Source organism: Natator depressus, chromosome 5, assembly GCF_965152275.1.
Source record: "Natator depressus isolate rNatDep1 chromosome 5, rNatDep2.hap1, whole genome shotgun sequence".
Classification (NCBI taxonomy): domain Eukaryota; kingdom Metazoa; phylum Chordata; order Testudines; family Cheloniidae; genus Natator; species Natator depressus.
This window is the reverse complement of record NC_134238.1, coordinates 39,506,283-39,650,461: the sequence shown is the minus strand read 5'-3', so window position 1 is coordinate 39,650,461 and position 144,179 is coordinate 39,506,283. Positions and strand designations below refer to the sequence as shown.

Sequence of the window (144,179 nt, the reverse complement as noted above, 5' to 3'; positions counted from 1 at the left end):
CAAACCCCTCCAAGTGTTCGCTCGGGCTAGCTGAAGCCAAATACCTCAGGTATATAGTGGGGAGGGACGTGGTGAGGCCCCAAATCAACAAGTTAGAAGCTATACAGAAGTGGCCCCGACCACTCCGAAAAAAACAGGTCAGGGCATTCCTGGGACTAGCAGGGTACTACAGATGGTTCATTCACCACTTTGCCACCAGGGCATGCCCATTAACGGACCTAATGAAAGCTCAGGGCCCTGACATAGTACGATGGATGACCGCGGCTGAAGATGCTTTTTCAGATCTAAAGACGGCCCTCTGCACTGACCCCATACTTGTGGCCCCAGACTGGGGGAAGCAGTTTATCCTACAAACCGACGCCTCTGATGTAGGGTTGGGGGCGGTACTTTCACAAATGGTCAGGGTTGACAAACATCCCGTCCTCTTCCTCAGTAGGAAGCTCCTGCCTAGGGAATGGAAATACACCGTTGTCGAAAAAGAATGCCTGGCGGTAAAATGGGCCATAGAAAGCTTCCGCTACTATCTACTGGGACGGAGGTTTACCCTTGTCACGGACCATGCCCCGCTGCAGTGGATGCACCAAAATAAAGACAAAAATGCCAGAGTGACGAGATGGTTCCTGTCGCTTCAACCCTTCCACTTCAGAGTACAACATAGGTCTGGAATCCAACATGGCAATGCAGATGGCCTGTCGAGAGTGCACTGTTTGCCAACCCAAGTAGCCCAACCCCATAGTGTTGAGCGGGGGGGGGGGTAATATGTGGTAAACCCAGGACAAACAGCTACAAAAGGGGGGTAGTAATTAGTCCCAGGGGATTAAAAGCCCCCTCCCTATCCACAGAGGAGAGAGAACCACTCGGGGCAATAAGGTTCAGCTGGAAAAGGGGTTGCTAGGGAACCAATTTAGTTCAGCTGACTCCAACTACTTGGGACCTTTTTAAACCCTCCCCTGGGTAGTAGGAGGGGAAGGGTGAGGGAGTGAGAGGAGCAGGGAAGTTGCCAGTAGGCTGTTTGCAGCAAGACACCAGACCTTCCCAGTAGGGAGGCTGCACTCGCTCCCCAGAAGGGAAGGAAAACAAGCACAAGGGACTGACTGAGGAGAGGAGTAACAGGACCCTGTGCCACCTATAAGGATTCGCCTTGCCCCAAACCTGAGTCTCCAAGGCTAAAAAGGACTGAGCCTACTGAGGCGAACAAGGTATTTTGCCACATAACATACAAGTAGAATAAAGTCCAGACTAGTAACTTGCTGTTTTAATAGGACCAGTTTCACAAAGCTGAAAACAATTATGAGCTAAATCAGCTGGGATGAAGAATTTAATCAGAAAAATTTGAATGATAATTGGGAATCATGGAAGAACAACTTACTAGATGCCCAAAAAGCCACAATCAAGGAAGAGGCCATACTGGTTAAAATACTGACCTGATTTAGAGGGGAAGTAAAGGTGGTTATAAAATTTTAAAAAATAGTATATAAGAAATGGAAGAAAGGGGAAATTGATAGTAATGAATATAAATGAGAAGTTAGGAACTGTAGAAAATTGATAATGGAAGCAAAGGACACAAGGAGAAATCTATGACCCACAGAATTAAGGACAATAAGAGCTTTTAAAATATATTAGGAACAAAAAGAACCGTACTGGCCCATTACTATATGGAAATCGTAGACTTATCAATAATAATGGGGAAAAGACAGAAGTGTTCAATAAATACTTCTGTTCGATAGTTGGGGAAAAAACAGATGATGAAGTCATGTTGATGATAACACTCTTTCCATTCCACTGGTAACTCTGGGGGATGTTAAACAGAAGCTGTAAAAGTTACTTTTTAAATCAGCAGGTCCACATAATTTGCATCTAAGAGTTTTATAGGGGCTGGCTGGTTAGCTAGTTGGACCATTAATGTTAATTTTCAATAAATCTTGGAGAAAAGTGGAATTTCCGGAAGGCTAACTGCTTGCCAATTTTTCAAAGGATAAACAGATCAACCAGGACGATCATTGGCCTGTCAGCCTGACATCGATCCTGGTCAGGAAAATGGAGTGGCTGATACAGGACTTGATTGATAAAGGATTAAAGGAAGGTAATATAATTAATGCCAATCAATGTGGGTTTGTGAAAAATAGATCCTGCCAAATTAATGACATCCTTTTTGATGAGATTACAAATTTGGCTGATAAAGTTAATAGCGCTGATCTAATATATTGAGGCTTTTCTATGGTACCAAGGGTCATGGTCAATTCTCCATCACTGACAATTTTTAAATCAAGATTGGATTTTTCCCAAAGCTCTACTCTAGGAATGATTGTGGGGAAGTTCTATGGCCTGTGTTATACAGGAGGTCAGACTAGATGATCACAGTGGTTCTATCTGCCCTTGGAATCTATACATCCACAGGATTTTGTTTTTAAAAGCTATGCAGTCAAGATAGAGAGGGTGGATGATTCTGTGGTAAAGAAACAACCAGGACTCCAAAAATCATTATCAATAGGACCATGAATTCCCCTTCCTCCAACCTACACAAGAGGTGGCCCATCTTCCCTTGTTACTGAGTTTGGGGGGAAGTAGAGAAAGACACCTGCCAGAGAGAGAAGACTGCAAGAAGAGCAAGGTGGGCTAAACCTTAATTAACTTATCTAAAGCTTCTCCCCAAAGCCTATAGCAGATCAGATAAAATGAAACCTGGATCCAAAGACACTGCAGAGATGTATCTCCAATTCCAGCACAGCAGTTAAGCCCTGGCAGGAGTGCAAGGGAACTGCTTGTTTTCTGGAGGAAAGACTGACAGTTCTTGGCAGGCAGCAGCTGCAGGAGTCTAAATTAATCAGGTTACCAATAAATAATCCTAGGAGTAAATATTACAAGACACAGCAACTCAACTGGTGAGAGACTATGCACTCTAACAAAGATTCAGAGGAAGCTCCTGAGAAGGAATCATTTCTAAAGAACTTGGAGGTAACTGCATACTTGACTGAATTTCAAAAATGGAGAAAGTGGAGTTAAGCCTGTACCCTCTTTAGAGTTGGTCAATATATTTGTTACAAATGAAGGACCTGATCCAAAGCCTACTAAAGTGAATGGGTGTCTTTCCTTTGGTTTCACTGAGCTTTGGATCAGGCACAATACTCCACAGAAGTAGAGCTACTCAATATAAGACACATTTGAGAATTTAGCCATCGTTTTAGCTGGCAAATAGTTTGCAAGCTGAGTCAAAGAAAATCTGAATATATTCATCATAAGTATTTGCTAAATAATCCAGACAAACAATTTTCGGACTCTTGAGTTGTTTGAGAACCTTATTTCAACAAATCACTTTTCATTATTTGTGTTTGGTCACTTGAGTCATGTGGTATTGTTGCTGCTCCCTGAATAGATACAGATACCCAGAAGTTATTCAAATTCTTGGAAGCAACAAAGATGACCCCTTGAAAAACAATAAACAAAACTGCTTTTGTGCAAAAAAAAAAAAAAAAAAAAGTTAGTTTTTATTTTACCTATTCACCCTGTTTTAATCCTCAAAATTACTGTAATTTTGTTTTTTCTACTATTATTGGTAGTAGGTATATGCAAATGTGGGTGAAGAAGAGTGAATACTAGAAGTGTAGATAATAGATAACAATGACCACTTTAGATGCAAAATACATCAGTGGAGTTAAACTATGGATTAATTTGGCCCTGGGTGTTTTATTTGAGTGAGAATGTAATTATGTTAATTAAAGATGAGATGTGGTGTCTGGAACCCTGTGGTCCATACGTATATATGCGCCACAAATTCGTCAGAATCAAGAATCTAATTGGCAGTGCTACTACAACTTTTCTACACGTTTCTCTCTTGAAACCAACACCTCTTATTCTTCAAACACAGGATTATCCAGGGTCATGTCCAAATATTATGCTAGTGGCAAATGATAGCCATTTTGTGATATTTGCCAACCATGTGTATGTTACTACTACACCATGACTTACTTTGTATACATCTTTGAACAAATAACCTTGTCTGTAATGAGCAGACAGTTTCTCCTTGAAGCTTATTGGAACAGCTCCACTGAAACATAGGCTATGTCTACACAGACCTGAAGTTTGGACTACAAGGGTGTGAACTTCAGAGCGCAATAGTGCACTATGCTGTAACTCCCCCATGTGGAAACTCAGAGCACAAACTGTACATAAAGTCTACCTAGTTCGCCTTTGCGTAGTCCTCTTTAAACAGGACAGCATTAATGCTAACTAGATACCTTTTAGTTCATGTCTGCAATGTCCACAAAGGGAAGTTATAGCACAGCATGCTAGCACATGCTGCAATTTACACCCCTATAGTCTGAACTGCTGGCCTGCGCTTGCAAGCGCTAAGTCTTAATTGCAACAAAAACAGCTGTTTCACTTGATATGCTCCAGCCACACTGATGTCCTCATTTGCCTGGGACCTGCAGTACAGATCTATTTTTTATGCCCAATTTTATGTTACAATATGTCCTGGCAGCTTGAAAGTTTTCATTAAGACACTCTTTTGCCATGGTTTGTTTCCTGTCACAGTGTTCAAACAGTGCAGGAAATTGTTAAAATGTACTTCCTGAAATCTTAGACTGCATCATCTCCAACTTACTGATTTGTTAGCATTCATATAGTATCAAAATAGTATCTACTCTATTTCCTGCAGGACTCCTTGTATATTTGCATGCTGTGGCCACTGTAAACTGGCCTAAGTAGATGGTTAAAATGAGTTTATGGCTGCTTTGCATCACTGGAGCGGCACAAAGCAGCCAGATTGAAACTGTCTTTGTCAATTGCCCTATATATAGTATAGGAAGGCCTGGTAGCACTGCTTAATGAAGGGTTCATGTTTAGTCCATCCACCTGGAAACAGTCAGGGCACACCCTGACCGTTGTGTAGGAGCAACACATTGCTCCATCCAAGGACGAGGACCAGATATGAACCCTGGGAAGTTAATTAAAGGACAGTAATCGTGGGAAGCTTCCTTGGCCTGGCCTCAAGGCCTGAGAATTAGGATTGTAGTAGATAGAGGCTGGAAAATAAGAATATTAATCAAAGTCATGTATTCCTTTGTTGTGTCTTTTTGCGGTGGAAGTAGGTAATGCGCAGGGGGGAGAAATATAATAAAAGGGAAGGTGGAAAGCTGACAGGCAGCAGCCCTTTTCAGCTAACCAGCTTGCTTGCTTGGATAAACCTGTGTTCTGTCTCATCATTGAACCGCCACAGCTTATTATTAAGGTTGCCCAATTAAAGATTCTTTTTCAGCTAACGGGGGGCATGGATCAGCGTTCTCATTGCACTTCCAAGCCTGGGAAGCTAATGATCCAACCAGCAGACCAAATTTGATGATGAATCGTGGTCACGTGCCACCTGAGGCACATTGTGCATACGCTAAGAAAGTTGTCTCTCTCAGGCTGACTGTTTCTGGAAAGTTTCAGCCAAAAAAAACGAGCTATTTCCAAGGAGGCTAGGGGGGAAAAAAATCATTTAAAAGGTGTTGAAAAGCATTAGCATTCCCCAAGCATTGGAGCAAGGACTTGAAATTTGACAGGCGGACAGCTGTGATGAATAGTAGTTTTCCCCTTGGCAACGAGTCTCCCTGATCTTTGCAAATGGCTCTCATCTCAGACCTGACAAACTCACTACATCAAATAGATTGCTTACAGGGCATTTGTCTATAATGGGTAACATGCAAGGTCTCTGTTGAAAGCTTGCAGTTTACTGATGTTTATAATTATAGCATGATGTGTGCACAGGTAATATTGAAGGAATAATGTAACTATTCTTGAGTTTGTGCCCATATGGTCTTAAAGTTCAAAGGAGTCACCATGTGTAACGATGCTGCCTTTGGTGGAACACTTCTGAGAGTATCAGTTCAGGGCAAATTGCTTAGAGCAAGGCAGTCACAGCCCAAGCCTCGGGTTTCTCCACTTCTCAGGCACGCCAAATCAGCCAGACAGAGAGGACTTCGGTTTTACCCCACTGGCTAACCACAAGTCATACAAGCAATTCCCTTAGACACTCCAGTTTCCCAGTATCACCACCAGTGCCACTTGTTATGGGGATGAATGGTTATGAAAACCAATACCCCGTAAAAGGGAAAAAAAAGTTTCTCCTGATCCCAAAGCACCAAGCCCCAGACCTAGGTGAATATACAAATCAGATCTTACTCACAGATCACACTGTTGCCAATCCTTGAGAATCTAAAATCTAAAGGTTTATTCACAAAAGAAAGAAATACAGATGAGAGCTAGAATTGGTTAAATTAAATCAATTACATACAGTAATGGCAAAGTTCTTGGTTCAGGCTTGTAGCAGTGATGGAATAAACTGCAGGTTCAAATCAAGTCTCTAGAGTACATCCATAGCTGGGATGGGTCATTCAGTCCTTTGTTCAGAGCTTCAGTTTATAGCAAGATTCCTCCAGAAGTATGAAACAGGACTGATGACAAAATGGAGGGTTTCCAGGACCTTTTATATCCTCTGCCCTGTGGAAGGACACCCCTTTGTTCTTACTGTGGAAAAATCACAGCAGCAAGATGGAGCTTGGAGTCACATGGGCAAGTCGCATGCCATGCATGACTCAGTTTGCAGGCCGACACCATTGTTTACATGTTAGTTTGAACGTTTCCAGGAAAGCTCAGATGTGGATTGGCATCTCCCAAAATTCATTGACAGTTAAGTGTTTCTTGATTGGGCACTTACGGAAAATAGTCCTTGCTCAAGAAGCTGACCAAATGCTTTACTGAGGCTACTTAGAATTAAAACACATTGAGATACAAGTACATAGCCAATATTCATAACTTCAATTACAAAAATGATACACACATACAGACAGCATAATCATAACCAGCAAATCATAACCTTGTCATAGACACCTCACTCGAAAACCTTTGTACAATATTTGCTGCAAATACATAACAGTGATTGCAACAATGATCTATTCAGTCACAGTTTATGTCAATAACGTCAAACCAGGGAATAATATTACTCAGTGACAACCTATTCATGCAGGAGAGAGTTGACATCTTTCCCCGGCTAGCTGGTGATGTAATGCAATTCAATTGTCTTCCACTGCCCCACCACAGAACAGTCATTGGAAAACTCTGAAAGACAATTGCAAACAATCAAAACCACTTGGAGGTAAAAAAAGGACCATTATACCAGATAGTGGATCGCTCTGTGAATAAAGATAAGAGATTGTTTCAGTGTAACAGAGTGGGGAGAGTCACTCTCGATCCATTCACAGGAGAAATCTTGTTGAACAGAGCTATTTCATGAAAAATTGGATCTTGGTTCCTATGAAGCCACAGACTGAACTTTATTAGATGGGAAAAGTAACTATTAATAAATGTAGGTCCACATTTGTATTTTATGATTTTGTTTTTTATTGTAACTGTTTGTTTCCAGCACACTCTCTTGTTTCTAGTGGAATCTCTATTTTTTCTTAAATAAACCTTCTTTTGTTTCATTACAAGTGCTGTGCTTTATACAGGAGAGGTGGATCAAGATAAAACAGGTAAACTGGGGTACGCTGCTCCTTTGGGGGCAGAGGATCTGGAATTTGTGTGAGTAGCCAGTGTCAGGGGCTAGGGTCAGGTGCACCTCTTGTCAACCTGCAAGGCAAAGACAGGGCTGGCATAGCTCAGAGGTCTCCAGTGTAACACAGACAGCCCTGGGGGCCCGTCTAAAGACATGTCTGCGCAACAGACTTAAGTTGACCCACAGCCACCACACTGCCCTTCTTCTGTTGGTGGTGCACGTCCTAACGTGGTGGTGCACGTCCTAAGGAGCGCTTCCACCGACTTAAGAGGGACAGTGTGGGGGGTGGAGAGCCAGGGCTCACAGCTCCACACGTAGCTCCCTGCCGGGAGCTCAGCTCCCCACTCCCCGCCAACTGGACTCCAGCGGAGCCGTGAAATTGATAAGAATGACAGACAGTAGATGTAAATAACAGTGTCCACAGGGACACTGCATCACCCTAACTACACCAATTTAAGCCTTATGCCTCTTGTGGAGGTGGAGTTATGATGTCGGTGTAGTGGGGCACTTACGTCGGCTGGAGCAAGGCTCTAGCGTGTACACTGACGTAAGCTGCTTTATGTCGACCTAATGCTGTAGTGTAGATCAGGCCTAAATTACAGTACTGTATCCCCAGGCGCTCTATGGGCCTCAATGCTGCCTGGAATCTGAAGTGCTGCATGCTGTGGCCCAACCCTTGATGGGCTCCTCCCACCCTGTACACCAGAGCTTTCAGGGGTCCTTGGAGGACAGATTTACCTGTCTTCTACAGAGCCCACATCACAGGAATCTCTCACACCTGAATCATTTTTAGGGTACCTTTACACTGTTCCAGCCCTTTTCCTCACAGTAAATGGGCTAGAGCAAGAATGAGGAGCTCACCATGCGTTGTAACAAATATCTCGATACAAGGAGTGTCCCTGGGGAGCTGAGAACAACATGCATCAATATAGCATCCTTCCCAGTAAAGCTAGAGATAGAGCTGGCTGGTATTTCTCCCCTCCTCCATGAAAAATTGATGACAATGAAAATTCTCTTTTGTCAAATTTTCTGCCAAAAAATGCAGATTTATTTTTAGAAACCCTCTATTTTGTATTTTTTCCTATGAAAACCTGAATACTTTTGTCAAACAATTTTTGTGAAAAATTTCATTTGCAGAAACTCCATTTTTTTAATTAAAAACTTAACATGCTTTAATTTATGCACAGTGATGTTGCACGTTAGTTGATTTGCCTTAATTTTCCCACACGTGCCCATATAGACCTGCCCTGAGAAGTAAATTCCAGAACCAAACAACATAGCTATAGAACACTCCATCATCCTTTTTCAATATTACACCAATAATAAAGTAAATATTTTTCAGACAAAGAACAGTACATCATAATGGAAGGCAAAAAGAAATTATACATTATAGTAACATTCCTATGCATACAGCACATATTTTAAACAATTTTATAATATAATAATTTCATTGAAACGTTTAAAACTAGTGAATTAAGTTCAGGGCTAGGAGTCAAGAACTCCTCAGCATTAATCTTCGGTCTGCCACCAAAGACCAGATCCTTATTTAAGCACTTAAAAAGTCCCCTGATTTTCAAAAGAGCTAAGCACTTTGCAGCTCCCATTAAGTTTTTGAAAATCTTTGTCTTAGACCTTGATGTCTTTGTCTGTTTTCCTCATATATTAAAATCACAGAGCTGTTATAAGATTAATTGATGAATATTTGCATAGTACTTTGAAAATGTAAAGTGTTAAGTAAGCAATTCCATTAAGAGAGAGAGAGATTGTTCCAGCTTTTAGAGCCACAATGTACAAAAAGAGCTTTCAGAAATAACTCTATTTTAAGTATTGGAATTAAAAAAACCCTGATTCCCTCAAAGAGAATAAAGTAATGAGGATTTCTAAAGAAATTTCAAATCAGGTATTTTAGTAAAATATTCATAGATTCCAAAGCCAGAAGGAGCCATTATGATCATCTAGTTCAATATCTGTATTACACAGGTCACAGAACTTCCCCAAAAGAATTCCTAGAGCAAATCTTTTAGAAAAACACCTGATCTTGATTTAAATATTGTAAGTGATGAAGCATCCAATAGTTAATTACTCTCATTGTTAAAAATTTACACCTTGTATCCAGTATGAATTTGTTTAGCTTTAACTTCCAGCCATAGAATCATGTTATACCTTTCTCTGCTAGATTGAGAAGCCCATTGCTAAATGTTTGTTCCCCATGTAGATACTTGTAGAATCTAATCAAGTCATCTTTAGTCTTCTGTTTGTTAAACTAAATAGATTGAGTGCCTTAAGTCTATCATTATAAGGCATGTTTTCATATCCTCAAATGAACTCTCACAGTTAAATGATAAAAGACTAAAACACCATCACACCATTGGGTAAACACTTTTCACAAAGTGATCACTCCATATTTGATCTTTCAATATTCATCTTCAAAGGAAAACTGCACAACACCTTCAAAAGTTGAGCCTGGGAACATAAATTCATAATGGTGCTAGTCACTAAAGATCATGGATTTAATAGAGACACTGGTATCATGGCTCATTATGACAATCTGTAACACACACCAGCCTGCAGCCCCGTTGGGACAGATCATGTCAGCAGCGGCTCACAGGGAGGCTGGGGCAGCTCGGACATGGAAGATCCTGTCTTTTGTGGTTGCTCTTCCTGGTGTTGGTGTATGCATGCTGAACTGCTACTTAAAGATGCAGCATGAACATGAAAGAGATTAATTTGTTCCTTATGCTCACCTCCGCATCAGGACCAAGCCCTTCCCATGGGGAGATGGGAACAAAACTCTGTTTCACAACCCTCATACTAATCCTCTCCCAACTGGCTATGAAGAGGATCACTGAACACTTGGACCACAGCAGCAATTTGGACCATTGCTCTCTTTGGACCAGAACATTGTATGGGACCCTCAATCTAAAAAATATTCTGCATTCCTTGTACTGTCAAGTTCTAAATGGCGTTCTGACCTTTGGCCCTGTACTTGAAGAGGAGGTCACTTAACATAAATAAGTCCTAACATACCAAAAAAAAAAATCCTTAATGGCCCTCTTCAAATCCCTTGTGCATAGCTATCTAACTCTTACTGCTCACTCCATTTCAAACGACCTCCTATACAACATGTTACCTCCTATGCTTACTGTCTGTCCAAACTTCTGTTTGCCTCAGATGCTCTGATTTCTTTCCCCAGACCTGAAGAAAACTTAGTGTAGTTCAAATGTTTGTAACTTCCACCAACAGAGCTTGGTTCCATAAAAGATATTACTTTACCTACCTCATCTTTCTAATCCTTTAATTATTCTTTTGGGCCTTCTCTGAACTCTCTCCAGTTTATCAACATCCTTTTTGAATTGTGGGCTCCAGAACAGGACATAGCATTCCAGCAGCAGTCATACCAGCACCTGAGCTCAAGGCCCTATAGGATTACCTGGAGAAGAATTTGGCCAAGGTCTTCATTCGTCCCTCCAAATCCCTTGGGATGGGGGGCATCCTGTTTGTTAAACAGAAAGATGGGACACTGTGCCTCTGTGTCGATGATCATGCCCTGAACAGTATTACCACCAGTGCCAAATAATATAACCCCTGTACTCCTGCTCAAGATTCCCCTGTTTATGCATTCCAGGATTGTATTTGGTCTTTTGGCCATGGCCTTACACTGGGAGCTAATGTTCAGCTGATTATCTACCATGACTCCCAATTTTTATTTCAGACTCACTGCTTTCCAGAGTAAAGTCCCCCATCCTGCAAATATGGCCTATGTTCTTTATTCATATATTTGAATTTAGCCATATGAAAATGCATATTGTTTGCTTGTGCTCAGTTTACCAAGAGATCCAGATCACTCTGAATCAGTAATCTGTCCTCTTCATTATTTACCACACCCCCAATCTTTGTGTCATCTGCAAACTTTATCAACGATGATTTCTTCCAAATCATTGTTAAATATGAATGGAGTTGTTGCAAATTCTGTATCCCAAGCCAGTGTACATAGTGTACAATTCATGATAGACTAAATAAATTGCAAATGAAAAAAACTGCATACTTTGTTATATTGAGAGAGTCTGTGGCTACAGTCCATTGCCATATTCAATCTGAGACAAAAGTGGATATTTATGATTTTGTCCAAACATCTATTTTCTATTAATCTATCTGATCCCCATCACTGCAATATGTGGGAGTATCAGTCAAAGATAGAAATGGGCTTTTTTTTGCCACCATAACTATTTGGACATCCAATAGCACTAAGGAGTCCAAAAGAACCTCAAGACCGTTGATTAACTAAACAATCAGAGAGACAAGGTGGGTGAAGCAATATCTTTTATTGGACCAATTTCTACTGATGAAAGAGGCAAGCTTTTGAGCTACACGGTTCTCTTCCTCAAAGGGGAGGTGACCTTAGTAGTCGGAGAGACTATTTGGGTGTGCTAGTTCTTTGAAGTAAACTCAAATTTGTTAATGATTCCACCTATCAATGATTATCAGAGACTCTTTCAAGGTATAAAGGACAATGTGAATAAGATATTTCAAAGTTATTATCATTATAATGCCTATGTGTTATATATACATGCAATATTTACATAATTACTTTTGTTATGTTTATAAGAAGATGATTTTTAAAAGCTAGTTTATCACGTTATCAAAATCTGATTTCCATTTCTCAAATGTACTTTGTACATGTTGTGACAAAGCTCTGTCCTTGTCTCTGTGGGTCCCACGTTTCCTGGCGGATTTCACTAGCCTCAGAGGCTCACTGTGACCCTCCATGTAGCCCTTCTCTCTCTAGAGGCAAAGGTCACAGCCTACAGAGCCATTTTCATCATAAGCCAGAAAGGGAGGTGAGGAGAAGCTACCCTCCCTTGCACAGTCTCTGTTGTCTCCCAGTCTCAGTGATTAATTGGGGGGCAAAGTGGGGAGCCTGGGCCCACCCTCTACTCCGGGCTCCAGCCCAGGGACCCTAATAGTATCAGCTATGGTAGCTGGCTTTTTAGAAACAGGATGCATACAATTCCCTGGGCCACTTCCCCACAGCAGTCCCCACTTCCTCAAGATCCACTTCACCCTTACCTCAGGGCCTCCTTCCTTGTGCCTGACATGATTTGCACTGCTCAGTCTCTTCAACAGCACGACTTCCTCCTACAGCTCCTGACACGCATGCCCACCTGACTAACTGGGAAGCTTTTAACTAGTTTCAGCCAGCCCCTGATCAGCTTCAGATGTCCCAATCAACCTAGCTGTCCTCCCTGCCTTCTGGAAAGATCTTAATTGGCCCCAGATGTCTTAATTGACCTGGAGCAGCTGCCATTTGCTTATCCTGGTAACAGGGATTTGTTTAGCCTCTGGCTACTGTATCGGTCTCCCATTACTTTACTATAGCCATCTGGCCTTGCTCCGTCACATAGTGTATACAATTATCCACATAAAAGTGAACTCTTGTACTACCATGTGTATTAATATGATGGTAAATAAATCCAATGATAAAATACTCTTATGGATGCATTTTACTCTTTCAGTAATAAGCAATAGAGATACCCCCCACTTTATCCATACTATATAACATACACAGATTATAAATGAAACCAGTCATCCACACTTTTATTTAACAAGTTTAAATTAAGTTTAATTGGAGAACCACTTAGGAACAATGCAGGTCACTGAATATAACTCTTGAGACAACTTTGATCTACAGTAGAGTAAATGTCTCCAGCTTTTATTACAGCAACAGCAATGATCTGAAAACAATGTGTCATTTGTTAGGTTTAAAGCTTAGGTGCCTAAACAGTACATTGTGAAACAGTTTTGGTATTGACTTTAAGATTAGAAATTATTAGATGGCTCTATTATTAGCAAGTTAAGTGTACTCTCTTTCCTTTTGATGTACTTCACTTAGGTGAAGAGCAACTAACATCAACATGAGTGAATACAGTTTAAACTCCTCCTATTATAGGAGCAGCCTCTTTGGGGCTATTTTATAGTCTCTTAAGTAGAATTCAGTCAGACTGATGGAGACCAAGATTAACCAAAGACACAGACCTGAATTTGAACACCTTCAGATTTCAGAGATATGAGAAGAGAGACGAATTAGAATGCCCAAGTTTAACCCCATCACTTTGGTTTTGGTTATTGTCACATCCAAATGGGGAATGGGCTTATTTTCTCATTCTGATTTGATTGGCATCTCAAGAGCATTTTAAAGAATTTAGGTAATATTTTTGGAAATCTCATGAGAACAGACTTTGACAAAGCTCTGTCCTTGCCTCTGTGGGTCCCGCATTTCCTGGCAGATTTTGCTAGCCTCAGAGGCTCACTGTGACCCTCCACATAACCCTTCTCTCTCTAGAGACAAGGGTCACAGTCTACTGAGCCATTTGCATCATAAGCCAGCGAGGGGGGTGAGGAGAAGTTTATCCTTCCTTGCACAGTCTCTGTTGTCTCCCAGTCTCGGTGATTAATCAGGGGGCAAAGGTGGGGTGGGGGAAAGCCTGAGCCCACCCTCTATTCCGGGCTCCAGCCCAGGGACCCTAATAGTATCAGCTATGGTAGCTGACCTTTTAGAAACATGGCATGTACAATTCCCTGGGCTGCTTCCCCCACAGCAGCCCTCACTTCCTCAAGCTCCACTTCACCCTTACCTCAGGGCCTCCTTCCTTGTGCCTGATATGGTGTGTACTACTCAGTCTCTCCAACAGCACAACTTCCTCCCACAGTTCCTGACATGCACACCCATCTGACTGACTGGGAGGCTTTTAACTAGTTTCAGCCAGCCCCTGATTGGCTTCAGGTGTCCCAATCAACCTAGCGTTCTCCCTGCCTTCTGGAAAGTTCTTAATTGGCCCCAGGTGTCTTAATTGACCTGGAGCAGTTGCCATTTCACTTATCCTGGTACCAGGGATTTGTTTAGCCTGGAGCTAATATATCTATCTCTCACTACTTTTCTATAGCCATCTGGCCTTGCCCCGTCACAAGACCTAATAAGTTCTCTCTCATTTAACCCCCCACCACCAAAAAAAAATCACATTAGATTTTGCCACTCAGATCCAAGCTTACACATTATCCCTTATTCACCCTCAAACCCACACTCTAAAATCTAACTTCAGTGTAATCCAGATCCAGAGCAAAGCCTGTTTGCCTTGATTTGTTTCTACTTGGAACCCATGGAACTTAAACAATCAGTTTTGGTTGGAAAGGGATGACTACATACGGTCAGGAATTCATAATTTTCCTAAAACTGCTGACTTTCATCATAAAAGTATGCCAAGAAGCATTAGCAAGATAAGAGAGGAAAAATCAATATGAAAATATTTTAATGACCTGATATTGATAGCTGGAGGACAGTTAGCTGTTTTGCACTTCCTTACATAGTCCAGCTAATACATTATATATACCCTCAATTGACCAAATGGCAACAAAACTGTCATATCAAGGCATTAAAGTAAGCAATATTTTAATTTACATATTAATTTTATGATTCAGAGGCACTGGGCAAATAATCCATCTATATAAATTTATGATCATTTGCTACTACTTTTAATTCTTTAATATTATTTCCCAACCAAAGATTCTACCTAAAACACATTCTACCTAAAAAGTAACTGAAGGACAATATTTACATACATGAATACCTCATAAAATACCAGAGGCACCTTGCTCGTGTCACTAGATGAATAGTAAAAGTAGCTTCTAGAGACAAGGCATATAACATTCTATTTTTCAACAGCCATAGCAAAATAGAGCAGAATGTGGTGCCTGATTCTAAATGCCTCCCTTTGACCTGAAATACTTCCACTCCATGGTCTAATGTACTGGTTCAAGTGTATGTATACCATTTCCCTCTAATAAATGAATTCACTCTTATGTATGTGTTTAATTATGTTGTTCTCTAGTGGCAGCCCAAAAAGAACCTATAATCATTATTGCTAAGTAGACCTGATTGAAACTCTAAGCAAAACTTAAGGATCCAACCCCGTGTGTCTGAAATGCAGAAAAAGCTTTACTAAGCTCCCAAAATCAGAATTAGAGGAACTGAAAACCTCACAACAAAAGTTTAGAATCAACTACTGAGTTTTACCTGATTTTAGGGTAAAATCCAGCCATGACCAGATAACTATAGTATTGTGACCAACACACCGTACCCCACGTAAAGAACAACAGAGCGCTGCCTACCATTGGTCCATTACTCACCCATTGGCAATGAGGACTACATCCTGGCTTTCACTTCCACTGAAGAGAGTGTTAAACCACCTGACCTCCTAAAGACCCTTTCTAAAATGAGAGGAGGTAGTCACATTACCGGGCATAGCTCCCTGAAAAATCTGTAGGTGAGAAGTACCTATTGACATCCCAATGAAGACCCCATGGAAATTAGATAAAAATACAGATTGTCTGAAGGCAGAGTGATGGTTCCATAAGGGCCCTCAGAAAGAAATTTGCCTTGAAGCAGGCAACTACAAAACTGCCTACTGCAGGATTTCTTGAACCTTCCTATGAGGTAGTAGGAACTGGTCATTGCCGGGGACAGGATAGTGGATGAGATAGAACACTGGTCTGAGCCAGTGTGGCAATTTCTACCTTAGTGGTGATGTGTACATGGTGGGAAATCCTGAGTTATGAGGGAGGAAGGAGAGTTATGTAATTATGTAATCAAGGAGATGTTATTCTGTTCTCTATATACCACATATTTAAATGCAGAGGTGTCTACGTGCCTGGTACAGGGGCAGCTGTGAGGCAGCTGACATTTTGTTTCTCAGTTCAGGTGGAGACTATTACAAAATTAGTCACTGTGATTTTTCTCTCTCATAGAGACTTCACATTTTAAAAGTATACAGATAAAAATACCTTGTATTCCTTAATGTGAAATAAGTCACCTAGACTGAAAAATACATTTGCTCTTTACACATGGAAAATGTAAGTAGGAGCAGCTATAGAAGTAGAGGGAGACAGAGTTTAGTAGAATTCACCATCTTTAGTCTCCAAGTGAAAAATACCACCACGCCACCAGTCATTCATTTATAGAGTAAAATCAACTGAAAAACAGACATGAAAAGATTCTGCTTCTCTGACCATGGATTCTTATATCGTTCTAAGCAGTTGAGACTATGATCTGACACCAGGCTTCTGCACTAAATGTATGGTTACATTTTATTGACATGTACACTGTATTCTACAAGTCCACTATTAATGATCTCCTGTGTGCCTCAAACTTATTTGTACTAAAATACATGATCATTAATGCTACCATTAAAAATTATATGACATAGTCTGTATGGCTCAGGGGATTAGGACAGTGAAGTTTTTACATATAAATCACTAGCTTGACTCCAGCTTGGATATACGAACAATGTTACTATAATCTCAAACCCTCTTGAAATCACAGTGGCTCCTGGTTCCAGTACATCTAATCAGTAGAAGGAACATCAACCAGGTACTCAGAGCTTTTGAGAAACTTGGTAGTAGGATGCACAGCCGAGCTTCATCCCTTTTATAAAGTGGTATGGTTCTTAGACTACTGCCCACTAGCAACTGCAGATTGTTGAAAAAAAGTCACGACCATTGCCTCTCTCCGACTGCCTCATATGTTACTTTAAACAGAAGGTCCAATTTGCTTTTATAACAATAAGGGGTTTAAAACTACATTTTTCAGAGAAAACAGGCAGTGAATCGAAATTTGTTGCCAGGTTCATGTCAGTTAGTTTGATGTGAATGTACTTGGCAACATTCAAGCAGCACAGCTTTTTGAAGGGCTATAATTTTACAAGAGTCAAAAAGGTACTTTCTTCTCCTTTAGGTAGCATGACATATATTGTTGTGGCCAAAGGCAAGGTAAAGCTTTTTTAAACGTGGATGTACATTGAAATGGGTTGACCTTTCTGGCAATAGGTACTTTACCTCTAGCATTCTATAAATAATGGGTCTACATAACTATTAGTAGCACTTAGGACTTGATTTTGAACTTCCTTTGAATCCAATCCTCAAATTATTCACAAAAGTTTTTTTTTTCTGGGTGCTGTTAAACAACTTCCATTTTGATATTTTTCTGTTGTAGACCTGCATGAGAAAGTTTTCAGACCTGTGCTTTTAATAAATATGGTCAATATGTAATCTATGCCAAGATATAAGTGTATATTTATCCTTTTTTTCACAGCCCAGGCTGTGCCTGTTGATGGACTCCTGAAAACAAAGAGCTTTAAGTGGCCTGCAAAGCATGTTGTTATATTGGCCTTCTTTGGCGGGCTGAGCTTTTGCCAGGTGGTTAGCAGCGCTGCAGCTGCTGTGAATCTCTAAGCAGCTATCTGTCTCCAGCACTAGGCATCTCCGCTGAGGTGTTGGTCAGCGCAGCTGCTTTCTCACTGCCTGTCCAGACTACTGCCATGACAGGCAAGCCAAGAAGGCAGGGAGCAGGAAAGCAAGAGGAAAGGAGAGTTTTATTACTGAAGCAGCATCCAACTAGCTCACAGCTTCAAACAAACAGCAAAACTCTAGAATCACAAAATTGTACCAAATGAGCTGGCCAGTAGATTTCACCAAAAGTCATACAGACTGAAACTGAGAGGTTTTGCACTGTCCAAGGGTAACAAACTGGGAAAAAATGCCAAGAGATTCTGATTGCCTCTAAACAGTTAAATCACAGCCAAAAGGTACCACACCCAACAGCATAGTGGCCCTGTATTGCCATGCTGGGGAATTAGTTCATCATTGATTCAGAGGGCACTGAATCAATATTGAGCGACCATTGCCTGCAACACCCTAGTTTTCCCATGGTAGTTACAGCAGACAGACAGCAGAGTGGAGTGCAGGACGTCGTTGTTGAGAGCAGGCACAGTAAAATGCGATGGGCAGGGTATATAGCATGGCTCACTGACAATAGATGGACTGCAGCTGTCACCGAGTGGTACCCACGGGAACTAAAATGACCACTCAGCCGAATTCCAAAGAGATGGGAAGATTTTATCATGAAAACACATGGCCACACATGGAGAAGGAAGGCCAGGATACGAGAAGACTGGAAGATGTGTTGTGATTGGTGCAATCTGTATGAGGGCTGAAGGACCGATTCATCGATCAAGGTGAAGTTATAGGAGATCTCCCCAGCAAGTACAAATCAGCTCAGAAATAAACAATTAATCTGGGGACAGAAACAGCAGAGGGGATGGGGGAAATTAGAAAAGCAAACATATTATGCCATGACCTAACAGCCATGTAAGTTACCAAACCCCATAGCATATGATACAACAGAAGTTGCTAAATAAGTCTATTGTGATACTAATGATATGAGAATGGCATAAGCTCTGGGACAGCTTTCAGATTTATGTGTTAGCTTCAGAACAGGTTCTTTTTTATGCGAGCTAAATAGAAGATTGCGGCTGCATTCCAGCGTGGAGCAGTGCTGGATACTACTCTCAGGATACTTTTTGTGAAAGTCCATTTGTAAGCCTAATTAGGGAAAAAACTGGCTCTCTCTACCATTGGGTCTTCCTAGGCCCACCCTAAGTTAGGGAGAGGCTGTGAAAGCCTCCTTGTGCCCATTCCCAGGATTTACTGTGATTTGCACTCATTCAGAATATGCAGTATTGGTAATTGTAGATAATGTTAGGTGATGTGGTGAGTTACTTATTGTGGGGAGTAAAACCTGTGGTTGGAGGCAAGACAGTGATTTGATATCTGAAGACTTTATGAAGGCCCATTTGGTTGCTAGGAACCACCATGGAATGTTTGTTCAAATGCCAGGTGCTGGGTAAGAACTGATAGAGTTGAAGTTTGCCATCTGGAGGCGGATTTTTCTGGAATGTGGGTGAAGGTGCCAGAAATGTACTCTCAGGACACCAGAAACTAGTCCATCAGGATCTGTTGGAGTCTGGGCTATTGGGAAGGTGGCATTGAGACCAAATTTGGAGGTTATAGGACCCAGCACCTTCTGAGAAAGAAGTCTGACCTGGGACCTGTAATAAGACTTTCCCATGGTTGAGAGGGTAAAGCTGAGGGTCTAGATCAGGGGTGGGCAAACTACAGCCCCAGGGCCACATCCGGCCCTTGAGCTTCCATTGGGAAGCGGCGTCTGGGGCTTGCCCGACTCCAGCTGGGGTGCAGGGTCGGGGGCTTGCCCCGCTCTGTGGGGCTCCCAGAAGCAGTGGTATGTCCCCACTCTGGCTCCCACGTGTAGGGGCAGCCAAGGGGCTCCGAACACTGCCCTGCACCAGGCGCCACCCCGCAGCTCCCATTGGCCAGGAACTGCGGCCAATGGGAGCTGTGGGGGCTGCGCCTGTGAACAGGGCAGCATGCAGAGCTGCCTGGCTGCACCTCCATGTAGGAGCCGGAGGGGGGACATGCCACTGTTTCTGAGAGCTGACTGAGGTAAGCTTATACCCCTGACACCCTCCTGCACCCGAACCCCCTGCCCCTGCCCTGATCCCCCTCCTGCCCTCAAAATCCCCCGGTCCCAGCCCGAAGCACCCTCCTGCACCCCCAACCCCACACCCCCAGTCAGAACCCTCCCCCCCCCAACCGCACCCCAACCCCAACCCCCTGCCCCAGCTCGGAGCCCCCTCCTGCACCCTGAATGCCTCATTTCTGGCCGCACCCTAGAGCCCACACCCCCAGCCGGAGCCCTCACCCCCCCACACACCCTAACCCCCAATTTCATGAGCATTCATGGCCCACCATACAATTTCCATAACTAGATATGGCCCTCGGGCCAAAAAGTTTGCCCACCCCTGGTCTAGATGAACAGTAGCCAAGTTCATTCATGGGTTTTCTTGTCAGTTACAAAGTAAGAGTTTGCTAAGTAATTCTGGAGTGGAGCAGTGGTGGCTGGGTTTTGCTGCAGTGGCCTTTGAAAAGCAACTACCATATTTATCAGCAAGCAGCCTGCTCCAGGGGGTAGGATCATTGGAATAAGGGAACAGAGTGAAGGGTGAGATGACATAAAATTTCCAAGTGAAAAGCCTGGTGGTGGCAGCAGTTACCCGAGCCCAGGGCATAGGAAAATCTGGGGTCGTAACAGTGGTGCTCTTTTGAATTACTGAGTGCCAAGATGTTTTAGAGGCTGGATGAGTGAAATACTGCAAGTGCGTTCAGAGAGCCCTTTTACTACTCCAGCAAATTACTCAGGAGCTCTGTTGCTTTGAGCCACTAATTATAGTTATCCAAGTGGTTAATGGAACCCCTAAGCCAATTTCTCCCCTCAGTTACACATGTGCAATCTCATTTACCTCAACTGGGTTAAATGAGGAGAGAATTCTAGCCCTTAGCCTTTAACGGACATATTTATATTATGAGTATCTCATAATGGATCTTGTCTAGTGTTTGCTGACTCTATGTTTGAGCATCTCTTAAAAATAAAACAATTTTAGTCCCAGATGTGTTTGTGTTCCAGCTCAGTGCATCTGCAATTCATATATATAAATAACAAGAAACAGAGATAATACATGTATACATGTATATCCTATTTGTGATCGTCACAAACACAAGTTACCGCTAGCCCAGCAATATTATATATTCCTCTAGTATGAACTGCTGTATTCTGCAGTTAGAGTTACAATATTTGTTGGCATACCTCTTCATGCTTTTTGGCTCTGATATGTCAGTAGACACTAGCATGACTCAATCAAAAAGACCAGTGTGATACGTCTTTCACTTCACTGGGACGGATGCCACAAAATGCAGCAGGCCTGTCTCACTTTCTACATAAGCAATTTTCCTTCTGCTGTGCTCTGATACACACTGCTCTGAAACACCTAGCAAAAATATGTTAAACTGTTATTAGTAACTTGTATTTGTTTTTATATCACTCCTTTAAAAAAAGTATTTGTCAAGGTGAGAAAACGACAAATGGATGGGTGTAATCCAATTACTGCTTTAAAGACCTTTAGTTTCCAACCCAGAAAGTGTCAAATATATGTGACATTCTTATAAGTGAAGGATTTTGCATTTGAATATCTGGGGGGCAGCGGGAGGGGCATTAAATCACATGTAGGCAGACAACTTTTAACTGCAATTTGAAATAAGCAATTTAAGAGTCTGGTATGTCTTGTTTATTCCAATAAGGATATGGAAAATATTCGGCCACATCCTTAGCTTGTGCAAACTGGCATATCTTCACTAACTTCAGGATCTGGCCCACTGTGTTTTTAAAATATGCATGAAATGAAATCCTATCTTCAGAAATTATTATAAAAAGGATTGATTTTGTAGGGCTAACAAATTTTGTTTGTACCTCACACCATTTTCAGGACCTTCAGAGCATTCCAGACATATCCAACTGAAAGCTTTTGTAGAACTACAGTACATCAGTGGAAAATGCAGTACATGGAATTTGCAACTTATCTTGCCACTGCAAAGATTATGTCAATTTCTGGTGGTTCATATGCTGAACGATGAAATCAGAATTAACCTCTAAAGTGATTGACAGATAAAAATGAGGGATTTTCAACTTTGTTTAAATGTTCATTTAAAGCAATATACCTTGAGAGGATAACTGAATTCACTAGATATGTTTGTCTAGAAAAGATTTGCTTCATCTCTGTCTTTGGCTGTACAGCATTTTAAGAGAGATTTAGTTTTGGCTGAAAAGAAATTAGCATGACCACATAGAATACATCCCTAGAAAACTCAGCAAAATATGTAAAGAATTGGCACTGCGTACTAGGATGATGCTGGAAGAAGGCCTATGCTTTGCCAGTTTCAATAAGGAAAACAGATCTTCTGCAGAAAACTGTAGGCCTTGTAAGTCTAGCATCTGTGCCAGGAAAGGTTTTAGAACCACTTTTTCTAAATGAACCATTTAGCTTCTCAGTTACACAAAGTAGGTGGAGCAGCAGCCAGGAAAAGTTTATGAGAAGCAAATATGACCAGAAAATTCTTCACAGGGATGAAAGTAGAGAACCGAAAAGAGGTAATATGAAGTACTTAGATCTTATTGCTTTTAATAATGTTTTGCATAACAAATCTTTATCCTGAATTAATACATTAAATATCCAATTATTATTAGGGATGGACACACTAGTTTTCTCCAGTTTTGAACCCTTTCAAAATGTGGTTTTGAAAGCATGCAGTAAATACATGCACTATAGAGTTTATGTTGTCTTTTGTTGCTGGTGGTGTCTGCAACAGTCCGAAGCTTGGAGTGCAATGGTGTTCCTAGAAACACATTTTCTCCTGACGGGGGAAAGAAAAGGTTCCTAGCTCTTCTCTTCCCAAGTGCTGGTGCAGTGTGAGAGACAAAGAAGACCCACACTTGACGAAGCAAGGAGGAAAACCCATCTTGGAGAGATCCCACCACCTCAAGAATCTATCTCCTTTGTTCTTATCCACTCCCTTCAGGATTCTTCAGGGGCTCTTTGGGCATGCCTTTCCTTCCCCTCACTAACCCAGGTAATTATCGAGACAACCTGGGTAATTATAGACCTGTCAGCTTGACATCCATCCCAGGCAAGATAATGTAGTGGTTGATCCAGGACTGGATTACTAAAGAATTAAAGGAGGTTAATACAATTAATGCCAATCAATATGGGTTCACGAAAAATAGATATTGTTAAACTAACAATGCCTTTTTTGATGAGATAACCAGTTTGGAAGATAAAGGTAATAGTGTGGACGTTACATTCTTAGACTTCTGTAAGGCTTGTGACTTGGTACTTTACCACATTTTGATTCAAAAACTAGAACGATACAAAATAAACACATTCTGGTGCATATTAAATGGATAAAAAACCCTAGCTAATTGATAGGTCTCAAAATGTAACTGTAAACATGGAAATAATCACTGAGCAGGGGTGTTTCTCGTGGGATTGGTTCTTGGCCCTATGCTATTTAACATTATCATCATTGATGTGGAAGCAAAACATAAAATCATCGCTGATAAAATTTGCAGATGACAAAAATTGGGCAGGTGATAATAATGAGGAGTACAGGTCACTCATACAGAGTAATCTGGATTACATGGTAAACTGAGTGCAAGCAAACAATATGCACTTTAATACAGCCAAATGTAATGCATACATCTAAGAACAAAGAATGGAGGTCATACATACAAGATGGGGGGCCCTATCCTGGGCAAAGGTGATTCTGAAAAAGATATGGGGCTCATGATGGATAATCAGCTAAGCATGAGCTCCCAGTGTGTCACTGTGGCCAAAAGATTTAATGCGATCCTGAGATGTATAAATAGGGGAATCACAAATAGGAGTAGAGAGGTTATTTTACCTCTGTATTTGGTGCAACAGCTGCTAGAATACAGGATCCAGTTCTGGTGTCCACAATTCAACAAGGATGTCGGTAAATTTGAGAGGGTTCTGAGAAGATCCAGGAGAATGATTAAAAGATTAGAAAACATGCTTTATAGTTAATGAGTTCCCTGTGTCAAATTATTTAACTTAATTAAGAGAAGGTTTAAAGGTGACTTGATTATAGTCTATAACTGTCTACATGGGGAACAAAATATTTGATAATGAGCTCTTCATTCTAGCAGACAAGAGCATAACAAGATCCAATGGTTGGGAGTTGAAGATAGACAAATTCACACTGGAACTAAGGTGTAAATTTTTAGCAGTGAAGGTAATTAACCACTGGAAAAATTTACCAAGAACCTTGGTGGAGACCATGGATTCTCCATCACTGACCATTTTAAAATCAAGATTGGATGTTTTTCTAAAGGTTATGCTCTAGGGATTATTTTGGAGAAGTTCTATGGCCTCCATTACCCAGGAGATCAGATCAAATGATCACAATGGTCCCTTCTGGCCTTGCAAACATGAATCTATGTATCGCGCTGTCTGGAGTGGTTCACAACTATGAGTGCCATTCTCAGATTGTCAGAAAATAGGGAAGACATCCCAAACTGATGGTATATTCTATCATTAGATTTCACCAAGCCAGTAACAAATGTGCAGTCCTGGATCATTATACCAGTACTACCATGGAGTCACAGACAATCCCCTGAGGCTCTCAGCCCATCTTGCCACCCAGACAAACTGGACTTTGTGATAAAAGATCATATAAACCAAAAATCACATCACATTAGGTTATTCCCAATCCCAAAATCAATTGGTACTCTGGATCTTACAGCAAAATCAACACTGGTAGACAATTCTCTAGTAAATTAACTAAAGATTTATTAGCTAAACACAAATGAGAGTATTGGGAGGTGAAAGCAGGTAAAATACATTTACAGGTGAGTCAAAGTTTTAAATCCAAATTATAGCAGAGATGTAGTAATCTGCTAGATTTCCAAAAGGCTCTCAGGGTCACCCAGAAAAACTCTGGGGATCTCTACCTTGCATCTGGAATGCTACCCTGTAAGTGTCCAGACAATTCAGAGGTACAGGATCATTCCTTTAAATCCATTTATAGCTTCTCCAGAAAATAATCTGAACAGTGTCTTCACCCACGTGGGTTTTGATTAGTAGGAAATGCAGACTGTGTCTGAGATTTCCCATTTTTAAACACAATGACCCTTTAGCACTCTTCTTCGTTTGCATTTCCCCAAGGCTTCCTCTGCATTTAATAGGCTATTTAGTTACAAGGATATACATAATGTAAATGCCTGCCTTCACATTATAATAGTGTAAGCAGGGTCAGGATGAGCTCCACCCTGACATCTGGTGGTGAGGTGTGGCAAGTTGTGGAAAAGAACTTCAGGGGCCGATCTCATTTGCATAGGCACACCCACCCCGCCTAGAACGAGGCCATAGCTGCCCAAATGGTCACTTTGGCTGCTGTGGGATCCCCAGTGTCTCTGTTATTGGGGCAGGAAGAATAAATTGTTATTACCCTGATTATGGGAATCAAGGACAGTGGAACTGTACTTGGCCTTTTGTTATGATGGAGGGACTCGCCAGGCAAGGGACATGGGTTCCAAAACTCTGTGAATTGAGAGAGTCTGGGGACAGGTATTAATACTTGCTGGCATTGGTCCCCTGGTGAGGGCTTTACATGCTAATTGCACTTCCTCCTCTCTCCACTGTGGAATATCAGAGCGAATTGTGATTCCATTAGGAGTCTAGTTACAGGCTGCTGAGCTGAAGTCACTTTGGGCTAATGGTGCACCAGCACTGAGGCTCCCTTACTACAAGCTGAAATCACAAAAAAGCTAAACTTACTAAGAGCTGAAATCACTGAGTGTTGTGTTAAGTAGTGGGGGAGCCTGAAGCTATATGGTAGAGCAGTTTGCGGAGCAGCTGGCAGAGCACTGCACTTTGCGGGATGGTGAGTGGAGCGGCTGGCGGAGCAGAGCAGTTTGCGGGATGACGAGCGGAGCGACGCCCCATGGAGAGGTGGGGCCATCAGCTTTGGACCACGTAAGGTGCCCCTTAACCCCCCGCTCCCATCTCAACCCAGGTTGGGAGGTAAAACTCTGCAGATAAACTTTTGAACTCTGGGGCTGCCCTGACCAAGGACAGAGACTTTTGGGTCGTTGGACTTTTGGGACTTTGGGTGATTTTGGGTTGCTAGACTCAAGAACCAAAGGGAAAGGACATGCCCAAATTTGCTTGGGGTGGGTTTTGCTCATGGGTTGTGTTATGAATCCTGTTGGTGGTGTTTCCCCAACATAATGCCACATTGTTTCTCTCTGTTATTAAAAGGCTTTTTGCTACACTCAGACTATGTGCTTGTGAGAGGGGAAGTATTGCCTCTTGGAGGCGCCCAGCAGGGGTGGTATATATTTGACCCAGGTCACTGGGTGGGGGCTCGAGCCGGTTTTGCGTTGTGTTATTGGAATGGAACCCCTAGATACTGAACCCGGCCCTTGTTGCTGCCAACTCTGACAGGCAGAAGGGTTACAATAGAAATAGATAAGTGAATACAACACAAGGAACATTCCATTAGTTTTCATGAAGTTTTAACACCTGACTACAATATTACATTAACACACCTTGGATCTAGGGTTATTTAATTACAGGGTATACATAATGTAGAAGTAATGTAATAGCAAACTACAGGATAAAGACAGACGAAAACACAATCAATATCTCCTTTAATCTCTATTAGCATACGTATGAATTAGTTTGAACACATACTAACACTTCTTTGATATTCACATACAAGTGAATTATCCTGAGACTCTGGCATGCACTGGCACCTGGCCTGTCAACCTTACACTATGAACCCCTGGGCAAGAGATAAGAGGAATCTTTCACCTTCCCCTCCTCCTGGAAAATGGGTTCTCTTGTTATGCAGTTTTCCCTCCCTCCTGTAAGGTGGATTCCCTGATGGGGTGTAGGACATTCCCCATCCTCATCCAGGCATTGGACTCTCTGAGCCAGTGTCTCTGCTTGCTTCTCTCGTGGAGAAACAAAACAACCATAACTGAAAACAGAGAAAAGCAGAGGTTTGCAAGCAAAGATCAAAATCAAAACCCCAAAACCCTATGAATAAGCAGGGGTTAGAATAAAACAGGGAAGTGTTATGAAACCAAACCGGAATGTAGGTAAGGGGTACATTAAAAAATAAAAATACTTGTAACTGAATGGGAATCAAGTTGTGCACTAGCTGTTATTACTATTTTTCTTACAGTAGTTCCTAGAACTGCTTGGGGGCATCAGTATGCTAGGTGTTGTCGAGACAAAGTAAAAGGCAATCCTGCCCCAAACATTTACAATCTTAGGCTCCAAGTCTACCAAAGTTAAGCACATGCTTAAGTGTTAAGTACATGAACAGTCCCATTGAGTCATGTGCTAGAGTATATTCAGGATCAGGGCCAGGGTTTAAGGCAATATGTATCAGGCGTGTGAGGAAAAATAAGCAAGGAAGAAACCCAGTTGTACCTCCTGGCCTAACAGCAATACAAGCCTGCCCTCTTTCCTACCTTTTCCAATTGTGGTTGGCAGTGTTCATTGGACATCATGGTGGAATTGAGTCCAAAGGGTAGAGTACTGTCTTCCACATGAGCCTATCACTGTTATCCTTATGTTACACTCCCTCCTCTCCCGCATATAGCCCATTTATTGTATCCTTTCTTAGTTTAGATTGTAAATTCTTTTGCACTGGAACTTACTAGGTGTTTGTACTGCACCCAGTAAATACAATTCTCAAATGGAGTACTGGTTATAAACTGTGGAAGATGGTGATTCCACCATATAAAACTCTGTGATAGACCCAGGCCAGTTGGGTACAGCAGAGTAGCAGAAGGCAGAGCTTCTGGCCACTGGATGAACAGTTTTCTGTTCCCTGAATGACCAGAGTAGGGGCTGCTCCAGGCTAATGAGAACACCTGACTCCAATTAACCTGCAAAGAGTCAGGTGAGGCCATTAAGCTAATGTGACCACCTGACTCTAATTAAGGCCCCTCTGATAATATAAAAGGGCTCACTCCAGTCAGGCAGAAAGCAGCCAGAGGAGAGGAAGTGTGGTTGAAGGGCTGGTTAATGAGGACACCCTCAAGTCATTGGTAAGGGTGAAGAAGGGAGAAGCAGGAGAGCTGTGGGGAAGTGGCCCAAGGAAATGTAGCAATTCTGGCAGTAAAAGGTTGGCTGACAACAGCTGCTACCATTAGGGTCCCTGGGCCGGAACCCGGAGTAGAGGGCGGGCCTGGGTTCCCCGCAACCCACCATTACAGAAACACCTCCTGGGAGGGGAAAACAGGCCCCTGTCAGGACAGGAGGCTAAACTGTTTTGGCATGAGGCTGTAGGAGCAACAGAGACTAAGAATTCTCTCACCAACCTCCATTGCTGGCTTATGATGAAAAGGGCTCAGTAGACTGTATCCCTGGCCTTGGAGAGAGAAGGGCTACGTGGAGGGTTGCAGTGAACCTCTGAAGCTAGCATAAACCGCCTGGAAGCACGGAACCCACGGGGACAAGGTCGGAGCTCTGCCACAACTCCTTGTCTGGTCTCATTTGGAATACCATCAATAGCATTTTCTTTTCAGATGTAGAGTCAATAGAATGAAGTAGGAATGCATATTTCCGAATAGGAAAATTTGTAGCCATTATTGTGTCATCTCTCAGGTCTGACAAATACTTCCTGCACTGGTGTCCGTGTTGAGTCTATTGGTTCTTACTCCAAATGAAAAATTAGAGTATCTAGTAGCTGACTTGTGCATTTAGATCCGGCTGGAAGAGCATATCCAGGACAAAGTGCTTCAGACATTTCATTACATTGTTCATTTTGCGCTACATTAAAAGTGATGGTAGCAGAAAAGAATGTTTCAGCTTTCCTACTAAGTTTCAAGTCTTTGCCTTTCAGTTGTTTTTACGCCACAGTCACTGACTGATCTTTGGCATTTTAGGGTATGGAAGATGAATGGATATTGCTCCTTAATTAAACAGATGTTGAAAGGCCTGAAACAGGGAATTGGGCTATGATGATGGCACTCAAAATATGTGACTCTCAAGATCAAACTCAGCAATAACCTACTCTTACACTTCAATAATGAAAGGTTCATTCAGTGGTGCATTTAAGTTTTAAAAATGATTTTTCTGCAATCTGAAATGAAAACCAATCCTTCCTACCTTGTTAACAAATCTAGACAATATTTACATTTTTTTAGAAAAAGTAGTTTTTGTTATTTTGGTCATCAATCACCTCTTGCCTGCCAATTCGTTCAACTTTTAGACATGTTGAATCATTTAAATTCACAAACTGATATTTGGTAATCACTAATTCAAATCACTCATCCGACTATTGATCAGCACACTTTCTGCACCTCTGACAAGTGGGCACTGCCACCCGTTATATAAAGCTTAAGTCACCAACAGTGAACTTTTAAAAAAGGTTTTATTTTTATAATGGGGATTTAGAGATAATGGTTTCATAAACTCTTCCTTTTTTCTATTCGTTACTTTTCTTCTGTCTTCCTGTCCCCCAATATTTACCAGAAAACTGTGAAATTAAGTTTTTGCACTGATTTTCTCCCATTTTTCATTTTTGTAATTAACACTGAAATTCCCAGGGAATTTTAGACAAAATAAAGACCAGAATCTTATAAATCAGATAAAGCTAGGCAGCTTCATATAGAACCACATTACTGGATGGTCTGCCAACCTTCCAGAAGTTTCTAGATTTTAGCAAACCATGTGTGATGCTACACCCCATTAATTATAGAAATATTGTTATATGAATATCACATAACTAAGATATATTTTATGCAAGATGGGTCATGTAAGGTATCATTGGAAAGGTTATGATTTGCTGAACATGATTATCCAACTTGTATACATTTATCATTTCTGTATCTGAAGTTAGGAATGTTGACTATGTAACAATTACAACTGTGTGTGTACTTGGGGGGAACGCACACCAGACAGTAGGCAATCAGCCTGAATGAGCCATTTAAGTAGGACAATAAAACTTTGAAGATATTAATCTCCCACCTTCCTGAGGAGATTCCTGGGATGTTGCTTTGACACTGCAGGGTCATCTATAATGTCACCTGGTACGGAGTATCACCTTGGACACTGCTGGTATTTTCCCACTGGAAACAAAGGATTCCCACCTTATGTAAATCTATTTAAGGCTGGGAAGTGAGTCAATCAGGGCTCTTCTCCATTGTCTCCCCACACAAGAAGGAAGACTGCTGAAAGAACCTGAAGAAATAAAGGAACTAAGCTGGGGAAAGGCAAGGGCTGAGTCCAGGCTGGGACAGGGGTCTAGCCTATGAAGAGAAATAGCTGGAACTCTAAGCTTCAGAAACTCTGCAACCTGCCTAAAACAACATTTAGGGTGAGAAATTTTTATTTGTAACCGGTTTCTTTAGTGAATTAAGCTTAGGCTGCTTGTTTTGTTTTATTTGCTCAGTAATCTGCTTTGTTCTGTTTGCTATCCCTTATAATCACTTAAAATGTACCTTTTGTAGTTAATAAACTTATTTCTTGTTTATCCCCAAACCCAGTTTGTGTAATTCATAACGGGGGGGGGGGGAGAAATGGGGGCGAAGGGCAAAGAGCTGTGCATATCTCCCTCCACTTGAGGGAGGGGGCGATTTTTATGAGCTTGCGCTGTGCAGATCTCTATATACAGCGCAAGACAATATTATTTTGGGTTTACACCCCAAAGGAAGTGAGCATGTGAGTGCTGGGCAATCCCCTAGCTGAGTCCTCCCACAGAGAGCTGCTGTGACAGGCAGGCTCAGTGGGATCCCAGCACATCTGATGACACCTCAAAAGGGGCGTCCAACCCATCACACTATGACTTTGCCATGGTTGCACACATTGCCCTCTCCAACATCCAGAGTCAGTCAATTCCACTTACTAGCCACTCTCTGCTCTCCAGTCACCAATGATTCCACACCTTCCCTTTCCCTCTAGGCATCTGAACAGTTTTTGTTGTTTCCTAATAAACATAACAGGTATAAAAAGTTTTGATTTCCTAATCCCTTGATGTTATCTTTAATGTTTTGGAATAGTTTGTTTCCATTCACAGATTTAAATTAGAGCCTACTGTTTCTAATATTTTTTTAAATCAAAACTTTACATTTTAGAGTAATGCAGAAGATCAAAAGGAAAAAAAAGTCAGAAAAACCATATAATCACCCACTCACTTCCTGCTTCCTTCCCTCCCAAACAAACAACACACCACTGGGTTGATCTTTGTTCTTCTGAAATAGCTAAGTTTTTCCACAACATTACTGTTTAATACCAGAACTTATAGCATAAAGGTAAAACACTGAGGAATTATGTTGGCACTGTGCGTTACAAATTGCTCTGCAACTATACAAAGCACACCTGGCAGCCGGCGATTAGGTCACTAACCGATTCTTGAGCATCATTGCCTTTCCCTCTTTTATATAACAAAGAGGACACAGTTTCCTTTTGGGAGAATCAGTTACCACAATCTGTTAAATTCCAGCAAAAGCAGTCACTATATTAACAGTTACACTTGGTAGGGAATTTGTAGTTAGGCTGACATAAATCTGTTTTATCTGTGTCTAAGTTTCTAGTTGCTTCTCAATACTCTTTGATCCAGCCATGCGAGAAAGAAGTCCAGTGATCCAAAGTTAATTTCTCTGCTGTACTAGGCCATGAACTACACTTTATTTAGAAATTAAGAGGAAAAAATATCAAACATTTTGGTGGTTAGAGAGAATTTTCTATGGTATTACAAAAGAAAAGGTAATCTGAGGTAAAAAAGAAAGTTGAAAAAATTCCTCAGACTTTACTTAGGGATAGAAAAATTAAGCACACTTATTTTTTTAATGATGTATTTCAATGAAAGTACCTGTAAAAGAGGACAAACCCTCAAATTCATGGATAATATGGATATTCTACTCTCCATATCTCAGCTAGCTGAGTGGGGGAAGAGAGGAAAAAAAGACCTTTTGGTTTTGCTAATATGTTCAAAATATGGGTTTTATACTGTGGTTGAGTGTTACAGAATGTGCCTGCTCTGTCATGCCCCTAATGGCCATATGTTGCACTGCAAGCACTCCCTGACTGTTTCCTCCTCCTTAAGGTTTTTTGTCTCCCCTAGGGGTTTCACATGACTCAGACCTCCAGCCGAGTCACTCTCAAAGTTTCACTCCCCTTTAAGAGTAACAAACCCAAAGGAAAGTCCCAAACAAACAAAAGATTATTTTGCTGGGTTCAGTTCCCAGCCCTTTCTGGATTACCTGTGAGTTTCTCCGCTCCAGGATAGACTGCTGCCTCCCAGAAGTCCTCCAAAACCCTGCTTCAGGACCTTCCAATATGAGCCCAGCTTGCTCCCTGTGCTGCTTCTCTCAAACTGACTTTCCTTGGCTCTTTTAAAGAAATCACCCAACTGATCAGGACTATTGGGGTGGGGGAGCTAATCTGGCACAGGTGTTCTGCCCATGAATCAGAAAAGATGGCCACATTGTCAAGGTAGGCGACTGAATATTCTCCCAATCACGATAGGAGACCATCTACAAGTTTTTGGAAGGTGGCGGGTGCATTTCACAGCCTGAAAGGGAGCACATTAAATTCATACAGCCCTACATGGGTGATGAAGGCTGACCTTTCCTTGGTGGATTCATCCAGCGGCACTTGCCAGTACCCCTTGCTTAAGTCTAAGGTAGAGATGAACTGGGCACGTCCCAGTTTCTCCAATAGCTCATCTGTGCACGGCATTGGATAGTTGTCTGGGCGAGTTACCGCATTTAGTTTATGGTAGTCCACACAAAAAAGTGTATCTCCCCATTTGGTTTGAGAACTAGAACCACTGGACATGCCCATGCACTGTCAGAGGGGTAGATTACACCCATCTGTAGCATATCCTGGATCTCCCGTTCTATAGCAATTTTAGCTGGAGGAGACACCCGGTAAGGTTGGGTTCTAATTGGGTGAGCATTACCTTTGTTAATGGAGTGGTATGCCCATTCGGTCCATTCTGGGGTGGCTGAGAACATCGGCGCAAAGCTAGTGCACAGCTCCTTGATCTGCTGGCGCTGCATACGTCCGAGGGTCATTGAGAGGTTCACCTCTTCCACGCCACCGTCACTTTTTCCTTCATAGTAGACACCTTCAGGCCACTCAGCGTCATCTCCTCCTGGGGCTGTAAACTGACAAACCCTAATTCTCTGGATCGATTAGAAGAGCTGAGAGGTGGTGGGTTGCTCTGTGCCACTGTCCAAGCTCTCTGGAGGCTTTCATCTGCTTCCTGCTAGGCCTGGAACTGGTCCCTTGATGCTGGAGACATCAGTTCCTCATTGAATTTGGACTTGGGCTTGGGCTTGGTCCCTCTGGAAGCAATGTAGGTGATGGGGCTGTTTCAGTTGACTGTGAACCACTCTCCGCTGGTGCACTATGTGGTACCTCAGGCTCTGGCTGAGCCTCTTGTCAGGGTTATCTGCTGCTGCTGCCAGTGCAGGCTCGGTGGTGCCCTCTGGTGTTGGAGCAATAGACAGGGTTGCAAGCGCTGGACTCAGTGCTGGCAATGGTTCTGGTGCTGGTTGCTCTGCTGGTTCCATTTCTGGGACTGGCTCTGGCTGGGTCTCCGTGACTGGATCCACTACTGCTGTCGCAGACATTGGCATGGGGTCCGGTTGCACCCCCTCAGTCTGGGTCTCTGGTAACACAGACTGGGCCCTTGTTGAAGTCTCAGGAACAGAACTAGGTGTGACAGCTTGCTTAGCCTGGCTGCGGGTGACCATTCCCACCCTCTTGGTTAGCTTTACATGGTTGGCCAAGTCTTCCCCCAGCATGGGAATGGGATCATCATCATAGACTGCAAAAATCCACATTCCTGACCAGCGCTTGTAGTGGACAGGAAACTCTGCTGTAGGCAAGTTTAAAGATTTTGACATGAAGGGTTGAATAGTCACTTGGGCCTCTGGGTTGATGAATTTGGGGTCCACTAAGGATTGATGGATAGCTGACACTTGTGCTCCAGTGTCCCTCCACACTGTAACCTTCTTCCCACCCACACTCAGTTTCCCTTTGCTCTGAGAGTACCTGAGAGGCATCTTGGCCTGAGGACCTTTGGTGTGACTCTGGTGTAATGAACTGCAGTCTGTTGGGGTTCTTGGGGCAGTTGGCCTTCACATGCCCCAGCTCATTATATTTAAAACATCGCCCAGCTGACTGGTCACTGGGGCAAGGTTGGTTGCTGGAGACAGGTGTGGTGGGACGATAAGGTGTTTGGGGTTTTCCTTGGAATGTAGTTGGGGCCTTGGGTTGCCCCCGGTGATAGGGTTTTGTTTCGGGTTGCCCCTTCTGATATTCACTCCAACTGCTACCAGTTTTTTTCTTTTCCGCCACCTCCACCCATTTGGCTCCAATCTCCCCTGCCTTGATTACAGTTTTGGGCTTCCCATCTAGGATGTACCTTTCTATTTCCTCAGGAACCCCTCTAGGAACTGCTCCATTTGCATTAGGAAGGGCAACTCCTCCAGAGTTTTAACACTTGCTCCTGATATCCAGGCATCTCAATGTTTCACAATGTGGTAGGCATGTCGGGTTAATGACACGTCTGGTTTCCACCGTAGGGCTCTGAACTGCCGACGGGAATGCTTGAATGTTAGCCCCATTCTAATTCTGGCCTTGTTTTTAAAGAGTTCGTAGCTGTTCTTGCGTACCTTAGCCATTTCAGCCACCACTTCTGCTAAGGGTCCACTGAGCTGTGGCCTCAGCTACTATGTGCTGGTCTGTAGAGATGTTGTACCCAAGGCAGGCCCTTTCGAAATTTTCTAAGACTGCCTCGGTATCATCGCCTGCCTTGTAGGTGGGAAATTTCCTTGAGTGGGGAGCGGCACCCAGAGAAGGATTGGTAGGGTTAGCTGGTAGATTCAGTTTAGCCTTTTCCAGATCTAAGTGCTTCCGCGCTAACTCCATCTCCAAGTGTTCCGCCTCCAAGCGGTGCTTCTCCGCCTCCGCCTCCAAGCATTTCGCCTCTTTCCTCTCCTCTGCTTCCAACTCCAAGCATTTTAAGGCTGTCTGTCATGTTCTTTTTGTTTCTCTTCAGCTTCAAATTTAGCTAATTCTAATTTCTGTTGGATATTGCATTTCGCCATCCTAGCTTCTGCGTACCTAGCTTACCCGAGAGCTAAAAAGGAAAAAAAAAACCTGATTGTGAATTTCCTGGCTGTAGCTAACACCTTTGTTAAAGAAAACCCTAACACCTCTGCCTCCAGGCAAACAGAGAGAAAAGGGGAAAAAACTGCTGTTCTCAACTCCTGCTTTCCCCAAGCAGCTAAAAGAAGAAGAAGAAAAAATTCCTAAGGTTTGTGCTTCTGATTCAAAATGATCTCTGGTTCAAAATGATCCCACCGCGCTGCCACCATGTCAGGGTTCCCTCCCCACTCTGAACTCTAGGGTACAGATGTGGGGATCCACATGAAAGACCCCTTCAGCTTATTTCTACCAGCTTAGGGTAAAACTTCCCCAAGGCACAAACTCTTTGCCCTTGGAGGGTACGCTGCCACCACCAAGTGATTTAAGAAAGAATCAGGGAAAGGACTACTTGGAGTTCCTATTCCCCCAAAATATCCCCCCAAGCCCTTACACCCCCTTTTCTGGGGAGGCTTGAGAATAATATCCTAACCAATTGGTTACAAAGTGATCACAGACCCAAATCCCTGGGTCTTAGGACAATAGAAATCAGTCAGGCTCTTAAAAGAAACAGAACTTTATTAGAAAGAAAAAAGGTAAAAGAAGCACCTCTGTAAAATTAGAAGGGAAGCTAATCTCACAGGGCAATCAGATTTAAAACACAGAGGATTTCCCTCTGGGCAAAAACTTTAAAGTTACAAAAAGAAAACCAGGAATACACATTCTTCTCAGCACAGAGAAAATCAAAAGCCACACATTTCCTTGCTCGTGCGTACTAATTCTAATGGAGTTGGATTGCTTGCTTTCTTGATCTCTCTCTGGCAAGCAAAGAGAACAGACAGACAAAAGCCTTTTCCCCCACCTAGATTTAAAAGTATCTTGTCCCCTTATTGGTCCTTTTGGTCAGGTGCCAGCCAGGTTACCTGAGCTTCTTAACCCTTTACAGGTAAAAGGATATTGTGCCTCTGGCCAGGAGGGATTTTATAGTACTGTATACAGGAATGTTGTTACCCTTCCCTTTATATTTATGACAAGTGGTTTGTAACGGTTCCCAGATGAGGAGAGATTAAAGAGGCTAGGACTTTTCAACTTGGAAAAGAGGAGACTAAGGGGGGATATGATAGAGGTATATAAAATCATGAGTGGTGTGGAGAAAGTGAATAAGGAAAAGTTATTTACTTGTTCCCGTAATATAAGAACTAGGGGCCACCAAATGAAATGAATGGGTAGCAGGTTTAAAACAAATAAAAGGAAGTTCTTCTTCACTCAGCGCACAGTCAACCTGTGGAACTCCTTGCCTGAGGAGGTTGTGAAAGCTAGGGTTTAAAAGAGAACTGGATAAATTCATGGAGGTTAAGTCCATTAATGGCTATTAGCCAGGATGGATAAGGAATGGTGTCCCTGGCCTCTGTTTGTCAGGGGGTGGAGATGGATGGCAGGAGAGAAATCACTTGATCATTGCCTGTTAGGTTCACTGCCTCTAGGGCACCTGGCTTTGGCTGCTGTCAGTGGACAGGATGCTGGGCTGGATGGACCTTTGGTCTGACCCAGTATGGCCATTCGTATGTTCTATCTGGGCAGAATGAGTTTCTTCTATGGCCTATTGTGAAAGTAGAGTGCCCTTGATGGGCCATCAACACATAGATTTATATCACAGGTTTAAGATACAAGCACACAGCCAATATTCATAACTTCAGACACAAAGACGATACATGCATATAAACAGGATAATGATGCTTAGCAAACATAACTTTTCCTTTGACAACTTAAATGACAGTTTGTATAAGATTTATGGATTTATATTTATGATATAAATGGTCACCTTTCTTATACACAGCATCACATTAAGGCCCTTTATTTCTGAATGAGAGCATCCACAGAGGGGTTTAAATGTGTTTTAATTCACACCTTTAGTTAATTCACTTAATTTGCCATGTAGACGAGCCCTTAGAATTTTGGTGATAAAGTGACTTGCTGTCACAACAGCAGTTTATAATCTTACCCTCTCTCCTTACTACACAACTGCAGCATCTGTTTATTTTCCATTAAAAAAATGGCCTGGCTGCTACCCAATTCGCCTAAAATTTAGGTAAAGGAAACTCTCTTTTTTCAAACAAGCTACACGAAATTGTGGTGGTGTTTTTCCTGTTTACTGTAAGTGCCACCAGAACACTGTAGCCATAATGATTACAACTATAGACCACTAACATTTATCCTCCAATTCAATCTTTCTGCTTTGCATTAAAAAAGACTAAATCCCAGTCCAGGGTTTTGCAGAATTATGCACAAGGAATAATTTAATGTTACCACTCTGCTGCTGAGATCCATGGTTACTTGCTGTGTACAAAGTGTCTCCATGGATCTCAAAGGTTTTTTTGATGCTCTCCTGGTTCTTGGAAAATATGCAGCGGGACCAAGCTTCACTCACACCAGTAGACTAACTCTATGGAGCACATTTCTCAGCACTCCAAAACAATAAACAACTGCTAAAGTTTTAAACCTAAATAAAAAGTTTAATGGGGAAGACAATTAATGAACCTCTAGTTCTTTCTCAGAGTTTATGTGGGACATACGTGGTGTCTAGACCCTCCAACTGAGGATGAATTTCCCCCTTACAGAAAAATCTCCTTCCCCCATTGATTCCAGTATCTAATCAGTAGAGCTTCTGGTATGGGGGGATTATTAATTTCATTTTTCAGGGTTTATTTTTTAGCAATTTTTGAGTTTTATATAGATGTCCAAAAATCAGGGTTTGGAGGAGCTCTCTCTTTGTATAATATGTAGAATGTACATTACTTATTACAGTATATGCTATTGTAATGAGTAATCTCCTTGTTTTGTTCCCTAGGGTGCTTTAACATACTACCTTTTAAAACAGCACTACATTAAAGCCCACTAGAGAACCTTTGGTGATCATCAGCAGGGTCTACATGAACCAGTTATTGTGCAACCCATTAGTGAGCTTTAGAAATCACATCTCTCTAGTCTGCCTTACTGCTATGTGTAGACAAGCCCTTAGATACAAGTAACTATTTCTAGTGCTTATTGGATAAACACCAATTTCATTTTTTTAACTGGGGGTGTGACGGGGTGGACTAGGTCCAAAGGCCCCCTGCAGGAGGTCTCAGGATCCAGCCACACTTGTCCCAGGTAAGGAGCAGTGGAGAGGTCCTCCAAACAGGCTAGAGTGGCTGCAGGGGAAGCACCCAACCAGAGCCTAGGAAGGCCCCATTAAAAGGAACTATGGAGCCAAAGACAGGCAGATCCTTGCTGGAGCTAGAAGAGTGCAGAGGGGATCCTGGCTGGCCAAAGGGAACTGCAGCATGATGGACAGCCCAGTTCTAGTAGGGACCAGGAAAGCAAGGAAGAGCTCCTGGCTGGCTACTGGGCCTGAGCTTAGAAGAGCCCTGAGCTAAAGGTAAGGGAGTGGTGAAGGCTGGGGCCATGGGGAAGTGGCCCAGGGAACTGAAGACAGTTTTACTAAAGGGACATAGTGGTGCATGGCTGCTATTCTTAGGGTTCCTGGGCTGGGACCCAGAGTATTGGGAAGGCCTGCATCCCCCCCCCCCACATAGGCCACTGGGGAGGGGCCTACAACTGGACATCAGTAAACCCCCCAGAAGGGGACTGAACTGTCAGGAGGCCCAAGTGAAGACTGGGGCCAAAACTGACTAAGAAGGGAAAACCATTGCCTCCAGGAAGGAAGCCCTGGGGTATGGCCTGGGACTGATTTAAAGACTGTGGACACACCCAATCAGAGAGGGCACCAACCCTGTTAAAGGGTGCGTTTTATCTGTTTGTCAAGTAAAACTGAAACTCAGCAGCCCTACTAATCAGCTATATTTTACAATGCCATTCAAGAGTCAGCCAAGCTGCTGCTGAGTTTGCCTAAGCCTAGCAAGCTCTAGAATGTTCTTTGCTGCCAATACTGCTGATTTGACAAATACTTTCCTGTTCAATATCAGTCTGCATTCTAAAATCAACAACTAGGACTACAGATTTACTATACTGTCCTTTCAACATCTATCTTAGCAAGTACGGTTATTTAAAAAGTAGTAACACAGATCCCCAACATTATACATCATTACCCTTGATACCATTCGATTCTTATGGTTACCAACATGCCTCAAAACTACTAAATCACACATTTATAACCTTGAACAGGAAAGCAGATAGCTATAACTAGATAGCTGACCCATTGCAACCTACATGTGAGAGGAATATAAACAGCCCAGGATGAAAGGAATAGATGACAAAACCCTATGAACTTCTTCCAGATTGTCCAAGATTATGAATTCCTTGTCTGGAAGGTGTGAGTCCACCTTACTTTACATTTCATCTAATACTCAGCTATCTGACTCCACCACCATAAAAGAAAATAATAGGCTGGGATTTCAAAAGAACTTCAGGAAGTTCAGCACACAATTCCTGTTAATGGTGCTTTTGAAAATCCGAGGCCTAGCTTCTAAAGTCATCTACATCTCTTCAGAATGCTCTATTATTGTCAAACACTGAGAGCTTGACATTAAAAAGCAGTTCAATGGAATAGTTTGAATTGTTTCCCCTCATGTTTCAGGATTATTCAGAATGCAATGAAAATTGCCTTTCTGATTTAATAGACTATTTTATAACTTGTGCTACAACAAAACGTGTTTCAACATGTCACATATGGTCTTGAGTTTATTAAAGGACAGAAAACATACACTAAAAGTTGGTTTAGAGATGGTTAAACGAGAATGCATCAGTAAAAATTAATATAGCATAGATAAATTACAGGGGAAGAGAGTACTGTATTCTTCCACAGCTGCTAACAAGTGCATGCATCCCAGCAGGAATCCCAATAAATTAAGTAGCAGTACATAGCAAGGTAAGCCTGGCATTGCTGGAGGCGTGAGTTTCAAGGTGTCGGGTACATGATTCAGCACAGAAGTTAAGGGACCTATTGGTCCTAGCCCCTACATGTTTGTGTAATGAAAGGAGAAGGAACAGGGCACTGAAGTGCACAAATAGGATTTGTGAAGATGTCAGCTTTAGATTTTAGGGCGGGGAAAGGACAAGATGTTGGGCTATTGCCCTTTCCCCTCCTCAGAATAGAACAGAGGAATAGATGTTCCATCTTCAAGGGTACAGCAAGCTGACACATGCCTCTTTGTATTCCCAGTATGGTAGCTCCACGAGGTGCTCTGTTCATGCGATATGCCATGCCTACTGGAGCTCCCACTGGTCAGCATGCTTCCACACTGCTCCCAATGCACGATTGTGGCTACACACCACCATCAAATGCTCAGAGCCATCTAGTAAATAAGTAAAATGTTGGCAAGATGTTAATAAAGGTATCATCCTTTTTCATAACCCCACCATGTTATCAGCATGATTCTGATACTATTGAAGTTGAAAGGAAAATTCCCATTGACTTCAATGTGAGTGGGAACAAAGAGGAGAAGAGTCTTAAGGCGCAGGTCAAGTGAATAATTTATCAACCAATAAAGGCCACAGTTTCATTATAGTACCTGGCGGGGGGGGGGGGGGAATCAGATATAGCACAGGTTCTGATTTTCTCACAGAGCTGAATGAAAGCACAGCACCACTAAAGGTTAGGAATGAATACTGTGCTGTGCAGAATTCTAGAAAGTAGTAAAGCCATACAAGATTATGAAGCTGGGGCACAGTTCAAGTAAAGAGAAGTATTGTAAATATATTCAGAAAAAAAAGAGAGAGTACTGAAATAGAATTCTGCTGTAAGTATTTGAATAATTCAGTCTTGGTCACTTACAATATGGTATTGGAAGGCAATAAATTCTAGTTTATTACTTTGTCACAATAAATAAAATATAAACATTTTAAACACTAATAATACCCGTCTATGGTTCAAAAACTTTGTTAATAAATGGCTCAGTAATGCAAATGCTATGTTTTGCTTGAATAATTGTTCAGAACTTGGTGTCCAACAGTTGTGCCACAAATTTATCCCTAGTATAATTTCACTGTACAGTGTAGCTATAGCCATATCTAAAGATGTTAAATGTCAAATGCACAGAGTGTAAACATGATAAAGACTGAACAAACTTAGTCACTTTGGTGACCATTTTGTCCTTGAACTTGAAATTTACTAACTATCTTTAAGAAGGCAAGAGTGAGGTATCATATTAATTATGTATACAATGCTTCAGATGTACATAAGTAGACACTGCAACAGTGTATGTTGCTATACTGCTATCTAGTAGTGAATACGGATAAGGGGACAGTAAATAAAAGTGGCTGACTAATCAAAATTTAGGTTTGGCATGCAAGGGATTTGGCTCTTTAATTAGTTTTCATATGATTTAATATACCAAGTAAATCCTCTGAATCTGTATCTTCAGTGCAATTTGCCTGAATTATCTAGATATTTGATAGGAAACTGTTACCAGGACACTTGTTCTACTATTAATAAAGTTAAAAGGGTAAAAACTAAATTTTGGTACCACTCCTTTCTAACTTTAATATTAAAGACTTCTCAATTTCTGCCACTCCCAGTGTTAGCTCCATAGCCAATCAAAATACACCAAAGTAGTATCAAATTAGAAACAGCATTAAGCAGAGTTTCTTATAAATGTAGAACAGGAAGGATCAACATTGAATCAACACAGATTGATTCTCCATATTTCTGAGACTGATGACCCATGAAAATTGTGATGATCTACACAAGTTACCAATACATAAGAACTACAGGCAGGTCGTTAGCTATCAACCATATTCATTATTTAACTTTAAAAAAAGCTACTCTTGGATCCTTTGGGTTAACTATGTGAAAACATTTCTAATTTCATGCAGTTAAAATTCACATTAAACCATAAAAACACATTAGAAGCAATATGAACTCATAAAAAATGTCAAACTGTGCAATCTATGAATATTAAATTACCCAACTCAAAATTAAACACAGCAATGGCTAATGTGTCTGCAATAAATTAATGTTAATTGAGGGGTGGTAGTTATTTTCTGTAGCATATGGTTGCTTTGTTGTGTTGTGTTCTACTGTAATAGAATTTTATAAGTACATAGAATTAAGTATTCATATGTGCATTAAAAGTAAACATTTCCCAATTATCAGGTAGTCAAAACTTGTAGACATGGGTTGCTGTTTCATAATTTAACAATAGATATTTGGTAGAGTTGGCTGAATGGATTCTACCTACAAAACACAGAGCCAGATTCTGTGACTTAATCACTCCTTGTAATACTTACTGAGAAAGGTGGTAGAATCTTCCTACCAACAATGGTTGGGAGGGAGATTTCTGACCCATTTGTGTTCCTGTTTGGAGCCTGTACTATTTTGTCAATTACCAGCTAGTAAAAAGCCACCTGAAAATGGGGAGTAGAAACATATAATTTTAAAAATCCCAAAGACCAGATTTTCATACTTAAAAAAAAAATAAAATTTGGTTTAGCTCAAATTCAGCAGAAAGATTAATCTTGGTTCTTACTGCTTATTTTATCTGCACCTGTTCTCCTATCCCTAGCATTCTGATTACCTGACTATTTTGCACAGATAGGAGCTCTCCATCTCTTAAGCCACCAGGACTCAACCAGGTACTTCCAGAAATATCCTCAAGCAATACCACTTGTAACATCATTCATGGACATAGGGCTCAGTCCTGCCATTCTTACTCAGTTGTTGGAAGTTAACAGTTTTACCTGAGTATGGCAGGCACTGCCAGGCCTTTTGGAAGGTCACATTTCCAAGAATGACAAAGATTATGTGAGGCATAATTTAAGTGTTTTCCCATTCTTATTTTCTGAACAGAAATATAACTTTACGTGGGCTGGCTTTGAATTTAATTGCTGGAATCTTTATACTATTTTTAATCACAGCACAATATCTTGTAACTGCTGCAAATGTTGCCTGTTGTTGACTTTTCAGAAGAAAATAATATTGCCTTTATTCAACATCTTCATCGCAGGACCTCAGGTTGATAAATTAAAACTAACAGCAGCCATGTGAGGTCAGTGCTCAAAGTGGGATGAGTGAGCAGGGGAATTGTTGGCATTGTCCCACACCATACAGATAATTTTAAATAAAAGTACTATAGTTTTTTATAGTTACCAAAACATTAGCCACACTACAATATTCTTCTTATGTGTGGAGAAATTGAGCCAGAGTATGAACAGGTTAAAAAAAGAGTTTAAAGGAGAGATTTGTAAACAAAGGCATCTATTTCTGCACTTGACATTGCAGGCACAATCAAAGTGCCAATTGTATAGTAGCTTTAATTGTGACTGCACATATATTGTGGACATGAAACAGAGGCACAGTTAAGGCTGGGTGGAAGATCTATCTCCAAGGGCCTCACAAAAGGTTTCAATGACTCACTGGCAGTTCAGGAACATAACCTGTGATTCCTGATTCACAGTCCCCTGCTTTAACAATTCAGTAATGCCATTTGGTTCACTCAAGCCTGTGTCTAATTTGCAAGTGTTTTAAAAGCTTCATCAGGCAACATATGCCTTTCTGCACATAAACTCTCCAAAACAGAAGAAGGAAAACAGAGCCACAAAAGAAATAGAGCTAGGCTACATTTTTGGGCCAAAACTTTTTCAGCAACAAATGCAGATTTCAGTGATACCAAAAAGTTTTATGAATTCATGTTAGTTTCAACAAACTGTTTTGGCCAAACAATTTTTTTTTAAAAAATCAGCACATTTCATTTCGACATTTTCAAAATAAAACATTTCAATTTTTCCATTGAAAATGACTGTCAAAATTTCCTTTAATTTTATTTGTAAAAAAAAAATAAAATAAATCGCATATTTACAAATGGTCACAATCAAAACAAAGAACATTTGGTCAATTTTGTTGAACTGTTTTGGACAACCTGAACCAATTGTTTTCTGGTTTTTTGGAATTGCCAGTGAACCAAAAAATCCATTATTTGCCCAGTTCTACAAAGATGTTAGGCTTATGTTAGTGAGCGAAGTACAGGTCAATTCAGCACCTCACAAGAGTTTCAGAACTGTAAATGCCCAACAATAATTTAATTTACTTACTTACATCACATATTAGGATTAATTAATGTCTAAAATATTTTTAAAGATTAAAAGCGCTATAGAAATGCCAAGTAGCACCACTGTCTTCTTGGATAGAGGGAGAAAAGAAAGTGACATAATCACAAGTGCAGGGTGTGACACATTGGCCCACTGGTTGTTCACTATGCTGTGTCAGCAATTCTTGTCAGGTCTGACATATTCACTACACCTAACACTGTTGTCATGATATATACCCAAAAGATGGCATGTAATGGATCACTGGAAAACTAAAAACTCACCGATCATTAAATATTCTTGCATGGTGTATGTACAGGTGCTTACAAAGAGTTATGGATATGTACTAGAATTATGTTTTTAAAATGCATAAGCACAGTCTGCTTAGACAAAGGAACCTGTATTTGTTTGTCTGACTGGACTGGTCATCAGGCAGAGACAATGGAGGTTCATTTACATAAAAGGAAAACAAAGCCATCAAGCTAACAAGGGGAGGAGATAACTGACACTTCACCCCATATTCGTCATAATAATATTATGAGACTATTATGGCATAATTATGATGCATTTTGTACGAGGTAAGTTATGTGAGGTGTCATTGAAAAAGTTATGATTTGCTGAATATGATTATCCTATTGGTATGCATTTATAATTTTTTTATCTGACATTATAAATACTGACTATGTATCTGTACTTCAAATGTAGTTACACCTGGGTAATGTCTACTACACAAGATGCTTTCAGTCTAGATAGCTGGTTGGGAAAGGCCTATTCAGGGCAATGAGCCATTAAGGCAAACAACAGGCCTTAGGAGAAGCTTATCTCCCACCTGGTGAGCCTTCCTGAGAACACTCGAGACAGCCTGTAAGTAATGGCTGCTATGACTCTACAAGGACATGTGACCAGGCCACATGGTTCTGGACTCCATGTTGGGATGTCAGTATTTTTCCACAAACTGGTCTGGGAACCAAGCTTTGAAACAAAGGTTTCCCACCATATGCTAAAGCTATATAAGGCAGGTAGTGACATCATCTGTGGTTCTTCACTCCCCACACAAGAAGACTTCTGAAAACACCTGACGAACAAAGACAGAACTGGGGGAAGTGCTGGACCTAGGCTAAAGGGATTTATAGCCTGTGTATGAAACACCTGGGGATTCCAAGCTGTAAAGCAAGTGAAGCTTGTCCCATAAGAATCTGCAGCCTGCCTGTCTCATCAGCCAGAGTGAGCATTTGCTGGTTCATATCCTATCTTTCTAGCATCTTAGACTTAGTTTGCATTTTGTTTACTTACTAAGTAATCTGCTTTAATTGGTTTGCTATAATTTATAATCACTTTAAATCTATCTTTTTTTAGTTAATAAACTTATTTTACATTTTAATCCAAGCCAGTGAGCTTTGACTGGAGTGCTTCAGGAAAATCTCTGCTTGGGTACCAGAAGTATGCATTGTTCTCTTCACATTGAGGGAGAGGCGGACCGGGTATTAAACCCGTATATTGGCCAGATTTGACCAGGGCAAGATGGTACTGCTCTGGGGTCCTACACTGGGAAGCTGGTAGTTAAGAGAGCCTGTGTGTAACTGCAGCTGGGTGTGTCCCTACCCATGTGAGTGCTGGTGAAAGTGCAAATATGGAGGGCTTTTCAGTTTGTCACAGCAGCACAGTGTGAGAGGGGGTTGAGGCTGGTGGGACAGAGGGCTCAGTGATACCCCAGTTCCAGGTGGTACCCTGGGGGGAACCTGTCACAATAATTTTTTAGCTATCTCCAGTGCGGGAAGGACCAGCATGAAGTCGTCACCAGACCTATGGCATCTCTTCTTAAAAGAAGAAAAGGAACTTTAGATGAGAATTTATTTCAATGGTTTATTGGACTATAAATACAAGGGGTCTGACTCTCAAATGATAAGTAAATGAATCAACTGATTGTATACAATATTACTGTATTATAAAAGTGCATCAAGTAGGTCTTTTATGAAAGCTAATGACACACTGGTGATTAATATAATTGTAATACATATGTATTAATACTACATGAGGAATTATGAATACTCACTGACATTATGCTTTAAAGTCTGATCAAACAAAGGGAGAAACAGGTTTTCTTTCAGACAGAAGGGAAGACATCTATCTACCTGTATCCAATGAAATTAAGCAAGGTGTGGTCAATATAAGCCCCATTTATATTTGAATCAGCAGGGGGATGGGAAATCCACAGGAAGGAAAGAACAGTATAAGGTTATCTTGAGTCTGGGGACAAATCAATGAGTTTGAGAAGATATAAGGAGAGATAAGAAGCCATTTTGATATTCTTCAAAGGATAGATACAAGGGGCCAGAGCTCTTGTAAGCTAAGAAAGATGGATCCTGCAACCAAGCGCTGAAGTCTCTAGGAACTGAATATAGGTAAGAAACCTGCGTAGATAAAGATCTTTCGCCTAGGAAGACAAGGGAAGCCAGCATCTTGTACTTTTGTGGAAGGTCTTGATTGAGAGAAAGTCAGAAATAGCTGAACCAAGGCTGTAACTGGTTAAGGCTTATCAACTAGAAAGCATATTTACTTGTATTTGATTATCACCATTTTGTCTTGATCCCTACTATTTGAACTAGTTTAAAACCTCTTTTTGTTAATAAATTTGCATTACTTTTAATCTAAACAAACCCAGTGCTGTGTTTGAATTGAAGAGATTATTAATTCCAGATAAAGTAATAAGCTATGTTTTTTTCTCTCTAACGTAGAAATACACCTTATTAATTCCCTGAGCACTGCAGGAGAGGGCTAAACACTTCAGGGCAGATGGCTTTGGGGAAATTTGGTAGGGTGATCCCAACATGCTGCCAGTACAAGTAGTAACCAAGGCTGGTGGAGACCAGGGTGGAGCTGTTGTACTGTAGGCAGGTTGCAGTCGTCAGTGCTGAACCAGGGTTGCACAGCACACAGATACTCAGAGAATCACATGCTTGTCTGCTGGCTGTGAGCCATAGCAGAAGAGCATTTACAGCACCCAAGATTACCGGGCAAGTAATGTCAACCCCTCACTGCTCTGAATTGCACCCCAAAACAAGACACAGGGCTTCAAGGAGGAAGCCTGATGTTCACAAGGCAGCTGCAACTTCCCCTTGCCAGAAAGGATTGCAGTCATCTTCTGTCACCAAAAAAACCAAGCAGTGCTGCTGGCTGGAGAGACAGTGTAATTAGGGTGGCTGGGGTTTGTGCTGAGTCAAGATGAAACTCAGATATTACAACTTTCTTCTGGAGCAAAGAGTGAACATGACCTAGTATCTCTTTAAGTACAAAGTTGTTTACAAAAAGTCAATATCCATAAGTACTGGAGAGTCCAAAAACAAGTGAATAGTGACATGTGGGAATGACAAGTTCTTTGTCTGGAGGGCATATGTGATTGTACAGAGGAATTGAAAATAATGCTGTTCACTCACTCACTCTATATATGATGCGTAGAAAATTAATTCCAGCTCTCTTTTACAATCCATGCCAAATTCCTAGCAGTGATAGGCAAGACCTGGAGGTTTGGTTTGGTTGGGCATCCAAAAAATCTTGTAATAGTAATATATTACAGAGTCTTGCATATATAGCTCAATGGAGTGAATGTAACCCACGATGGGAGTAACCAGAAGATGTTAAAATGTGCCAGAATGCAATTCCAGCTCCTAACAAGAATTAGACAGCACAGCGCGTACAAAATCACAACAGTGCGTCGCAAGAGCCACAACAACACAAAATATCACAAGGTCCAAACTATTTGTGATCCATCTAATTTTTGGAAGCAGTTTAGCCAGGCACTTTAGCCTTAGATAGTTGAGTGTTCACCACCGATATTTGGTGCTAGACCAAATTCTTGTTGGCAGTTTCTCAGAGAGGCTAAGAATTGAATATGGAGAGAAACAAACCAACCCTCTCACTCTCAGAGATGGTCCCTCCAGGGGTAGTGTTGTGACACATTTGGCTGGGCAATGTGTAGAATAATTGCACTCCCTCTGCTCATTTGGTACCTGTTTTCTGTGGCTAAACAAACATCTTCAGTGTGAGAAGTATGAGGAGAGAGTCAGATTTCATAGGAAGTTACTCACAAGCGAGAAATAAAGTTTTCTAAAATATGATTTTGTAGTTATGCAAGTCAAGTTGAAGTGAGGGATGTGTTCTCATAATACTATTTAAAAAACAAAACTAATAGACTGCTTTCTATCATGAAAAAAATAGTCTCTTAGCTCCTGGGTTTGGACAGTTTTTCCAGGTTAGATCTATCTTCATTCCTCCTTGACAGGTAGGTTGTATCATGGTGAGGTCATAGTTGCTATGCATACATATAAGCCATTTTTAGCCTTATCCAGTCAAAACTCTGATGACATTCAAAGTACTGAAACAAACAATGGCTGATGATGGGCAAAGTAATGAAATCAGCCATTTATTTTAATTATACATTGTAGAACTATGCAGTGAGAAAGACTGTTCTATATCTTAACAGAATATTCAAGTGTGTGTATATAAGATCACCAATGCAAATAACTGATCATCATTAGAATTAATTATTTTTCATTTTCTAACTGCAGAATGGCTACAGTGCTCAACAGAGAACAATTAAATGATCTTGACCTTAACTCAAGTAGGAATTGCAAAGGATGCACATTTCATTATGTAGTAGATGATGATTTCCTTATACATTATGTTTAGAAACCACTAAGACCAGAGGCTGTTTGTACAGCTAGGAAATGTGGTGGGTATTATGATATTTGAGTGTTAATAGCATGCTTACCACTACTAGAAGATGACATGGGGCGAGATTCTTAGCAACTGTAAAGTGGCATAATTCTGTTGAAACTGTGTTAGAGCTGTGCTGATTTACTCCAGTTGAACATCTGGCTCAAGGAGTTCACAGTCTAATGTAAAACTATTACAAAAAATAGTGCATCCCACACTAAAAGCTACCTTAAGCAAACATTAAGGTTGCATAAATCAAGCACTGCAAAATCAAGAATTGCTAAAGTTAAGGTCACACATGAAGACTTTACTTTTGCTCTTTCCTTCATACTAAAATAAAAGAATTTCACACTGACAATATATGGGTGCTGTTTCTGCTGAGCAAAACATACCAGCATTTTCTCTGGTCATGAAATTGGATAATGCACTGGACCATGGTCATGATCTGGGGTTTACAACACTACATTTTGTTGCCAAGAAAGTTACTGGTGTTGTGTTTCTCTTTACACTTCACCAGCATATCAAATAAAAGGGTTAATAACTAGTAAGGGAACTCAGAAAAAAAATCTTTAAAATCTAGTGTACATTAAACTTAGAACCATTTACTTTTCATACGTTTTAATGAGCCTAAAACTGCTAAAACGAAACTTCATTTCTCCCTAAGCCAACATTTCATAATTTCTCAGTCATTTTCTCATAATTTATCCATAGTGTCTCCATACACAAGTTATATTGATACCTATGCAAACTGACACTTAATTGGAAAAACGATTATGAAGAGCCTTTGGAACATCTTTAGAGAATACAAACCTGCAAAAAACCAAACTTCTTCCTGATTTAGACATTGCTTCACAAGAATGCAACTACAAAAGTATTTTTTTAACTAAGCATTTCATTACCACATTGCAGTGCACCTACTGAGCTTCTGTTTTAAATACTAATTAACTATTGCTATTCATTATTTACAAGCTTCATTAAACATAGACAAGAAGCTTAAAACTTTAGATGATACTTTAAAAATAATAAATACCCAATATTTTGATTTTCCCCAGCATGGCATTTTCTAATTCGTTTAGAAAAGGTTATAGTTTATCCTGTACAATCCCTCAAAGCATTAAAGGATTTCCCAGAATGCAAACAATCTATGCAAATTCTCATTTAGAGATGTGCTTCTCTGTACTAATAAAGTAGCTCTATAATTAAGACAGGTGTAGGTTCAGTCCTACAGTTAGGGCTTGCCAGAAAACAAGAATTCTGTTTAGCCAAAAATATCAAGGTTTCAACATTTATTTTGAAATCACGACCTTGCAAAAAAATTTTGTTATAAACCCGCCCCCCAGAGCACACATGCCTCAGAATAGTCAATAGCCCGAGGCTTAGGGGAGCCACCTGAAATGTGGAAAAGTTCGTTTCAAATCTCACTTTGCCCACTTCAGACCAGAGATTTGAACATTGGCTCTCACAAACCAAGTGAGTGCCCCAACACCAAGCTGTAGAATCGCTCTGTCTCTCATTCTCTCCTGTTGAAATTGTTTCATGGTGTATAAATAATTAAATATTCATTGGGGCAGAGCAGGGAAAGAGAGACTGACTACACACTTCAATCAAGCCCCTGGTCTGAATCAGGCAGAACAAGGACTTGAGGCTGAGTCTGCCACATCCCTCATGAATGCCCCAACTACTAGACTATCAGCTCTGCTGGGCTCTCACTCACTCTCTTTCTGACCAGATATTCCAGTCTGGACCTGAGAAACTCTCTCAGCAATACTTTCATGAAAACTGGTAAGTTTTCACAAAAAGTTTCAGTTTCAACAAACCAAAATTTTCCATGAAAAAAAAAAAGTTGTGTTGAAAAGGTCCTGACCAGCTCTGCCTGTATTGTGCTCTGTTAGCAAAGACGGTTGTGACCACATTAAGTCAATGTGTCTTCACAAGGGTGCATGGAACCACAGTAGCAGATGGCATTGCAGGACTGGAGTCTTTCTTTGTTAGTCATAGGGAGGAAAAGCTGTCGAAGGACTGTAGACTATCAGAAGTCAGAAGCTGGATGGTAAGTCTATGTATGAAAATTGATATGTTATGAAAGTTTTGGATGAGTTTTTTGAAGCCCAAGATAATTTTGGAGGAAAATAAAGAGTCAAATCTCCATGACCTCCTGGCAAATGCAGTCATTTCTGCAACATACGTACAAAATGGAGGCCAGGCTGAACAATAAAAACCTCATTCTTATCTTACAATTTTCTGACTCAGTCCTACTAATTTGTTGCCAAGAATATCCAGAGGTCCATGTGGCAGTGGAGTGTATTCTGGCAAAACATACGGAGAGCCAAAGCCTCAGATTAAGGGCTTGTCTACACAAACATTTAGTTCACAGCAAGCTTGGGTGTGAATCAATTGATTAATTGCCATGGATTAATTGCCCAGGTGGACCCTGAAGATGTGCATTAGCAGTTCATCCCACTCAAAGAAGACTAGATCAAAGCAAATTTAAGAACGGTTAATGCACGTCATCAGGGTCCATATGGACAGTTAGTCTGTGGGAGGCTAGTGGAGAGTAGATTCACCCCCCCTAGCTTGCCGTCAACTAATTCATGTAGACAAGTCCTAGCTGTTAAAGGAATTCATGCTACAACTCTGTGATGCAACTCCATTCCTCCCAGTGCCCAGGATTAAACTGACACAAATTACACGAAGGGGACTTACTGGTTAGAGTGCTGGGTTTGGTCAGGAATCCGTCATAACTACAGACAGGTGGGACCAAGTTATTCCTGAGACATGGGACAAATAATAGTGGCTAAAGAACTAAGATGAGTCAGGTGACAATGACAGGGGGAAACATAGCAGAATATCAAGGGCTGGCTGCCTGCCTGTCACATGACTCAGCAGGGGATAGACGGAAGAAGCATGTCTTCTTTTAGGGGCTAAGAGAAGCAAAGGGAATGGCTCCTGGGGACTGCAGCCTGCTGTGGCCAGGGGAATCACTTTGTTTTATGTTACTATGGAGATTTGTGTTTGAATAAATTGTGCTCTGAGGCAAGGGCCTCAATCAGACATGAGCATGGCCCTGATTCTTTCCTGGGCTGGTGAGATAGCTCTTCCCACGCCCCCCCCCCAACCCCTGCACAGCATACAGAGACTTTTCTCTACATCTGGAATGAGCTATCCCAATCACCGCAACTCCAGAAAACCAGAATACAAGCTCCATTCAGTGTGAGAACATCAATCACACTGTGGAAACTGGCTACACCCTGGATAACTATTGGCCAGTGGGGGACACATTTGGTATAGGGGAGTCCACATAGCGGTTGCTTTTGTGGAGAGAGTAAACATGACAATATAGGCTGCATGTGATCCAGCTGACAGATGTGCCCAAGATTACTTGAGGTATTTGAAGAGCTGGGTTTTGTGTACAGTGCTGGGAACTTGGAGTGCTCATTCTGTGTTCACCTCTTCAGATCAGAAAATATGCCAACAGAAAAGGTCGTCATTCCATGATCATACAAGCTTTGGTGGATTATCACAGCTGGATGTTTTCAAAGGATGGAAAGACAAAATGAACAATGCCATAATTTTTTTAAAAATTGGATTTTCAGGAGCAGACTGCAAAGCATACTCTTCTTAGCCCAAAACAAAGACGTTAAAGAGCGCTCCATCTACACCTTGACTTCTGATCTCCTCTACTGCAGAGCTAAATTTCTCTCTAAAAATGCAAATGATTTGAACTTGTGTGATAATAGACAGACTAGAAGGGTACAACATATTATTGTCTATTTATGATATATTACAAAAAATTCAAATAACTCTGCTACAAAATAGCTATGGCTTGTTAATTCACCTCACTGTGCCTGGGTCCTGTAGCACAGATGTGACACTGGATGTTATTCCAAAGTAATTAGAAGATTACTTCAAACCATCAGTGGAGTGAAGTTCTGGAACAGCCTCCCAATAGGAGTAGTGGATCAGACAACTTAACCGGTTATAATATGGAGCTTGATAAATTTATGAACAGGACTATATGATGTGATTGCCTGCGATACCAGGGAACATGACCCAAGAGGTCCCTTCCAGTTCTAAGTCCTCTTTTCCTATGTTTAAAGCCCACGCAATAATGTGCTATAATGAAGTGATTTAAGAAAAGAAGGTCATCCTCATCTTTTTATTTCTGTGCTGCTGTGGATTTAGGTCAGATTTTTGTTCTTATGTCAATTATGTTGCAGACTTTTTTTGTAGATTAGTCTCTCATATATTTTAATGGATTAAAAAACACAGGGCTTTCTTCAGCCTTGCCTCATTCTGGCTTCTGTTACCTCCCCCCACAGGCCAGGACAAGGGAGGGAACACCAAGCTCAAAATGGAGGCAAGAATGTCGAGCTAAAAGGTCCCCTTGTCCATAATCCTCCCCACTTCCCTTGCAACCTACCCCTTTTGTCACCCCTCCCAGCCTCTCACCCAAATTCCCACCCCTCTGCCCTTGGCCCAAAGCCTCTCCAACTCCTCTCCCTTCCCATTAGTCCCCCCACCAGCCATTTGCTTAATACCACAGCCCCAAACTCTTCTCCACTTATTTACCCTAAGTCCTCCACCCCCTAATTGCCACTCCCCTCCCTGTGCCTCTCTAATCCCACATCCCCTACACTGCTTCAACTCCTGCAAACATACTGCAGTGGCCCCTCCCCCCTCCATATTCCTTAGCTCTGCACCAAAAAAATTATACGAAACTGAAAATGTTATGAGAAGCTCATGTTAGGGGGACTGTATATCAGGACCTCTTTACTAAGTGACCTAACTACAGTAGAACCTCAGAGTTGTGAACACCAGAGTTAGGAATTGACCAGACAACCACACAAATCATTTGGACCTGCAACTATGCAATCAGACAGCAGAAGAGACCAAAAAATAAAAAAAGCAAATACAGTACAGTACTGTGTTAAACGTAAACTACAAAAAAATAAAAAATAAAGGGAAAGTTTTAAAAAAGATGTGACGAGGTAAGGAAACTGTTTCTGTGCGTGTTTTTCTTCTGCATAGTAAAGTTTCAAAGCTGTATTAAATCAATGTTCAGTTGTAAAATTTTGAAAGAACGATAACTATTTGTTCAGAGTAATGAACATTTCAGTGTTATGAACAACGTCCTTTCCAGAGATGTTTGTAACTCTGAGTTCTACTGTACTTGCTTTTCTTTGATCACACCCAGCTCCACTGTTCAGAAAACATGATTACATTATCCTGATTATCTTTCATCATCACTCCATTTAATAAATCATTTAATCAACAATATTCCTAAAGTAAAATCAGAAATCCTTCTATATCCTGCTTCTTCAGACCTCCATCACCTTGTCTGAGTGCTTCTTCAGCGGAGAAATCCACAACAATTCTAATGTCTCCTCTTCCACAGGGTAAAGACTGCATTTTTTATTCCGTAGCACTTCTTCCAGCATGCCTTGCAGCAGCCTACAGTCACCTGACCTGGGGCACTATACATCCCAAAAAGCTTGTCCTTAAAGGGAGAGAAATTAGAGCAGAGATCTGCTAGCCCAGACATGTCCTTAAACAGACAGCACATCCTGTGACACAAATACTTGAAATGACAAATGCTGTCAACTGAAACATATTTCCCATATAACAATATCACTTACATGATAATATTAAGATACTAAAATTGAGATAAAAATAAACAAACAAACCATCTGTGTTGTGATAAAATGGGACTTGATTCTGCATAGTCACACCAGTTTTATGCTTCAGTGTAGTCATACTGCTGCAAAACTGGACTAACAAAGCAGAGAATCAGGCCCAAGGTATTTGCTTATTATCTAGGCAGTACAAGAGTTATGATTTCCCTGACTATTCATTTCCTCGCTGTTAAATGCTTGGGTTTTATAAATGACAGAACTGCACAGTTGTCACTGAGCAATCTTCACTGGTTATGAAATGAAGTTTTATGTTCACAACATTTCGACCAGACTTTCTTGAGTTCCATTAAACAGTGAAATGACACAGCATTATATTGCACTTCGTTGCAAAATGACATATTAAAATGTCAGCCTCCTGAGAACAAGAGCTTAAGGGACTTACTGGAACCAATATCAAAAGTTTTCGACTGTGGGTTTGCAGTGGCAGACAACACAAAGAAGTGCTTGGTAAATCAAATGACAATATAGCTTTTATAATAGCATTGCTGCCCAAAGCTGAAAGTCTGCTATTTAATTTAACAGGTAAATCTCAATTCAGAATTCATTTGAAATCCCCTGTGGATTGAAGTTGACCATTTGCTTTTGATTAGAAAAAGGCTGAACTTCTTCAGAAAAGTTTGTGTATATCTGAATCTAGGGGTGCCACCATCCTGGTGATCTGAGAGGTTCACACTACCTACCCAAGTGTTCACTTAGTCAGTATACCATGCTTCTTTCAGCGCCCCCTGTAAGGTAAATGAGAAAGAGCAAGAGAAAATTAGCTACAAATCCATTTATAATGAATAGCCACTTTGAGTGTTCATCCTTTTTAGTTACAGTGCATGTGCCTTGCTGTCCTTTTAGGCAATGCAGTGATTTAGGTATAAGATGGGCTCCTCTTCTAAAGCGCCCAGCTGGCCACCTCCCTTTCATAGATCAAATAGCGTGAGTGAGCTCAAATCACACCTTAGATGGCTTTCTCGGGGTCAGAAGTGGAGTTTCCTTGACAACAAACTTTCTGAACTGGCTGCTTGCCAACATGCATCGGAGAACTGTTCTCTGGGCCTCTAAGTTTAGCAAGCTAAATGGTGGATAGTAGTTGAATGCGAGGCCAATGCACTCAAGTTGGAGACTTTTGCCAACCGCATTAGCACGTGACAGATGTGCCCCTTCTATGCTTGTGCATGGAGCTGAAAGTATAAAGGGGGTTGGCCACCACCTCCATCTCTATTTCTTCACATGGCCAGCTAGTGAATATTTGAAGTAGTGGAGCAGGTGGGATGGTTGTGGAATGCATATGTGCAGGACACATAAAAGAACAACAGTTACTGTACAGGTAATTAATCACTTTTTCTCCTTTGAGTGATTGTGCACATTCACATTCCACTGTATGTGATTCATCAGTAGTTTCCCTTCAAGTAATGGGACTTTAAAATTATGTGAAGAGAGACCACAGCACGACTTGCTGAAATTCAAATCATCTCAGGAAGCTTGAGTAATGGTGTAGTATCTGAAGAAGGGAAGTAAATACAACTATTTTGCTGCTTTGCAAGTATCCACTATATGAACGTTGCTCAAAAAGTGGAATGAGCCCTAGCAGAAAGGACTGTTATCCTCAGAAGAGAGACCTTTGCTAGATCACAGCAAAGTTGGATACAATCACATGCCATGGGATGTACACTGAGCTGAAACAGATTTCCATTTAATCCTTTCAGTATAGACTACGAAAAGTGTAGGAGATGATCTGAAAGCCTTTGTGCTATCTAGGTAAAAGGACAGAGTCCTCCAAACAAACAAGGTATGAAGCTTTTCCTCAGCCTTGCTAGAATGAAGCTTCAGAAAGAACACTGGAAGATGAATGGTCTGACTGAGGTGGAATGCTCAAACAATCTTGGTCTAAAATTTAGGGCATGGCCTAAAAGAGACCTTGACTTTCTGGAATACCATGAAAGAAGGCTCATCAAGTAATATTTATGCCAGAAGGTCTGACACCATCCTTGCAGAAGTAACTGTTACCAAAAATGTTTTCATTGATAGCAATGGTAAGGATGCTTGATGGAATCTAATATTATAATTAAAATGTGTATAAAAGAGAAGTCAACTATAAGTGATACAGCTTTGGGCAAATAATTGTGAATTTTAACGACAGGGTTTACTTCATGGACAATCCGGTTAGGAAAGAAAGGGGTTGCATTCATATGGATTTCTTTTTGTTTAAGTGAGAAAGTGAAGAAATAAGTCTAATGTTTGCAATTAAGCAAGCTATCAAGTTAATGAAATACACCTGGGCATAAAGAGGCACTAAATAAAAAGGAACTGAAACCAAATAGTGTGTTTATAAGGACACTTGACCACAGAGTACAATAATCAGAAATGGAACTGTTTGGTTAAGAATGGACAGACTCAGCTCAGACGTACATAACAAGGTCCCACAATGGTTGTTAAAAAAAGAACTGAAATGGAAGATTTATACAGCTGTTCTGGCCTGCTGGAGAACAACAGTTCTTGAAGTGACTTTGCATTAATCAATGGGCTTTTAAAACAAGTTTAAAGAGCATTAAAGAATATGGATGGACTTTATATAAATAATATGAACTTCAAACTTCAATATATATAAATAATATGAATAATATGAAACATATAAATAATATGAACTTCAAACTTCAAACTTCAAAATTTCAGCAGCTAGCAGAGTGTGATGGAGAAACTTCAACTTGAGCAAGTATATCTGCAACACTGAGCAAGGGATGCACCACAAGGAGCTAACAGATAGTGACTCGTGGAGGTATGTTGCTAATCAGAGCAAAGCAAATGGTGTTCAAGGTATGTACCGAGAGATGCTTGTCCCAACAGTTATCGCCTAACTTGTTTTACATAGGATGATGTGACAAGATTAGAAAAAAGCCGAAATTCCACAGAAAAGTTTGTGTATATCAGAATCTAGGGGTGCAACCTTTTTGGTGATCTGCCAAGTTCACATCACCTACTCAAGTGCTCACCTTGTCAGTATACCAGGCTCATGCCAGTGCCCCCTATAAGACAAATGAGAAAGAGCAAGAGAAAATTAGCTACAAATCCATTTATAAAGAATAGCCACTTATAGATTGGAAAATTTCAGTCCCAATTGCAAGAAATCAAAAGCTCATGTCTCATTCCCTGACTGGATGGTGACACAGGACAATTCATTTTGCTTGGACCTTTCAAATCTTCAAAAGAAGTACAAGTCACCATCTGATTGGTCCGCACCAGCAACTCCAAGAACAGGATCCACGTTGGCCCACCCAGAAGAAATAGGATACAATGGCCTGTCTCCTTCAGAACATCTCTTCTTGAAAGCCAAAGAAACCTGAAAGGGAGAAGACTGAAGTCCTGGGCTGGCCACCTATGAGTCCTCGTGGTGACATCAAGTACATATCAGGATAGACACCTTTAATTGTCTCTTTCTATTTTCCAGTAACTTGGGTTACGTGCTAGCGCACTGGGAAAAGACTATAGTCATGTCTGTCCTTCACTTCACCTGTGTTTGCACTGTCAACTCCTGCTGTGAATGGTAACTGAACAGAAAGCTGATGACTGAGCAAAGATTTGGTGGTAAGTAACAAAGATATTCTTTTGGGTGATGACCCAATCAATCAACCACTTCCTGAATCTGAGTATCTAATTAGTAAAGAAGTGTACGCGTGTGTGTGTGTGTGTTTTAAAGATTGTCACAAAATTAGTGTGTGTGTCTGTGTTTCGTGACAGGTTCAATCATGATTGCTATAAACTAGCTTTAAATTGAACAAGTTACTGTTAACTAGGATTACAGAACACTGTACATGTGCATAGGTAGCGAGTTATATGGACCCGTGGTGCCAATGCTTCACCAATATTCAAGAACGTTGGCCCGGCTCCACCAATGTTTGGCTTATATTTTCAGAGCTGTCCTGTCCATAGGATTAACCGGGGCAACCACCCCAGGCCCAGTGCTTCAGGAGGACACAGGGTCCAGGGCGACCTGGTGGGTTAGCGGGGGGCCTGGCACTTGCAGCAGTGAGCGAACAGGCCCCAGCCTGCCCCACCCCCGCTCCGCCCTCTCCCCATCCCTATTCCACCACCTCCCCCAAGCCACCCCTTCCCCCAAGCCCTCACCCATTTCTGGCTTCCGCTCCCTCCCCCGAGCAGCACCAGGAGCCAGCGGGGCGGGGTCAAGTGGCTCACTGCTGCTGGCACCAGGCCCCCCACTAGCTTCCCAGGCCACCCTGGACCCTGTGTCCCCCTGAAGTGGGGGGCCCCCCAAACCATGGGGCCCTGGGCGGTTGCCCCAGACCGTCCTATGGATGGGACTGTTCTGCTTGGACCCATTCTGGGCACCACCAAAATATCATACAAACCCGGTGCCCATGTACATGCATCTACCATAGCTAATGGTTTCATACTGCCTTTCAAGCTCTTGTGTGTACAGATGTAAAATGAGACCAAATGTGCAAACATTTTGAATTGCACTCAGTATGTACAGTATGTCATAAGTGTAGGAGTTTGTTAGATACTTAGGAGTGTTAGTCAGATCCTGGGACTAATACCATTCATTGGGAAAGCTAGGTTTTGGATGGTTTTTCCTGAGTTGTGTTAGAAACAGCAGAGTTAACCAACCAATTGACACAAGTGAGACCCGAGGGACTCCGTCAAAAATCTGAACAAAGTTACCTTTCCAAGACAGCAATTGAGTACAAGGGCCATTTTCTATTGTGGTTGTGTGATTTGATTCTGAAAACCTGATCAGTTATATCAACCAATTTTCTATTTTGCATTAGCCAAGTCATAGTCTAATACCCTTTTTAGCTTCTTATATCCCACATTATTAGTCCCACATTATTAGTTAGGGATATTTATTAAAACGCTATAAAAGTAAATTCAACACTTGAGTCCTTTTATTTAGTTAAGCAATTGAAATTAGAAGAACCTAAGAAAGGTGGCACAAGTCATCAGTTAAGCAGTTGCTTAACTAAGGTTTGTTTTATACCCTATCTTTTTTATAGACCATTCATGGTGTTCTGTGAAGTGTCTGCCAAGCGTGTCTGCTCTAGTATTTCTCGCTCCTGGGAGGCTGAAATGCCAGTAGCAGAATAATGTGCTTTATGCAGAAGTGGATCACTGAGTTGACCTTGCTTGTTCAGGTAAAACATTGCAGTGGTATTGTTGGTAAGAATTTGAACCACTTGATTCCTGATGATAGTGATGGAAGTCTCAGACCTGGTAAATTGCTTAAGCTCCAATACATTTACATGGAGGGAAGTCTCCTCTGATGTCCACAGCGCTTGAGCCTGAAGTTGCCTCAGATGGGCACCCCAACCCATAGTGGATGCATCTGTTACAAGAGTTATTGTTGGCTCTGGGGGTAAGGAAGGAACCTCTCTGCAGACATTCTGGGAATCTAGTCACCAATTCAAGGACTGAAACTCTCATGCACGTATGCAAATCAGTATGTCCAGACAGGATATGTCTAAGTGCATCTGACCCGCTGGTTCGAGCAGAGCCAGCTAGCCAGAGCCATTACCCACTCTGCAACATCCACGCTGCTATTTTCAGCATGCTCGCTCTAGTGAAGCTAGCTGAATCTACCTACACAGGCTGGGAGTCTGCAGTGTAGACATACCTAGAGTGTCTGCTTGGAGGGTATACTGAGTGAAGCCAGGCCTGCAGTTGAATTCTGACATACTCAGCCATGTAATGCAGGCCATGTGTTCCAAGAGCTGGAGGCAAAAACGCACTGTTGTCCTGGGCTCAGACAAGATTTTCACAAAGGATGACTGGATGATTGTTTTTCCTCAGTTATGTTAGCAACCTGTCTGGCAGGAGGTTAACCTCAGCAGTCTTGATGTTGAGATCTGTCCCTATGAAATTTATTTTTTATGTTAGTAATAATGTCGATTTCTCTACAGTTAACTTTAGCTTTAGATGAAAGAACAGATCTGATTATGAAGATAGTGTTTTGGACCCATCCCTTTGACATTCCTCAGACTAATCCACATAAGGAAATATTTGAATTCTGGATGGAAGAAGATGGGCCACTACAACTGGCCTGCTCTTGGCAAACCCCCTCTGGGCTGAGGACAGATTGAAGGGCAGTATTGGCATGTTCCTGACTACAAGTTGAAGATACTTTCTGTGGGCTAGCTGTATTGCCACATGAAAGTAAGCATCCTGCAAATCAAGGACAGCATAACAGTCTCCAAGGAAGGGTAAATATATGCAAGTATGACCATCCTGACTTTGATTTTCCTGATGAATCTGTTCAGCTTTCTCAAATCCAAAAAAAGGGCCTTAGACCATCTCTTTTTTGGGGAAATGATGGGAATAGAAACCTTTTCCTCTGTGCTGGTAAATAACTTTCTCTGCTGCTCCCAATTTCAAAAAGAGACTGTACTTCCTGAAGTAGAACAGTCTCATCAGATGGGTCCCTGAAAAGGGACAGGGAAGGTTGGTTGTGGAAAGGGAGGAAAGTAAACTAGATGACGTATCCCTCCTTCACAGTGCTGAGCACCCACTTGTCTAATGTAATATCTGTCCATGCACTGTAAAAGAGAGAGAAGCACTTTCCAGAGGGAAGTTCCAGCTCTAGGAGATAAAACATGGTTGTTGTGCTGTCCAGCCAAACCTGAGTGGCACTGTTACCTCCTGCACCAGGTCGGAACACCTGGAGTGCAGAGCCAAGCCCAGCCAGCCTCACAACCCCTTGACACATTCTGGTGACGCATTTTCAGGTTGCGACCCATGGGTGGAGAAACCCTGCCCTAGTTTAAGCAAGATGCTTGCAATGCTGAGAACACTGAAAGTCATGTCAATTAAACCTCCTGCTGAGCAGTGGTAGGACCAGTGGCATTTTTATCTAGTATGGCTGTGGCCTGAGGTCTACTCCTGGTACTACATAGAAACAAATTACCTGAAAGAAGTCAGGGATGGCCTAGGAGGAGGTAGGGCCCTAGCTCCTCCACTTTGCCACATCGAATGTTCTAGTTCACTCTGAGGATGAAATCTGCACCATGGTAGTAGAGAGAGCAGAGTAAACCTACACATACCCATTGAGCAACCCAGGGAGAGGACATGTCTGCATGTTCCACCACTTTTGAGTCTACCAACTCTAATGGGAAACCTGATTTTAAAAAGAGAGAGTACTGTACCAGGAAGCTGAAGAATCTTTCAAGTCAGTGGTATTTAAGTGTATTTTTAATTATTCCATGTAAGATGTGAAATTAAAGGCCTCTTTCAGAATTTCAGTCCATGCTCTGAAGCTAGAATTTGTAATGGGTCCCTGGGTATTCTAGTTAATTAGGGACCAAAATTTCAAAACATAGCCTTTATAACATAGCCTTTTTATACACACTCTCATTGGTACACACAATAGATTGGGATGGATTCCATTTGCACATATAAAGTAAATGCCAATTCCGTTTCATTGGGTATGTTATGAATGTCAAGGTTAGGCCACAAAAACAGAGGCCAAGCTGAAGTCCTACTGAAAAATTGGCTCTCACGAGATCTCTTTGGTCTAGGGTATCAGCTGTAACCAATAATTGAGAAATGTAAAGCTACTCTGCAAAAAAACAGAGGATTTATTAAACTAGATTTGCATTGACTCAAAATAGAGTATTATGTGTGGAAGTAAAAGAGACTCCAAATATATAAAAGGACACCAGCAACAGATCAGCAACAAGCTCCCTTAAAATTTTGTTTCTCTATATTACACACAGACTTGAGATTGCTTTTGAGTTCAGTGCGACTAATTACAGTGCATAAAGTGAGGGCTTGCCTAGATCAGCCAGTAGTGCAGGGCAAGCTGGGGTGTAAATCCACAGCGCACTAGAGTGCTGCTCACTAACTGTGCATGTGGACCCTGCTACCCCCACATTAAAAGTTCCCCAGTGCCCATTGACCTACTCCCATTTGAAAGCAGATTAGATCAGAGGACAATAGGGAACTTTCAGTGTGCAGCGGGGTCCACACAGAGAGTTAGTGTATATTTATTCCCCAGCTTGCCTACATTAAGTGTTCATTTAGACAAGCCCTCAATCGTGGATAAATCTATGCAGGATTAGGGCCATAATTTTTAAAATAGACAACAGTAGTGCAAGCCCCACACATTCACAAATCATGAGCCTGGAAACCCTCCTCCCACCCAAATCAAAAAACTAGCTTAAAAATCATGTTTTTTAAAAAATAGCACATTTTGGAAGCTTTTTATTTAACTTCTAGTTTGCGAGGAGGGTTCATGTTTTCAAGCTTTTTGTAGCCCTCATAGTTGTATGAACTTACTTTTGTTGTTGTTGTCGTCATGAAAGCTGAGATTCTCATGTAACCACATGCCTGAAAGAGCTGGGGCTACAAGAAAAACGCCACATTCACAAGACTGACACTAACATTGAAAGAGTTGGCAACCCTGAGACTATGCAATACCAATACATAACAAGAGTGTCTATCCTAAAGCATCTGTTGCTTTTCAGCCCTAAGGGAACGGGAATGGATTGTCCTTTCCTTTCTATATCGAAAAAGAAAATCAAAGCTTTATATTTTCCACAGCACATATTTTGTCCCAGGGCTTCAAGAGTATCACTCCTGTTGTGGGTCAACTGACACCCTCTTTCAAATGGGACTTCTAAAACAGCACTTGCTCTTTGTGGCTGAGCTGCCTCTGAGGAGCTGGTAGATCAGATAGATTAATGGCAATAAACTCTCAATCTGTTTTGAGCTGAATGGAATTGTTAGGGTAGCCAGCAAAAAATTAAATTAAGTACATAAAGATACTCCTTTAAAAACTGGGAATCTTCCTATCTCTCTGTGCATTTACACTGCATATATCACCATGGAATCGGAGTCTAAATCATAATATCTAGCAGGATCGTGCATGATTTCCCCCGAGATCTGGCAATGGGCTGCAATGCTCTAAGTCCCTTAAAATATCACCATTAGGATTCATTTATTGTGGTACTTTTTCTCTTTACACTCCTCACCAGTTTATTTCTCCAAATAATGAAGTAAACCAAAAATAAAAAGTGTTCACTGCTAATCTCCATACTGAATCCTATTGAACTGAAAAGTAACTTGAAACTGGAATTTTTGTGTTACTGGGCAGAGATCTCATCTTGAATAATATTTCTGTGAACTTGATATTTCAGGTGCTGGAAATATTTTTCACAGCTCTGAATACATATGGGGAGGGATGTGCAAAAATGCCACTGTATGTGCTTGCATTTGCCTCTCAATTTGCTCCTTAACTACATTTCCAATAATTTATAAAGAAAGCTGGGACTGAATTTTACCAAACTCTTTACTATTTCCTAAGCCATCAATCTGGGTCTTCCCTGAGAGAGAGAGAAAGAGAGAGAGAGAGTGTGAGTGTGTACATAAGAAAAATTAAAAGTGATTGTGAGGTTAAAAACTATTCAGCCAAATTAGCAAAACTTGAAAAGAATATCCTAAGGTGGCAGATTTGATCCTTCCTGTAAACTGAATTCCCCAGGTGCCCCACCCCTTCTCAAATGAAACTTGGGTGCTAATGATTGCAAATAGCTAGGCAGGTGCTGTGAGGTTTTGTGTGTGTGTGTGTGTGTTTTTTTAAACTAAATTGCTGATGAGGATTTCTTTAGTTCCTAATGACACATTTGTATGTTTGCAGAGACTAACAGTGTTTGAAAATATATCTGCTGATGCCAGTATAGCTTTGATTGGTCTTTTTTGATTACTATGTGTGATAACCTTGGTGGCACATTATGTGAATTATACCTCATTTCCATAAACTTAATGGGCTTTTCTCTTTCTTCCCCGCCCCAATCTCCTGCAGAAAATGTGAGCATGAGATGGCAATCCATGCCTCTGTAAAATAAAACAGATAGAGCACCACAGTTGCCAACCAAGTGCCAATGGGAGTCTTTCCATTGACTTAAATGGACTTTGGATCAGGCTCCAAGAGCTTACATTCATTAGCAAGAATCAGCAGCAATTTACATACTCAGAACAGTTGGTTCAGCAATGGCAGATTTCTGCTAAACTAACTGAAAGAACAACTCCTTCATTTTAGGCTTCAGCTAATAGAAATAAATGTTACCGGAACAGATACAACGTTCCAGAGACTCAGAGATGCCTATGCATATAGAAAGAGCCAACACATCACACATCATCATTTTAAACTGAATTGCTAGTCTTTAAGTCAGTTTTATAGAAATTAGAAATGGAAAAGAGCTTTCAGGATAATTCCCTACAAAAATTTTTGTAGCAATTTGCCTAGTAAAGTTTTAATGGTCTTAAATAATAGTTCCTGGATGTTCTTTGGAAGAATATGCCTCAGCTTCCTACATCTGACTGGTCATCCTAACCATCCTAAATCTGGTTTCATTCTACTAAACTTATTTATACCCCCTTGTACCACACCACACAGTATTTCTCCATCTGTATTGTTTACACCCTCAATATAGTTATACATCCCATTACCAGTCCCTTGAGGAATCTTGTTGAACAGGTTAGTATGGACCTTGATTTTGAACCAAACCTCACCCTTATCCCTGATTGGGACCCTATCCAACATTTTATCTCCTATGACCAACAACATTCTGACAGGCTGCCTATGGAGTTTGGCCCTAGGACATCTGTACACTTCTAACTGTGTATATATATTGAAGCTTACCCATCTGTTCTGTACCACATTTAGCTGAATGCCAGCTCCCTTCCCTCCCTGCAAAATCTGAATGCAACTGTTCACTGGAGATGAAAAGACAAAGGGTGAAATGTACCATGGGACTAAATAGGTGGGGAAATTCTGAAGTGAGTTTGAACTGTGCAGTTAGCCTACAGCCCAGAAGAAGGACCAGAGACTGCTGAACTCTGCCATTAAGACTTCAAAGTGAGCCTGAGTATGTGTTGGAGGACGTACAGAGCGAGGGAATAGATAAAGAGGCCAGAGGATGGTTACAAAGAGGAAAGGATTACAGAGAGGAGGAGAGAACATGCTATTGGAGGTCACAGAAGAGGGAAAAATCGAGAGACTGAAAACATGTATTGAAAGCGGGCCAGCTGCATAACAATCTCACTGGAGAAGACAGAAAGGATGAGATGGGATGGAAGGGAGAAAGAAAGGAAAGGTGCAGAATAACATCTGAACTTTTGGATAATTCCATATTCTCTGAAATCTCTGAAACTTGCGTTTCATCCCTCATCAGTTACTCATTAACCTGCATGTCCCCGAGGTTATTGTGTCAAACCAAAGAGTAAAAGAACATGACTTGCACATTATAGTAACAGGTGAACTCAAGTCATTGTGAGAACATATGTGCAAAAGCAACTTTCTCCCCACATGGTGAGAATTATATGAAAACTCCCAGGATATTGTGTCCCCACCTGGGTAACTTTAGCTTAGTTAGTGTATGGGGTTAGATGGGAATCAAAGCCAGTGTGAGATATGGATATTTCAAGCAAAAGGAAAACGGAGGCTAGAGATGGTCCCAATATTAGCTAAGAGTAATATTCATCATGAAATTAGCTACTTTTGGGGTTTAGAGTTTACTGGTGAGGTGCCCCCAATTTTCATCAACGTAGTCACTGAATAATGTTCAGACTATGGTTATACATAAACTGTTTGACTTTTGCTGATTGTTTCCCATGGTAAATAAGAATTGCCATGCTGGAACAGTTCCAAAGTCCATCTACTCCAGAATCATGTTCTCTGACGGTGGCCAGCACCAGATGCTTCAGAGAAAGGTGCAAAACCCCTACAATAGGCAGATGTAGGATATTAGTTCCTAATAAAGACTGGCTTACATGTAATGCATAAGGTTTTTTAATCCCTTCCAAAACTCTTTGTTGGCAGTAGTATTATGGTCACCTAAATTTTCTGGTGTTGTTTATACTCCCTGATTGGATGACTGGTTTTTAAAAGGAATATAATGAACAGTGACTAATGCATTTCCTGTACACTTTTTTTGAAAAATACTATTTCTGGTAAAATTATTCCAACTTTTGGGATTTAGGAATATGTCCATGAATGCCTAGCAGTTGTCTGAATACTCTCAAACAACAGATACATGGCTTCACGACTCATAACAAAACAAACTCGGTGCTTTTATTAGCAAAGATATTGACAAATTAGAGTTATTGAACTATTTACTAGCCTTCATAGATATAATGGGTAATATTAGTCAAAACGTGGTTATTAAACACCCATTGCAGAACTTGTATGCACAAAGGACATTTATTTTGGTAACAAGAACATCGTGAGTTAGAATAGCAAAGACCGGGTGTGGGGGGCGGGGGCGGGAAACACAACCGAAAAACGAGGAGTTTTGTTAGGGATATAAAACTTCATTCTCTGGGGCAACCTCTGATTAATGGGGGCTAAGAAGATACATCTCCTCTGAGCAGGTTATTCCATCACTGCCTGCAGCAGGGTTTCTTGCATCTTCCTCTGAAGCAGCAGGTACTCTCCAGTGATCTGACCCAGTATGGCAATTCCTATGTTTCTGGCCTGGTCTGAAAGGTGTTTCTAGACCAGAGGTGGGCAAACTACGGCCCACGGGACTGTCCTGCCAGGCCCCTGAGCTCCTGGCCCGGAAGGCTCGCCCCCGTCCCATCCCCCGCTGTTCCCCTTCCCCCACAGCCACGCTGCTGCGTGGGCAGCGAGCTCCTGCCGCTCTGAGAGGCATGGTAAGGGGGTGGTGGCAGTGCACGGCGGTGAGAGGATTGTGTAGGGAGTCCTGGGGGGCTGTCAGGGAGCGGTTGGATGGGGCAGAGGTTCTGGGGTTGGGGAACAGGGGGATTGGATAGGGTGTGGGAGTCCCAGAGGGCCTGTCAGGGGGTGGGGGTGTGGATAGGTCGCGGCAGTCAGGGGACAGGGAGCAGGGGCAGTTGGATAGGGGCTGGGATCCCGGGGCGGGGGCTCCCAGGAGGGGGCAGTCAGGGGACAAGGAGAAGGGGGAGTTGGATGGGTTGGGAGTTCTGAGGGGGATAGTCAGGGGGCGGGAAGTAGGAGGGGGCAAATAGGGGGCAGGGGCGGGGGCCAGGCTGTTTGGGAGGCACAGCCTTCCCTACCCAGCCCTCCATACAGTTTCACACCCCGATGTGGCCCTCGGGCCAAATATTTTGCCCACCCCTGCTCCAGACTAAGGTTACTTGGATAATGTATTTCATTTTAAATAGATGTTGATCTAATTTCTCAATAATCATTTTAGGATGATGTTCTGTTCAATTGTATCAGCCTGTTGATTCTCACTAGAGCATGAGACACTGTACAACAGATATTGATCTGTGGTTGCCTTTTCGCGAGTCAGTTTATGGAATCAGACAGCTGGTTATTCACAGCCAGGGCAGATCATCAGAAATGATAGACTGCCTGTTTCCAGAGCACACGAGTGTGCATTATTCTACTGGAAGTTTAATTCTACTACAATAAGGCTTACAACCTTTGTCCTCAGACACAGACTGTGTATCGAACAATGTACTGAGACAACCAAAAATCCATTTTTGAGACTATTTCAACAGATTTTTTTTAAAATCTATATCCTGGTAGTCCAAAAAGATGAGGATTCAAATATATATGAGAACGCTGGCAGAAAAACTTCAGAATCAAAATGCATCTGTCACAGGACTGATTCATTGACTCCACCTCAACAGCTGCTTGGAGAAAGACTAGAACCAAGATGGGGTAAGGCAATGCCCCAAAGAGGGGGAAGGGAAAAGTATATCTGTTTGGGTTGTAAGTTTGGGGGCTTTTTTTTTTTTTTTTTTTTGCTTAAGATAACTTCTTGGGTCTACCCTGAGGCCCACCATGGAAATAGGGAAAAATAAAACCAGAGTGCAAAGAAAAACCCTCGGGTGTCGGATTGATTTACTCAAGCTCCCCTCCCCCACCATCTGAGGAAGAAACACTGAGGTTGACCAGGTGAAGGAGGCGCACTTCCTCAATACATAGTGGGCTAGAGTCATACATAGTTCATAAAATCAATCAGAATTCAGAAGTTGTACATAGACAGATTCACCAAACCATCACACACTAAATATCCACAAGTGTCTACTACACCACTAATGCCTGACACAAAATGCTCTCATACCCAGAGGTCTGTAAAGGTAGAGGAAATGGTATTTGCAGTTCAGAGATCAAGCAATGGTTGTTTATATAGGTTAGAGCATACTTCTGTTGTCAGGTTTGCTGAAATCCACTGAGATTGCCTCTCTTCCCTCTCATTGCTCTTGTATCCCCAAACCCCTTCTCCTCCTTGTCCCTCATCACTTACCTTGAAGGCTCCTGCCTCCTTTTCATCTTTAACCCTCTCCATACCCTAGTAATCCCATCCCTTCTCACCTCCTTACTTTCATTACCCACTACTCACCCCCCCACACACACACACCCCTTCCTTCTCAATCTCTCATTGTCCTCTTGTTTCTCCCCTGTTAAATATACGCATTCCCTGGTCTCTCCTACCCTTGAAAAATAATTCCTGGCTCCCACCTCCCTTTCCAACTGCTGCCCCATCTCTCTCCTTTATCTCTAAAATCCTTAACTGTGCAGCAATGTACAACTGATGCACTGATTTGTTCTCCTCCATTTCCATCTTGGATCATTTCCAAACTGGCTTCGAGATTTCCACTCTTCTGAAACCACTTTCACTGGGTCACTAATGAAACATCTATATCTAAAACCTGCTACTTCTTCCTTCTTAGCATCTCCAAGATCAGTCCTTTTCTCTCCATCGACATCCAAATCTCTAATTCAGGCCCTGGTTTTATCCTGCCTAGATTACTACAACATTCTCCCAACCACACATACATTGACCCTCCTCAGCCCATACAAAAGGCTATTGCTAAACTCACCTTGCTGGCTTGTCAGTTTGACTGCAGTTCCCCTCTTTGAATTCTTCCATTGGTTTCCCATCCACTATCATATACAATTTAAGCTCCTTATTACTACCTTCAAAACTCCAAGTCACTCTGACCCTCGCTCATTATCCTCCTTGGTCAAGTTTCATTTTACCCCCAGCTTCCACTGCTCCCAGCCTTGCCCACCCTTTTGTCCAATTCTCACACAATCATCTCTATATCATATTCCATGCTGCCCCCTAAGCACCGAACAAGCTTCCTGAGTTCATCCACAAGACCCCACTTCTGCCAGGCTGCTTGTAGTGAATCAAGCAGACCTGTGTATAAATTGCCTAATATTATTCTCCTTCCCCTGATCTCTGCCTGGTTTGTCCTTAGATTGCTAGTGCCTTGGAGCAGGGACCATGCTTCTTAAGTGTTTGGAAAGTGCCGAGTGCTTTGGATCAATCCCACATTTAGTCCAGAAGTGCTTGTTCACATATGGGGAATCTGCAGTTATGGCAACAGGCATGATCAGCATTAGCTGGGTCATAGCTATCATGTCTGTACCTCCTCCAAGAGGTGCTTTCATTAGGACAAAGACCACCACTGAAATGTCCACCTGCATGTCAAAGATACTCTGCCTGATTCCTGAAACAGGAGTGAAACCACGAGCACAAATTCTTTCACCAGTGCTAGATCCATGTTGCTGACTCTAGTTGAAGGGAGTGCAAAAACTCAAAAATGGCTCAGCTGGATGTGTTGGTGAGCTAAGACAACTTCCCATCAAGTGCCACGGGATGGACAGGCAAGTTCTCCCACAACACGCCATGAACCAAGTCCTAGAGCAGCTACAGCTAGCAAGGACACTAAGAATCCTGGGATACATCCCCAGAACCAATAACATCTGACTCAGATGTGTCTAGTCAATATGGACATGTTGGCATGGGTATGAGGCTCGCATAGCAATGCAATGAGGATGCTCAAGGATGAGCTTAGAAAGAACACATCGGCAGGTGTGGATCCCACAGATCCAGGTTTACTATGCAGCGCAGGCATACCATGAGAGTTAAAAATGTAATCAAGGAAGGATAGCTTAGGGTTATTCTGTCTGAATAGCTACAATCCAAAAGTAACTAGATTTCTCTGAAATGTCAGGGTCATCTCCTGAACATTTTCATGTTTCTTTTTGTATTTCTGCCACAGTATTTGTACTTTTATATTATCAATGAGCTACTATACTGAATTTATCACTAGTAATAAGCAAAACTGATTACACTATTTTTTAAAGCTCAAGACAGATTGGCAGCATTTAATTTTTAATAGAAAAAACTTATTTAGGTAAAAGCAATGTTATCAAGATGCCTGTAAGTAATCTATTTGTCAGCAGAACAATATCCGCTAACACAAGATAGAAACGGATTAGAAATGTATCTGCTACTATAGCTCTTATCCAGCTGAAGACAGATTTTGTCCTTTGGTTATAATGGATAACTACATAGAATAAATGCTTTTCTTACATGCTCTTTGGATTGATCTATTACCAGATTTAATTGGGATTTGCAGTTCTTATCTAAGAGGCGGACATCTTGCTGATCTTTACCTTATCCTTGCATGCTGTCTATTTTCAGTTATTGAAAAGAAACACAAAAATCATACAGGTATGTAGTGAACAAGGTTTAATTAATCTCCATAGGTAAGTAACTTTAGTAGGCAAACTATCCTAAAGAAGGTACTGGACAAAATACAATTCACATGCTTATAACTTCTCTTGTGATATAATATGCTGTTAATGCTGCATCACTATGAAGAGATAATTAGCAGAATTACAATGGTAGCCTTCCTTGTGCTTTTTAAACACTTTCATGCATGTATATTTTTATATTCAGGTTTAATAACCAAACCAGACCTGCCACTAGCAGGCAATCTACCTATTACTATGGCATACATGCCCATTACAACAAATCACATTTTCTTTCTGTAGTCTGAGGCCAGGTAGCATAGTATTTCCCTCCACCATCTACTATTTAATAGAAAATCACATAATAAACTCTTACTACTGTTTTGTTTCAGGTGGATACTGTTAAATAAAATAAGTCAAAACCACACTTCTATACATTATTTAACAGCATGCTAAGACCTTTATGTAAAAAATATCCCTAGAAAATATCTTGAACAAAAAGACTAATTGGTTCCTCAGTGGCTTGGCCTTTCCTTCAGTAAATTTGTTTTCAGATAAACTTTAAACAAAGGACACCCCCACCCCGCCCCAAAAACCCAAACCTCGTAGAGATGGAAATATCTTTCTTAATTAGGCACTAAGGTGAAAAATTTCAAAGCTGGGAGCCTAGTTAGGCTTCTAAATCTACACTTAAGCATCTTAATATAAAGTTATTGGAGCTGTGGTGCTCAGCACCTCTAGAGATCAGGCCATGTCTATTTAGGTGCCTAAATACAAATTGAGGAGCCTAACCTGCTTTCAGAATTTGGATTACTTTTTTAGTTATATATTAGTTTATTTTTAGAAGAAGTCTCCTCTCTTTCTAGATACCTGTCTTAGCAAGTAATATTTTCTCTCGGGATGTTCTTCATTATCTACCTCAAAAGTCTTTTTTTTTTTTTTAACATAACCAGCTGACCACTGCTGGTTTTGATTTCCACGTCTGCCAGAGAGCTGGAAAGCCTTCATTCTCTATCTAATCAAAGTCAATTTCAAGTAAGATATGACTATTGGTACATGTCAGTAAAATAAAAAAGTATGCATATAATCAAATCTATCCTAACATTAAAATTGACATTAAGACAATATTTAACTTGTGCAAAACTCTCACAGGATAACATATTAAAATGAAACAGGATTGTTCCAGCCAATCAGAGTGCTTGGAACCTTAATTTGCCCCTTTGTTCAAAATGCATTATAACACAGTTTTTAATTCCATGACTACATACTGGTTTTTCCACAGGAGCCCTGCCTCACTGAGTTCACAAATTGGATGCATCCGGGGACAAAATTAAGGTTTCATGTACAACTGTAAATCTGACATTTTGTAATTTTCCAAGTGCTTGACTTTGCAACCTAAATAACATACTTTTAACATAATTTTTGTGTGTAATTATACAGAGAGAGCCACAAGTACACCCCACACAGTAAAAATTAAGACACACACAAAGATCTATTTCTTTATAAATCCACCTAGAGGATTCTTTTTCGCTACATGAGGTCCGATGCTACAATGAATCTTTCTTCTAACAAATAGCATTACAGAAATTTCCATAGTGGGCGATAACAGTGATCTCTCTAGTCAAGTATCCTGGACCTCTAAAACTTGGGGACCTTTTTTTTTTTTTTTTTTTCTGAAGTGTGCATATGTTTCTGTTTTGGTGTTTTTAATTATGTAGCCTGCAGTCCATTGGTATGACTGCAGCCCAGACTCCTGCTCCCAGAGATGGCAAAGCAGAGCCAGTTCTGGAACTCAGCTATGAAAATACCCTCTCACCCCCTTTAGCAGGGGAGGACCTTTGACTGGACACGAGGAATGAAAGAAGACCAAAATACACTGTGAGGGACGGGGGAAAGAAGAGCATGTCCCCCCATAATCTCCCCCTTTTTGTTCTCTGCTTGGCCTCTGCAAAGAGGGATGGGGCCAACTGACTGGCTGCTGTGTGTCACCCACCTCTCCTCCCCTGCCCCCATTGCCTATTCCAAAGCCTCTTATTCTCTGGTCAGCTGCAAGGGAGCAGTTGCTATACAGCCATGCCTGGAACAAGAAAACCCATGGGCATGCTGGAAGAATCATGGGATCAAAACCAGCCCATGGATTCTTTTGGGTTCCCAGCGCCAGGATTCCAGGACAAGGAAGAATCAAGGTGATTTCTGCCTCCAGGAGATACAACACATGGAGGGAAGGGAGGAGCTCTGGGACCCCCTTCCTTATTGTGGAGATGCACACCAGTGAAGGGGTCACATCTCAGTTCCCCAACCTGGAGGAACTGCCCACTCAAGGAGCATGAGCCCTGCTTGGGAGGGAGGCAGCTTTCTTCCAGAGCCATGAAAATTTCAACCAGACATAGAGGGGCGCTGCTGCTCAATTTTAATCTCACATTGCTTGTAGATAGCAATACAAGGTATTCTAGCCACTGGGTACTTTCATGGGATCACCTGATATGCCAGGGGCATCAGATAGTCTCTGTCTCACATAGATTTCAGGTCTTTCTGCGTGCTACTGGAGGAGGACCACCCAACACATCTCCTTCCCCATGCACAGAGCATCCACATGTGGATAGTGCATGAGTTTCATTTTCTTTCAGTACTAGGCACAGTGAATGGATGGACATCACACTAAGGGCTCTCTCAGTGGACAATGCAGCATTACCAAAATAGGAAGCACACTTATTCTATGAAAACAGCATGCTTCTGTTACTCAGAGCTGCAGTTTAGAGCTTTTTAAAGTGACATTTTCTAGATCCCAGTTCTTGCTGTAGTGTATACATCCTCCACAACTTATCCCTACCAGCTCAGTTTGAGGAAGGAGACGACGAGTCCAGATTCTTCTTGAATGAGCAGGAAACAAAAAAAATATATATATCCATGCCATATAGGCCTATTCTTTGCGCCCAGTGAATTCAGGTGGACAAGAAGCAAGCTAGTCACCCCAAAAAATTGCAGGAGGGGCAGAAGTTCATTTGGCCCACCCCTAAAAGGCTTGTAAAATAAGAGAGTGCAGATCATGTTGATGTTTTGGTGGGGAGATGTGTGGATAGAGAGAGATGAGTAGGTATCTACTGCACTGGCAGCACACCCAGGTGTGCATTGTACAAGCAGTTAATGGCATTATGAAGGGATGTGAGAATAGCCATAGGCCCATTTTTCAAAGCAGCTTCCTGAGCTGTCAGTGCAGGGCCACAATTTAGTGTGCACACACGCACTTAAGCACACAAAATAGTTAACTGCCTACTTAAGCACCCATTTCCACTTGCAAACGTGGGATTCACACACACACACAGTCTAATCAACCATTTCTGAAAACAGGGTTCCATAGCCAAAGTATTCATATTAATCATGCACTTGTCATACATTTAGTCGGTTGGTTTCCACAGTTATTTGTAAATCTGAATACTTTTAAAGCTAATGCATATTAAAACAGAAAATGTTAAGGGTGGTGAGCAGAGCGTCTGAGCTGATCCTTTTAGTTCTAAAAAATGCCAACATAAATATGCATCCTACGAGCAAAATTTTCTGTCTGTGCTTGTCAATGATCCACAAACACCATAAGGAATGTTATGACAGCTTGTGAACATTCCTGTGCAGAACTTTCTGCATTTTTTGGTAGACTCATCTTTTTCATTCCCTCCATGAAAGAACATACAAGGTTTTGTCACTCATATTCTACAGCTCTAACACACCAATCTTCTTTACCACACTAAAGGCTTGTCCACACATGGCATCCTACCAGAACAACTCCATTAAACCAAAACAAGGTACTTTTATTCCAGAGTAAGAGTGTCCACAGATGGAGATTATTCAGGAAGAACTACCACACTTTAAATTCATGCCCTACCTTAATATGTATTAGCTTTAAAATACAGATAAGCCCCAAGTTAATCATTGTAAACACAATCTAGATTCTATACAATGTAATCAATATATTAGGACACAAATACCCTTAATCTATAGGCTAACTATAAATGTTCATGTTTTGTCTTAATGCAAATAAACAGTTTAAAGTTAGAAATGCAGGAATTGCAACACCTGATCAGGCCAGTGCCATCTAATCCAGTATCGTTTCCAAAAGTGGCCAGTCAGACATTTGAGAGGAAGGTGCAAAAATCCCCTTTAAGGATCATTTTGGAACAACATGCCCATAAGATAAATTTCTCCCTCCTCCTGTCCATTAGTGGCTGGTTTAGGGACTGAAACATATGAATTTATATATCTCATACTCTTTTTATCCTATCTATCATAATTAACTGTGCATATTTTTTCATTACCCATATAACTGTTTAATCTTTTTATAACTCCTGCTTAACTGTTGGTCTCACTGATGTTTTATGGCAGTGCATTCCACATACAAATTAAACATTACTTTAAAGCACTTCCTTTTATCAGTTGTAAATGTATTCCCTTTCAATTTCATAGGACTTTCCCTTGTATAAGAGAAAGTGCAAATAGACGCAGCTATAAGACGACCATGCACCTTTTTCGTCCTTTGAACATATAATCAACTAAATGAATGATGAAATTTTAAATGTCACACACTGAAGGAGATGCTTTTGTGACAGAAGAAATTGATAATAACAGAAATTAGAAAAAGACCATTTGAAGGTTGCCACCTGTTACGCATTTTGTGGAATCTTTATGCTGTTACTGAGGCTGACGTGTTTTTCTTGAAAAATAATCTTGGACAGATGAGATGTTATCATAACATTGTGTCATGAAATGATTACATTTTTTCATGTCATCATATTGCTCAGCAAGGTCATTGACATGGTGATACGTATTAACTTGTTCTTTTAGTGAAACTGGAAAAGAAGGCTAGTAAACCTTGACTTCCTGAGAAGTAGATGAATAGGAGCAAACTCTGAAGATATATTAAGCTACATCTTCAAAGTACTCTAGCTTTAATGATTTTCCTACAGATCACTAGGCTGGCCAGCAGCAAGCGACTGGCCGTCTCAGTTGGTTGGTTTTCCAGTAGTGGTTTGGCATTTTTATCACAGTATGCTTAGTTGGCTAGATCAGCACATGTTGGGTGTTCTGAGCTGCTCAAGCCCTGGAAGGTCATGGATTTTTGCTCCACACTGGGCTGACTTATCCAGAGGAAAGGTCAGCCTTCCATATATTCTGAAAAGCTGTGCAGCAGGGAGCTCTGCAACTGTTCAGGTCAGCAAAGCTCATAAATGAGCTCTCTGCTTTCTAACTTCAATCTGTCCGTATCTCCGGGGGCTTCACAATGCTCAAAAGTTATGGGTTTAGTTACCCCTGGCTTGCACATGGGTGAGAAATTCCCTCAATCTAGTCCATATGACATGAATTAAAACAAAACACACCCAAAATTGATTTTGTCTTGCCCACTCTACAATTGCTATTTTGCTGGGGACAGTGGTTGTGCTCATGCTCCCTATTTAAAGTAACAGTGGAATTTTTAGGCTGCATTCTAGTTTGTTCTTCTCCAAAACAAAACTGTTAAGCAGCAAAACCATGGCTTCTCCAATATTAAAATTCTGGTAGGCAAGCAAGAACACAAGGCTACAATGGAACTTTAGAATTCCCATGCCATTTCTTTATACCCAGTGTCCAAACAATTTGACTGAGCTAGATGGAGTCATAGTCTTCACTCCTAGGGAAGGGCTAACTTCCACATGTCTAACACTAGTTCTGCAGCCAGTAGAGGAGGTTATCTTTCGTATCATAATAATCAGGATCAGCAGCCACCTACCAGCAGTCCTGAAAGCTCCTTTTGCACACTATGTAGAGACAAAAGCAGGGGTTGGCACCACCATGTTGTGCAATGGACACTTGACAAAATTACCATACTTAGTAATGGACATTGTGGGGGGTTATGTCATTCAGTCATTCAATTTTTTGAAAACTTACAATGGACCTCAACATTTTTACCACGGACACTTGTGTCTGTGTACAGACATGTTGCTGACCCCTGGACAAAAACCCAAGTGAATTAGGCACCTAAATAGCTTTGCGAATCTGGACCAAACCTATTAGTGAATAGCTCCACATCTACATTAGAGAAAAGACTGGATGAGATTCTTATATTTTGCTATAGTTTTTAGGAATTTTCTGTAGCTGGACAAAGATAGTGAACATTGCTCATGACTAAAAGTGCAGAAATTGCTTCTTTGACTAAATAAAATGCATATTCTCCAGACCACTCTGTTCTCTTTCAGCTGCTTGGGTGTAAAAACTGAGAAATCATGGGTGAACCTCAAAATGTTTTTATGCCATCAAACACCCAAAAATGTGGATGCTCATCCATACCTTACGAAATGAAACAATGTGTATTCCAGAAAGGGCAATTTATGGAAGCAGATGGTGAACAGAACAAGTACTATGTCTTTATGTTTTGCTACTACTCATCCTGCAAGTGCAAGTTATTTATATATATTACTGAGCACTGATCTGAAGTGAAGATATCTGGTATCTGGAAAAACATCTCATGGTATCACCCACTGAAATGAATGGGACATTCATGAGACATCCACGTCTTCTAGCCCCAGGAGACCCTGCTACTTTTCCAGTGGTCCTCAATCTATGAGTACCAGAAAGGACAGAAATACAAGCCTCTTAACTTAAGTCAGAAAGCAGATAAATGCCATGACAGCAAAATAAGATGACAAAGTTGGCAAGTATAATACTTTTTAGAAGACTTCAGAAAAGCTAAGATGACATTTTTGACATTTCAGCTAGCAATACTTTGCAGAATTTTTTCTATCGTCCCCCTTACTATCCAGCTTTATCATGTGTGAAATGATCTGTGCAGTTCATCCTCGTTTTATAATTTAGTTTGAGTGGCTTATGTATTGTTTATTTCTTCTTTTAGCATTTAATTTCTGAAGTAAATGCTCGCAAAATATGCGTCCCCGGCAAGGATTTCATATCTATGGTTTTCAGTGGTTCAAATACAACACAATGTTTTCAGGTTCTCTGAGGAGCTTGGTGGGTTTTTTTTTTATGTTAGCCTCATCTTTTTAATTCCCTTCATGAAAGGAAATTAAGTTTTGTCATCTGATCTTCTGTTGTTCTAATGCAGCATGCAGAGCTGAGATATATGAAATATTCTAAATCTGTAATTCAAAACAAAATGTAGACTCCAGAAAATCCAATCAAGCTACATGGGATGGAAAGAACCTTAATTTACAGTCAAAATATGCTCATGGCCTTGTCTTGATGCACATACAGTAGAGTCTGCAGTTAAAGGAAAGCCATTTATTTTCCTCCTTTCATCATTTGTACCTGTTCATTTTATTGTCAGCTGTTTACATGACATTCTGTGCAAGATGTCTTGGTGATAATAGAAACTGGTGCAATTTGGTTTAATGGTTAGAACCATGGGCTTCAGGCTCAGCTGCATACACAGTAGAAGTAGCAAGAGGCTGTGAACATTTTTGAAATGTATTGGGACTGAAAAAATGCAAGTACCATGGAAAAAGGAAATTATCTATACAGGTACTGTAGTTAGAAAGAATCTAATCAACACAGCTTCTAGTAACAAATGTTTGTCCAGAACACTCTGAGAATAAATTACACCAGTACATCTTTTGAACAATCTTATGTTAAAGATGCATTTACTAGTCTAGGCAACAGGAAGTTGACTGGCAGTCCCAGCTACTCAGTTTCAGTACTACTTTTACTTATTATAAATATGTACATAGAGAAGAGATGCACATTCTGTGTAGTATATTGGAGTGCGGGGAGGGGTTATTCACAGAATGATCTGGAATATATCTATTCCAGTACCTGGGTTCTGTGAGAAAGTGTAAAACATGTTGCAATCTGTGTGTTGGGGGGTCAATGTCATGGGCAGCATATTTACTATGCCTGGCAGAACTGCATTTCAGGAAGTGTCAGGACGACAGAGAGATTTTCAGAGGCACAAAGGGCAGTTTGGCACTCAGCTCCCATTGGGCAACTCACTTCCATTTATCCCTTTGAAAATCTCCTCCTACCTAACTAGCACCACTGCTTCTGCTAGACTCCTCAGAAAAGATGCACTCATAAGCCCACCTTCTGCACAGGCAGCAAAGCTGGCCTGCATGAGGGAAGTGCAGGCTGCACCTTGTCAAAGGATTAGTGCGGTGACCATGTTCTCCCTGCACCCCTGCACCTGCTGTGTTTGGGAAGAATGCCTCCAGGAGCTCCTGTTGAGGTAGTGCACAGTCCCTTCAGGTAGCCCCATCTCCCTATTGGTCACCAGGTGGAAGGGCATGGGTTAGAAAGTAGCTGCTCCTTCCAGCAGGTAACTATAAATCTCTTGCATACCCAGGCAGGGCACAAGAGCAGGCACAGTGCTTGGAGGACCTTGGCGCCAGTACTATAACATACATCGGTGGCTAAATTCATGTTGCTTCAGAAACCTTAATCTGGAATTTCAGTAGGTGACTTCACGACCCTAACATGGCAGGAATACTAGGGGTTTTTTTTCTTATATCTGCTCCGAAAAATAAAGTAATGCTAATTGTAATAACAATATCTGAGGTATTACACTGAGGTAATATACAGATAATCATTTCCAAGGTAAAAGTAGGTTTACTTTCTCACTAGCAGCAGCTTCTGTGCAAAAATACTTTTACTGTGAAAATGAGCAGTTTTGCTGTGGCTTAGAGGGAGGATAAAAATGTAGAAAAACCCTTACTTGGTTAGATAAAAGAATGAGGTGTTCTTGTGGCACCTTAGAGACTAAAATTTATTTGCGCATGAGCTTTCATGGGCTAAAACCCACTTCATCGGATGCATGCAGTAGAAAATACGGTAGGAAGATATATACACACAGAACATGAAAAAAATGCGTGTTGCCAAACCAACTGTAACGAGACTAATTAAGTAAGATGGGCTATTATCAGCAGGAGAAAAAAAACATTTGTAGTGATAATCAGGATGGCCCATTTCAAACAGTTGACAAGAAGGTGTGAGTAACAATAGGGGGAAAATTAGCATGGGGAAATAGTTTTTACTTTGCGTAATGACCCATCCACTCTCAGTCCTTATTCAAGCCTAATTTAATGGTGTCCAGTTTGCAAATTAATTCCAATTCTGCAGTTTCTCGTTGGAGTCTGTTTTTGAAGTTTTTTTGTTGGAGAATTGTGACTTTTAGGTCTGAATTTGAGTGCCCAGGGAGTTTGAAGTGTTCTCCAACTAGTTTTTGAATGTTATAATTCTTGATATCTGATTTGTGTCCATTTATTTTTTTGTGTAGAGATTGTCCGGTTTGGCCAATGTACATGGCAGAGGGGCATTGCTGGCACATGATGGCATATATCACATAAGGCATTTATTGCCACATCTGCACATTGTGTGGTGCGGTGGTGGAGGAAAGGGAGGGAATTAACAGCCCTACATTTTCTATATCAATGACTTCTACTGGCACCTAGCTGGCTTACTGTAGCTCCACTGATGAAGAAAATGGTCAGAAGAAAGGAATTCAAACTTCCCATAAGAAAGATTTAGAAAATCCAACAAACTACATTTTAATCTTTTTCTAAAATTAATTTTTGTCTGTTGTGACAGCAGAATCTTTCCTCCTGACATGACAATGAAACGATGACACAAACATGCTAAACATGTGGATGCCAAAGGGGTTACTTAGCAACAATGGCCAGCAAACAGCTATGAGGGTTTTGTTTCCTTCCTCTGTCTGGTACTTTCATATTGCTCCCTGCTTATAATGGGCATAACAATTTTGTGCTTAATCAGCTCTCTGCTCTAGTGACAAATGCAGAAAATGTGATAGAAACAGAACGCCAGATCTTGGCCTCTGCTTTGACTGATCCAAGCACCCAATATGGTAAAGTCTATGACTGGTGGGATTCTAGCTGCTATCACAAGGGATGTGGCCAGGAGAAAGGGATGTGGGACAGTAAGTGTAAATTAGAGCAGCGTACTCTAACTTATACCAGGGACTGGTCTGATATCAGGATGACCCCTGGACCGGGAGGGTGGAACGGGGAGTGTGTAAAGGTGGCTTCAAGTGCAGCTCATGATCTGGACCACACTATTTGGGAGATGGAAGGGGAAGAGGGTCCCAACTCTGTGTGAGTGAAAATGTACCCTAGAGCAGAAGTGGGCAAACCCACGGGACCTTCCTGCCCAGCCCCTGAGCTCCTGGCCCCTCCCCTGCTGTTCCCCCTCCCCCGCAGCCGCAGCTCACTGTGCCACCAGTGCAATGCTCTGGGCAGTGGGGCTGCAGAGCCGCGGCCTGACCCGGTGCTCTGTGCTGCATGGTACGGCTGCCTGTCCTGGTGCAACCGCACCGCCAGCCACCGGTGCTCCAGGCAGTGCGGTAAGGGGGCAGGGAGCGGGGGGGTTGGATAGAGGGCAGGGGAGTTCAGGGGGTGGTCAGGGGCCAGGGCTGTGGATAGGGGTCGGTGCAGTCAGAGGGCGGGGAACAGGGGGGTTAAATGGGAGCAGGGGTTCTGGGGGGGCAGTCAGGAAGGAGAGGAGGGGTTGAATGGGGTGGTGGGGAGCAGTCAGGGGACAAGGAGTAGGGGGCATGGATGGGGCAGGGGTCCCGGGGGAGCAGTCAGGAAAGAGAGGGGGGTTGGATGGGGCAGCGAGGGGCAGTCAGGGGCCCTAATGTAAGAGCTGCTTAAACTCATGCCCGAGAGCTCTGTTTCTTGTCAAGACAAATAAGACATTTTTAAAGAAAGGTTTACTTTTGTGAGCTTGTGAAGAGAGCACAAGCTTTCTCTCATTTAAACCTGCAATATATCTGCTTTGGTGTTTGTGTGAGGCTCCCATACAGTGATAATACTGGCAGTTATTATGGTGAAAAAAAAGTTTGCAATCCTGTGAAAGTACTTCGTAGGCTAAAGTTCTGCAGCAACTCTGTCAACTATGACTCACTCTCTTTTGCTATATCCATCTCCTTACTGAGGATACTAACAATGTCCATAACTTCTTAGAATTTGTCCATAACAATAACTAAAATTTCACTATGACCATTGAAAACTTGACTTTTTTTTTTTAAGTGGTGAAGAGCCCTAGGCCTCAGAACACAAGCATCCCCCGACCACATCTGACACAGAACCAAAATCTCAGGTTTTCTCAACCCCCTTCTTTATTATTTCTATCATTTTCTAATATACAAAAAAAGCACACAAATCCCCCACATTGTAGGCACTTTTGACATAAAATGTAAGAACAGATGATAAAATGCAAATAAACCCTGCAGCTAATACACCACAACCCCAACAACACAGAGCCCCAACAAGACTCCCCTCTCCCACAAAAATTGGCTCCCATCAAATCACACTCTCCTCAAAAGCTTGAGCAAATACATAAATCTTGTAACGTGCCCTGAAGTTTAAACTCAGGCTACTATTGACTGAAGAGGGTAGTAGGCTCCAAAGCTTAGGGCCCTCAGAGAAAGTTCTTGCATCAGCAGATCCATCTTGAGTATTTCCGCTGATGGTAACTTGGCAATATGGCCATTCTTCTCCACCACTTTGTTCTATAGGAAGCCCTACTTCCAACAAGCAGAAAGAGACGCTTGCCTTTTTCAAAGAGCACCATCAGTGCCACTCTAAGTTGGCCAATGTGCAATGGTGAGCCTACCAGGTACTTGACACAACCCAAATGCGCCACCTCTGAAGTATATCCAAACTCCTCAGGTTCTGGGCACAACAGTTAGTTTAACACACTCCGTTATCTTCAAAGCACAATGGTTTGTCATTATCCAAAATGAAAGTGCGAACTAATCAGTAATTAGTGACAACTAGAGTTATTTCAAGTGAACAGTCAAAGCAAGAATCCCATGTGATCGTGACGCTAGTGAAGATTTACTTGTCAACACGCAATACATACAGTACAGTCAAATGCCAACCTGTTACCTTCTACTCTTCCTCCAGTAATTCTCATATATTGCTGCTTCAGAATAATCCATGTCCCATAACATCACATACAGACATAACGAATTAAATTAAATCTAAATTAAATTAAAAACAGTTACATTAACCAAAAATAACTTACCATGTACTTAAGTCAAGATAAGCTTTAGTTGAATCCCGCTCCTGCAGATGCAAAAATAAAAACAAAAGAGAACAGATGACCAAGAGAAGATTAAAATCTTCATTACCATTGTGTATGAGAGGAATGGGTTTCATGGTTCACTGACAGCTCTCTGCAATAAATCATCAGTGTGCTGAGAAATGAGATACAAGCTAATGCTCATGGAGCACAGAACACGGTTCTTTTTCATATCTGAATGGTTGTTGAAACACCCTGCTCCTAATTTTCCTTATCTGTAAGCAACAGCTCCATGGACCTTCTTTGCATTTCCAATTAATTGCCTGGCTATTATGGCTGTTGTTCCCCAGCTGGAAGGAAAACCATCCCCCGTCTCATCATTTTCACTGCTTTGAGCAAGGGAGGGAATGGGAATTTCTCTATTTTTTATTTATGTATTACTGTCTAAAATTTTTATTAAACTGAGATGAGTTTATGAAACAAAAACTAAAGGCTTCCATCTCTCAGTTAATGTCATTTCCTTTCAGGTTACTGTGGGGTCGAAGTATAATTCACAGTATACTATGTACTCAGTTTAATGTAATGTTGTCAACAAGCACAGCCAGCATTGCCTTTTGACCTATTCGAAGAACATGTAATTTGGTCATATAATTATCATAATTAATCTTTATCAATCCTCCAGCACCTTCCCATCCACATTCTTTCTTTCCACCTGCAGCTCTAGGTCAATATTTACATGGTTTAGCTGCACATGTGCTTATTAAAGCCCCAGTCCCACTCCCAATGAAGTCAATAAGAAAACTCATGAATTTCAGTTGGAGGAGGACTAGCCTTAATCAAGCAATCTTTTCAAAGTGCCTCTCAGTGATCCGCTGTGGCTAACAAGCTCTCCTAGGCCTGGCGGGGAGCTCCTCCTGCTGGACACTCATCAGGCTGCTGCATTTGGATGCAAACACATGATGCTGCATGCTTCTTTGCCTACCGAGTCTGAGCACTATCCCCAGGTGCTGTCTCTGGCCTCTCAGGCTCAGTCCCAGGGTGAAGACTTCCTGTCTGGCACCCCCTTCTCAGAAGTCCAACTGCCCCAAGACGGGTACTGAACTTCTCCCCACCCCCAAAGTCTTCCAAGTAGCTTAAGCACACCATTTCCCACTGCCCCATCCTTGTCAGTTCTCTGGTTTACAGTTTATCCCTTCAGGAACATGTGACAGTTACAGCAAGGAACCCAGAGGCTTTGCAAAATAATTTCTTAAACACACACACTTTATTCATAGAGAACGCATAGAGACTTGCAAATCCATGCAAAACCAAAACCTGCACACACCAACCCTTCCTCCAGCATCCTCATCATTCAGAGCCCTTTGGGCGTTGACCAGTCCTTTCAGGGTCTCTCCCAAGACCCTCCCCTGCTCCTGCTTAGCTTTGAGGTTTGCTCTTTCTCTGTGCCCCTGCAGCAAACTCTCTTTAGTTTGTTCAGGTCAGACAGTCATGCTCAGAAAGCATAGACTCATAGACTTTAAGGCCAGAAGGAACCATTATGATCATCTAGTCTGACCTCCTGCACATAGCAGGCCAAAAACCTCACCCACCAACTCCTGTAATAGATCCATAATCTCTGGCTATGTTACTGAAGTCCTCAAATCATGATTTAAAGACTTCAAGTTCCAGAGAATCCACCATTTACACTAGTTTAAACCTGCGAGTGACCTATGCCCCATGTTGCAGAGGAAGAGGGAAAAACCCACCCAGCTCTACCAATCTGAGCCAGGGGAAAATTCTCATCAGTGGTGCAAGTAAGCTGGTACAGTCAGGTACGCAGTACCATTAAGACATTTATTGCTGGTATGCTGTACGGAAAGACCTGTTTTTAAGAATGAATCTTAGAGCCCTGTGCAGATACAAATTCATACCCACAGATGCAGATATCCGCAGATAGAAAACAGTATCCGCTGAACTGCAGGCCTCTCCTGGGAACCGAAGCAATGAAAGGAGAAGAACATGAAGCCGTTGCTCCCAGGAGCCAGTGCCCCGTGCCAGCAGTTTCTCTGGTGAGGCTGTATCGGCCCCCAGCCCTGTCCTCCAGTGGGGCTGTACAGACCCTAGACAGGAGACGCAGGAGATGGGGTGGGGCTAGGGGCGGGACAGCCACCCCAGAGGAGCTGCCGGCGTGGTGAGCTGGGAGTGGCAGCCCCATGTTCTGCTCCTTTCGCCACTTCAGTTCCCAGGAGAGCCCTGCAGTTCAGTGGATACAGATTTCTATCTGCGGAAATCCACATCCAAGGGTATAAATTTGTATCCGCACAGGGCTCTAGTCACTGAACATTTTTTGTTGGGGGGGAAGGGGGTCGGTACAGTACTGGTTTTGCCCCCACTACTCCCCTTGGAAGGTTGTTCCAGAACTTCATTCCTCTGATGGTTAGAAACCTTCATCTAATTTCAAGCCTAAACTTATTGATGGCCAGTTTATATCCATTTGTTCTTGTGTCAACACTGGCACTTATCTCAAACAGTTCCTCGGTAGGGAATACCAGGGAGGGGGAGAAGTTAAGTGACAACCCCAGGTCTTAGCTGCGTCTTTGGAGTGACAAGCTACAATGATGATGAGGGGATAGCAGAAGCGAGCAGTTCCTGTGTTTCCCAGAATACAGGGCGTGCAACAACTGCTATTGTGGTGCCCCTTGCTGGCTGTGCAAAGCTGTGGGACTTCTTGTTCATGTCTCCATGCCCCACAGCTGTGCAGGGGCCATACACAGTCTGGCTCTTATTCTGAAAAAAAACCACAGTTCTCCATACACTGACAAGTCCTCTGGGTTCTCATCCTTGACTCAGAGCTCCGAGACTTTAAGCACATAACTACACAATGAAATTTTTCAGGACACATTTTCTTACAGTACAAACACTACTAGGTGCACAATTTCTGATGTATGTATCCTCTCAGTCAGCTTTGAAAATTCTAGCCTGAATCCTTCAATCCCCTCTTATTATCATTATCTAGCTCCCAATCCCACAATGTTTAATCAGGAATGAACCCCCTATCAACTCTCCCATTGGGATTTTTTCCTGAGTAGGATTTGGTCCAAAGTTCTGTGTGTCAAAAGTAGAACATTGGCCTCCCTTTCTCTAATTTATTCTGACTTGGCTGTTTGTATTTGTGAAACATTTCTGTTGCGACAGATACATAGATAGATAGATAGATAGATAGATATTACTGGAGACACCTAGTCAGTAGTGGTTATTTGAATATTTCTCAGTAACATATATAATGACTGCATGGTCCTCAAAGACTTTACATGAGTTTATTATGTCAAGGATAAATTGCATTCAAGAGAATGGTGAATTATTAATTTTACAAAAATATTTCAGGAAAATATCTGCTGTGCATAATCAGTAGTTACTTTTCATACTTCATTTCAAAACACCAACAGGTTCTAATCTACATTAAGAATTTGTTGCCAGTTTAGAAGTTGCTTGCCAGATTTCAGCCTGCTACAGCTTGAAATGTCTTACATAATAAACCTTGAAAATCCAGGTTGTAAATGGAACAGCCAACTCAACCTGAGGTCCAGCTATGCTGCGGGCACCTCACTGATAAACACAGATTGTACCTTTCCTTCTGGTTCTTTCTCCTCAATCTATTTTGGGGAAATTTGCTGATCCAATAAGGTCATTCCTATATCCTACTTTAATGAAAACTTCAAATCAGATTATTATGGACATATATGTACCTGTCTATATTTCATTTAACTCGTGAGTCTGAGTTCATTTGACAGCCTAGTCTTGACAGCCTCTGATGTTGCTGGTTCCACATCCTAAATGTATAGCTATTCATACATATCATTACTACTCCTTGTTTCTTATTACTTCAGTTAGTTTCAGGCTGCTTTAAATCAATCGGTAATCAAGCATTCTTAGATTTCCCTTGTGTGCATAAACATTTACTAGCCTTTCATTAATGTTCTACTTTTGACATTTCCAAAAAATCCTCTTCTGCTAATTAAATGCGTCACCTCTACCCTATTCCTGTTTTTTCTAAGTAGTCTGCTAAGGAAACTGCTTTCTTTCCATCATTCCTTGTTTTGCCACACACTTCCCTGTCCTGCAGAGTTTATACATCCTAGTATTAATCATTTCAAGGAGGGATATGTGGGACTGTTTCTCAAATATCAGTTTCATAACTTGTTTTACACAGAATTACCTCATTACAGCCAGCCTTTGCAGTATCCCATATTTACAGTAGCTCATGCAATTTTGGGGGGTGGGGGGACTGGATTTTTAAGTAGGTATACTTATATAATTTACATACTTTGAGGCACATTCAGGTCCAGATCCACAAAAGGTATATAGGCACCAGCAGAAGTTGCACAACCACCAATAGTGCTGCCTAGTGGTCAGGTAGTGGTTAGCAGGAAGTCTCCCCATTGAAGCACAGTTTTATCCCTCAGCACCCGCACCCCAGTGGTTTCCAGTCCTCCCCTTTTGCACAGGGGCTTTGAAGGTGGGGTCATTGAATAATCACTGTCTTTTCCAGCAGGCCTCTCCCCAAAGGGGAGAGGTCTTGTTGTATTGCCCTCTTGGAGTGAGTAGGGAGCTTGGGCCCATCCTCTCCATGGGGGTCCGGTCCAGGGCCCAGTCCAGGGCCCACTGGTGGCAGCTACACCCAACACCTTGGGTCTGCCCCCACCCCCCCCAGGACCACTTCCTACCCTGATCTCCTTCAGCTTCCTAGAGTAAGCCACTCCAATAAACACACTCTCCCCTGCTTCTCCCTTGTGGGTTTGCATGGTCTGTGTTGTAGGTTCCCAGGCACTGAGCTCCTGGGCAGTACTTTCCCCTCAGAGCAGCTGTCTGCTCCCTTCCACTACCTGCTTCTGAACTGTTCTCCCCCCGCCCCCTTTTTAAAGCCCTACCTCCAGCTTGTGCAGGCTTTGCAGGTGTGGCTGGGTGTGGCTGCCTGGGCCCAGATCTGTGCCTTAGTCCCTTGTACTTCAGTGTGAAATGTGTATACCCCATCACAGCACCTAACTCCCATTGAGTATCTGGGCCTTAGTCTGTAGATCTGGGCTTTATCCTTCTTATTTTTTTCCGGAAATGTAAAAGAAAACAAAAAACTAGGAACACATGCAAAATATTTAAGAAAGCCATACTATGATTTCCTCACTGCTGATTACATCAGGCTCTACAGGGCCCAACGGGAAGTGAATTTGGAAAAGTCTTTTACCTCAACATGATAAGAAAATCTTCTAGGCCTTATTCCTCCCCTGTGGTATGGCTGTTTGAGAGACTCGAGTGGGGCAACCCAACTGGAAACCTGACTTATCCAGGCTCCATCAGTAGGGGGAATCCTGGGTGGCATAGAGACAGCACAGTGACTCCAGGTTAAATACCCTCCCAAACCCCAGTGTATAGGCAATGGCTAGAAGAAAGGTGCTCTCTTCAGAGAGAAATGAAGCTCAAGCAATCTGCAGCTTCAGGCACAGCTTTGTGTGGCTGGGGCAGTTGGGTTGTTACAACAGATAGTTTCCCTACAGGGAGCATTCTAGTATGATAGTATGCTTATGTACAGGGCAATGTCTAGGAACTTAGAGAACTCTACTTTCAGGAACTGTTGCATGAGAGAGGACAGTATATATGGAGGAATGAATACAATCTGAGTGCATTCTCCATATATACTGACTTAGCTCTCTCTCTTTTTATGCTTGGACACTGAATATGATGTCAGAAACGAGGTAGCTCCTGCAAATACATGAAATCAGAAACTAGGAATGTAGCAAAAACAAAATAAAATCAGACAAAAACGGACACCAATGAGAAAGTAGTAATTATGTCAGCATACCAGATTCCTGTCCCCGAGCAGATGGACATGAAAGGGTATGTGTTTAGCAAAAGGATATTTTTAGATTACAGTGTACAAATTATGAAATTGCAACAGGGCTAGATAAAAAGGAAAACAAAATAAGAGCAGCCACACTATTAGCTATATTTGGCTAAGGCTGCCACATGCTCCAACAGCATCTGGATATGCTGGCAGCATAACAGGAGGATTCATGTAAAATCCTAGAAGTGCTCCCCAAAAGCATTTTTAACCCACAAAAATAAAAACTTCAAATACAAAAGGGATCTTTTTAACAAGTGCAACCAAGAATCTGAGGAAACAATAGATCAGTATACTGCCAAACTAAAATGGACGACTCGCATAACTATCAATTCTTAAAAGATTAACTAGCAAATTAGTAATAGGGACAAAAGTTGCAGGAGCTCAAATGAGAATGGTCAGAGAGCTCCCATTAATTCTACCAAGAGCTAAAGACATGTGCAAAACTAGTGAGAAAACTCACATCCAAATACATTGCATGAGTCTAGAAGACACAGAATCCACCAAGTAGCACAGATAAAACATGAAAATACAAGGAAATACACCAAAATTTGTGCAAAAGCAAATGCACAAATACAAAGCTGCGGACATAATGTATAGGAAGATCTGTGGAGAAAAACATGTTAACGGAAAATGTCCCCCATATGGGGTCATATGCAATAACTATGGCAAGAGAAATCTATATGTCAAAGCTTGCACTACATTGAGGAAGCAAACAATGACTCAGAGGATGAGATTTTGCATGTATATGGCATTAATTTAGTATAAAACAGTACATCTGAATGGCTTGTAAAGCTCAGACTAGCACCTGATACAAAGAAACACAAACAAACAGGCAAAGGAATGCAAAACAGACAGTGGGACATCAGGCAATATGCTAGGCTATGAAGACTTGACCAGCATTATGCAGGAGGAGAAAGCAACCAATTGCAACCCAGCAAATAAAAATTAAAATTATACAATGGGACAATACCAGGAGGGCAATGCAAGTTACAAGTAGAAAACCAAAGAAAAGTATACAAATTTACATTTCAGGTAATTCACACAAACACAGAAGCCACTGCTTTCAGTTAAAACAAGTGAGTGCATGAACCTAGTGGCACTAAACCTGGGACAAACCATTCATACACTAGACACAGAAGCAAAACAAAAATGATATCTAGTGCAGACAATGCATTGTGATATCCCTCCAGCAAAGCTGATAAAAGATTACTGAAATGTTTTTGAAGGACTGGATGTCTTCTAGGCACATTACACCTGGAAAAAGAAACAATTCAGGTATACGGCATCTGCCTCACAGAGTATCCATTATTCAATAAAAAGGACATAGAGAACCCAGGGGATTATAAACCAGTCAGCTAACTTCAATACCTGGAAAGATTCTTGAAAAAGTTATTAAAAATCAGTTTGTAAGCACCTAGAGGATAATAGGGTTATAAGAGAAAGTCAGCATGGATACATCAAGAACAAATCAGGCCAAACCAAGTTATTTTCCTTCTTTGACAGGATTAATGGTCTAGTAGATAGGTAGGAAGCAGTAGATGCAATAGAGCTTGATTTTAACAAAGCTTTTGACGCAGTCGCACATGACATTCTCATAAGCAAACTAGGGAAATGTGGCCTATAGGAAGTTACTATAAAGCGGGTGCACGACTGGTTGAAAGATGGCACTCAAAGAAAAGTTATCCATGGTTTGCTGTCAAACTGGGAGGGAGTGTCTAGTGGGGCCTCTCAGGGTCAATAAAACTGCATGGGACAGCTTTCCGGAAACTGGTATCATACTGAGCCTTTCTTCCTTTACTATACTATTACTGACTTTCAGTAATAAACCTGACAGATACTGGTTCTTTGGTCTTTTAAATATATTTCATAACTAAAGTGTAGTCAAGCAATTGACTATACAATTTATCAAAAAAGCGGATAGTGATCAATTGTTTTCCATGTCCACTGAAGGTAGGACAAGAAATAATAGGCTTCATCTGCAGCCAGGGAGATTTAGATTAGATATTAGGAAAAACTTTCTAACTATAAGGGTAGTTATGTTCTGGAACAGGCTTCCAAGGGAGGTTGTGCAACCCCCATCATTGCAGGTTTTTAGGAACAGTTGGATAAACACCCCTCAGAGATGGTCTAAGTTTACTTAGTCCTGCCTCAGCGCAGGGGGTTGGACTTGATGATCTCTCAAGGTCTCTTCCAGCTCTACATTACTATAACTCTATGATTAAAAGAAAAACCAATGACAGCAATAAAGCAAATGGAAAAGGAAGGCATTATTATTAAAGTCACAGAGCCCATAAATTGGATAAGCAATGGTAGCCATTGAGAAGCAGGGCAATCGGCACATTTCCATTGATCCAAACAGTCTAAACAAAGCACTAAAAAGATCTTACTACCAAGTGCCTACAATTGAAGAAATGTTACCTGATTAGGTAAAAGCAAAAATATTCTCAGTTCTCGATGCCAAAGAAAGCAAGTGCTACTTGCAAGTACCTCACCATATTTTGGACACCACAATGGTTGAGAATGCCACTTGGGATCAAACCTGCAGTTGAAGAATATCAACGCCACCAGCAAGATATTAGAACAGGATTTCCAGGGATCAGTATCATAGCTGATGACATTCTAATATATCGACATGGAGACAGTGTGGTGGAAACTGTGGCAGATCATGACCACAACCTCATCTGTGAGCTAGAAAGAGCCAAGGAAGTAAATCTAAAATGAATAAAAACAAAAGGAGATTATGACTGACAGACCAAAGGCTACAACCTAACTCTGAAAAGGCAAAAGAAATACAGAAGATGCCCATACCTAACAATATTAAATCAGCTGAGAGACTAGAAGAATTTGTGTACTAACAAAATTTCTCCCAAGTCTCTCAGATGTGTGCAAACCCCTGTGGAAATACTGGACTTAGAGGAATGGATATGGATACCTCAACCTGATACAACCATCACATGTATCAAGGAGCTGGTGACCAACTAACTATCTCATTCTGAAATATTATGATGTGACTGAAGAGGCAACCACATAATGTGGTCCAGTGAGGCCTGGGGATCACTCTTCCAAAAAGTTTCAGAGTAGCAGTCATGTTAGTCTGTATCCGCAAAAAGAAAAGGAGGACTTGTGGTACAAGTACTCCTTTTCTTTCTTCCAAAAAGGAGAGTCAGTAGCTCTTGCATCACAGTCACCACCAACCACAGGGGTAAGCCCAAATAGAAAAAGAATGCCTTGCAATAGTGTTCACATAGGAAAAGTTTGACCAGTATGTTCAAGAACAGGAAACCGTTTGAGCAGAAAATGACCATAAACTACTAGAGAACATTTTTTAAAAGCCACTGCTATTGGCCCCAAAATGCTTTCAGCACATGCTGCTGAAACTACAGTGCTTACCTAGACCAGCTTTAAAGTATGAAAATAGTGCAACTGAATAAGAATATGAGATCCTTAACCTGAGAGAAAGCATTAACCAAGCCAGTTATGTGTGTTTCAAGGCAGGGACTAGAAAGAATCTGTACAAAACAAAGAATTACAAATGCTCATGTGCATTATTCTGTCAGGATGGCCAAACTCCAACAGAGAAGCCCCACCTGCCCATCAAGAATACTGTAACTATTGAGATGAGATGAGCCTTTAAGACAGCATCATATATAAACAGGAAATCAAATCATAATACCCAGACTCCCTTAGGAATAGATCAGAGCCATTTTGGAGTACAAGCACATCTCCAAAAAGCCAGAGACACCATGCACTAGCCAAACATGACCAAGGATAACCAAGACCTGGTGAGCAATTGTGATACACGTGGGGAAATGCAAGACAAGCAGCAAAAAGGGACAGTGAAAATACACAGTATTCCCAAGAGACTTGGGAGCCACACAAATTACCTCATTATTGTAGACTACTTTTTAGATTTCTGGGAACTAAACAAACTGTCACACTACTGCAGTGACCATCATAGAAAAAGCAATTCAGCAGGCATAGTATCTCAAACTGTGTAGTTTCAGACAACAGACCCACCCCCCTCAATTTACATGCAGTAAGTTTGTGCAATTTACCCAGGAATGATAATCAGTCACATCACCCAGTCACATCACCACTATACCACAGCCTGTCAAATGGTAAAGCCAAATCAGCAGTTAAAATTGCTAAGACTCTATTAACAGAGGCCACAAAAAGTAAAAAAACAATGGCAAGTCATTCATGAAAGGACACGGACTCCCTCAGTAAGCTTTAATAGCAGCCTGGTACAATGCTTGATGTCCAGACAAATCTGTCCCTTGGTGCCTATAGCCTTTACATTGCTAAAAGAAGTAAAAGAAAAAAAGAAGACAAACACACCTAATGTCTACTGTGACTGACAAGCTATACACCTTCCAGAACTATAACCAGGAGACCCTATCAGGATGAAATTATTTCCTTGGGACAAATCATGTACTTGGAAGCAAGCTACATGTGTTGAACAGATAGATCATAGTTCATATAACACAGCAAGGAATGTCCACATATTTGCCCACTGTGAACACAAGACATAAACATGGATGTGGAGGACAGTGAAGTATGCTCTCTGCTGAGATTTCCTCAGCAGGACATGGAAGGAACATAGGCTGACAAGAGACTGATAGATATTGGAACAGACTCTTTAAACTCCACCACACCAGCCAGAGATACAAGTGGTAGGCAGTCTCCAGTTCTCACAAGAAAGACAGAAAGACTCTCATTCATTCCAACATCAAACTGCAAGGTACACACAAGGCTTTGAACAATACAAGGTATGAAAGAATGACCCTCCCAAGCCCAGAGGAAATTGCCTTAGCTGCCAAGCAAGTTAAGAGTTAGTATTTAAAAAACAAGTTGGTGCTAAATTGTGTTAAATCATATATATATATATATATATATATAGAGAGAGAGAGAGAGAGAGAGAGAGAGAGACATATATTTAAGGGAGGGTAATTATATGTTAAATATGTAAACAGATTACAATATTCTTGTTTAATTTTGCTATCTCAAATGTGACAGAAAGAATGTTATGACAGATAGATTCCCAATAAGGGGCATTACAGTTTGATAGTATGCTTACGTATAGGGTAGTGTCTGGGAACTTAGAGAACTCTACCTTCATGAAGTGCTGTATGAGAGGGGACAGTATATTTGGAGGAAGGAATAAAGCCTGAATGTTGCATTCTTGACTTTCTCTCATTTAATGCTCAAACATTGAATATAAACTTAGAGAAACTATGGGGTTGCTCTAAATTGCACAAAGGGACAAGTCTAGTACCAGAATGGACCATGACTGAGAGTCTGTCAAGTTCATTTAAGGTGACCTCCACATGCGCACACAACTTCCTCTCCACCTGCTACCTCATGCTATAATGAACACACAACTCTGGTGTGGCTGAGGATGTGGCCTCTTGTTTTTAGCTCAGCTATTTAATTAAACCATGATTATAGTACTCCAAGAGAAGGAACAGTTGTAACACAGATTAAGGGAAGACTGGGATATTTTTGTTATTAAAGTGAATTTAGTGTACATAACAAGTTGCCAATTGACCGCACTGGAAACTAAAATGCACTTGTTGGGGAAACAGGTTCAGAAAGGGCATTACGCCAAGTTTCCTCACATTTTGCCGTTCATCTTCCACAGCTTTGATCCACTGTAGTCATCTCTAATGATGAGAATGTTCAGTCTCTGCTGATTCAGACATCTTGGCTCTTTGCCAAGAATTCCAGCCGTGGTCTAACCAGGTGATTTCTAGAGTGTGAAAATTAGTCCACTAAAACTGGAATAAGACCAGCAACTCATTTCTTGCACTGTAAGCCACAAGCCAGCACTGAGACGGTAGCAATTTTGGCTAATATCAGCATTGTCTAGAAACTGCATTACAGTTTTAGATTTTACCTAAAAGTAAAATTGGGTAAAGTTTTAAATATGTTTTAATATAATTTTTGTGGTCATTTGTATACAGTTACTATTTTTAGTAAATTTTGTCAAGTCTGAATAAGGACTTGTATTCTGATTAATGAGAGTTAAGATGACAGTCCAAAGTTCACAAATTTATTGTGAAAAATCCTCTGGTCTGAGCTTCCATGGGATAAGGAATCAGTGTCTGTATTCAATGGTTCTCAGAACTACAAAACATCAAGTTCCACTGGGAAAGATTGGGATCAATATAGATATATGCAGACACATTATTTGTAATAAGATAAGTTCCTTTATTCAGAGTTTAAGCCACAAAGGAATAAACACACACTGGGGACAAGTTATCAGCCAAAGAGCAGCTAGCACACTGTAAACCTTTACAGCTCCATCTGGCACCGCACACAGTGATGTCTCATTGCTTAGTGTGCACTGTTAGAGCAAACCATTCCCCATGTTCCACAAAAACAGAGAAATTACACCTGAAAAAACTAATACTGATACAAGTCACAATGAGAATAGGAAGGGTACTGTTATCTGGCATGAGTCTGATCTTTTAGCCAATTAGTCACATGAAAGAAGAAATAGTAGTAAGGGTCTGCAGCACTGATAATATGGAGACCCTTCCAAAACCAAAGTAATAAACACTTTATCACATAATAAAAAACTCAGTATTTCTAAATCTAAAGTCAACAACAAAATCTACTGCTTTTGCTGGCACTACAGATCATTTTATCAATCCAGCATCTCTTTGAAAAAGACAACAGACATCTTTATGTATCTGTGTTGGATTATGCAAACTCCACACTGGAGAGGCAAGGGTTAAGGAGATGCACTGGGTCCAGGTGGCCCTGTTATCCCAGAATTTGACAGTCCTGTGTGTACCCCAGAACTTGACAATACTGCAGTCAGCCATTTTGTATGTTCAGCCACTGCCAGCTGAAAACTCAACATCACATAGCTAGGAAAATCTTAGGCCTTTGTGAGGCAAAGTCAGACAGCTGCGTACTTGCAGTTTGTTAATCTAATCAGAATGGGAGGATGGGACAGAAAGTTATGGAAGAGAGTGAGTGAATAGTGCCATTGGTTTTAAGTATACTTGACATGTTGTTACGACTAGAAATACTAGAAATGTTTTGCGATAATGAGTAGTTTGTTGAAATTGAGGGGAACAGGTGACCCACTAGGAGTCACTGTAGGTAATGTACTTTGTTTGAAGTTAGCTATAAAAGATTAGGTGAAAGAATATGCTTTGGAGAAGTTTGAGGGAGCTTTTCTTTGGGCAAGGAGCTGACATCTAAACTCCCCATCAGCTGGATGTAAAGAGGGTCCCTGGAAGCCTGGCGAGTGATCATCTCAGACTGTGGGTAACTATCCCTGAGATGTTCTAAATCTATTGCGTACATGTGTGTGTGATTAAAATCTAATAAATAGTCGTTTTAGAGAAGAGCACACTTGCTTGTATCAATCATTTATCAGATGGATGAGTGGTGCCCCCTATTGATTTACTCCTGATACCTCTTGGAGGGAAACAGTTAAGTTACCACTGCTTTTGGTTCTGAAAAAGCTGGGTAACAGCCCCGCCCCAATGTATCTGCAAAGTCTGTACAAATTGGAGGAGGACCTTAAAAAGAGTAGCTCAGTGGCAGACAGACAGTAGAGCCTACCCTCTGAGCTCCTGGGAAGCAGCTCCACATAGGTGAGAGGCAGATTTGGTCAACTTAATAGACCCTCTCTACACACAGAAACACACACACACACACACCATACATCATAGAATCATAGAATATCAGGGGTTGGAAGGGACCTCAGGAGGTCATCTAGTCCAACCCCCTGCTCAAAGCAGGACCAATCCCCAACCAAATCATCCCCGCCAGGGCTTTGTCAAGGCTGACCTTAAAAATATCTAAGGAAGGAGATTCCACCACCTCCCTAGGTAACCCATTCCAGTGCTTCACCACCCTCCTAGTGAAAAAGTTTTTCCTCATATCCAACCTAAACCTCCCCCACTGCAACTTGAGACCACTACTCCTTGTTGTGTCATCAGCTACCAGTGAGAACAGTCTAGATCCATCCTCTTTGGAACCCCCTTTCAAGCAGTTGAAAGCAGCTATCAAATCCCCCCTCATTCTTCTCTTCTGCAGACTAAACAATCCCAGTTCCCTCAGCCTCTCCTCATAACTCATGTGTTCCAGTCCCCTAATCATTTTGTTGCCCTCCACTGGACATTTTCCAATTTTTCCACATCCTTCTTGTAGTGTGGGGCCCAAAACTGGACACAGTACTCCAGATGAGGCCTCACCAATGTCGAATAGAGGGGAATGATCACATCCCTCGATCTGCTGGCAATGCCCCTACGTATACATCCCAAAATGCCATTGGCCTTCTTGGCAACGAGGGCACACTGTTGACTCATATCCAGCTTCTCGTCCACTGTAACCCATAGGTTCTTTTCTGCAGAACTGCTGCCGAGCCATTCGGTCCCTAGTCTGAAGAGGTGCATGGGATTCTTCTGTCCTAAGTGCAGGACTCTACACTTGTCCTTGTTGAACCTCATCAGATTTCTTTTGGCCCAATCCTCTAATTTGTCTAGGTCCCTCTGTATCCTATCCCTACCCTCCAGTGTATCTACCTCTCCTCCCAGTTTAGTGTCACCTGCAGACTTGCTGAGGGTGCAATCCACACCATCCTCCAGATCATTTATGAAGATATTGAACAAAACTGGCCCGAGGACCGACCCTTGGGGCATTCCACTTGATACCGGCTGCTAACTAGACATGGAGCCATTGATCACTATCCGTTGAGCCCGACAATCTAGCCAACTTTCTATCCACCTTATAGTCCATTCATCCAGCCCATACTTCTTTAACTTGCTGGCAAGAACACTGTGGGAGACCGTGTCAAAAGCTTTGCTAAAGTCGAGGAACAACACGTCCACCACATTCCCAAATTCCCAAATTCAAAGGCATTTTGTACTTCAAGGAGATTTAACAAATCAAGAATGTTGATTGGTATCCACCTGGCATAGCTGGGCCTGTCTGTAATAAAGTATGGAAGCATGGCATGTTGTGTATGTAGGTGAAGTTTCCTATCATCCTCTCGCTCTGCATGAACATTTAGATTTAGCACCTGCATAACCTGGAGAAAATTATCTCAGAACTTGAATGTAGGAGACTGGGCATACCCTTGTGTCTGAAATTCCTACAGCAGTGGTAGCATATGCTGAGCTACAGCATCATTAAGCCTTTTAATGACATGTTGTAAGGATTCAATGTCTTCAGACTCAAACACTTTTTGAGTCAGCCAACATTTCCCAGGCAAATGCTGGCACTACATGAACGCCTCCTCCCTGCTCACACCATTTAACAAATGAATAAAGTTTCAGAGCACTCAAATGCTACAGTCAAGCCACATAGAGCGTGGTCAAATTGTTTACCAGCATACACATCAGAATCAATAACATGGTCTAGCAATCCTGCCTCTCCCCCAAGATTCCCAATACATACATTAAAATAGCACAGGAGGAGAGATCTCAGACAACATTCATTTGTACGTGACAAGAGTTTATTTACTCAAGTGCCTTTTCATGACAAATCGGTTCTAGAGGTGGTCTAGGTTTTTCAAATGTTGCACCCTGCTTAAGAGACTCTGATTGTCCAGGGAGAGTAAGTAACTTTTCCTATCACTTCAGTGATATTTCTTGTGATGCTGGACTTATTTGCAGACTGTTCTTTAATTACCACTCTAGACAGTGAATGAAAGGTGTTCTTTCCATCACTGGTCTCCGTATTGATGGATATAGTATCGCCTTCTTCATGGATGGGATTTCCACCAGCACAAAGTGGTATGATTCCATTTGGAATGAACAAACCTCCTGGGAGTCTTTCTACTATAGTTTTTGAAGCATTAGTAATGAAATGCCTCAGCTCATCATCATTGATTAAAAATCCATGAAGGTGCAGTATGTCAGTTAAATTGCAGTACCCAAATTCATGGTGTAGCTGTGCAACAAGGTATAGGAGCAGCGTTAAACACTATGCACTCCACAATTGGAATGTCTTCTGAAAGATGATACTCTTTGCTAGCTGAATTATATGCCTCTTTATCTATCAACCAGAGGACAAACTCCTGCTCCAAGTGGGGCACAAAAGTAGCTGACCTCTGTAAACTACAATCACCTGGCTTTGGATAATACTGAGTCTTTCCTTTTGGCTATTTCAGAGCAAAGGCTTGAAGTGGAATTACATAAAGCCACTTGTTCGTTTGAAAGCTTCTCATCAGGTTCACTCACCAGAAGAGCATCCAAACATTTGGGTGAATTTAAGTTCCTGTTTCAGATTACTAGCTGCTTGCATAGCATCAATTAATGTTATTGCACTGCATAGAACAGTACACTTGCTTTGTCCATGCTGTGCATGGAATGAAATTGCAGAACATAGTGTCGTCCTAATCTTGCCTGCAATTTGCTACTGGAATGGCTTGCAATTTCTACATCTGAGGGAAATGGGGCTTTTATCTTTGTAGCAGCTTGGACAGGAGACGAGCCTTCTTATACATAAGACCATTCTCTAGCTCTTCAATCAGCTGATAAAATGCAATGTCATCAGATGAATGTATTGTTCCAGTGTAACTAGATGGTTTTGCTTTAAGATTAATTTTACTCAAGTAGGAAGAAAGGCATGTTGAGTGATAAACTGCATCCTTAGCAATCAAATCTTCCTCAGATATTCTGCAATACATGCCATCATATCCTCTTCGAAGTACTCCCACCCTTTGATTGGTTACTCTCTCAAATATGTCTATTTTAGGAAGTTTCTTGTGTGTTTTTCCTCAAGCAAACAGTGCAGCAGGACCAACCACAGCGGGACATTTGCTCTAGTGGTTATAGAAGCAGATGAACATGATGCTCTTAATCAGATTTGGAGTCTGTTTTCTTTCCTGGATTCAATACAACTCGGCCATGTGCCAAATTCGACTTGCTTGTGTATTTCTGAAAGCAACCCATGTGATAGCGTATTGGTGGCACATAATGTAAACTAGAAATCTCATTCAGTAGCCACCAGACCACTACAATTCATCTGTCCTGGCTTCTGCTGCCAGCATTACAGAATTCTGTCCAGCGCTGGTGGCTTTGGATAATTCTGTATTCTTTTGATTTTCTTGACAAACACCACATTTTTCAAAGTATGTAGTGAGTCTCTCTCTTTGATGCAAGATTTAAGGGGCTTGTGTTCTCCATGTCTTCATACACTACAATTCCTCTGGAGTGGTAAGATTCCCAGAGTATACTGTTAGCATTACCACCACTACCACCTTTTTTCATTTTGTACCAGTATACAGACTTGTGCTAAATTATATATAAATTAGATCTAGATGTTTGTATGAAAATTGCTATTTTTGTTTAGTGAGCACTTTGATTGAAGCTCAGTATGAAGCTGTGTATTGTCATTTCTAATATTAATACTGACCTATGCATAAGTGTCAGTGAATTAAAAAGCCAGTTTCTAGAATATTTCAAAGGCTAGTACTGAATGCATAGGCAATTACAAATTAAAACCTTCTACCAGGCCAACTAGATGGTGTATTATATGTACAAAAGCTCACAAATGGAGAAGCATAACATTAGTCTGTCACACCGTGAATTACTTTTCATACCTTATACACGATGGTAATAATGTTTGTACAACACATGCCACATGAGATATCATTTAAAAACTCAATTTGCTGATCAATAGTATCATGGCAAAATGCAAATAGCAGCATTATATGTGAAGTTATAAACATAAGCTGAAATCATGACTAAAAGTATGTTTTCTGGATAAGTCTGGGGAACGGCTAAACCAGTTCCTCAGAGACAAAGGGAAAGTTCACACCTCAGGCAGGTGTAAACTAGGCTCATGGACCACTACCTGCTAAGTGGCCATTTTTTGGCAGGAAAGAGGGTGTGGCAAAAATCAACATCTCAGCAAAGAAACAGCCTGGAGTTCCTTCTACATAGACTGCCTGTCACCTTGCTCCCAGCTGGAAAGCTTCTCAAAGGGGAGCCAGGACTATAAAAAGAAGGGGCAGACATCCCAAGACTCCCCTCTCTCTTTCTGTCACCTTCTCCATCACATTCTATGCATCTGAAAAGAAAGGAAGTAATTGATATATGATGTGGGGGTTTATAGGGTGGATACATTAAACTCACAAAATATCACCCTTCTTAGAGAATTGCCACATGACTAGTAGGATATTTTGCTGCCTGAGGCCTGGTGATAGTGACTTGACCAAACCTATAAAGAAGGGACCTGTGACTCTCTCAAGGTTAGAAATGATCTTTGCATTTAGTTCTTTACTTTAGTCTGTGGGAAGAGGGGAGACTGGTAGTACTGCACAGCATCCCAAGGTGCAGGGCTTAGCTGCCTTGGATCAGAGCCTGGTGGAGAAGGTGAGCCTGCGGGCTCTCTGAACAATCCCCAAAGAGGGGCAACTACAGAAGTTTATTCCTAGTTGGGGGAAGACCCTGAAGACACAGGATTCCAGACCACGAGCCAAGGGGGAAGCTCTGAATCCCTTGCTTAATCCTGAAGACCTCCTTATTATTGGATTCTTTACATGTACCCTGAAAAGGGTGGACTTGAAAACGTGACCTGGCCGAAGGGCTGACTAATTGAAAGCACAGACTTCTGCAAGGCAGAGTGGTAGTATGAAAGAGGAATGCCCAGAAGGAAGTCAACCTGCCATGCCGCTGGCCAACCACTAGATGGCGATGGTAGTGAGCATTCCCCTGAAAAATATACTGTATTTATCAAATACGTTAAAGGCGATGAGGTGCTAAGATACTATGGTAATGGAGGCCTCTAAGGTAGATATATCTTCTACATCCCCCTAACAATTCCTCACAGACTGTGAGATCAGTGAATTTGCCCTATCAGTTATTTGTAGGGCCCGACCAAATTCATGGTCCATTTTGATCAATTTCATGGTCATAGGATTTTTTTAAATTGTAAATTTTATGATTTCAGATATTTAAATCTGAAATTTCAGGGGGTTGTAATTGTAGGGGTCCTGACCCCAAAAGGAGCTGTGGGGGAGGTCGTAAGGTTATTGTGTGTGGGGGGGTGCGATACTTCTGCTCTGCTGTGGTGGTGGTGCTGCCTTCAGAGCTGGGCAGCTGGAGAGCAGCGGCTGCGGGCTGGGAGCCCAGCTTTGAAGGTGGAGCCACCGCCAGCAGCAGTCCAGAAGTAAGGAGGGCATGGTGTGGTATTGCCACCCTTACTTCTGAAGGCAGCGTCCCACCAGCAGCAGCCCAGAACTGGGTGCCCGGCCAACAGCTGCTGCTTTCCAGCTGCCCAGCAATACCACGATCCCCCCTAAAATAATCTTGTGACCCCGCCCCGCAACTCCCTTTCAGGTCAGGGCCCCCAGTCTGAGAAACACTGGTCTCTCCCGTGAAATCAGTATACTATCGGGTAAAAGCACACAAAAGACTAGATTTCACGGGGAAGACCAGATTTCACACTCTGTGACATGTTTTTCCTAGCTGTGAATTTGGTAGGGCCCTAGTTATTTGGGGTGATTTTATAAGAGCCATAAGGACCTGTTACCTACTTTGTGAAAATGTACTCATCTGTACCCGCTGAGATGCATAGAAGAGCTTGCTGTGACAGAGGAGAATATGATACCACAATTCACCAGCTTCTACCTCTACCATTTCATTGGTATCAGTTACTGGTATTATATGCAACTATGCACTAAGCAGCAGACAAATCATTGATTTCATACTTCTTTCTTTGAACTCCAGGTAATCATAGAGTTTGAAAGAAGGGAAAGGAAAGAGGCTATTTCTAGCAAAACTAGCAATTTTGCATTAGCACCTCTCTTTTTACTACCCCTATTCCTATGAAGCAGAAATGTTGCAGAGTTCTACTTTGTAAAAAATTGCTGGGCTTCAAAGTAATATGTTTAAAAAAAATACACCGGAGAATACTGAAAGTCTGCTAGAATGGCTGGTTAATGTTTGTTCAAGTCACAGTCTATCCCAAGTGGTTTCTTTATTGCAGAAAATGTCAGCAATGTAACCAACGCATTTACTTTGAGCTGTTCACATCAGTTGCTTTCTCCATGGTCTCCACGAGGAGTTTGTGTAGATAATGAAGTTATTGCTTATGATCTGTGCTGTGTCAATTCCTCTCTCACCAACTGATATGGTGGGGGAGGGTGCCATCTGTTCAACCCTAAAAAGAAGGAAAAGTGAACAACTGCATCCAGTTTACATTAAATTACTTGTACCCTGTTCATTACAGAAGTGCCACAGGTATTCAGCCCAAGAGGAGAAAACCCCAACTGAGGAAAGGAAAGTGGGATAACAAAGCTAGCCTGCCTGAAAAATTTTATATCTGACAAATAGTTCTAAGTTTTGCAGCAATTCAAAGAAAATTTAACCTTTAACCTAGAGACAAAATCTGAAGTCCTCAGTCAGTCCTTTATCAAGGCAAAATTCCCAGGGAAGAAGGGAATTTTGCCTTAATACATTCTGAGTAAAAGGAGAATTTGGCCCAAGGACCTATAAACTGGACAAATTTACCATCATCATCATCAGGGGAAAGAACTGAGCTTTGACAACATCTAAACCAAAGAGTCCTTACTAACACAGAAAACCTCTGAGGAATTTGTCTATAGAATAAACCACCTGATTCTAGGATACCACTGAAATACTTGGCATCATCTTTGATTTGGAATACCTATAAGCAGCTATAAATCCCCCCCTCCCCCCGCAACGACTGTTGTGACACAGTGCATGATTAATCCATTGAAACCAGCTAGCCCAACAAACTAAACCAAGTGGAGAGCCAACAAAGCAAGCGATCCAAGGGATGGATCACTTGATGATTATCGGTTCTGTTCATTCTCTCTGAAGCACCTGGTATTGGCCTCTGTCGGAAGTCAAGCAACTGGGCCAGATGGACCATTGGTCTGACCCAGTATGGCTATTCGTATGTTGTTCACTTGTGCCTGAGGTAGTTGCCATCAGGGTATGTCTATACTGTACTTAAACACCCTTGGCTGGCTCATGCCAGCTGACCTGGACTTGTAGGGCTCAGGATGCAGGGCTGTTTAATTGCAGTGTAGACATTCCATCTGCAGCCCAAGCTCTGGGACCCTCCCACCTTGCAGGGTCCTACAGCCTGGGCTCCAGATGAGCCTGGACATCTAAACTACAGTTAAATAGCACCGCAGCTCATGCCCTGCAGGCCTAGTCAGCTGGCACAGGCCAGCCACGGTTTTTTTAATTGCAATGCAGACATACCCCTAGAAATGTTTTGGTTATCCATCCAAAAATTCACTGCTGAAAAGTCAGATATAACCACAGAACTAAATCCTGTGCCCTCTGGGCTCATACAGCAACCATGTTTCCCAGAGCAGAATTAAGGACCCACATCCCTTGGACACTGAGACTAGAGCTGGTCAGGAATTTTTTTGGGTCAAAGAATGCTGATTTGTCTTAACCAAAATATTTCACAGAAACGTATCACTTTTGATGAATATTTCCTGGGAAGTTTGCTCAGGTCCAGCACAGAATTTCTGGTCAAAATCAGGGAGACAGAGACCAGAATAGACAGTGATTAGGCACTCACCTGCTTTATTTGATTCAGAATCTGACTTGACTTGAATTATTTGAGTGGCTGCCCACTAGGCTGTCGTGTCAGTCTCTCACTTTCCTGTTTGAGCTGTTCCACTTTGTATAAACAGACTATTCATTGGGCCAAAGAGAGAGAGGCACAGGTTCTATTGCCTGGCAGTTAGGGCACTCACCTGGGATGTGGGAGACCCAGATTCAGGTCCCTGCTCCAAATCAGGCAGTGCAAGGCCTAGGTCAGAGCTCTACTCACGGGCTATTGGCTAGTCTGGTCTGGCACTCATGTTTTTTCATGTTTTCTCTAAAGGTCTAGTTTTCATGTCGATACAGAACAAAACCAAATGTCAAAAACTTTGCCACTGCCGCAACAGCAGCGGAGCTGCCTCCGAATTGCCGCCGCGTCCGGCAGAGCAGCAGAGCTGCTGTCCGAATTGCTGCCGCGTCCGGCAGAGCAGCAGAGCTGCTGTCCGAATTGCCGCCGCGTCCCGCAGAGCAGCAGAGCTGCTGCAGTGGGAAGAGCAGCAGAGCTGCCGCCGAATTGCCGCCGCGGGACACGGACTGCCGCCCCATTGTGAATGCCACCCCAAGCACCTGCTTGGAAAGCTGGTGCCTGAAGCCGGCCCTGCCACTTAGAGTGTTTGGATTAGGTCATAACCATACTCTGACTCTCAATGGTGTACTGTTGCAACCTGGTGATGGAAAAACAGAAGGATCAGTGTTCACTCAATATGTTCAGTGTATGTTGGGGGAGAAGTTTCTTCTGGGGAAAATACTGTATCTAATTTACCCTAGTTGCCAGCTGCCCAAAGAGGCCATTATGGGAATTGGGGCTTGCCTATGGAGCAGAGACATCAGCCATACTCCTTTCCACAGCCTCATCCTCTGCTGAAGATCCTCTCTGCGCAGAGACACGCCTTCCAATGGCCAGTCATAGCTTTAGAGCCATTTTGCACTAGCAGATCAGTAGAAATCAGCACTGGGCCAGCCAAGGATCAGGTCCTTTGTCTTTTAGTCAATATCCCCAGTGATAGGTTTCAGAGTAGCAGCCATGTTAGTCTGTATCCACAAAAAGAACAGGAGCACTTGTGGCACCTTAGAGACTAACAAATAGTGGTCTTTGGTGAAAGCTTTAGCTGAGGGGAGACTGAGATCTTGATGCTCTTGGAGCCCAATCCAGAGCCCACTGAAGTCAATGGGTGTCTTTCTATTAGCTTCACGGGGCATTGGGGAGGATTCTTCATTGATGTTCTAGTAGCTTTAATTTTCCTCTGTCACTTCAGTTGGTCAGATCTCCTGGGATTCTTGATGTTAAGGGACAAGTTCCCTTGATGCACCTTCAGGCAGACAGGAAAGAGTAAAACAGAAGGAGAGGCATGCTCACATTCTAATGCAAATCCTTCAAAACTTAATTACAAAAAGATCAATTTCTTCTTGATAATGAACAATTGTGAGCAATAAGTTTCTCTGTGCTGTATTCTATGTGCTGTATTTATTACAAGTGGTGTTTTCAATTCTCAAAGTAAGATAAAGAATTTCAGCTGTCAAACTAGTTAAGAATTTCTGCTTACAGCATGCTTACAATTAAACTGAAATCCTTTTTGTCAGACAAGAAATGTTTATTAAATTAAAGTCTGTTGAAAGGCTTAAGAATATTTTAAAGCTAATTATGATCCCATATTAGTAATGTCTTAGACGTTACAAATCACTACATTCTATAGATTCACAGATTTTAAGGCCCAAAGGGACTTTTATGATAATCTCCTTTGACTGCCTGCATAATATAGACCACAGAATTTTACCCAGTAAGTCTTGCATCAAGGCCATGACTTCTGGTTGAGTTACAGGAAAGGCTGTCAATTAATCAGAGTTAACTCAAGCTATTAACTCAAAACAAATTAACTCTCTTTAAAAAATAATTGCAATTAATCACATTTTTAATTGCGCTGTTAAACAATATTAGAATACCAATTGAAATTTATTATAAATATTCGGATGTTTTTCTACATTTTCAAATATATTGATTTCAATTACAACACAGAATACAAAGCGTACAGGGCTCACTTTATATTATTTTTATTACAAATATTTGCACTGTAAAAAAAAAAGAAACAGTATTTTTCAATTCACCTCAAACAAGTGCTGAAGTGCAACTTACAAATGTATATTTATTTTGTTACATAGCTGCACTCCAAAACAAAACAATGTAAAACTTTAGAGCCTACAAGTCCACTCAGTCCTACTTCTTGTTCAGCCAATCACCAAGACAAACAAGTTTGTTTACATTTGCAGGAAATAATGCTGTCCTCTTATTTACAATATCACCAGAAAGCGAGAACAGGCATTTGCATGGCACTATTATAGCTGGCATAGCAAGGTATTTACGTGCCAGATATGCTAAACATTTGTGTGCCCCTTCATGCTTCAGCCACAATTACAGAAGACATGCTTATAATGCTTGTTAAAAAAAACAATGCATTAATTAAATTTGTGACTGAACTCCTTAGGGGAGAACTGTAGGTCTCCAGCTCCATAGTTTTATCCACATTCTGCCATATATTTCGTGGCAGTCTTGGATGACGACCCAGCACATGTTGTTTGATTTAAGAACACCTTAACTGCACATTTGACAAAACACAAAGAAGGTACCAATATGAGATTTCTAAACATGGCTACCCAAGGTTTAAGAATCTGAGGTACCTTCCAAAATCTGAGTGGACGAGGTGTGGAATATGCTGTCAGAAGTCTTAAAGGAGCAACACTCCAATTCGGAAACTACAGAACCCGAACCACCAAAAAGAAAACCAACCTTCTGTTGATGGCATCTGACTCAGATGATGAAAATGAATGTGCATCAGTCCGCACTGCTTTGGATAGTTATTGAGCAGAACCCGTCCTCGGCATGGAAACATGTCCTCTGCTATGGTGATCGAAGCATGAAGGGGCATACGAATTTTTAGTATATCTGGCATGTAAATACCTTGCAATACCAGCTACAACAGTGCCATGTGAACCCCTGTTCTCATTTTCAGCTGACATTGTAAATAAGAGGGCAGCATTATCTCCTGCAAATGTAAGCAAACTTGTTTGTCTTGGTGATTGGCTGAACAAGAAGTAGGACTGAGTGGACTTGTAGGCTCTAAAGCAGGGGTCGGCAACCTTTCAGAAGTGGTGTGCCAAGTCTTCATTTATTCACTCTAATTTAAGGTTTTGCGCGCCAGTAATACATTTTAACCTTTTTAGAAGTTCTCTTTCTATAAATCTATAATATATAACTAAACTATTTTTGTATGTAAAGTAAATAAGGTTTTTAAAATGTTTAAGAAGCTTCACTTAAAATTAAATTAAAATGCAGAGCCCCCCAGACTGGTGGCCAGGACCCAGGCAGTGTGAGTGCCACTGAAAATCAGCTCATGATTTAGGTTGCCTACCCCTGCTCTGAAGTTTTACATTGGTTTATTTTTAAGTGCAGCTATGTAAAAAAAAATAATTCTACATTTGTAAGTTGCACTTTCACAATAAAGAGATTGCACTACACTACTTTGTATGAGGTGAATTTAAAAATACTATCTTTTGTTTACAAACATTTGCACTGTACAAAAGATAATAAAAAATTATATAAAGTGAGCCCTGTGCACTCTGTATTCTGTGTTGTAACTGAAATCAATATATTTGAAAAGGTAGATAACATCCAAAAATATTTAAATAAATGGTATTCTATTTTTAACAGTGCAATTAAAACTGCGATTAATCACGACTTTTTTTAATCTTGTGATTAGTTTTTTTAATCATTTGACAGCCCTAGAAAAATGTAATACTACTATTTCTTTAATTACATGGAGACAGCTCTGCAAGAGAGTCACAAGAGAATTAAGCAGATAAGTGTGCTGGTTTCTAAAGTGGTTAGACTGCTGTTTAGATCTCTCACTTGTCTGATGTTCAATAACAGCTTCATTAAAAACATCCAATTGTGGGCTCTTTGATTCTTCCATATGCCACAATAATATTTTCCCTACTATATTATCTTGTCCTTATTGTCCTTTCCATTCAACCTTGAAAAATGTTTATAAACTGCCAAAAATTGGTTTTAATTATTTTTTTATAAAAATGAAATGCAGAATTATTGATTTATACTCGAAAAGCAACACGATGCCTGTGTGCATTAGTAAAACATTGGCACTTGGTCTTATGTTTTACAATGTGCAGATTCACACACAAATAACCTCAAAATTACATCCCGCCACTGCTTATTGCTATATTGTTACACTGTGATGTGTTATAATAGACACATTTCATCCCTTTTGCAGTATATTGCTGGTCTTGTAAGCCAGGATTTGTAGGGATTTAAAGTAAAGTGAAGATTTATTAATTAATATGTTAAAAATGATACGTTGATGTCATCTGCTGACTCCATTACCTTTAGGAAGAGATCTGAGGCTAAAACCCTGCATGCTGAATTTAAAATCTAGAGACTATTGTCCTGTGGAGCCATGATAACCGTAAACAAGGTTCACGTCTGTTAAACATGATCTCTTAAGACAGTGTTGAAGTTGTTTTCTGTTTTCTAATTATTCACTGGATGTGCAAGGGAATTTGCACAATGGGGAGAACAGAGCAAGAAAGGAAAGAGTATGTTTGTTTCAACTATTTTTTTTGCCTCCAGCTCACCATTTGGTAGCATTTCTTGATGCTTCGTTCTTTCCAAAGAATTAAAAAAAAAAAAAAAGATTCTCTTCTTTCAAGGAAATTCACAAAACTGGTTATGTTTAACTTTTCCCATCAAATTCATTCAACCTTGCCCCCACTTCCCTCAAACTCATCCAGCCCCTCTCCCCCCACCCAGCACCTCTTTGCCCGCTCCTCTCCAGCTCTTTCCCAGTTTTTCAACCATGATTTGAGGACTTCAATAGCTCAGACATAGGTGAGAGGTTTATCGCTGGAGTGGGTGGGTGAGATTCTCTGGCCTGCATTGTGCAGGAGGTCAGACTAGATGATCATAATGGTCCCTTCTGACCTTAATATCTATGAATCTATGTGTGAGATGCACAAGGAGCATTTTCACCCTTCAGGCCCTGTGAGAGCTCAGCCCGGCAGAGATCTTCCAATTCACCCTGGACTGGGGGAAGGGGGCCATAGAGCTCATCTTCTCCCAGCAGCCACCAACCTCTGGAGGGAAGCTGAAAAATCTCTCAGCTCCCCAAGTTTGGGCACATCAGTTTGGTCTCAGGCAGACTGACCTCTGTACTAAGGACCTCTTCCTGCTGTAAAATTAGATCAGGCAGAATGAGGCATGCTCGAAGCAGAGTACTGTTCCTCAGTGACACTGGGCAAGAATTGATTGTCTCTTCTCTGCCCACCTCAGAAGCCACCAGCTGGTAGAGGTAGCACTGGCTGGGAGTAGATTTACCCTTCTCCTCTGGCATGTGGCTGATGCTACCAACAGCTACTGCTGTTATATGCATAGCTGCTGTTAATGAGTTGGGTCTGGAGGTATGAGGAGACATGTAGCCTCTTATCTTGCACATCCCTAAGATCTTTTCAGACTCCTTCTCCCCTTCCCCCCTCCCCCCATTAACTTTATCTCCCACCCGTTGTATATAAGGGCATAGAAATTGATACCTTTTTGAGGAAGGGATGGTTAAGTGACAAAGACCTAGCTATGCACTGTTGGAGTTGGGACACAGCTGTAGCAACATCGAAAATGGCCAACCAGACAACTGGAATGGACCTTTGTACAGTAAGTGACCCTACCATTATATTGCATATTTGCAGATGCATATATAATACTTAGGCATTTCGCTATTTAATAAAGAACTTACATAAGAAAATATGCACATCAAATATATTTTCTGGATGCATTATTCAGCAATGAACTTCACTGTGGACATGAGACCCAGGAACAGGATTGGTTAACTTCATTTAATACTTGTAGGAGAACTGTCACTGACATACTGATGGCCCCAGTGCTGCCATTCTTGATGTTCCAAAAGCTGCTCCCTCTATACAGCCTATTGCTCTTGCCACTGCACATGTAGGAGCCATGAGACAATGTGTACCTTCTGGATTTTCAAAACCAAGATGAGCAAAATTCACTTCCATTCCCACAAAGCAGAAACTCTGATGCCAAAAATCTTTGACAGGATGTAGTGTCATCTGAAAATAATTATTTAGCTAGCAGCTCTGTTGACTGCTTTACAATTCGGCTGTCTAAACGGATCTGGCAAGTTGGAACTCTCAGCAGCAAGCTGCCCTTTATCTGAACCCGTGTTCTCTTTCTTCTTCACAGCCAAGTATTTTGCATCGCACTGGAGTCTCAAGTGGACTGTACAATACTCTGGATCACTAGACTATCTTGTGCCATTCTTTAAATGGGGAAAATCAGGCTTTAAGTAGTTTCCATTACAATAAACTCCTGTTTGAGTTGCTTGTGGAATTTAGTGTCACTGTTGTGGATCTTTTAGACATTTCCTTTTATGATGTTCCAATGGAAGTGGCAAGTCTTTTTTGCTCTTCTTCTCTCTTTTCTTTTCCTTTCTTTTTGATGTTTCATATGAATCTGTGGTGGATAGTCACTGAAAACACTTCACAGCTTCAAAATGAGTCTTGTGTACTTAGCAGCTCTGAGAAGTAAGGCCCTGATTAAAGGTATTTATGCCCATGCATAACCATGCATTTAACCATGTAAGTAGCCCCAAAATAGTCTTAATGGGATTACTCCCATGCTCTAAGTTAGGCACATGCCTAACTATCTTGCAGAATTGGGGCCAAATGAAGGACAGGTTTGCCTCACACACACAGGAAATCCATTAATAGAGGCAAAGTTATTGTCAATGGGATGCTGCTTTACGGGGGTCTTTCATGCTTAACTTTGATTCATTTTGCACAGAATAGATAGTTGAGGCAATCTGAAGTTGTCCCTTTTGTTTGGCAAGTGTGAAGAATAAGAGAGGCACACTATGTGTACAGAAACCAGACACCTAGATTTAAAAACATGTATTCTGAATGCTTTTTATTACTAGGAGACCAAGATTACAAATTAGAAGCACCATGAAGATTGAAAATAATGCTTTACGTACGATTACACCTAATTTGTTTATGCTGCTGAAAAGGGGAAATTGTTAGACACAGCAAACTAAAATAGTCATTATAAGCTTAATTAAATGCTTCTTGTGAATTTTTCCACAAATTATTTGTCAATCCATACCACACTAATTAATGCGGAGATGGAGACCAGATGACCTTATCATTGTCGCACTTGGCATGTTAGCACTGAATCATACCCCAGAAGGTCATTAATTTACTCAAAGAGAAAGAGACCAAGCCACTGAACACTTTATTGCTAACTCTTTAGATGCTAAATATTCTTTAGTAGGGTTAAAGCTCAGCTATTTTCTAGAAAAGTTTTAATTACTGAATGCTTCATAGGTCAGATTTGTTTAGAAAACCACTATCTCGAAAAGGATTGGTCTTCAAAGGAAGAACAAACAATGGAACAACGTGCAAATGAATAATAAATTAGGATGATGATAACAAAAAACACAAAGAGATTCTCTGAGCCACTCCACTGCATTGTGCCTCTCTGGCTGCAGAGAGAGCGCTGAAAGCCCCTGTGCCTCCAGTACTACCGCTTCCCGCCCCCGCAACAGCTGCCCTCCTACAATCCCCAAATAGCAGATGGACCCTCCAGGTCATGGCCAACTTGCATAGAACCAGCCCAAGAATCAGGAAGACACAAGTGACTCCCTTGTGTCACCTACAAATGATGTCTAATGGAAGCAGATAAGGGCCTGGCCTACTTTGTTTTATTATTATCCTTACTGCAAACAGTAACAGAAGATTACACTTGCCATCATGATATCATGATCCCATTGCTGCAAGATGCTGAGTGCACTTAACACTCACTGACAGTGAGATTTGAGGGTGCTCAGCAGCATGCAGGATCAGGTCGTGTGTGTGTAACAAAGATGACACACAGTTTAGGGTACGTCTACACTACAAACCTAAGTTGACCTATATTAGGTTGACTTGCAGCCACCGCAGTAATTACTGCAATGGTGCATGTCCACACTAACCTCCATGGGTCACTGGTGCGCGTTCTCACCAGGAGCACTTCCACCGACCTAAGAAGACTAGTGTGGAGAGCTGAGAGCCCGAGCTCCTAGCTCCACTGACAGCTCCCTGCCAGCAGTCTGGCTACCACATAGGCTGCTCTATGGCAGGCTGCTCCCTTCCAACCCCCTGTTCCCCATAGGAGCAGGACGAAGCCTCACAGGGCTTCTCACCACCAAGGAGTAGAGTCCAGCTCTCCGGGCTTCTTGGCCCCACCTCCACCCTACCTACTCCCCACCATGAAATTGACAAGGCTACCCGGCTCCCATCTGGGAGTGGGATCCAAAGCTGCCCCAGTCTTCTCACCCCAACTCCTAGATGGGAGCAGGGTCCAGCCACTCATCTCTCCAGGGAAGCGGGGGCTTTTTTGTCAATTTAATGGCTCCTGCCAAGATAAGGGACACAGTGTCTAGGCAGGTACTGTGTTGCCCTAACTACACCAACATAAGCCTTACACCTCTTGTGGAGGTGGAATTATGATGTCAGTGTAATAGGGAACTTACATTGATGGGAGAAAGGCTGTAGTGTAGGTACTGACATAATTAGGTCAACATAAGCTGCCTCATATCTACCTGTGTAGTGCAGACCAGCCCTTAGACAGATTTTATCAGTAAGGGAGGATGTTAAATCCATCCATTTTCTTTCTTTAATAATAGATATTTCAGATAAATCATGAAGGTACTAAAAGAAAGAAAAGCTTCTGTAATTATTACAGAACTAAAGAAGATTTGCTGATCAACCCTAAACTTCTAGGGCAAAACAAAGTAAGTTTGATATTAATTTACTATTACTTCACTTGGGTCCTGTCATGAACAGTTCTCCATTACACTTAATTTAATAAGAAATATTGCTTATCAGTCTACTACAGCAGCACAATTATGCTGCAATTAAATCAGATCTATTCACACTGACCTTTCAGTGGAGACTTAAGAGCTTTAATAACTTCCTATATTATTGTAAACATTAAAACTTTCATGCAATCTCTCTTTTTTTTAAAAAAAAAAAATCTATGATGTAATATATTGTTTTCATATCGTACCACTACCTACAATATTGCTTCATGCATTTTGCATTTGTAATGACATCTCTGGTCAGCCCCTTTGTGGGAGCTGAACCCATGAACTTTCAGTCTTGGGCTGAATAGTTTAAAGGTGGTAACACCACCTTAAATTTTTTATGTGATCCAGCCATTGTAGGGGAATGAAGACCATGTTACACATTTTTCATAGCCATTGGTTCTTCTCAGAACCGATGTTTTTCTCCAGTCACACTTTACTTTACACATTTTTATCTGTATTCTTTCCAGTTTATTCAGGTGAAGTGACTCTTTTATAATCCCCGTTATGGGGTCCATTCACCTCCTCCTGTCACCCTGGGGATTAGCGCTAGCCAGGTATTGCACCCTCCTCCTGCGGTGTCACTCCCATCGTCCTCTTGCCCGGTCCCTCTTGCTCCAGGAACCAAGCCTCCTCTTTATGATTCACCTCTACAGATGGGTCACCATACATGTTCCCCTTCTGAGGTGAGTAACAAAGTCTTTCCAGGACAAACCATCCCGGGCAGTCTGCTGTCCTCTGCCAGGCCTGTGCCACATCCCGCATGACTAGCAGGGGAACCCGGGCCTGCCCTCTACTCTGGGTTCCAGCTCAGGGACCCACAGGTCAGCAACCAAGGTCCTCACTATTCTATTCCTTACTGCTTTTCCGCTGAGCCTTATCCTACCTTCCTGGCTTCCCCCCTCTCTGGGTTGACCAGCCTCCCATCTCCCTCCTCTCAGGAAGTAACCGTGGACTATCCCCTAACTCCTAACACACCTCCCTTCTCCCAGAGAGTGACTACTTCCTCCTGCCTACTTCCTCCTGCCACCTCCCTGGCTTACATGGGCCCCTCTAGCTGAACCTGCTTCCAATCAATTCCCTGCTCTCTGGCTCCTCCTCCGGGTGCAGCCTGGGCAGTTAATTGGCCCACTTAGCCATCTTAATCCTTCCAGGCCTTGTGTGGGGTGGACATCCCATCACCCCCCTCTCTTCTAATTTCTAGAATTGTTACATATTCTTCTACATTAGGATTCAACACCAAGACCAGAATTACATCTTCTATCTTCTTTAGAAACAGTGATTGCTACTAAAAACTGGATCTAAAAGGCTAAGAGGAAATAAGAATTTTCTTCCAGTGGAACAATCTAAAATCATTTATAATAACAGAATAGCACTCGAGGTGATAGTATACAGTATCATGCTTTCCCTTCTGTTACAAAGGAATAATCAAGGATGACATTGCTTAGTTATTTGCAAAGATTCTTTAAAATTTGCTTGAAAAAATTATGCTGATTAGAGTATACCAAGAATTTTCCAGGAACAGCATCCATTGCATTTCTAACAAGATTTTATGATTGTTGATCCTTGAATACTAAACACAACACAATCAAACAAAACCCAAACAAAGTTGTTGATCCATCTCAAGATGGATATACAACTGGAGTTTGGTGATCATCTTTCCATTTCTGGATCTGGTTAACATTTGTTTCTTAAAAGGCAAGATGTCAAACAGTTAACAAAGCAGAGATATTAGCAGATATCTGGGATGATAGCCATGTAATAAATACAGGGTATGTTTTCTTAATCAATGGACCAGATTCACAGCTGGTATAATTCAGTGTCGCTCTGTTGCCTTCAATGGAGCTATGGCAATTGTCCCGAGCTGACAATCTGGCCCCCTGTTTTCAAGTAATATTAAGTTTTAAGTTGCCTTCTCAGCTCAATCTTTAAGTGTAACTGATGGATAAGAGTACAGTTGACTCTATATTACATGTAGTTTAACAACTGACAACTTTGTAATGTGATACAACATATTTATGAAAATCCCAGGATAACAGTAGCCTTTCATCTCTGAAGATCTGAAACAAAGTTCTAGCTAAGATCACAGGCAGAAATGAGCTTGATTGTCTGAAACTAGCCCTCAATTTAGCACTAAGAACAGTTCCTATTCACAAGAGGCTCAGTCAGGAGTAACAAAGGTGTTGCAGTTCAAGACTCCAGTGCACTGGCGGAGCTGTAAGGGCAGAAGGTCAATTTCAACTGTCTATGCTTAATTAAGACTATTTTGATGATATAAGGGAGTCCAATGACCTTGTAATGCTTTACAAACTAAGGACAAAAGATTTGGACTCCTATTATTACTATACCTCAACTTTATTAAAGAGAGTTGAATGTTGCAAAGCAACAAGAAAAAAGCAACAGAAGAAGCAACTCAGTATATATTGCATTTGCAAAACTGGTTAGTCACATTGCATTTCTCATCACTAACAAACACCACTTAGATAAACATTTAATAACTGTAAAACACGGAACAACTAATTTAATAGATTATGTAAACACAGCTAAAGAAAAAAAAATTATATTTGGTTTCATATGTTTTGTTCAGTAATCATCTCTAACATGTCTAAACAATGAGATTTGTTCCACACATTTCTAAGCACTGCATTCAGACCTGTATATCTAAAACAAAAGTCAGAAGATTACAAGTCAAAACCCTGAATTGTGGGCTACCTTTACACTGAGTAACAACTTGAATTTTCTACATATGTACTCTGAAGAGTTTCAGCATCACATTCAGTATAAACTAATTGTCTCAGATTTCATGGAGCTCTTAAATGAAGAAAATACTTAAAGCTTAGGCAAGTAGACAACATATTTGTGCAAGCATCAAGGAAATTATATTCTACAGGATTCAGCCCTGCAACACCATTTGTACTGTACTTACAGTATGAACTCTTATGGGAGATGGAACATAGAAAGTTCAGAAAAAGCACTCTTGCCTTCTGTATAAAGAATGTCTTCATATTTCTGGCTTGGATTTCATTATTTCACTTTCAAAAATAGTCACGTCTGAACTACAATCAGCCGTTCACGTAAAGTGTAATACTGGAACTAACTGGAAAGATGAAATTCTCTGACAATGCAGGTACTCCTCTATATGCTCTTCCATATCTTACAAAGGCAACAAGGATAAAACTCCATAACAGTGAGTACTTAAACGTATTTTGTATCGAAACTTAGACAGCTGTTGGCTTTGTTCCTGTTCCGATTTGTATAAAAAGCCCAGAGATAAGAAATATACAAAAGCATAGTGAGGTACTTTCCCTCTTAAAATATTCAGGTAATGGGGAAAACAGCCAGAAGGATAGATAAATAGCCACAGCCCCAACAATTTGTAGCTTTTTGACAGTAACAACAAAGGATGATTAAAATGCAATGAGAATTTCTATCCAGCAAGAAAAAGAAAGTACAGTGTGTACTCCTCACAAATGTATGTACCCAGCCCCCTTGGCACACCAACAATAAGAACAAGGAACTTATTTTTCCCTGAAGCATGTTTCATTCTTGCTACTAGATTGATGCTACTCCTCTAAATTAAATGTCATTGCTATAGACCAGTTATTAGCTTATCAGTAGCGAATGGTGAATCTCTCTGAGGAAAAAAAAAGCTAAAGTTTTCTAGTGAAATGAAGCAGAAATACATGTTTGACATTCTATACAATTAGCCTATCATGAAAGAGAATTGCCTACAGATTCCTTCATCAATGAACCAAAAATTGTGATGAATAGTTCAAGCAACCTGACCATCTCTCTCCTTTTATGTAAATTATTCAGTTTTCTGTATTCTATATCTATTACTCCATGCACATGTTGATTAGTTCATTGATCCCCGCCCCACACACACACACACAGTTGAATTTAATGGAGTTTGTAAAAGCGAGTAATCTAATTTAGGAGCCAAACTCTTCTTCCGTTTCCACCATTAAGTCAGTTGAATTACTTCAGATTTCCACAAATGAGGGAAAAGAAGAGAGAAAAGAAAATCTGGCCCTAAGTGTAAGAAACTCACTTATAGAATCATAGGACTGGAAGGGACCTCAAGAGGTCATCTAGTCCAGACCCCTGTACTCATGGCAGGACTAAGTATTATCTAGACCGGAGTGGGCAAACTACGGCCTGCGGGCCGGATACAGCCAGTCAGGGCTTTGGATCCGGCCCACGGGATTGCCACCCCCATGGCGCTGCGGGCCCCACACCACTCCCGGAAGTGGCCGGCACCACATTTCTGGGGGGAGGAGAGGCAGAGGGCTCTGTGCACTGCCCTCACCTCCAGGCACCACCCCCCACGCAGGTCCCATTGGCTGGGAGCGGGGAATGGGAGTTTTGGGGGAGGTACCCACAGGCGAGTGCAGCGCACAGAGCCTCTGCCTCCCCTTCCCCCAGGGGCCACAGGGACGTGGTGCCAGCTGCTTCCGAGAGTGGTGCGGCACAGTCCCAGGGCAGACAAGCAAGCAGGCGGGTGGGTAAGGAGCCTGCTCTGGTCCTGGTGCACACCACTGCCACCCCGGAGCCACTTCAGATAAGCGGTGCTGGGCAGGAGCCTGCACCCTGAACCCCTCCTGCACCCTGCACCCCAATCCCCTGCCACACCCCTCCTGCACCCCAACCCCCTGCCCTCAGCCCCCTGCTGCACCTTGCACCCCTTCTGCACCCCAACCCCCTGCCCTGAGCCCCGTCCTGCACTCCGCACCCCCTCCTGCACCCCAACCCCTTCCCTGAGCCCCCTTGTATGCCCTGCACCCCTCCTCTGCCCCAACCCCTTGTCCTGAGCCCCCCCCTACACCCCGCACTCCCTCCTGCATCCCAATCCCCTGCCCCAGCCCTACATTCATGGCCCTGCATGCAATTTCCCCACCCAGATGTGGCCCTCAGGCCAAAACGTTTGCCCACCCCTGATCTAGACCATTCCTGACAGGTGTTTGTCTAAACTGCTCTGAAAAATCTCCAGTGATGGAGATTCCACAACCTCCCTAGGCAATTTAGTCCAGGGCTTAACCACCCTGACAGTTAGGAAGTTTTTCCTAATGTCCAACCTAAACCTCCCTTGCTGCAATTTAAGCCCATTGCTTCTTGCCCTATCCTAAGAGGTTAAGAAAAACATTTTTTCTCCCTCCTCCTTGTAACAAACTTTCACATACTTGAAAACTGTTATGTCCCCTCTCAGTCTTCTCTTTTCCAGACTAAACAAACCTAATTTTTTCAATCTTCCCTCATAGGTCACATTTTCGAGACCTTTAATTATTTTTGTTGCTCTTCACAGACTCAGATTCATAGATATCCCAAGACTGCATTAGCTTTTTTCATGGCTGTATCACATTGGCGGCTCATAGTCATCCTGTGATCAACCAATACTCCGAGGTCCTCCTCCTCCTCTGTCACTTCCAAGTGATGCGTCCCCAGCTTATAACAAAAATTCTTGTTATTAATCCCTAAATGCATAACCTTGCACTTTTCACTATTAAATTTCATCCTGTTACTATTACTCCAGTTTACAAGGTCATCCAGATCTTCCTGTATGATATCCTGGTCCTTCTCTGTACCTCCCAGCTTTGTGTCATCCGCAAACTTTATTAGCACATTCCCACTTTTTGTGCCAAGGTCAGTAATAAAAAGATTCATAGGCAGGAGTTGTAGACCAAGCTGGATGAGCAAGCATCTCAGAGAGATGATTAAAAAAAGTAGAAAGCATACAGGGAGTGGAAGATGGGAGGGATCAGCAAGGAAAGCTACCTTATTGAGGTCAGAACATGTAGGGATAAAGTGAGAGGCTAAAAGTCAAGTAGAGTTGGACCTTGCAAAGGGAATTAAAACCAATCGTAAAAGGCTCTATACCCATATAAATAAGAAGAAAACAAAGAAAGAAGAAGTGGGACCGCTAAACACTGAGGATGGAGTGGAGGTTAAGGATAATCAAGGCATGGCCCAATATCTAAACAAATACTTTGCCTCAGTCTTTAATGAGGCTAATGAGGATCTTAGGGATAATGGTAAGATGACAAATGGAAGGAGGATATGGAGGTAGATATTACCACATCTGAGGTAGAAGCCAAACTTGAACAGTTTAATGGAACTAAATCGGGGTGCCCAGATAATCGTCATCCAAAAATATTAAAGGAACTGGCACATGAAATTGCAAGCCCATTAGCAAAAAATTTTAATGAATCTGTAAACTCTGGTTGTACCGTATGCCTGGAGAATTGCTAATACAGTTCCTATTTTTAAGAAAGGGGGAAAAAAGTGATTTGGGTAACTACAGGCCTGTTACTTTGACATCTGTAGTATGCAAGGTCTTGGAAAAATTTTTGAAGGAGAAAGTAGTTAAGGACATTGAGGTCAATGGTAAATGGGACAAAATACAACATGGTTTTACAAAAAGTAGATCATGCCAAACCAACCTGATTTTGTTCTTTGAGAAAGTAACAGATTTTTTAGACAAAGGAAATGCAGTGGATCTAATGTACCTAGATTTCAGTAAGGCGTTTGATATGGTGCCACATGGGCAATCATTAGTTAAATTGGAAAAGATGGGGATCAGTATGAAAACTGAAAGGTGGATAAGGAATTGGTTAAAGGGGAGATTACAGCGGTTCACACTGAAAGGTGTACTGTCAGGCTGGAAGGAAGTTACTAGTGGAGTTCCTCAGGGATCGGTTTTGGGACCAATCTTATTTAATCTTTTTATTACTGACCTCAGCACAAAAAGTGGGAGTGTGCTAATAAAGTCTGCGGATGATACAAAGCTAGGAGGTATTGCCAATTTAGAGAAGGACCGGGATATCATTCAGGAAGATCTGGATGACCTTGTAAACTGGAGTATGAAATTTAATAGTGAGAAGTGTAAGGTCATGCATTTAGGGATTAATAACAAGAATTTTAGTTGTAAGCTGGGGACACATCAATTACAAGTAACGGAGGAGGAGAAGGATCTTGGAGTATTGGTTGACCACAGGATGACTATGAGCCGCCAATGTGATATGGCCCTGAAAAAAGCTAATGCGGTCTTGGGATGCATCAGGAGAAGTATTTCCAGTGGAGATAAGGAGGTGTTAGTACTGTTATACAAGGCACTGGCGAGACCTCACCTGGAATACTGTGTGCAGTTCTGGTCTCCCAGTTTGAATTCATCCTTCTTAAACATAGAACAGGTACAGAGAAGGGCTACTAGGATGATCCAAGGAATGGAAAACCTGTCTTATGAAAGGAGACTCAAGGAGCTTGGCTTGTTTAACCTAACTAAAAGAAGGTTGAGGGGAGATATGATTGCTCTCTATAAATATATCAGAGGGATAAATACCAGGGAGGGAGAGGAATTATTTAAGATCAGTACCAATGTGGACACAAGAACAAATGGATATAAACTGGCCATCAGGAAGTTTAGACTTGAAATTAGATGAAGGTTTCTAACCATCAGAGGAGTGAAGTTCTGGAATAGCCTTCCAAGGGAAGCAGTGGGGGCAAAAGACTTATCTGGCTTTAAGATTAAACTCGATAAGTTTATGGAGGAGATGGTATGATGGGACAACATGATTTTGGCAATTAATTGAGCTTTAACTATTCATGGTAAATAGGCCCAATGGCCTGTGATGGGATGTTAGATGGGGTGGGATCTGAGTTATTACAGAGAATTCTTTCCTGGGTGTCTGGCTGGTGAATCTTGCCCACGTGCTCAGGGTTCAGCTGATCGCCATATTTGGCGTCAGGAAGGAATTTTCCTCCAGGGCAGATTGGAAGAGGCCCTGGGGGGTTTTCACCTTCCCCTGTAGCATGGGGCACAGATCACTTGCTGGAGGATTCTCTGCACCTCAAAGTATTTAAACTGTGATTTGAGGACTTCAATAGCTCAGACATAGGTGAGAGGTTTATTGCAAGAGTGGGTGGGTGAGATTCTGTGGCCTGCATTTTGCAGGAGGTCAGACTAGATGATCATAATGGTCCTTTCTTACCTTAAAGTCTATGATTCTATATTAAACACAGGTGGAGATTCTGTGCAATCTGTCTAACTAGAGCCACTCATAATACAGGACAACAGTAGAGAGAGTACAGAACCGCAACCATCAATCTGCAGAGAGGAAGTGATATGTGGTATTATGAAAATGAAGCCTGGGAAAGCACCAGGAGTAGATAATGTACTTCCAGAATTGTTAAAGTGACTGGTAAACATAGTACTGATCTTATGTGGAAAATTTGTAATCATGTATGGATGTCTAGAAATTGGCTGGAAGACTGGATGAAGGGGATTCTTCTGGCCTTTACCAAAGAAGGGAGACATAACAGAACATAGTAACTATTGTACCATCTCACTGATAATGTACACAAGCAAAGTACTGCTCTACGTAATCCAGGATCCCATGAAGCACGAGAGAAGCAGAACTACAACCACAACGAAGTGGTTTCAGAGAGGGCTGTGGCACACAGAACCAAATTGCAAATATCCAGCATATGATTGAAAAACACAGCGTACAGTCACTCGTTGATCATTTGCTGCATTGACAACTCAAAAGCATTTGATACCATATGACAACTGTTTTTGGAGGACACTGGCAGACATGGGAATTCCGAAACATCTCATTGAACTCATTGCAAGCCACTGTCACCGACAACAGACCATGGCGTGACAAGCAGTAGGCAACAGTCAGTGATAGTCCACTGGGCAGGGTGTGAGACAAGGATATATTTTGTCCGCAACCCTCTAACATTTAAGCAGAATTTAGTACAAGACAAGCCTTGGAAGGTTTTGACAATGTGGAAGGAGCTGCGATTTCCATTGGTGGATACCGCTTAACTGGCCTCAGATATGTGGATGACATGACACTCTGTGCTACAGCCACTGATGCAATGCAGCAAATGTTGGAGTCTGTAGAAACAGTTAGTGAGGAATATCGACTATCCCTTAATGTGGCAAAAACAAAATTCATGTACCTTGACAAGACCAACCACCACAGGATGCAAGCAGCCATCACAATTAATAGATGTAATAGATTAAATTAATTATCTGGGATCATATATAGCCAACCAAGGAGGCTGTTCCAAATAAACTGGAAGAAGCCTAGGGACAACTCACCCAGCTTTGCCATCCCTTAAGAAAATGTGAAAAAAGTGACATTTCCAAACGTATGAAGGTGCAGTTGGTGAAAAGCCAAATTTTTCCATGGTGATTTACATATGTGGCTCATGGGAAGTTAATGCTGCTGACAAGCATAAAACTGGAGTTATGAAATGTGATGCTGGTGAAGACTCTTGTGTATTTCTTGGGTGGAAAAAAGTCGAATGCCTATGTTAGAAATCAGAGTAACAGCCGTGTTAGTCTGTATTCGCAAAAAGAAAAGGAGTACTTGTGGCACCTTAGAGACTAACCAATTTATTTGAGCATAAGCTTTCGTGAGCTACAGCATCCGATGAAGTTAGCTGTAGCTCACGAAAGCTTATGCTCAAATAAATTGGTTAGTCTCTAAGGTACCACAAGTACTCCTTTTCTTTATGTTAGAAATATTACTGGAGAGGAGCAGACACTGATGTAGAAAATCAATGTATACAAACTTATGTACTTTGGTCACATTTGGTTTAGAGATGGAAATAACCTTCAGGAAAATTATTGTGGAAGGAATGGTGGAGGCTCATCAAAGCAGGGGACAACAAGTGAGGAGACAGATGGAAGGTTTTCTTACACACTGCTTTAGCTTTTGGCTCAAATGTCTATATTATTTCTAAGGCTACTTCTACATTGCACATCTCTTTTGGCAGCATGTAGGATATGTGTAGCTACACACCATAGTGAAAAGCAGGCATGGGGTGTATAAATACATGTGTCAGTGAAAGGCTCTGACAGTGGGGAGGCAGCCTTTCTGCATTGCTGGAGCCTTTCACTCCAGCAGTTCCCCACTACTGGAGCCTCTCTCCATTACAAGAAATGCTTTAAAATAAGTTTTCAGATTATGGGCAGATTCATTGAAGCTTGCCCATGCATAACCTTGGAGTACAACCACCTTCTTGTTCCTGGGATGTATGGACTTGCAGTTCAAGACCTTGTTATGGTGCTGTACTGAACTATGATCAAAAGGAGCCACTTTTAAAATTCTAACACCAGACTGGAAGTGGCATAGGAGAGGTTTCCTGCCTCTGATGCAGTCCACATATTCTCTGGATATAGCTAAATCATCTTGATCAGATATGACTTATGCTTGAAGAGCACTTTTTTGTGTGCCTTTCTGTATACCAGAATATACCCCAGTTCCTGTTACAATATTCCCACATGCACACACACAATTTCAAATTTCACAAGTTGAACACTGTGCTGTACAAACAGTATTCTCTATGGGTTGATTGTCCACTGCTTAGCACCTTATGTTGTCATTTGCACCTGTGCATAGTCATAACAACAATATTACAGTCTCCTATTACCGACTTTGAAGAAGGTGTAATTGAGTCTTGGGTACATAATTAGCCCTTTATGAGGATTAAGGTGATATGGAGGAGATGAAGGTACTGTTCTTATCATTGAAAACAGCTATCGATTCTACTCCATGTATCTTTGCAGAAGCCCCAATTGTAATCAAATATGTTCAGTTTCAAGGGTATTTTCAGAAATGTAAGAGTAAGACCTTAAATGAAAATATATAGATAAATTTAATTCTTTCCCCCACTGAGTCATGTAGTATAATTACTTCTTCCAAAAAGCTATTTGCAAAATGCCAAGTTTCTTTGCTTTCAGTCAACCTGAGATTTAAGGGAGAAGTGAAAATTTCTATCCAGTTATAATGTTATCCAGCTTTGCACCTCAAAATCATAAGTGATGGCTCAGCAGCTTATTCAGCAGAAAAAGCAACTTGGTCATAATAGCCATTTTGTTGGTTTAAGAGAATAGATCTCCAAAGACCTAAGAAAAGAAACCTCAGGCAAATATGTTCTCCAAACTAGTACTTTCCTCCCAATTCTCAGAAAAATTTGGCTCAGACTTCAAGTTTATTAAAATATGTGTGTCTGTCAACAATGCCAGTTAGTGCTATTTGTGATGATGTTTTTTTGTGTTGAAGTCACAAATGAACTTCAACTGAGTCAAATGTTTATTTTAGGTTTTAATAAGCACCCTGAATATTGGATTCTTATCTAAACATTTTTAGTCTACAATAGTGGGCTGGAAACCTCACAAAAGCAAGCTTTAAAAAACCACTCACTTCCACTACTTTTTCCTTCCACAGTTCAGCTGAAAACACCAATGAAAACCCTCTCATGCTATTTCAACATTTCTACATTCAGTCCCAACCAGACCCAGGAAGTGTACAGGTGGCACAAGAGGAAAAACAACTACACTTTTTCAAACATCAAAAAAATTGAGTTATTTTGTTCAGACTGGTTTGCCATCCAACTTCTCCATTCCAGCATTGCAATTAGAAAATGGGACCAAAAACTCGAACTTTTTAATAGTTATAAATCAACTTGGCTGGATTTGCTGCTGTCTTAAGTGAGCAGGACTCCATTGATTTAAATGGTCTGTCTGCTACTTTAACTGCCAGCATGGATGTGCTTAGCAACTCCCTGTTTGTCAGTCACCCATGAAGGTTGGTATCTGCATAAACGGCATCAGGGGACTCAAGAAGCAGTTCAGAAATATTTTATGACATCACTGTGGAAAGTTGTAAGTAAATCCTTTGGACTGCACAAGGTAAAATGTGGGTTTCCCACATAAAGTGATGAGGTAGTGCAACCCTCACACCTTCTGGGTGTGGTGTTCTGTCCCATCTAGTGGCACCGAGACCACTTAGAGAGAGAGAGAGAGATTAAGGAGTCTGCTCTACAGCCTTAGCTCAGAGCCGCTCAGCTTTTAGCTCAGGCAGTAGAGGCTCAAGCACTAAGCTCCAGAGGTCCCAGGTTCAATACCGATGACCGGGGTCTGTTGGCATTACAGTAGCATAACACATGAAGTAATCATGAAGTACATTTGCATCTGTTTTAAAAATGTTATGTTCTTGCTTCCTTTACTTACCTGATAGTGTTTTGGGTTGCATTTTTTTGTTTTGTTTTTTGGGTTACCATTTTACTTCCAAGTTACTATACAACCATGACCTGCAACATGCTCTCTGAGGTAACTAGTCTTCATTATAATGTCAATGGAACTGACAACTCCTGCACTTTGATGGAAATTCTTTCACGTTAGCAGCTGATAATATAGAATTTATGAGTTCCCTCCTGGACATGGTGAGAAGTGTTTTTAAAAAACACGAAGTGCTAAATATCTAACTTTTTTCAGTAACACAAAGTTGAAATAAAATGTATTATAGCTTCTAAGTGGATATTTTAATGGAAAACATTTGTAGAAAAAAAAATCTGTGCTAGGATTAATATGCTTTGGGAGAAAACCTGCCACAATGAATTGGCAGGATATATTTCAGATAGGTTGCACATAAGCAGTGAAAATTAGATATCTGACTAGAGGCTGACCAGTGGTACAGAAGATTGTGTGTGTGTGTGTATATATATGTAAATGAGAGATTGCAGAATGCTTTTTTGCCTGTAAAGTTTCTTCCTGACACCACAACATTTAACAATTCTGGAAGGTCACTAGCTCTCTTTCTGTTAAAAAAATTAATCAAAATGAGACTAGATGTTTAAAGATGGAAAGCAATAACCCCATCTCTCAATTAACTCAAACAACATGGGTTAGACACAGGGGGTTACTCCATTTCCAAATGGATTTGGGACCCTAGGGACATTCAAAGACGTTATTTAAAATATTCCCAAAGTCTGTACGTTTGATCTTTCTGAATCTAGCATAAGCAGTTCAGACACTCAATTTACAAATCAGCCTCACAAACAGATGAGCCACAGAGAGGCTGTGAATTCTAGCAGTGTCTTCATAAACACAGAAATCAAGACATATGTTGTGTGAATTTGAGACAGAGGCGCAAATATATTTTTAGTTTCATGTTGGCCATTTTTCCAGCAAATGTCTAATTTAGCACTGATAAAAGTGTTCCCACCACGATATGCAGTCTCATGGGCAGTATTCTCCTTGCTTTCTCAAAAAGATTTTCTTGTAATCATCTCTGCACTCTGGTTCCTTCCAAATGATTTTCTTCCTAGCTCATGCAAAACCTTGTTCCACTGAAGTCAACAGAAGTTCATCAACTTAAGCAGGACCAGAATTTAGCCCATAAATTTTTTCCAGGCAAATGGACTTCTTTAAAAACTCAGCAGTATAACTAGACAACATAATCATGTCATGCCACCGATAGTTAGCTAGATTCTCAGCTGCACCCGCCTGGGTGCAATAGAGGTGGAGGAGCTAGAAGAGACAATGCCCCAGCTATGCCCCATACCCACCTCAACACACCTCCCTATACCAGGAGTTGCGGGGATTGGCTATGCCTGTTCGAGATTTATCCACGTTAGAGAAATCTCTGACTGCAGTTCCCTGGCTAATCTCCTCAGCCTTTGAACCATGAAGCAAAACAAAGGGATCAAAAAATTAGGCCAAACAATCTGTTCCAATCACATTAGAAGAATTTTCTAGTAGAAACAGGTGAAACTTTTAAGACAGAACAAACCAGCCTGAACTTTCTCCCATTTCCCTATTTGAACCAAATAAACACCCTTTTCCCACATTTGGGTCAGTTTAAGTCTAATCTTCCCTTTCGCCAGGCCCCAGTTCACAGCAATACCAGTGGAGGCTGTTAGCTCTGGCTACAAGATTCTTTGAGACATTTCTGAGCCCTGTGTTTTCTAGGAGGCACAGTTACTATGTCAATTGCATTGCTCTGATGAAGTGGCCAAAGTTCATACACTATCCTACCTAAGGGTCTATCATGTGAAATCTTGGGAGATAAAGCCCTCAGTGTCCTATTGTCTCCTGTGGCATAATCCTCCATTTTAGATCTGCTGTGGGGGCGTACTTACAGACTCACTTCTCTAACAGCAGGCTTCAATGAGCATTCTCAGACAAATTTCTCATTGATTTGGTTCAGGTCGTTAGAGAGGCAAAGCTGGAGTATTATAATATAGTTCTGTGTAGATTTTGGTCTGGAGACAAACAAATGTCAGGTGACTGTAATTGGCTGCATTCACAGGTAGGGAAGAGCTTTTTCCTAGAGGTTTCGGCTTATCAAGATTGTTTATTTTGTATATATTTTATCTATATTGCGCCTTTCTTTCTCTCTTCGTTTCTCTGTAAAGGAAGGAGCAGATTCTCTCACTTGCTCCACTCATTTTGCACTGCTCAGGCAGTGTATCTGCCTGCACCTCCTCTGCTGGGGAGGTACTTCAGCACCAGGCAGGCCTAAAGTGAATGTGGAGGGGGCATGTCTACAACATAGCTGAAACCAGCCACATACTTGCTATCCCCATCTCAGGGACTCTTGCCAACTATGCAGAGTGAGTGAGAGTGTGTTACACATACATATACACACACATGCTTATTTTAGTAAACAGACTATTTCTGTATTCTGCATAATGGCCGTTCTGCCTTCGTCTGAAGTACTGGCATTAGCTGCACTCAGACAGGATACAGAAATAAATGAACTAGTAATAGATTGTGGTATGGGAATTATTGCACTCTTACTAATGTCTACACAAGTCATAGGGTCCTATACATGGCTTTGAAAACACACCCATTAGCCTGCAATTTGATTCCATACAACAGGCCCCATTCATCCCTAGCGTTACTCAGCTGAAATTAATAGAATTACACCAGGGATTAATTTGAACAATGTATTGAATGAATGTTTGCAGTTGTGTGCACTTGTCAAGGTTCCTCCCCCACTCTGAACTCTAGGGTACAGATGTGGGGACCTGCATGAAAAACCTCCTAAGCTTATCTTTACCAGCTTAGGTCAAAACTTCCCCAAGGTACAAAATATTCCACCCTTTGTCCTTGGATTGGCCACTACCACCACCAAACAAATACTGGTTACTGGGGAGGAGCTGTTTGGACACGTCTTTCCCCCCAAAATACTTCCCAAAACCTTGCACCCCACTTTCTGGACAAGGTTTGGTAAAAAGCCTCATCAATTTGCCTAGGTGACTACAGACCCAGACCCTTGGATCTTAAGAACAATGAACCATGTGTCCTCCCAACACTTGCACCCCCGCCCTTTCCAGGGAAATGTTGGATAAAAAGCCTCACCAATTTGCATAGGTGACCACAGACCCAAACCCTTGGATCTGAGAACAATGAAAAAGCATTCAGTTTTCTTACAAGAAGACTTTTAATAGAAATAGAAGTAAATAGAAATAAAGAAATCCCCCCTGTAAAATCAGGATGGTAGATATCTTACAGGGTAATTAGATTAAAAACATAGAGAACCCCTCTAGGCAAAACCTTAAGTTACAAAAAAGATACACAGACAGAAATAGTTATTCTATTCAGCACAATTCTTTTCTCAGCCATTTAAAGAAATCATAATCTAACATGTACCTAGCTAGATTACTTACTAAAAGTTCTAAGACTCCATTCCTGGTCTATCCCCGGTAAAGACAGAATATAGACAGAGACACAAACCCTTTGTTTCTCTCCCTCCTCCCAGCTTTTGAAAGTATCTTGTCTCCTCATTGGTCATTTTGGTTAGGTGCCAACGAGGTTACCTTTAGCTTCTTAACCCTTTACAGGTGAGAGGAATTTACCTCTGGCCAGGAGGGATTTTAAAGGGGTTTACCCTTTCCTTTATATTTATGACAGCACTTTTTCTAGCCTTTATTAGTATATATCATTGTGCTTTGATTGTGGCAGAGTGCAGTGGTCAATACTGTGCTCACTGTTAGCCAGAGTGTCGCAACACTCTCCCCACTCCCACCCGTATATGTCTCGAATTTCAAGACCATTTTTTCTACTTGTCTCCCTAAATGATTTGAAATGCTAAATTCTGATGTCCTTAATCTATCCTGAGCTGCCACAGGGTATTAAATGACAGTAAGAAATAAAGTTGATTTCTCCCCATCTAATGCATAACTAAAATATTCTACAGCTCTTATAGCAGAAGAAAAATGTAATTACCTATTAAGAAATGAGTTTTACTATTTATTTTGCATTTTGAGGAAATTCAAAGGTTTATGAAAAATGTTTTTAGCTTCAGGACTTCATCTTCAGAGTGAATAGCAGCACCCTAGTGCTTACAGGTACGTTTTAGCATTGCTGAGACAGATGTACGTCTTCTTTTCTCTTTAAAATGTTATGCACCCTGCAAAAGGCCATTAAATAGGTTTAGAGGCCCTCAGGGCCTATTCACACAAGACTGGGAAGCATGTTTTGTCCAATTCTGAAGAGTCCTCCGATGGAGAGACAAAAATGTATGCATGTAAAGAATTTGTTACCAGAAATCTGCCATGACTGCTGCTCCATTTCTTCCCTCAACATTAGAGTGCTCCCAACTGAATTTTGCATCTAGCTTCCTATTCTTTGTGTAACGAGACAAGCCAGATTCCTGAAACTTTGTTTGCTGGAAATCTAGATCTGAATTTTGTGGCTGTCATAAATATAAAGGGAAGGCTAACCACCTTTAAATCCCTCCTGGCCAGAGGAAAAACCCTTTCACCTGTAAAGGGTTAAGAAGCTAAGATAACCTCGCAGGCACCTGACCAAAATGACTAATGAGAGACAAGATACTTTCAAAGCTGGGGGGGGGGGGAACAAAGGGTCCTGTCTGTGTGTGTGATGCTTTTGCCGGGACCAGAGCAGGAATGCAGGTCAGAACTCCTGTAAAGAGTTAGTAAGCAATCTAGTTAGATATGCGTTAGATTCTGTTTTGTTTAAATGGCTGATAAAATAAGTTGTGCTGAATGGAATGTATATTCCTGTTTTTGTGTCTTTTTGTAACTTAAGGTTTTGCCTAGAGGGATTCTCTATGTTTTGAATCTGATTATCCTGTAAGGTATTTACCATCCTGATTTTGCAGAAGTGATTCTTTTACTTTTTCTTTAATTAAAATTCTTCTTTTAAGAACCTGATTGCTTTTCATTGTTCTTAAGACCCAAGGGTTTGGGTCTGTGTTCACCTATGCAAATTGGTGAGGATTTTTATCAAGCCTTCCCCAGGAAAGGGGGTGTAGGGCTTGGGGGGAAAGACATTTCCAAGTGGGCTCTTTCCCTGTTCTTTGAGTAACACTTTGGTGGTGGCAGTGTTTAACCTAAGCTGGTAAGAATAAGCTTAGGGGGTCTTTCATGCAGGTCCCCACATCTGTACCCTAGAGTTCAGAATGGGGAAGGAACCTTGACAGTGGCTTATGCTCCTCTGTAGTTAATACTCTCAGTTGATATATTTACAATACCTGACCTCTTGACTAGCAACCTATCTGTATATTTACATGGATGGCATAGTGGTGGATTTCGATCTAGTAGGTCATGTTCACATCAGATTGTCATCTTGAGAAGAGTTACTGAGAAAAGCTTAGAATGCCAGCAGAAGATTTTTTTTTTAACTTTCTTGATTATACAAAAGCATTTCATAGTGTCCACAGAGAAGCCCCCAGAAGATTCTGAGACACTATGAAATTTTAGGAAAAAGTGTTAATTTGATAAAACCCTTGCATGATGAGTCTACATTGTACATCAGGACAGAGCAGAGAAATGGAATGGCCAAAGGCAATGCTGCATACTACTCCCAATTCCATTCTGTATTGTCATAGACTTCGTGATGAGAAGAGCAATGGTTGCTGCTGAGGACACCGGTATTGTTTGGGCAAGAGATTAGCTGCAAGACTTATATTTTGCAGCTGATATAGCCATATTGGATACCAATTTAGATGAGATGAAAAGACACTTTCGAGCATAAAAGCAGAAGCTGCTAACGTGGCACTTCATATCAGTGCACGGAAGACCAAGATAGGAGAGAATCCTGTTAACACTGGTGGATATGTGATTGATGGAGAAAAGCACAAAAGAGTTATTGACTTTATCTATCTTGGCAGTATAATATCTGATAATGGCCAGCTCACTAAAGAAGTGAAGGCCAGATTTGGTAAAGCCTATGGATCATTTTCTCTTTTATCAAACATCTGGAACAGTAAGAAGTTACATCTGCACACTAAAAATTAGATTTGTACAATGCTATTGTCCTTCCAACACTACTGTACACCTCAGAAATGTGGCAGATGGTGGAAGTACACAACAGGAAGCTGAATGCATTCCACCAGCACTGTTTAAGAAGAATCTAGGGAATTCATTGGAGGCATCGTGTAACTAATGTGGAAGTGGTGAGCCACACAGGTCAGTGGACTCAATTAGATAGAAATGACTACAGTGGTTTGACCATGTCATCAGGCTACCCCATGGCTTCCTTGGAACACAGAGAAGCAAGTTTCACCATTCCATCCTGAACTCCAGAACAAAGTAGCTTTGCATCATCCTGACCCGACAGCTGTTAGTGCTAGATTCTGCCATATTGAGCAGTACCTGGAATGGAACTACTTGCTGATAACGTACTATTCAATATGAATAAGGGTTGCAAAAATTGGCCCTTAAAAACTATAAGCTCTTTGGGACAAGAACTGTCTCCTTCTTTGGGTTAGTACTAACCCTTCTTGGGTTACTGAGTCTAGCACAATGTAACCCTGATCCTGATTTGGGCATCTGAGCACATATAAACAACAAATGGATAAAGAGAACATCTCATCTACATTCAATGGACCTATATGAGGAAAAGTGGAGTGCAATGGACCTATAGGAGGAAAAGTGGAATGCATCATCCAGAGCCAGACAAATTATTTTTAAGCAACTGGATAAATATCTAATGCAAGTTATTTTTGCTGGGTCTAGTACAGACTGAAGTTCAGATAAATGCATACTACTGAGCTGGTCAACATTTTTCAGATTTAGAAGTTTTACATCAGAAAATACTGATTTGACTAAATCAAAACATTTCCCAGGAATTTACTGATTTTGTCAAACATTTTCATGAGAAATTATAGAAACATTTTAGTTTTGATAAAATATTTTTATCTTATTGAAACCTTGTTTTTTACTTTATCATTCCCACTATGATGTTATATTTGTATTATAATTTATAATCTATAACAAGTCAAACAAATCAAAACAATATTTCAAAATAGGTCAAAATAAAATGTGTTTGAATATTTCATTTCTCAAAAAATTATGAGATTGACTTATCTTCCAAATTTGGGACAAAACAAAATTTTGGAATCTCACAATTTCCCAAGGATGAAAATTCTGTTTTCAACCAGTTCTAGTGTAGCAATCATTTAGGGATACAACACTATCAGTAGGGTTAGTTAAGCGTAATCTGTCTTCCTTTCAGTAAGATCTCTGGATCAGGGAGCCTTGCTGTACCCAACTCATAGTTCATCATACAGTTTAGAGACTTCATAGATTCACAGATTCTAAGGCCAGAAGGGACCACTGTGACCACTAGTCTCAGTTCCTATATAATAGAGGCCATAGACCTTCCCTGAATTAATTCCTCTTTGAGCTAGAACATCTCTTTTAGAAAAGCATCCAATCTTGTTTTAAAAGTTGCCAGTGACTGACAAATCTACCACAATCCTTGGTAAATTGTTCCAATGGTTAATTACCCTCACTTAAAAATGTATGCCTCATTTCCACTCTGAATTTGTCTAGCTTCCATTTCCAACCATATGATCTCGTTATACCTCTGTCTCCTAGATGGAGCAGCCCATTGTCAATTTTTTGTTCCATCTATAAGTACCTATACACTAATCAAGTCACTCCTTAATCTTTTCTTTGTTAAGCTAAATAGATTGAGCTCCTTGAGTCTATCACTATAAGACATATCTTCCAATCCCTTAATCATTCTCATGACTCTTCTCTGAAACCTCTACCATTTATCAATATCCTTCTTGAATTGTGGGTGCCAGAACTGGATGCATTATTCCAGTCCTGGTTACACCAGTGTCATATGCAGAAGTAATATCACCTCCCTACTCAAGATTCCCCTGTTTATGCACCCAAGGATTGCATTAGCCCTTTTGGCCACAGCATCACACTGGGAGCTCATGTTCAGCTGATTATCCATGATGACGCCCAGATCTTCTTCAGAGTCATTGCTTCCTAAGATAGAGTCCCCCACCCCATCCTGTGAATACGACATACATTCTTTCTTTTATGGATTTTAAGTTTTCTTCCAGGTCACAGGTAAAAATGTTAAATAGCACAGGGCCAAGAACCAATTTCTGTGGGACTCCACTAGAAACATTCACCCTGTATGATTGCCTGTTTACAGTTACATTTTGAGACCTGTCGTTAGCCAGTTTTAATCCATTGAATATGTGCCATATTAATTGTGTATACTTATAATTTTTTTAATCAAAACACTGTGCATTACTAAATAAAATGCCTTATAGCAGTCTAGGTATGTTACATCAATACTATCACATTTATCAACCAAACTTGTAATCTCATTTAAAAAAATCAAATTACTTTGACAGATCTATTTTCCAGAACCCCACGCTGAATGGCATTAATTACATTACCCCCATTTCATTCTTGATTAATAAAATCCTGTATCAGTCATTCCATTATTTTGCCCAGGGTCAATGTCAGTCTAACAGACCTATAACTACCTGGGTTGTCCCATTTACCATTTTTAAATATTGGCACCACATGGGCTTTCATCCATTCTGGAACTTACCCGGTGTTCCAAAAGCTATTGAAAATCAACATTAATCATCCAGCAAGCTCCTCTGCCATCTCTTTTAAAACTCTTTAACGCAAGTTATCCAGACCTGCTGATTTAAACAGTAACTATTTGTTAGCCATTTTTAACATCCTCCTGAGTTATTGGAATAGAAAGTGTTTAATCAGCATCAGAATAGAAATATTTATTGAACATTTTTGCCTTTTCTGCATTACAGTTAACAATTGTACCATTTCCATCTAGTAATACCAATTGTTTGGATTCTTTTGGTTCCTAATATATTTAAGCTCCTTCTTATTGTCATTAACTCTGTAGGCCACAGATTTCTCCTTGTGCCCTTCTGCTTGCTTTATCAAATTTTCTACACTTCTTAGTTTCTGATTTATATTCTTGCTGTCACCATATATTACTTCAGCATTCAATGAATCTCAAACTACTGTGGTAGCTCATACAGCTCTTCATTGCAAAGGAAATAGAGGTATGGCATGATTTTGCTCTTCAGAGACTACCATAAAAAGATGTTACAAGCCATTCAAAAGCTCTTCTTGCTTTGATATGTTAGGAATCGTATTTTTATCACACAGGGATTCTGAAAGAGCATCAGATCTGTATTTGCTAAGAAAAGTCATGAGTAAAGCACACACTTGACATTGATCATAAGATGTAATGTGTCAGGATAACTCTGCTTCTTTTCACCATAGTACAATTCATAAAATGGTTTTAACAAATGCTTGTTATAATCAAGCAGTTAATTGACCTTTACAGTAGTAGTATGTAACATTTTTTTTGTATTTGCACACCTTTGAAGAATATACCTGTGTACAATTATTGCCCAAATCTTAACTTCCAATTATACTCTAGTAACGCTAGTATCTGAAAGCCCATGCTGTTGCACAGGCATGGCAGTTAGGCCAACTAATCTACCATCTGTGGAGTCTCCTTCATACAACCACTGAAACTGTTGCATGCAAATTAGCTTTCAAGTAAGGATGCTGATTGACTGAGTTATCTGTGATATCCCAATGGTCTAGGACTCTTGGCATGGCATAGATACATGCCTTCATGAAGCTGTACACCACACGGGTTTAATTTGTAAAGTCAAAATGGCCGAGAACTTAAAAATTGGATGAATCAGAACAAAAAGAGCTCTCAGCCATACTTGTCTCATGATAATGGTATCAAAAGACAGAACACCAATGTGTCTGCAAAGAATTTTTTTTTTAAATTACTTAGGGCCCAATTCTGCTGCTATCAAAGTCAATGGCAAAACTCCCACTGGTGTCAACAGAAGGATATAGGTCAACATTTTCAAACTTGGCTGACTCGACTTAGTCATTAAAATCCATATTTTAGTCATCTGACTAAAACTGGCCTGGTTCTCACAAATGCTACTCACCCGCAACTAAAGCTATGTCTATATTGCAAGCAAGGTGGGTGAGTCCCCTGCTTATGTATACATACTTGCAATAGCTCTCATCAAGTTAGCGTGAGTATACATAGCAGCATAGCTGCGGTAGGCAGATAGCAGGAGTGGAGGCTCGCCTTAGCCATGCCAAGTACATACCCACTAGTTTGAGGCAGGTGTGTGTGCTTGGCACAGCTAAGCCATGCCTCTGCTGCTGTTGCCTGTGCTATCGCAATTATACTGCTATTTATACTCACGCTAGCTTTCATCAAGCTACCACAAATACATGTACACAAGCAGGGACTCACACCCCTAGCTCATAGTGTAGATGGAGCCTAGGAGTGCCAGGATCCAGTCTTGTCCCCAAGAAGTCAGTTGTAAAAATCCAATCAAAATGGGAGCTGCATTGAGACCCGTGAGAGTCAGCCTACATGTTCAGGCATATAACTGCATGGATGTGTGCGTTTGGCGGATGTTTTCACATGCATATGCCTATGGCAGCATCAGAACTTGCATTCATGGACCAGTGTATATGTAGATGCTCATGAATGTGATGGTGTATAAATAAGACTATACCTGTGAGTATGAGAAAGAGCGTGAGCAAGATGGGGGATGCAAATACCTCTGGGAGCGTGAGCTGTAAATGATTGAAAATCTAATTTAATAGATCAAAGAACACTTTCCCTCATTGTACCTGAGAGCAGAGCAAACTAACTATCTATTAAAATGACACAGAAGACAGAATTTCATCACATCTTATTTATAGCATCTGAAGAAAACATAAATGCGTAATAATATTCCCAAGCTCATACCAAATCCTGTCATCTGATTGTCTTCTATTGAAATAACTGAATTATTTACTTACCAGCCTTCCCCAGGAAACAGCAGCTTTTAATAGATCCACATTCAAATTTGCATTTTTGTATCTTTACAGTGGGTTTGCTGTCTGTTACCTATTGGGGAAGGAAGGAAAGAGAGTATTAGAATAATTAGCTATTCTGCAGACTGAACTATAGTGCCATCTTATCTTGACTCGAGAATCAGCATTCAAGGAGCAGTCATTCTGGGAGTGGGCATTTAACTGAAGTAACAAAAAAAAAAACCTGCAACCTTTAAAAGCAAAAGCAATTAAGGTCATTATTATTCAGGGAACTTAGCCATTTCAGGACTTTTAGTATTTAGTAGTGTGGTTTCACAAGTGCCCAGTTATTTTGTATGCCTCAAATTTGGGCTGCACCTAAGTGTCTTAAGTTGAACACCCCAAAACTGAGGCATCCAAAAATCAGACAACTTATGCAAATGTAGGTCTGAAACTACTCTTAAGTGACCATAAAATTTTTCACCACAACAAAACGACAAACTAACTACTTCTGAGATAGAGACCATCATCTTAAGCCCCAGTATAAAAGTTTTATTGAAGTTAATGTTTAAAATCAAATTTACACAAGTTAAGAGGGAAGGTACTGCACATCTGGGGTCAGGCTTGCGTTATGGGGGATTGCAAGTCTTGGTTACAAGGTTCACGAGGTACATACATATCACATAACCAGCATAGATCCAGATTGGGGTGCGGGAGTTTTTAAAATGTCAGTGGATAATAGGCTCAGGTACGCCACCCATGGAATGTATTAAGAGTCCAAGTCAGTACTGGTGTAGAGAATAAGTACATGGGTGCGGTGCGTCCCTTGGCTCGTCAGGGAAGGAAGTGGGTTATTTCCCTGGTTGGCAGTCTCAGTTACTCGACCTGGTACTGGTGGTGACCTGTGATGTGTTCCGTGTAGATGTCTCTGGACCACCTGATGGTGTCAGATACCATGAGCTGTCTCATGAGCTGGGCGTAGCATCAACCAACTTCGCACGCTCTCAGTACCTGAGCTCTATTACACCCTGGGAACGTCCAAATATTTTACAGCCCATGCAGAGAAGACAACAAATTGACATCTTTCCAGTTTACAGGCTTTAAAAAAAATAATTCCTAGTTCTCAGGGCCAGGACACAATTCCAGCCCCAACATAACTTCAAATTGCTGCCAGAAAGTTTTAGGTTCTGCCATTGGCTTGGGGTCCTTAGTGGACCCCAACTGAGTGGAGGATGGCTTTGGTGAGTAGCGATCTGCTATACATCCTTCTTCCCTGAAACACACAGTCTTCCCCACCCCTGGCATGTCTCCTATGCCACATGATGTACCTAGAGCTAGTTAGAAAAATGGAATTTCCCTCGCACTGGAAATTCTAACCTTTTACATTTTCCTTTCATGCCAAATCATGACAGATATACTTGATCATTTTGACTACCACAGAATGAAAATTCTGAAATATTTTTTTCCTAAACCAAAATTGCCTTACCAAAGGTTACATTTCAATAATACCGCAACATAAAATGTTAAAATATCATATAAGCATAGTATTAAAATTAATTAAAGGTTAAACAAAGGTTAAAAAAAATAAAGTAGAAACAAAATGTTGGAATAAAACAAAACAAAACACAAACAAAATACTTAATTTCTATTCAAATTATTTGATTTTGATGAAAACAACACTTTCTACCAGCTTTAGCTGTAAGTTTGTGAATGTGGTCTTTATATTGGGAATGCCCCCGATACTACAAACTTACTTATTAATAATGCTGTTGCCAAAAACTGCTTCAGTGGAGTAATTTTAGTAATTGTGCTATCACACAAAGTAAAAAAAAAAAAAATCCTGAAAACCTCATATCCATTAAGCTTTCAAAGAGGTGCTGGAAGGTGTTTGTATTTTATGGACTATGTAATGCAAAATTCAATTAGTTCAGCACTGAATAATACATGGAGTAATTGTTCACCTCACTAATACAAGGCCAACCCAGAAGAAGTTTCAGCATACATTTTTCTTAAATAATAAAAAATAGAATTATCAGGACCTTAAATGTAATAGAAGTTTTCATACTTTTCACTTTTAAAGTAAAAGTTATTTGTTAAATAAAAGTACAAGCTAATATTTTAACTTAAGGAAGTCTCATGTTCTTGTGTGGTTCCTAATCAATAGCTCTGGAATTTTGTGAACAGCACATTTAATATTGTGTCTGTTTAATTATTACTGTGGTGATCCGGTAATTATCTCTTGGGATACAGTAAGCTTCATTAAACATTGAGCCCTAGTCATTCATAAATTCATGTTACTGCTTGTCTCAACTAGCATTACAAAACTTAATAAATCAGGAAGTGTTGCTTTAAGCTGATGACTAGAAGTGTTACTTAACTTACTCAAATTATTGAATTCTTGAAAAAAAAAAAAAGGTTTCAGAGTAGCAGCTGTGTTAGTCTGTATATCCGCAAAAAGAAAAGGAGGACTTGTGGCACCTTAGAGTCTAACATGCAGTAGTGAAATCAGGAAGGCCAAATCACACCTGGAGTTGCAGCTAGCAAGAGATGTTAAGAGTAACAAGAAAGGTTTCTTCAGGTATGTTAGCAACAAGAAGAAAGTCAAGGATAGCGTGGGCCCCTTACTGAATGAGGGAGGCAACCTAGTGACAGAGGATGTGGAAAAAGCTACTGTACTCAATGCTTTTTTTGCCTCTGTCTTCACGAACAAGGTCAGCTCCCAGACTGCTGCACTGGGCAGCACAGCATGGGGAGGAGGTGACCAGCCCTCTGTGGAGAAAGAAGTGGTTCGGGACTATTTAGAAAAGCTGGACATGCACAAGTCCATGGGGCCGGATCCGTTGCATCCGAGAGTGCTAAAGGAGTTGGCGGATGTGATTTCAGAGCCATTAGCCATTATCTTTGAAAACTCATGGCGATCGGGGGAAGTCCCGGACGACTGGAAAAAGGCTAATGTAGTGCCAATCTTTAAAAAAGGGAAGAAGGAGGATCCTGGGAACTACAGGCCAGTCAGCCTCACCTCAGTCCCTGGAAAAATCATGGAGCAGGTCCTCAAGGAATCAATTCTGAAGCACTTAGAGGAGAGGAAAGTGATCAGGAATAGTCAGCATGGATTCACCAAGGGCAAGTCATGCCTGTCTAATCTAAATTGCCTTCTATGACGAGATAACTGGTTCTGTGGATGAAGGGAAAGCGGTGGACATGTTGTTCCTTGACTTTAGCAAAGCTTTTGACACTGTCTCCCACAGTACTCTTGCCAGCAAGTTAAAGAAGTATGGGCTGAATGAATGGACTATAAGGTGGATAGAAAGCTGGCTAGATTGTCGGGCTCAATGGGTAGTGAGCAATGGCTCCATGTCTAGTTGGCAGCCGGTATCAAGTGGAGTGCCCCAAGGGTCGGTCCTGGGGCTGGTTTTGTTCAATATCTTCATAAGTGATCTGGAGGATGGTGTGGATTGCACCCTCAGCAAGTTTGCAGATGACACTAAACTGGGAGGAGAGGTAGATACGCTGAAGGGTAGGGATAGGATAAAGAGGGACCTAGACAAATTCGAGGATTGGGCCAAAAGAAATCTGATGAGGTTCAACAAGGACAAGCGCAGAGTCCTGCACTTAGGACGGAAGAATCCCATGCACCGCTACAGACTGGGGACCGAATGGCTCGGCAACAGTTCTGCAGAAAAGGACCCAGTGGTTACAGTGGATGGGAAGCTGGATATGAGTCAACAGTGTGCCCTTGTTGCCAAGAAGGCCAATGGCATTTTGGGATGTATAAGTAGGGGCATTGCCAGCAGATCGAGGGATGTGATCGTTCCCCTCTATTCGACATTGGTGAGGCCTCATCTGGAGTACTGTGTCCAGTTTTGGGCCCCACACTACAAGAAGGATGTGGAAAAATTGGAAAGCGTCCAGCGGAAGGCAACAAAAATGATTAGGGGACTGGAACACATGAGTTATGAGGAGAGGCTGAGGGAACTGGGGATGTTTAGTCTACGGAAGAGAAGAATGAGGGGGGATTTGATAGCTGCTTTCAACTACCTGAAAGGGGGTTCCAAAGAGGATGGCTCTAGACTGTTCTCAGTGGTAGCAGATGACAGAACAAGGAGTAATGGTCTCAAGTTGCAGTGAGGGAGGTTTAGGTTGGATATTAGGAAAAACTTTTTCACTAGGAGGGTGGTGAATCACTGGAATGTATTACCTAGGGAGGTGGTGGAATCTCCTTCCTTAGAAGTTCTTAAGGGGGTCAGGCTTGACAAAGCCCTGGCTGGGATGATTTAATTGGGGATCGGTCCTGCTTTGAGCAGGGGGTTGGACTAGATGACCTCCTGAGGTCCCTTCCAACCCTGATATTCTATGATTCTATGAAATTTATTTGAGCATAAGCTTTCGTGAGCTACAGCTCACTTCATCGGATGCATTCAGTGGAAAATACAGTGGGCAGATTTATATACATAGAAAACATGAAACAATGGGTGTTACCATACACACTGTAACGAGAGTGATCACTTAAGGTGAGCTATTACCAGCAGGAGACCGGGGGGGGACAGGACCTTTTGTAGTGATAATCAAGGTGGGCCATTTCCAGCAGTTGACAAGAATGTCTCAGGAACAATGGGGGGGGGGGGCGGGAAGGGGGGGGAAATAAACATGGGGAAATAAATAGTTTTACTTTGTGTAATGACCCATCCACTCCCAATCTCTATTCAAGCTTAAGTTAATTGTATCCAGTTTGCAAATTAATTCCAATTCAGCAGTCTCTCGTTGGAGTCTGTTTCTGAAGTTTTTTTGTTGAAGAATTGCTACTTTTAGGTCTGTAATCGAGTGACCAGGGAGGTTGAAGTGTTCTCCGACTGGTTTTTGAATGTTATAATTCTTGACGTCTGATTTGTGTCCATTTATTCTTTTACATAGAGACTGTCCAGTTTGACCAATGTACATGGCAGAGGGGCACTGGTGGCACATGATGGCATATATCACATTGGTAGACGTGCAGGTGAACGAGCCTCTGATATTGTGGCTGATGTGATTAGGCCCTATGATGGTGTCCCCTGAATAGATATGTGGACACAGCTGGCAACGGGCTTTGTTGCAAGGATAGGTTCCTGGGTTAGTAGTTCTGTTGTGTGGTGTGTGGTTGCTGGTGAGTATTTGCTTCAGGTTGAGGGGCTGTCTGGAAGCAAGGACTGGCCTGTCTCCCAAGATCTGTGAGAGTGATGGGTCATCTTTCAGGATAGGTTGTAGATCCTTGATGATGCGTTGGAGAGGTATTAGTTGGGGGCTAACACCCATTGTTTCATGTTCTCTATGTATATAAATCCCCACACTGTATTTTCCACTGAATGCATCCGATGAAGTGAGCTGTAGCTCACAAAAGCTTATGCTCAAATAAATTTGTTAGTCTCTAAGGTGCCACAAGTCCTCCTTTTCTTTTTGAAAAAAAAAATAAGAAAATCCTATTTAAAGTGCCTGTATACAAATGATAACACTTTAAAAAAATGATGTTATCCACATAAAACAAAAAGAGCAGCCTACATCCCTGGTTCTGCAAATGCTTATTCATGGGCTTCAATTTATGCACATGAGTAGTCCCAAGAATGTCAACGAAACTACTCTCATGCTTAAACCTGACAACATGTGTTTTCAGGACTGAGGTCTAAAACAAACTCATAGGCCAAGGAGAGTCTATTATCTGATGGCTGCGTTACTACCTCAGAAACCAGAAGCACCCTCAAGTAACTATAATATATAATAAAATTCATCAAATTTGCATGGTTGGTCTGCTTCAAAAAAAGAAACATTGGATCAAACCAGGATTGCCTCTAGGTATTGCTAGACTTCACACAAAGTAATAAGTGTGAGGCCTAGGCCAGCTCCTTCTCCTAGAACCTATTTGCCCCCTCATATGCCTCACACCAAACACACGCATGCATAAGTTCTGTGGCCTTACATGACCCCTCCTACATCAACAAGAATGTTGGAGAGTGGAGCCAAAGTACAATTTTCCACACAGGTAGTGATGAGAAGCACTTCTGAAATTCAGTCTCTTCAGTGGGTTACAGGCATAGTCAGATAAGACTGGAAATGAGGAATCAGGAATGGTGCTCTGGCTGCTGGGATGGATGTGTGGTATGGATCTACTGCAACAGGGAAGTCATTTATGGCTCATTGGTCTAAGGGAACCACTTTCCAAAACAAACTCAAAAAACTTACTTATCCCCATTTAAGCCATTTTTGAGGTAAAAACAGTTAATTGACTTTCTATGCTAATCCTGCAGATGCTGCTCTGGGTCTCCAAGAGGACTTCAGTGGCAATTGCTCATGCAGAGTACTTTTGGGGTTGAGCCCTTTCTTTTCCTCTCTGTTTCCTGAATTTGGCCTGAAATGAGTGTGCTGAATTATCATGAAAAAAAGGTTATTTCCCACAGTATCATCAACCTAGCAGGAACAAGGAAATCCCAGAAATCCCCTACTAAAGCCTGTTCTCATTCTATTCAAACACAGATTTCTAGACTAGATTTCAAGGCAGATTTCGAGAGCATTTCTGAACTGCAGGGCAACCAAATCAAGCTGAATATGCTATACATCACTACTATACATTGTTTAGCAATATCCACATTTTCTCATGCATTTTTTTTAAACAGGGCTTGACAGAATTAATTCTGGTTAGAAAACCCAATAGATCTTGTCTGCCCTCTAGAATATTGGAGTTGGTGACATTATTGTTAAGAGTGGCCCACCCTTTACTGGGGATCTTTCATATTAAATTAAAATTAACGTAATTGAAAATATCTTTCTTTCAGGATGGATTATTTAACCTCTTCTGTGCCATACACACACACACACACACACACAAACACAGAGCAGCACACATATGGTCTGATTAATATTCCATCCATTCCTTCTAAAAAAAAAATGCCTCAAAGCCATGTGGTTCTCAAATGCTTACAGTACTTTGCAAAAAGAAAAGGAGTACTTGTGGCACCTTAGAGACTAACCAATTTATTTGAGCATAAGCTTTCGTGAACTACAGCTCACTTCATCGGATGCATACTGTGGAAAGTAGAGAAGATCTTTTTATACACACAAAGCATGAAAAAATGGGTGTTTACCACTACAAAAGTTTCTCTCCCCCCCCCCACCCCACTCTCCTGCTGGTAATAGCTTATCTAAAGTGATCACTCTCCTTACAATGTGTATGATAATCAAGTTGGGCAGTCTCTCGTTGGAGTCTGGTTTTGAAGTTTTTTTGTTGTAATATCGCAACTTTCATGTCTGTAATCGCGTGACCAGAGAAATTGAAGTGTTCTCCGACTGGTTTATGAATGTTATAATTCTTGACGTCTGATTTGTGTCCATTTATTCTTTTACATAGAGACTGTCCAGTTTGACCAATGTACATGGCAGAGGGGCATTGCTGGCACATGATGGCATATATCACAGTGGTGGATGTGCAGGTGAACGAGCCTCTGATAGTGTGGCTGATGTTATTAGGCCCTGTGATGGTGTCCCCTGAATAGATATGTGGGCACAGTTGACAACGGGCTTTGTTGCAAGGATAGGTTCCTGGGTTAGTGGTTCTGTTGTGTGGTATGTGGTTGCTGGTGAGTATTTGCTTCAGGTTGCGGGGCTGTCTGTAGGCAAGGACTGGCCTGTCTCCCAGGATTTGTCAGAGTGTTGGGTCATCCTTCAGGATAGGTTGTAGATCCTTAATAATGCGTTGGAGGGGTTTTAGTTGGGGGCTGAAGGTGACGGCTAGTGGCGTTCTGTTATTTTCTTTATTAGGCCTGTCCTGTAGTAGGTGACTTCTGGGAACTCTTCTGGCTCTATCAATCTGTTTCTTCACTTCCGCAGGTGGGTATTGTAGTTGTAAGAATGCTTGATAGAGATCTTGTAGGTGTCTGTCTCTGTCTGAGGGGTTGGAGCAAATGCGATTGTATCGCAGAGCTTGGCTGTAGACAATGGATCGTGTGGTGTGGTCAGGGTGAAAGCTGGAGGCATGTAGGTAGGAATAGCGGTCAGTAGGTTTCCGGCATAGGGTGG

At 41.4% G+C, this 144,179-nt stretch overlaps 1 protein-coding gene across 1 annotated transcript; it reads left to right on the top strand.

The window, feature by feature from the left end:
• Nucleotides 1-10,113: 10,113 nt before the first annotated feature.
• On the top strand, nt 10,114-10,720 carry LOC141988126 (cytochrome c oxidase subunit 6A1, mitochondrial-like). Its single transcript, XM_074953964.1, is given in 1 exon segment — nt 10,114-10,720. A coding segment is annotated over 1 exon segment (261 nt). The 5' UTR covers nt 10,114-10,122; the 3' UTR covers nt 10,384-10,720.
• The last annotated feature ends 133,459 nt before the right edge of the window (nt 10,721-144,179 follow it).